Source organism: Callospermophilus lateralis, unplaced genomic scaffold, assembly GCF_048772815.1.
Source record: "Callospermophilus lateralis isolate mCalLat2 unplaced genomic scaffold, mCalLat2.hap1 Scaffold_82, whole genome shotgun sequence".
In the NCBI taxonomy this organism is placed as follows: Eukaryota; Metazoa; Chordata; class Mammalia; order Rodentia; family Sciuridae; genus Callospermophilus; species Callospermophilus lateralis.
Genome location: NW_027516260.1, coordinates 4,782,851 through 4,927,029, shown reverse-complemented (window position 1 = coordinate 4,927,029; position 144,179 = coordinate 4,782,851). Strand labels below are relative to the sequence as shown.

Here is a 144,179-nt window from a genome sequence, read left to right as displayed (position 1 = left end):
CTTGGTAACCTGAGATATAATCCTCAGATCAAGAGATTTGAACTTATTTGTGGCCTATAGGCACTTCCTTACAATCTCTCCTCTCATCTCAAGCTTGAGTTCCCACATGCCAGTGTTTGTTCTACTCACTTGAGTCTAAATATCTTTTCCCTTGACCATAAGGACAAAAGCAGAATAGGAGTTGAGGAGTTCACTTTTTTTTTTTTTGTTATTGATCAACAATGCACCATCAACTTCAAACACCAGGTGCACTCTTTCTTTCTGGAGGTGTTTCTTTCTTTGAACAAGCATATTTGTAGGTGGTACACTAAGAAGCAGATGAAGGAACCTTTTAAAAAAGGAGGGCAATAGAAGCAATACTGTTGGGGACACACATGAAAGACCACCTAAGGTAAACAATCGATGGATATGTTGGTGTGTTTTTGCCATAGGTCACAGAATTGGAACAGAAACAAGATTAGATAATATGGGGGCCTCTAGCCATTCAGATACAAGTTCATTCACATGACTGCTACCAGCAAATTACTACCAACAATTGCTACCTTTTAGATTGCAAATTGTCTGGCAAACTAGTAAAGAAAATTACAGTTTCAGAAGAGTGTTCACATTTCCCCCATTGTAGCTATTTCTGTTTCTTCAGGGGAAACATTCTGTGCTTTTACTAAGTGGTATATTTGTTTTCAACATTTTCTTGCATTAGTAGAGAAAGCTGTACATTCACTCATTGAGTTCTTATTGAGTCTTATCTGTTTTGCACTGTCTTTTCAAGTCTCTAGAGAAGAATGTAGCCTAAAGGTGGGAGTGGATTTGAATATTGGGAGAGTGGGAAGTAGGAGGGATCTGAACCTAGAGGGTGAGCCCATGGTTTGTGAGACCTGGCAAAACACAGTGGCTTGAAAAATTCAAGTATACATGGGAGCTGTTAAATTTACTCTCCCATCTGCTTCAGGGTAATTAGCAATCTCAGTTACTAGTAGTGATGAGAAAAACCTCTGACACCCATCACACATTGACTTAAGGTTCTTCAAAACTAGAAGCGCAAAGTCCAGCAGCATAACAATGCATCTCAGAGCTGGTCCTTCAGCCTATGTTCCTGAGATGGACCCAAAGAAGTTTGCTAGCTAATTCTCTAGCTTAAGAGATGAAATAGAATTTTCTTTTAAAAATTAAATTTTAAACTGAAAAATAAAAACATCAAAGTTGTACATACGAATGGTACCATGTAATGTTTAATATTTAATACATGCCTCTATTGCAAAATGTTTAAAGCAAGTTAAATATATTTATCTCATCAACATTTTAATTTTCTTATGATGCAGACTTTCAAAATTGTTTCTTTTAGCTTTTTGGAATGTACATTACATTATTATCTATAGTCACCATAGTGTGAATTAGTACATCAAAACTTCTTTTCTTAATCTAACTTCAAGTTAGTTTGCATTATATAGTTTTTCCCCATTTCTGTCCCTACTACTCTCCTGGCCTCTGGTAATTACCATTCTACTTTCAATTTCTTTGAGATTAATTCTTTTAGATTCCCCATGTAAGTGAGATCATGTTATATTCCTGTGCCTGGCTTATTTCACTGAACACAGTGACCTCTAGTTCCAACCATATTGTATCAAATGACAGGATTTCATTCTTTTTATGGATGAATACTATTCCATTGTGTTTCTGTACCATATTTTCTTCACCCATTCATCAGTTGGCCAACATTTAGGTTGTTTTTACGTCTTGGCTATGGTGAACAGAGCTGCAGTGAACTTGGTGGTATAGATATCTCTTAACATATTTACTTCATTTTCTTTAAATCTATATCCTCCTAGGATTGGGATTGCTGGATCTATGTTGTACTTTTAACTTTTTAAGGAGCCTCAATATTGGTTTCCATAATGACTGTATTACTGTACATTCCATCAGCAGTATCAAGGGTTCCTTTTTCTCCACTTCCTGGCCAGCACTTGTTATCTTTAATCTTTTTAAGAGTGCCATTCTTACTGGGGTGAGGTGATATATCATTGTGGTTTTGATTTGCAATTCCCTAATGATTAGTGATGCTTAGCATACTTTTTTTTCACATACTTGATGGCCATTTGAATGTCTTATTTTGAGAAATGTCTATTTAGGGCTATTATCTGTTTTTCAAGGAGATTGTCATACTGCTGTTGAATTTTGGAAGTTCTTATTCTTGTATCAGCCCCTTGTCAGATTTATTTACAAGCATTTTCTTCTATCCTGTAGGTTGTCTCTTCACCTACAAAATGTTTTATTTCTGTGCAGAATTTTTTTGTTTGATTTAATCCAATTTGTCTCTTTTTGATTTTTTTTTCTGTGCTTGTGGGGTCTTGACAAAAAAAAAAATCCTTGCTCATTATAATGTCCTAAATCATTTTCCCAATGTTTTATTCTAGTTGTTCCATACTTGCAGGTCTTACATTTAAGTCTTTAAGCCATTTTGAAAAATTTATCTTTGTAACTGGTGTGACCAGGGTCAAGTGTAATTCTTCTACATGTGGCTATCCAGTTTTCTCAGCACCATTTATTGAAAAGATTGTCCTTTCTCCAATGCATATTCCTAGCACCTTTGCTGAAAGTCAGTTGGCTATAGATGCATGGGTTTACTTCTAGACTTTCTATTCTGTTTCATTGGTCTGTCTTTTTTTATGCCAATAATGTGCTTTTTTGATTACCACAGCTTGATAGTATGTTTTGAAGTCAGGTGGTATAATTAGTTTTGCTCTTTCTTTACTTTTATTTGTTTATTTATTTATTTATTTATTTATTTTTTGGTATTCGGTATTGAACCCAGGGGTGCTTAACCACTGAACCACATCCCCAGTCCTTTTTAGATTTTATTTTGAGACAGGGTCTCATTGAGTTGCTCAGGGCCTTGCTAATTTGCTGAGGCTAACTTTGAACTTGCAATCCTCCTGCCTCAGTCTCCTCAGCTGCTGGAACTATAGGTGTGTGCCACAGTGCTTGGCTTTTTAATTTTAATTTTAATTTTTTGCACGGGAGATTGATCTCAGAGGTATTCCACCACTAAGCTACATCTTTCTCCTATCCTCCTTTAAAAAAAATTGAGACAGTGTCTTATTATGTTTCTGAGGCTGCCCTTGAACTCACCATTGTCCTGCCTCAGCCTCCTGAGTAGCTGGTATTAACAGGTATGTGCCACTGTGCCTGACCCTGCTTTGTTCTTTATGCTCAAAATGACTCTGAGTCTGTGTGTATGTGTATATGTGTGTGTTTCCATATACATTTTAGATTTTTTTCTATTTCTGTAAAGAATGTCATTGATATTTGATAGTAATTGCATTGAATCTGTAACCTAATTTGTATATTACAGGCATTTTAACAATATTGATTTTTTCAACCCATGAACACAGAATGTCTTTCCACTTTTTAGTGTGTCCTTTTCAATTTAGTCCATCAATGTTTTATAATTTTTGTTGTAGAGGTCTTTTACTTCTGCTTAAATTCTTTTCTTTGTTTTTTCTTAATATCGTATAACTTTTCCAGTGTTCTATAATCAGTCCACAATGATATCCCGTTTGGTATATCAAATTATGTGCCACCAAATAACTGGTCAAATCAGTATTCACAATACTCAATGAGCTGCTGCAGAACTGTTTAGGCAAAATAGCTACTCCAGAAACTTTTGCCACAGACACTTTTCTAGAGTGTCATAGCACACTAGAACCCTAGTCTCACACTGACTGCTTGATTCCCTATGCCTTACAGCCACATTGGACCTTTGAGTCTTTCCCACATGAATTCATGCTCTGTGATGAAGTCTGTAACAAATGAATGTTAATTCAATGCATTCCCATTAGTATATGTCTGCTAGGTTAATGCAGAACCAGTTACCCACATGTCAAGGGGCAAGTGTGCCACTATGAGGAATATTTCTTAAATTATGATATCCTTGGACAGACAGAGTTAATGACTTGAAACTCAACTTAAAATCCAGCACCTTAAGCTCAAAATCTTTAAAATTAAATGAGTGCCCTGATTTGCTATTAAACAATAACTGTCCAGCCACAACATCAACCAACAATCAAAAATTGTGATTAAAAAACAAAACAAAACAAAAACCAATGGCGAGAATGAGAGGAACTGAACTGACTTTCTGGTGGAGGGTTTATATATTTGAGAGGGTATTTGAATACAGTTAAGTAAAAAGGGAATTGTTTGGAAGGCTGGTTATTCTGTGAGCAAATAAGTCCATGGAGGTAACATAGATAAAAGTAAGAAAGATGAATGCTACAGCCATTTGTTGAAGCTTTGTTGAATGCACCATGTAAATGACCCTTGAGAAGGCAAGGAACCCAGAAGGTCTTTTTTGACGTTTATGGTTTATCTCATTTGATAATCCAGTAATTTCCATACATATATAGACACACACGTACTCAGTCACTCTCCTATTTCCCCTTTGGAGGCCCTGTGATTTTCATAAACACATTTTTCCCCAAAGATCTTGAAATGAATTTTATAGGAGTCTGCAGTGGGAAACATTAACACGCTTCAGAATATGACTGAATTTGGCACCTGTAATAAATTTCTAGTGTTGTTCTCTGAACCTGATAGACCTTGCTAGAATTTTAATAGCGTCTCCACATACCTGGAAATACAGCTACAGTGTCTGTCACCTTTAGAAAATAATCATTCTGACATGCTTTATTCACTTACAACTCACTTGACACATTTTCAGTTACATTTAAATGTGAGCTTCATTTAGTCCCTCATTTCACATAGCAAAGGTTAGGTATTCATTACATACGTTGTTCCCAGAGATAGAAAGACCCAGATCAACAAAATTAGAATGGAATGTTCACACGGTATTCTTGTTAAATCTCCTGTGTTCAAAATATATTTTCAATTAATTACAAATGTCTTTAATGGGACTTCAAGCTAATGGAAATATCAATATTGACTGTGTCATTACTCACCTGCATTTCTTTCCCAAAAAAGAGTCATTTCTTTTGCTTATTAGGGAATATTTTATACTTGAAAACTTGCAGTTTGCTGATGGAAGGAGAAAACTGAGTCGTTATTCAGATCTTGCTTTTAAAATCTTCCATTTGAAGTATTTCCTTTTCCATTTCAATTTGAGAAGGCACAGAGGATTTTACATTTTGGAAGCATTAGCTAATTCATTTCCAAGCTAGAATGGTTTGGCAATTTATTGAGACCATAGGTAGACTAAGAGCTCAACTTTCCCCTTTTTATTAAAAGGGAATTGGGGGCTGAGGGAAACTCAGAAATAAGACAAAAGCTCAAGAATTGTCTAGCTTAAAAAAATAGAATTGCCTAGCTTTTCACTTAGTGATTAGTTTATCATTGCCAACTAGTCTCCAGGACTAATGTGGTCTAATGCCACCAGCCCCTGGTGAATGTCTAGGCAGATGATGTAGATGAGGTCAGGGTGTAGTCTACTTGGTAGGTAGCTCTGTGATCTGACATTGTGTCCCACGTTCAATTTTCAATGCAATGGAGTCAAAGCATGATTTCAACCTTCTTCAGGCCTTGCAGTAGGAACTTGTCCATTGACATGCCCAGGCAGCCAAGCAGTTTTCTGGGCAGGTATGTTACATGTTGTTTCCCTAGGACTTCAGATATCCCTCTGCAGAAAAGGAAAGGCAAAGACACTGGGGTGGGGATGCTTAGTCTTATCAAAATGCACAGCGGAGGATGCCATTCACAGCACTGTACTGCAATTTGACATGGAACTACCTTTTAGAAATAATGTTTATATGGTGAAAAATTCCTCAGTAGTCAAGGAGATGATTCTACCTCTCAAGCACAGTTAGGGAGGGAGCATAAAAAAAGATTGCTCATTATAAAGTGGTGCTTGTTAACTTACATTTAGACTAGCCTTTGGATTTCTGAAATGTACTCAATTTTTCATAATCTCTTTTGTCCTCCAAGAGAGCCCTGTGAAGTAGTACAGACAAGCATTTTTGTCAGAGGCAAATGAGGACTCTGAAACTCCAAAGTAGACCTTCTGAAGGTTGTTCACTCAACTACACTGTTTCCCGGAGGAACTTGTGAAAAGAGAGATATAATGCCTTCATAGTGAACACAGTAGGATCACATCATTTATTCATTTAATTCAGAAAAAGACCTTAGTTCCTGACTTCAATGGTTGCCGCCCTCCCCACCACACCTTCCACTCCAACACCTGCACTTAGCACAGCATGGAATATGGAACAATTGGACACCTGGCTACCGAACTCGCAAAACTTAAAATAAATTATAGAGCTAAGCATAGAATGTAGAACTATAAAACATCCAGAAGAAAATGTAGCATGAAATCTATATGACCTTGGGTTTCGAGATGAGTTCTTAGAAATAATTTCAAAAGCTTGGACTATGAGAGAGAGAGAGAAAAAAAAACATTGGTAAGTTAGACATTATTAAAATTCAAACTTTGCTTTCTGAAGATACTGTCAAGAGGGAAAAAAGGACAAATCACTGATGAGGAGAAAATGTTTACAAATCATGTATTTGATAAAAGACTTGTTTCCAAAATACTCTTTATAAAACCTTCTAAAAATCAACTACAAGAAAAAAACAAGAAACTTGGCAAAAGATCTGAATGGATACCAAAGACTATATACAGAAAGTAACTAAACATCTGAAAAGATATTCAGCATCATTTTTTGTGTTCAAAGGACAAGGAAATACCCCCACACGTGTATCAGAATGGTGGGGAAAAAAACACACCATGGCAATATCAATTGCTTACTGGAAAAGATGTAGAGCAGTAGAATCTCTTGCTTATGGCTGGTGGGAGTGTAGGGCTAACACCAACTGTGGTAAGTCATGCTGACAGAACCTACCCTCAACTTGATGACATGGGAATAGCATTGAGCCTGTGGGGTTCTTTGCTAAACCCTGTAACTCCAAAGTAATCATGAGGAAAACTCAGAAATCCCAACAGAGGAGCATTCTACTGAGTACATGGCCAGTATGTAACAAAATTGTCAAATTCATCATAACCCATAAAAACCTGAGAATCTGCTGCAGCTAAAAGGAGCCTATGGAGACCTAACAATTAAATGTAACATAGGATTCTGGGTGCAACAGAAGAAGGACAAAGAATAATTTACAGAAACATCCATAAATTATTGGATTATATAAATTATGATGAAGCAATATGAGTTCATATGCTGTGATTTGTATACTATATAAAATTAAGATGTTTACAACAGGAAAATTGGGTGTGGGGTACATGGGAACTCTACAATCTTTGCAACTTGCCTAAAATCATAACTAAAAGAACCTTGAGAAACCCTTAAAAGAAAAACACAGAATGGAAAAAAGTTTAAAGGAAAATAATATTTTAAAATTCTCCACCCATCTTCATTGACAAGCAATTGACAGTTATCATAGTAGCATAAAAGTTCAAATGATCATAAGTCTATGTGGATGATTTTTTATTCCTCTCATTAGCTTACCTATTTGATTCTCAAACTTTGGTATGTAAAATAATTCAGGGATGTTGGTCAAAATCACGTGCATTGTACTTTCTGTCTGATGAAAGGAAACCTCTAGGGTAATTAGTTACAATTGATTTTGGCCTTGAACACAGATTAACCTAACCATGGAACAGTTTTATCATGCTGTAACTAATCTTGTTCAAAAGACTTTGGATCTTTTGGTGAAGACAAATGAAAATAGTGTTATGAACAAAGAAATGTGATTGATATAATTCTTAGTACCTATTAAAAAGGAAAGGGAACAACAAGAAAAGAAGGAAGGAAAAACCCTATATCTTCTTGCCTTTTTTTCTAGGACTAATTTGAGTATACCCTCTGAAACTTCCTTGATTTTCATAGTGGGATAAGCCATTCTGTTCCTCCAAAGGCAGCAAATCTGACACATTTCAGGTATTGTCATCTGCTTTAGGTCTTGAAGCCTAACAGTACCCTCATCTGACAGCTCTAGATGGAAGCTACTGGGGCTGTGGTTTCTGTAGGGTGTGCCATAGTGAATCCGGAAAAAAGCCCAGGAGAGGGAACAATGATCTACTCCCCATTTTCTTGGACATTTTTTTAGTATTTCTGGAGGTAAGGCTGAACTTTTATATAGCAAATGTTATGCAATACCCCCTTTACTTCAATAAGACAAGCTAATAAATAATAAACCTATGTACACTCAATTTTTTTTAAAAGAGAGAGAGAGAGAGAATTTTAATATTTATTTATTTATTTTTTTAGTTTTTCGGCAGACACAACATTTTTGTTTGTATGTTGTGCTGAGGATCGAACCTGGGCTGCACGCATGCCAGGCGAGTGGGCTACCGCTTGAGCTACATCCCCAGCCCTGTACACTCAATTTTTAAGCTGAAACAATTTTAATTTAAGCAAAACTAAGAGAAAATAAGTCAATGAACAAACATATGAAAAAATGTTCAACATCTCTATCAATTAGAGAAATGAAAATCAAAACTACTCTAAGATTTCATTTCACTCCAGTCAGAATGGAAGCTATTATAAAGACAAACAACAATAACTGTTGGCGAGGATGTGGGGAAAAAGGCACACTCATACATTGCTGGTAGGACTGCAAATTGGTTCAGCCAATATAGAAAGCTGTATGGAGATTCCTTGGAAAACTAGGAATGGAACCACCTTTTGACCCAGCTATCCCTCTCCCCAGTCTATACCCAAAAGACTTAAAAACAGCATTTTACAAGGACACAGCCACATCAATGTTTACAGCAGCACAATTCACAATAACAAAACTGAGGAACCAACCCAGATGCCCTTCAGTAGATGAATGGATAGGGAAACTTTGGTATATATACACCATGGAACATTACTCAGAATTAAAAGAGAATAAAATCATGGCATTTGCAGATAAGTAGATGGAGTTGGAGAATATAATGTTTTCTTTGATATGAGGATGCTGGCTCATAATGGCAATGGGTGGGTAGCATGGGGGGAATGGAGGAACTTTAGATAGGGCAAAGGGGAGCGAGGGGAAGGAAGGGGTCATGGAGGTAGGAGTGATGGTGGAATGAGTTAGACATCATTACTGTAAGTACATGTAGGAAGACAAGAATGGGGTGAAAATACCTTGTGTACAATCAGTGACTTGAAAAATTGTGCTCTATATGTATAATATGAAATGAATTGCATTTTGCCATCATGTATACCAAATTAGAATAAATAAATAATTTTAAAAAGAGAAAATAAGTTATGGTAAATAATATACATTTCAGTACAAATGCACAGGCACAGTTGTACTAGAAGATAAATAGCAAAGAAGTAAAAGTCCACGCATTTTCAAAATATCCCTGTGGTGACACAGTAGTGCCCCATGAGAACACAGACAAACCATATGACCAATGGAAACTACAAATCTCATTATTTTTTAAAATGTCTTTATGGTTTGATGCTCCTCCTCCTGCTTCCTAGAGTGTGTGAGGCATTTTGGGATCTTGACTGGTATCAGGAAATTCCATTTGTTTATCTCACAGGGTCCAAGCCTGATCAGATTTAACTTACTATATAAAGCTCTAGATTAGTTCCTAGGCCAAATCAGTAAGTGAAATTTTCTTTTGCCTTTTCCTGTTATTAACTGGTGCTTATCCATGGCTGTCCCATGGAGCCAGGTCGATTTTTTTCCTCTTTTTTAAGTCTTTCCATCTCCTCCAGAATTAGCTGCCCTCCTGGGTAATAGGATGGCTGTACTGAGTATCTGAGTGGCTATCCAGTCTACCTGGATGTCAGAGCTAGAAAGGACATTTACTCATTAGTTAATGCATTCAGTGCACAATATATTCAGTTTCTGTTGACAGGTGTTATGCTAGGTGTTGGAGCTGTGAAGACAATGACAGTTTTGTTTTTTTTTGTTTTTTTTTTACCTGAAAGTCATTTATAATCATGGATTACAGTGTAGTCCTGATAAATGCTTGGAATAGGGAAGCATGAAAGGCTTCTTATAGAAGAAAATGCTTAAGCAGAGTTTTGAGGTAGGATTACAAAACTGAACAAAAATATTGAGTAAGACTTATACTAGGCAGAGTGAAGAGCATAGGTCAAGGTACAGGGGCATGTAGCTGGAGCATACAGTGTGTAGCAAAACTGGTAGGAAGAAAGGGGCAGGGGTCAAACAGAAAGGCATCAAGCACTGGGTAGGTAACAAGATTATTTAGGTTAATCCACTCAGACATAAACGACAAGATCTGTTCATTTGGCCAAGATAATTCAAAAGCAATTCATACTAAAATCTTATTATTTATATATTTGTACTTACCACTTAAGGGTGTGTGTGTGTGTGTGTGTGTGTGTGTGTATGTGTGTGTGTGTTTGTTTATTAAGGAACAGAAAACAGAACCAAGAAACAGAAATTATATAAACCATAAAAGTCCCACTGGATCTCCCACTGTTTTCTTAAGACTTTAACCTGAATACAGCCCTAATGGAGAGAATTCTGTGCTCTGTCAGGATTTTCCTGAATTGTTATTGCAGTGGTCCTGCAGCCATGTGCTGTAGAATGCTGACGCTTCAGTGCATCAGTGCTTGCTGTGTGAGCCCAGCCAGCAGCCTCCATCCTGCAGGCTAAAAATAGCCATAATGATGCTGCTGTTTGTTTTGCCTGCAGCGTTTTCTCACAGCTGTCACTGTACACACCTCCAAATACAGGGGCACCACAAAGAGCAACAATGTTTTAGGATAGATCCTTTGAAAGCCTTGAACATGATAGTTCCTTAGGGTTAATTGTAATTCCCTATGGACATTTGTTGGGTTTTCTGGGATGCCATGAGTAGTCAGAACCCAAAGAGTTTTTCTTCTCATTTTTGTAAAGGGAATATCTCGCATTGTCTAATGTTGATGTCTTTGAAGGTCACTCAAGTCATACTTTGGAAAGTACGTTTTATATATATAGTTTCTGATTAATGCTCTTCATTTATTTAATATTACAGCTAAAGGCCACACACACAAACTTGAAGAACCAGAGGCAGCACATTCTGCTTTATAAAAGCGAAAACATCAGCTATGCCTAAACCATGCAGTAATTCTGATCTGAAATGTTACAGATATATGTGTTGCCATCATTTTAGTAATAAAAAGTGGTTTTGGGGGAAATGAATCATTAGAGTCAGGAGAGAGGCCAATTAACTAAAAGGACTGGAAAAGCACTGTAGATTGTGTGAGATATATGTGAAAAACAGCGTTTTTGGGATGATTTAGGATTGTTTCTGTTTCACATGAATTGCAGTTTTTGAATGCTTGTGGGGTAAAATGAGTTGATCAATTATTATGATAATGACGCATGAGTCGAATTATGAGTTTAATTATAATTACCATCTTTATAGAGAGTTAATTAATCATAAAAGAGTACATTATATAATCTTTCTGTTTACTGAAATTCATTATAGAGGCTCCCAAAGGCCTAAATATAGTTTTAAACAAATTAAAACCCTGACTGGGGTTAAGGCTATTAATGCAAATGTGGTCTGGATTAGTCACTAAAAAGGACTGAATAAGACATTAGACCCCCAAAGTGTTAAACCTCAGACCCTGATGATGACATTTCCTATTTTTCTGGAAAGCAGAACACATAATTTAGTGACTTTCTGAGCAGTCCTGAAATTTAGGGATAACTTTGAGATTGTATAACTTAACTAGCATAGATGATCCAAATAGCTGTATTCAACACATTTACATGTGAAGTATGACATTTTAAAGCATCAGAGTCATTTACACGCATTGAAGGGGGAATCTGTGGAGGATATAAGCTTTGCCTCACTAACTATCCAGCCCTCACTTTCAGAATGGCAATAAAGCAAAGTAAGGTATACAGTATGATGCAGGTATTGAGAGACAAAATGTTTGGAGAACAAAAGAAAGAGACAATTTTATTTCTATGCTGCTGGCAGAACTAAACCCTGCTGGGGTATGCACAGAGGAAATCCTGCATTTTTAGTTCCTAATCAGGATTTGTGCTGTTATGTTAATATTGCTGAACATTTTATCCCAAGCCCCAGGATTGAAATGAAATGAGTCATAGATGAAAGAAATCAGGCCAGGGTTGATGAAGGAACAGAGTGGGTAGACTCTAGAAAGATGGTAGAAGACAGATGGTTCAGAAGTGTTGTGGACCTACACCAACACATCAAACCTCCTGTCCCAGGCTTGTCCTAGGCTCTGTTTCCCTGTGTGGGTCCTGTCAGTGTGCATTACAAGAGTATGCTGGTAAGGGTGGCTTATATGTGTGGTTATATTTCTTCATGTATTTTTTCTATTTTTTTTTAATAAATGTAAGGTTTGGATTATTTTAACTACTTTGTAGTGAATTTATGAACCTTTGGTTACTAAAATTTTCAAAATGACTTTTATTCTGATTATAGCAATAATTCACTCTAGAAAAAATATAAAATAAAGGAAACAAATCAAATGATGCTAACAACTAACACAACATAGTACTTACTGTGCCAGGTGCTATTTCAAAGTGCTATGCATATTTTAACTTATTCTATAAGGTTAAAAACAGTTTTAAAAATAGCTTTTAATCTAGTCAACCATTTTTGAAAAGTCACAAAGTAAGTGCTGAACAAATATACTTAGTGGATGTTAGACAGATTAGATAAGCATTTTGAGACCATTGTTTTTTTACATGCTTCCAGAAGTTTATCATAAAAAAAATATTGGGGAAGGAGGAAATGGGAAGTTATTGTTTAAGAGGTAAAGAACTCATGTTTGGGGTGATTAAATAGTTCTAAACATTGATAGTGGTGGTGTTTTATACCATTATGCATGTGCTTAATGCCACTGATTGAACAATCAAAATATTTAAATGGTAATTGAATATTTATTTATATAAAATATGAACATTACCATTTAAATATTTTGATTATTCAATCAGTGGCATTAAGCACATGCATAATGGTGTGTGTGTGTGTGTGTGTGTGTGTGTGTGTGTGTGTGTATGTATATATACACACACCTACACCCCTCCACAATAAAATAAAAAGTCTTAAGTGGTACCATACTATATATACTATTTGGAAATTTACATTTTTTAAAAGAACTTAGTGATTTGTCTTCTATTCCCAGGTCAATATATGAACAGGGTCATAGAAGTCATTCTCAGTTTTTTTTTTTTTTAATTTTTCATTCCTACAACATACTCGAGAGTTATGGCCCTCTAAAAACACTTATTTTAGATGGAAGTTTTCCTATGGTAAGAAGAAAGTGGTGATGTTAAAGCCACATCAATATGATAGTAAGAAATGGTACCATCTTAACTGAGAATCACTTATTTATGGCATTACTCTTAATAGAGACCACATCATTTTGATGATTGCCATTGTATAATTTTGGCTTTTTTCTTGAATTTTGAGGAAGACATAAGTTTTTAAATGATCATCAATACCCTGGAGCTGAGGGTTTACTGTCCCACCAAAAAATATTAATGCTTTTTGGATGGCACTACACATGGTGGCATGGTGGAAAAACAGAGAAGTTGTCAGAGAGACTTTCAGTGGCTTCCTTATGGAAAGATGCACAGATGGCAAGGGGAGTGGAATTAGGGAGGAACTGAGGTTGCTCTTCTAGATGTCCTGGGGGCACCCCTGCATCATCTTTGCCTGGTCTACATACTCAGAGTATAGATACTGCTACAAATGCAGATGTAAGTAGCATAGGTTGTTATGTTGAAGGAATGGATAAAGGGAAGGATTGGGGAGGATGCTATAGGTTAGGCAGCATCCTGAGCTATGTAAATTTCTGTTAAAAGTTAGGCATGAGACATGGTTTTACCTCAATTAACAATAGTGGTAAAAGTTAAGAGGTTAATAAGACCTCCTCAGATTAATCCATCAAGAATTAGGTAATAAAAGTTTACTTTTTAGTTAAATTTTGCATTCAGGGTATATGAGAATTTACTAATTAGTTCACCTACTGTATTAGTTTCCTTCTGTAATGAAGAACAACAAACTGGGTGGCTTAGAATAACAGACATTTATTATCTCACAGTATGCAGATTAGCAGTCCAAAATCAAGGTGTCTGGAGGATCACAGTCCCTCTTATAGGGGAGATCTTAACTAATTGTTCAATAACCCTATTTCCAAATAAGGCCATATTCTAAGTTCCTGGGTGTTGATACTTCATGTCTTTTTAGAGACACAATTTTATCCACAGTACCTACTAAATTGGACCTCAAATACCAGAGTTAGAGATTTGTAGTTATCTCAATTAATAGAAACAATTTAATTTTTATAAAAGATGAATTCTCAAGAGACATAAAAATGGTGAGATACAGAGAACCAGAGTCAATAGCAAAAGTCATGTGGCTCTTTATAGGCAGGTATGATTCTCAGAGAATCTTCTTTGGGGCACAACACACGTCAATTTCTATTGACACTGGGAAAGGGAGAACCTCTAAAAGCAAACTCCTCATTACACAGGTTTGTATGTGTGAGCATCCATGTATGTGTGTCTGAGTGTATGTGTGTGTGTGTATGTTCATTAAGGCAGACTGTGATTAGTTTTTAATTAAATCCATTTGACAAGATGACTCACAGATGTTAATTTCACTTTCTACCCTATCAGATGTTTGGCAGTGTGATTTTGTGGGAAGCAGGAGCTGGGAATAAGGAACCCTGGATTTGATACTTTGCCATGCTACTGTTTTGCTGAATGAATATAAGATTCATTATACAAACTGGAACGTTTTTGAAAGTGAGAGTGTGCTGTTAATAATTATGCCCCAGGACAAAAAGAATAAACCACAAATGTCCAGGCCATCGAGAATATGTAGTTACTTTCAATGGAAGACAAACTAATTGACCTCCCTGGAACTTGATTTACAAAGTAAGGTGACTTTCATCTCCTCAATTATCATTAACCCCAGGCTTCCATGAAGCCATCTTGATTACAGGTGTCATCGAGCCACAGTTTTAACTGAATTGGGGTCTTTGATGAGAATTTAACTAAAATTTTAAAATAACTATATTTATTGAAGTATAATTTAAATATAACACAATTAAACAATTTTTCAAGAGTTTTAACGGAAGTATTTGGTGGACTACAGAAATGATTTAGAACATTTCTGTCACTTTGCAGCTTTCTCTATGCACCTATGCACCTCTGTAGTCAGGCCACCCTTGCATGCTTGTAACCCATGACTTGCATTCTATAGCTATAGTTTTGCCGTTTAAAATCGGATTTGAAGGTATAAAATAAAATAAAAAATGAAACAGTTGTTTGTGCCTGGCCTCTTTTACTTACTGTAATGTTTTTAAAAATTCTCTGTGTATTGTTTTCTTTTTCTTTTCTTTCTTTCTTTTTTTTTTTTTGACAAGGGCACTCAACCACTGAGAAACATCCCAGCCCTATTTTGTATTTTATTTAGAGACTGAGTCTCACTGAGTTGTATAGCTGCCTCACATTGATGAGGCTGCCTTTGAACTCCTCATCCTCCTGTCTCAGCCTCCCAAGCCATTGTGATTACAGGCATGCACCACCATGCCGGTTTTCACTAATATAAATAAAGCTATTTTATATATTCAAGAACAAATTATGTGTGGACATTTGTTTCTGTTTCTCCTGGATAAATTCCTCAGAATATAATGACTAGGTTTGTATGTAAATGAATGTGAAAATTTATACAACAATGCCAAATTGCTTTCCAAACAGGCTGTATCATTTTGCATTCTAAAGAAATGTGTAAGCATTATAGTTGCTTCATGTTTTTTTATAGTACTTGCCTGTTGCCCAACACATTGAATGCCCTTTATCTAAAAATCCAAAATTCAAAATGCCCTAGAATCCTAAAATTTTTGAGTGCCAACATGAGGCCACAAATAGAAAATTCCACATGTGACCTCATGTGGTAGTTCATAGTCAGAATTCAGGTGCACTAAAAAATTATATAAAATGACTTCAGGTTGTATGTAAAGGAGGTATATGAAACAAAAGTGAACTTAGTATTTATAATTTCTTTTTATCCTCAAGACATTCGTTATACATATGTGAATATTTCAGTCAGAAAAAAATCCAAAGTCTGAAAAACTTCCCAAGCATTTTAGATGAGAAATTCTCAAACTAAGTTTTTAATTTCAAGCATTCTAGTGAGTGTTTGGTGGTATTGCACTGTTTTAATTTTAATTTCCCTAATGACTATAGATGTTGAATTTCCCTTTTCATGTTTATTTGCCATTGTGTATCTTCATGGTGAAATGTCCATAAGTTTCTATCGACTTAAAAAATGATTTTATTTCTATCGTGACTACAATTCATATATCCAATATTTATTTTTCAAATATATTCTTACAGATATGACTTGCTTCTTTAGATCAATTTTTAATAGGACCTGAGAAATGCAGATTTTGAAAGAAAAAGTTGATATGACTTTATCAAAATTTAAAAGTTTTGCTCTTCAAAAGACACTTAAGGAACCAAAAAAAAAAAAAAACCTTATACCTATGAGAATATATTTGTGAAATAAATATTAGATGAAAATTTGTAAACAGAATATAAATAGAAATAGCTTAAAAAATAAAAACTTACTCTGGACACTACCATAGAAGAAAAAAAACAGCTACTAATCACAGAAAGAGAAATGCAATATCATGATTGAATTATGCTCAACCCAAGCATAAATCAATGTTTTCTTTTTAAAATTTGCCTGGATATTGTAGTTTTTAATATTATTTTTAGAATAAACTTGATGATTTCTATAATGTCTTCTTAGATTTTAATTTGGATTATATAGAATATATACATATATAGAATATACCTCTATATATAGAATACATAGATCACATATGAGAGAATTTAAATCATTAAAATATATTCTTAATTATGAACATGATACAGTTTTTCATTATTTTATTTTCTTTTAATTTTTTAATTAATGTTTCATAGGTTTTAGAGTATAGATTTTGCATATATGAAATTTATTTCTGTACATGTCATTTTTTATCATGTTCTTAATTCAATTTCCAGTTATTCACAATTAGTGCATAGAGATACAATTGATCTTTTCTTATTGATATTATATCCTACAAAATTTTTAACTCTATTATTAATTCTATTAAAATTATATGCCATTTTGTAGATTCCATAGGATTTTCTGCATAGATGATGAAGTCATCTACAAATAAAAAGAGGCTAATGCTGCCATTGTATATTTTTGCCTTCCTCCTGATTTTAGGGGTGAACTGTTTTGGGAATTTTACATATATATATATATTAGGAACTGTAAATAAGTACCATTTATTAGGTTGAGTATTTTACTTTTTAATCCTATTTGCTGAGACTTTTTAAAAATATAATGAATGGATATTGAGTTGTGTCAAATGCTTTCCTGCACTTATTGATTATATGACTTTTTTAAAAAAGGCTTTTGAAATGATAAAATGCACTGATTGAAAAACCAACTTTTCATTTTGGGGATAAAACATACAAGGTCATAGGGTGTTAATTTTTTTTAATATTGCTGGATTTAATTTGCTAAAATTTTGTTATGGAATTTTTTATGTCTATATTCATGAGGGATAATGGTCTGTAATTATTTTTCAATGCTGTCTGGTTTTGGCATCAGAATTTGTTTTAATGCTGGCTTCATAAAATATGTTAGAAAGTGATTCTTCTTATTTTCTGGAAATTTTTGTGCAGAATTGGTATTATATCTTTCTTTAATATTTGTTTGATAGAATTCATCACAATTCATCTCTAAAAATATTTTCACCTACAATTTAGTTTGTGGAAGCAATTCTAATTGTTAATTTTATTTCTTTATCAAAAAGAAGGCCTTTTAAGTTATATATTTCTTCTTAAATTAAATTTGTATAAATTTGTAATTTGTCTTTCAAGAAACTTTTATTTTTCCAAAATTATCAAATTTATTGGCAAATTTTCACAATGTTCTTCAGAATTTTAAATTTGTTTTTAAATTTAACTTTTTATTGTTGCATATTAATTATACATAGTGGTGGATTTCATTGTGATATATTGGTGCAAGTTAATAACATCACTGAATCAATTTCCCTTCCCAATAACATCCCTTACCCTCTCTGCTGATCCCCTTCATCTAACATATTGGCCTTCTTTCTATTTTCATGACATTCCTTTTTAACTTATTTTTTTCTTATTTTCACAGTATTATATATATATATATATATATATATATGAAAAATATGCTATTTGTTTAAGATTGGCTTATTTTATTTAACATAATGCTCTCAAATCCATTCATTTTCCTGCAAATGACATACTTTTGTTCTTTGTGACTGAATAAAATTCCATTGTATATATGCCACATTTTTTTTTTTCAGTTCCCATGTTGACAGACACCTAGACTGAATCCTTTCTTTGGCTATTGTGAATTGTGGTGTAATGAAGATGGGTATGCAGGTATTTCTAAATTATGCTGAGTTAAATTCTTGAAATACCAAGGGGTGGACAGCTGGATCATATGATAATTTTATTTTTAGTTTTTTTGAGGAACTTGCATACTGATTTCTATGGTGGGTGTTCTAATTCAACAGTATGAGAGCTCCTTTTTTTTCCTTCATCTTTACCAATATTCTTTTTAATTTATATATGACAGCAATTAACAATTCATGTTACAAATATAGAGCACAGTTTTTCATATCTCTGGTTATATACAAAGTATATTCACACCAATTTGTGTCTTCATACATGTACTTTGGATAATGATGTTCATCACATTCCACCATCATTTCTAATCCTATGCCCCCTCCTTTTCCCTGCCACCCCTCTGCCCTATCTAGAGTTCATCTATTCCTCCCATACTCCTCCCCACAACCCCACTATGAATCAGACTCTTTATATCAGAGAAAACATTCAGTATTTGTTTTTGGGGGGATTGGTTAACATCATTTAGCATTATCTTCTCCGTCTCCATCCATTTACCTGCAAATGCTATGATTTTATTCTCTTTTAATGCTGGGTAATATTCCCTTGTGTATATATGGCACATTTTTTAATCCATTCATCTACTGAAGGGCATCTAGGTTGGCTCCATAGTTTAGCTATTGTGAGTTGTGTTGCTATAAACATTGATGTGGCTGTGTTCCTGTAATATGCTATTTTTAAATCCTTTGGGTATAGACCGAGGAGAGGGATAGTTGGGTCAAATGATGGTTCCATTCCAAGTTTTCAAAGGAATCTCCATACTGATTTATATATTGGCTGAACCAATTTGCAGTCCCACCAGCAATGTATGAGTGTACCTTTTTCCCCACATCCTCACCAACACTTATTGTTGTTTGTCTTCATAATAGCTGCCATTCTGAGAGTGAGATGAAATCTTAGAGTAGTTTTGATTTTCATTTCTTTAATTGCTAGAGATGATGAATATTTTTTTCATATATTTGTTCATTGTTAGTATATCATCTTCTAAGAAGTGTCTGTTCAGTTCCTTGACCCATTTATTTATTGAGTTATTTGTTTTTTTGGTGTTTAGCTTTTTGAGTTCTTTATGTACTCTAGAGATTAGTGCTCTATCTGATATGTGAGGGTTAAACATTTGCTCCCAAGATGTAAGCTCTCTAATCACCTCACATATTGTTCCTTTTGCTGAGAAGAAACTTTTTAGTTTGAATCCATCCCATTTATTGATTCTTGATTTTAATTCTTGCACTATAAGAGTCTTGTTAAGGAAGTTGGGATCTAATCTGACATAATGGAGATTAGGGCCTACTTTTTCTTCCATTATACGCAGGTTCTCTAGTTTAACTCCTAGGTCCTTGAAACACTTTGAGTTGAGTTTTGTGCATGGTGAGAGATAAAGGTTTAATGTCATTTTGTTGCATATGGATTTCCAGTTTTCCTAGCACTATTTGTTGAAGAGGCTCTTTTCTCCAATGCATTTTCTTGGCACCTTTGTCTAATATAAGATAATTGTAGTTTTATGAGTTAGTGTCTGTGTTCTCTATTCTGTACCATTGGTCTACCAGTCTGTTTTGGTGCCAATACCATGCTGTTTTTATTACTATTGACCTGTAGTATAGTTTAAGATCTGGTATAGTGATGCCACTTGCTTCACTCTTCCTGCTAAGGATTGCTTTAGCTATTCTGGGTCTCTTATTTTTCCAGAAGAATTTTATGATGCTTTTTCTATTTCTATGAGTAGTTCCATTGGGATTTTAATTGGAATTGCATTAAATCTGTATAGTGCTTTTGGTAGTATGGTCATTTTGATAATATTAATTCTGCCTATCCAAGAGCAAAACAAGTCTTTCCATCTTCTAAGGTCTTCTTTGATTTCTTTCTTTAGGGTTCTATAGTGTTCATTTTATAGTTCTTTCACCTCTTTCATTAAGTTGATTTATTTTATTTTATTTTTTTGAGGCTATTGTAAATGGGGTAATTTTCCTCATTTCCTCTTCAGCAGATTTGTCACTGATGTACAGAAATGCCTTTGATTCATGGGTGTTGATTTTATATCCTGCTACTTTGCTGAACTCATTTACTAGTTCCAGAAGTTTTCTGATGGAACTTTTTGGGTCTTCTAGGTTTAGATTCATATAGTCAGCAGATAGTACTAATTTGAGTTCTTCTTTTCCTCTGCGTATCTCTTTGGTTTCTTTCATCTAATTGGTCTAGCTAGTGTTTCAAGAATTAAGTTAAATAGAAATAGTGAAAGAGGACATCCTTGTCTTGTTCCAGTTTTTAGAGGGAATGCTTTCAAATTTTCTTTCTTTAGAATTATGTTGTCCTCAGGCTGAGCATAGATAGGCTTTATGATGTTGAGATATGCTCCTGTTATTTCTAGTTTTTCTAGTGTTTTGAACATGAAGGGGTGCTGTATTTAGTCAAATGCCTTTTCTGCATCTATTGAGATGATCATGATTCTTTAAGTCTATTGATGTGATGAATTACATTTATTGATTTCCGTATGTTGAACCAAACTTGCATCCCTGGGATGAATCCCACTTGATCATGGTGCACTGTCTTTTGGAGATGTTTTTGTATTCGATATGCCTGAATTTTATTGAGAACTTTTGCATCTATGTTCATTAGATATATTGGTCTGAAGTTTTTTTTCTTTAATGTGTCTTTGCCTGGTTTTGGAATCAGAGTTATATTGGCCTCATAGAATGAGTTTGGAAGTGCTTCCTCTTTTTCTCTTTCCTGAAATTCATTGGTATTAGTTCTTCTTTAAAGGTCTTGTATAACTCGGCTGTGTATCCATCTGGTCCTGGGCTTTTCTTTATTGGTATGCTTCTAATGGCATCTTCTATTTCATCACTTGATGTTGGTCTGTTTAAATTGTGTACATCATCCTGATTTAATTTGGGCAAATCATATGACTTAAGAAATTTGTTGATGCCTTTGATATTTTCTGTTTTATTGGAGTACAAGTTTTCAAAATAATTTCCAATTATCTTCTGTATTCCTGTAGTGTCTGTTGTAATATTACTTTTTTCATCATGTATGTTAGTAATTTTGAGTTTGTCTCTCCTTCTCTTTGTTAGTGTAGCTAAGGGTCTGTCAATTATATTTATTTTTTTAATTTTTAGTTTCATCAATTTTTTTCAATTGTTTGTTTTGTTTCAATTTCATTGATATCAGCTCTGATTTTAATAATTTCTTCTCTTCTAATGCTTTTGGTGTTGATTTGTTCTTATTTTTCTTTTCTTTTTCTTTTTTTATTAGTTGTTCAAAACATTACATAGCTCTTGACATATCATATTTCATACATTTGATTCAAGTGGGTTATGAACTCCCATTTTTCCCCATATACAGATTGCAGAATCACATCGGTTACACATCCATGGTTTACATACTGCCATACTAGTGTCTATTGTGTTCTGTTGCCTTTCCTATCCTCTACTATCGCCCTCCCCTCCCATCTTCTCTCTCTACCCCATCTACTGTATTTCATTTCTCTCCCTTGTTTTTTTCCCCCTTTCCCTTCACCTCCTCTTATATGTAATTTTGTATAACGATGAGGGTCTCCTTCCATTTACATGAAATTTCCCTTCTCTCTACCTTTCCCTCCCACCTCTTGTCCCTGTTTAATGTTAATCTTCTTCTCATGCTCTTCCTCCCTGCTCTGTTCTTAGTTGCTCTCCTTATATCAAAGATGACATTTGGCATTTATTTTTTAGAGATTGGCTAGCTTCACTTAGCATAATCTGCTCTAGTGCCATCCATTTTCCTGCAAATACCATGATTTTGTCATTTTTTAGTGCTGAGTAGTACTCCATTGTGTATAAATGCCACATTTTTTTTATCCATTCATCTATTGAAGGGCATCGGGGTTGGTTCCACAGTCTAGCTATTGTGAATTGTGCTGCTATGAACATCATTGTAGCAGTATTCCTATAGCATGCTCTTTTAAGGTCTTTAGGGAATAGTCCAAGAAGGGAAATAGCTGGGTCAAACGGTTGTTCCAGTCCCAGCTTTCCAAGGAATCTCCATACTGCTTTCCACATTGGTCGCACCAATTTGCAGTCCCACCAGCAATAAACAAGAGTACCCTTTTCCCCACATCCTCGCCAGCACTTGTTGTTGTTTGACTTCATAATGGCTGCCAATCTTACTGGAGTGAGATGGTATTTTAGGGTGATTTGATTTGCATTTCTCTGACTGCTAGAGATGGTGAGCATTTTTCCATGTACTTGTTGATTGATTGTACGTCCTTCTCTGAGAAGTGTCTGTTCAGTTCCTTGGCCCATTTGTTGATTGGGTTATTTGTTATCTTATTGTTTAATTTTTTGAGTTCTTTGTATACTCTGGATATTAGGGCTCTATCTGAAGTGTGAGGAGTAAAAATTTGTTCCCAGGATGTAGGCTCCCTATTTACCTCTCTTATTATTTCTCTTGCTGAGAAAAAGCTTTTTAGTTTAGGTAAGTCCCATTTGTTGATTCTTGTTTTTAACTCTTGTGCTAGGGGTGTCCTATTAAGGAATTTGGAACCCGACCCCACAATATGTAGTTCGGTGCCAACTTTTTCGTCTATCAGATGCAGAGTCTCTGATTTGATATCAAGCTCTTTGATCCATTTTGAGTTAACTTTTGTGCATGGCGAGAGGAGGGGATTCAGTTTCATTTTGTTGCATATGGATTTCCAGTTTTCCCAGCACCATTTGTTGAAGATGCTATTCTTCCTCCATTGCATGCTTTTAGCGCCTTTATCAAATATAAGATAGTTGTAGTTTTGTGGATTGGTCTCTGTGTCCTCTATTCTATACCATTGGTCCACCCACCTGTTTTGGTACCAGTACCATGCTGTTTTTGTTACTATTGCTCTGTAGTACAGTTTGAAATCTGGTATCGCTATACCGCCTGATTCACACTTCCTGCTTAGAATTGCTTTTGCTATTCTGGGTCTTTTATTTTTCCATATGAATTTCATGATTGCTTTATCTATTTCTACAAGAAATGCCGTTGGGATTTTCATTGGCATTGCATTGAACCTATAGAGAACTTTTGGTAATATCGCCATTTTGATGATGTTAATTCTGCCTATCCATGAACAGGGTATATTTATCCATCTTCTAAGATCTTCTTCTATTTCTCTGTTTAGTGTTCTGTAGTTTTCATTGCATAAATCTTTCACCTCTTTTGTTAGGTTGATTCCCAAGTACTTTTATTTTTTTTGAGGATATTGTGAATGGGGTGATTGTCCTCATTTCCATTTCAGGAGATTTGTCACTGATATTCAGGAATGCCTTTGATTTATGCGTGTGGTTTTATATCCTGCCACTTTGCTGAATTCATTTATTAGCTCTAATAGTTTTTTTATAGACCCTTTTGGGTCTGTTAGGTATAGAATCATATCATCTGCAAATAGTAATAATTTAAGTTCTTCTTTTCCTATTTTTTTGCCTTTAATTTCTTTTGTCTGTCTAATTGCTCTGGCCAGTATTTTGAGAACTAAATTGAATAGAAGTGGTAGAGAGGGCATCCCTATCTTGTTCCAGATTTTAGAGGGAATGTCTTTAGTTTTTCTCCATTTAGGATGATGCTAGCCTGAGGCTTAGCATAGATAGCTTTTACAATGTTGAGGTAAGTTCCTGTTATCCCTAGTTTTTCTAGTGTTTTGAACATAAAGGGATGATGTACTTTGTTGAATGCTTTTTCTGCGTCTATCGAGATGATCATGTGGTTCTTATCTTTAAGTCTATTGATGTGGTGAATAACATTTTATTGATTTCCGTATATCGAACCATCCTTGCATCCCAGGGATTCATCCTACTTGATCATGGTGCACAATTTTTTTGATATGCTTTTGTATTCGATTCGCCAGAATTTTATTGAGGATTTTTGCATCTAAGTTCATTAGAGATATTGGTCTGTAGTTTTCTTTCTTTGAAGTGTCTTTGTCTGCTTTCAGGATCAGGATGATGTTGGCCCCATAGAATGAATTTGGAAGAGCTCCTTCTTTTTCTATTTCTTGAAATAACTTGAAAAGTATTGGTATTAATTCTTCTTTGAAGGTTTTGTAAAACTCCACTGTATACCCATCCGATCCAGAACTTTTCTTGGTTGGTAGTCATTTGATGGCTTCTTCTATTTCCTCCTTTGTTATTGGTCTGTTTAAATTGTGTGTATCTTCCTGACTCAATCTGGGCAAATCATATAATTTAAGAAATTTATTGATATCTTCACTATCTTCTATTTTATTGGAATATAGGGTTTCAAAATAATTCCTAATTATCTTCTATATTTCTGTAGTGTCCGTTGTGATATTGCCTTTTTCATCCCATATGTTAGTAATTTGAGTTCTCTCTCTTCTTCTTTTCGTTATCATGGCTAAGGGTCTGTCGATCTTATTTATTTTATCAAAGAACCAACTTTTAGTTTTGTCAATTTTTTCCATAGTTTCTTTTGTTTCAATTTCGTTTATTTCCACTCTGATTTTAATTATTTCTTGCCTTCTGCTACATTTGCTGTTTTTTTGCTCTTCCTTTTCTAGGGCTTTGAGATGAAGTGTGAGCTCATTTATTTTTTGTTTTTTTTCCTTTTTTTTTTGAGGAATGACCTCCAGGTGATGAATTTTCCTCTTAAAACTGCTTTCATTGTGTCCCATAGATTCTTATATGTTGTGTCTGTATTTTCATTTATCTCTAAGAATTTTTTGATTTCCTCCTTTATGTCTTCTGTAACCCATTGACCATTTATTAACATATTGTTCATTTTCCAGGTGATGCAGGATTTTTCCTTCCGTCTTTTATCATTGATTTCCAGTTTCATTCCATTATGATCAGAAAAGATACATGGCATTCTCTCCACACCTTTATATTAACTAAGGGTTGCCCGATGGCATAATATATGGTCTATCTTTGAGAAGGATCCATGTGCTGCTGAGAAGAATGTGTATCCACTTGATGATGGTTGATATATTCTATATATGTCGGTTAAGTCTAGGTTATTGATTGTGTTATTGAGTTCTATAGTTTCTTTATTCAACTTTTGTCTGGAGGATCTGTCCAATGGAGAGAGCGGTGTGTTGAAGTCACCCATAATTATTGTGTTGTGGTCTATATGACTCTTGAACTTGAGGAGAGTTTGTTTTGTGAACGTTGCAGCACCATTATTAGGTGCATACATATTGATAATTGATAATTGTTATGTCTTTTTGGTGAATGGTTCCTTTTAACAGTATATAGTGTCCTTCTTTATCCTTTTTGATTAACTTAGGTTTGAAGTTGATTTTATTCGATATGAGTATGGCCATTCCTGCTTGCTTCCGAGGACCATATGAGTGGTATGATTTTTCCCAACCTTTCACCTTTAGCCTGCGTATGTCTTTTCCTGTCATATGAGTCTCCTGAAGGCAGCATATTGTTGGATCTGTTTTTTTTAATCCAGGTTACTAGCCTATGTATCTTGATTGGTGAGTTTAAGCCATTAACGTTTAGGGTTACTATTGATATATGGTTTGTACTTCCAGTCATGTTTGTTTATTTATTTATTTATTTAAATTTGACTTGTTTTTCCTCTTTGGTTATTTTTCCCCCCTTTACTGAGTTACCTCCCACTATTAGTTTTGGGTGCTGTTTTTCATTTCCTTTTCTTGTAGTGTTTTGCTCAAAATGCCTCGCAATGCTAGTTTTTTGCCTGCGAATTCTTTTAACTTTGTTTATCGTGAAATATTTTAATTTCATTGTCAAACCTGAAGCTTAATTTTGCTGGATACAGTATTCTTGGTTGGGATCCATTATTTTTCAGCATTTGAAATACGTTGTTCCAGCATCTTCTCGCTTTCAACATCTGTGATGAAAAATCAGCCGTTAACCTAATTGGTTTACCCCTGAATGTAATCTGCCTCCTTTCTCTCGTGGCTTTTAGTATTCTCTCCTTGTTCTTTATGTTGGATATCTTCATAATTATGTGTCTTGGAGTTGGGCTATTACAGTTTTGTATGTTTGGGGTCCTGTAGGCTTCCAGGATTTAGCAATCCATTCCATCTTTCATATCTGGAAAGTTTTCTAAGATTATTTAATTCAACAGATTGTTCATTCCTTTGGTTTGGACCTCTATACCTTCTTCTATCCCAATGACTCTCAAGTTTGGTTTTTTTATGACATCCCATATCTCTTGGATACCTTGCTCATGATTTCTTATCAGCCTTTCTGCGTTGACTATATTCTTTTCAAGTTGATACACTTTGTCTTCATTATCTGATGTTCTGACTTCTATTTGATCTTGTCTATTTGTAATATTCTCGTTTGAGTTTTTAATTTGGTTTATGTTTTCCTGCATTTCTAGGATTACTGTTTGATTTTTTTTTTCAAAATCTCTATCTCCTGGTAGGATTCACTTTTTGTTATTTGAATTTGCTTATGCAATTTATTATCAAAGTATTCTTTCATTGTTTGGACTTGCTGTCTAATGACTTCTTTAAGATTCCATTCCTTCTGAGTCAGATATGCCTTGAGTTCTTTGTCTATCCATTTTTCTTATGTCTGTAGGTTCTCCTGTAAATTTAAGTTGTCCTGCATTCTTTGTAATCCTTTTTTTCCCTTGTTTTTTCATGGTGTTCACGTTACTTTTCAACTCTGTTTAACTGCTGCATTTCTGTTTTCTCCTATAAATTTGTTTTGGTTTTGTATATCTCTGTGGTCTATCTTTTTTGGTGGGAGACTGTGCCTAGAAATGTTGGAATTTATTGTAATTTAAAGCTGATTCACTTAATTCATAAAAGGCTTACAGATTCTGTATGCATATAGTGATTTGTTGTTAGGTCTTAGGACTTTATATTTAGGTTAGGTGCTATGATGGTATGAAGGTTAGTATATCTTGGCTACTTTGGAAGATTGTTCTACTGAAGCGGAATATTAACAGGTGATTGGATCAGGGTATTCGGTAATAGCTAGGTATTTACGAGCCCTATAGACAGCCTGGAAACAATCACCTATTTGCATTTAGACAATTACATGTAATGAAAGATGTAATGATTGGGATGAAAGTTAGGGGGAAGGGGAAGGAAGGAGTTCTTAAAGAGAAAGAGGGAGAGAGAGATAGGTAGAATAGAGGAGAATGGAAAGAACAATAAAAATTGAAAAGGGAAAAGAAAGAAGGAAGGAAAAAAACTAATTAAATAGAAAAAAAATGAAGTCTTAGAGATCCATTTTCTTCTCTTCCAGTAGGCAGAGCTGTGCCCTCCTAGCCAAGCTTCTACCCTCTATGTGCTAGCAGCAATCCCTATAAGGTGGCTCCTTGGCGTCTCTCCATCCTGTTAGTCGAGAGCCATTTCTCTTCTTCGACCTCTCCCCCCCTTCCTCCTGCTAGCCAGCCAGACCCCCCGCTCACCAGAGGCGATGTCCAAGGATCTGGTTACACTTGCAGCCCCACTGCGTGCCATGTTTCCTGAATGACTGAGCACTCTCTCTGTCATTCATCCAAACCCCAGGGCTGTGGATGGGTGATCTGGGAACCGACAGTTTAATTTGTCCGGACTCCTTTGGTGGGCTCGCCCCCGGGGAGTTGGCAGCTAAGACCTTGGGTGTCACCGCTGGTGGTAGGGGGAGTTGGGGATCGGGAATCCCCTCTTCTTCCCTCGGCCCCTACAGTCACACCCATGGAGCTCTGGGTCGAGATTTTTGAGGTTTCCCAGCTGTATGTATCTGGTGGGGATGGGAGTCACACACCTGCTAAAGCTGATTCCGCTGGGAAGGGATCCCGTTCGCTGAACTCTGGTGACATCAGCTCTCTGCTATGTCAGGCCCCAGACTTCTTGCTGGAGTGTCCTATGGGAGGGGTGGGTCTGGCCTGTCTCTGGTCTGACCCAGTCTCGGTTGGTTTCAATTCTGGTTGGCTGCTTCATGAAGGCTTGGTTAGCAACCTCTTCATAGGGTCCCTATGCCGTGCCTTGCTGAACCGCCTCCTACTGTGCTGGTTGCCAGGCAGCAGCGACGGGCCTGGACCTCTGCACCGCGTGGCAGAGATTCACTCGTCTGGGGCAAACTGTCACCTCCAGTAATCCCACAAATTCCCCAGCAGGTCTCTCTTCAGCAGAATTTTGCTAGGAGTTTCTCAGCAGGTAGAATCTGAATGTATTAATGAGTGTCCCTGTCCCCCGTGGTTGAGGAGGTACTGAAAGCGTTGCCTCCCCACCCACCGCCATGTTGAGTCTCTGTTCTTCTTTTTCTAGGGCTTTGAGATGTAATGTTAGGCCATTTATTTGTTGACTTTTTCTTTTCAGGTATGAAATCCGTTCAATGAACTCTATGCACTTCCTTCGACGTGTTCCAGATATTTCAATATGTTGTGTCCATATTCTCATTTATCACTAAGAACTTTTAAATCTCTTCCTTGATATCTTTTGCAACCCATCGTTCATTCAGTAGCATATTATTTAGTCTCCAGGTGTTGGAGTAGCTTTTAATTTTTATTTTGTCATTGATTTCTAATTTCATTTCATTTTGATCTGTTAAAATGCAGGGTAGTATCTCTACTTTCTTCTATTTGCAAAGAGTTGCATTTTATATGGTCTATTTTAGAGAAAGATCCATGTGCTGCTGAGAAGAAAGTATATTCGTTTGTTGAAGGATGAAATATTCTATATATGTCAGTTAAGTCAAAGTTATTGATTGTATTATTGAGTTCTATAGTTTCTTTGTTCAACTTTTGTTTGGACGATCTATCTAGTGGTGAGAGAGGTGTGTTTAAGTCACCCAAGATTATTGTGTTGTTGTCAATTTGACTCTTGAACTTGAGAAAGATTTGTTTGATGAACAAAAATGCTTCATTGTTCAGGCATATATATTTATAATTGTTATGTCTTGTTGGTATATACTTCCCTTATCCCTTTTGATAAGCTTTAGCTTGAAGTCTACTTTATTCGATATGAGTATGGAAACCCCTGCTTGCTTCTGCCGTCCATGTGAGTGGTATGATTTTTCCCAACCTTTCACCTTCAGTCTGTGTATTTCTTTTCCTATCAGATGAGTCTCCTGGAGGCAGCATATTGTTGGATCTTTTTTATTTTTAATCCAATCTGCTAGCCTATGTTTTTTGATTGGTGAGTTTAGGTTATTAACATTGAGGGTTATTATTGAGATATGATTTGTATTCCCAGCCATATTTGTTTATTTTTGTTATTTAACCTGACTTGTTTTCTCTTTTGATTAGTTTTTCCTTTAGGGTACTACCTCTCTCTGCTGATTTTTATTGTTGTTTTTTGTTTCCTCTTCATGGAATATTTTGCCAAGGATGTTCTGTAGTGCAGGTTTCTTGCTGTAAATTCTTTTAACTTTTGTTTATCATGGAAGGTTTTTATTTCATCATCAAATCTAAAGCTTAATTTTGCTGGATACAAGATTCTTGGTTGACATCCATTTTCTTTCAGGGCTTGATATGTTTTTCTAGGATCTTCTAGCTTTTAGGGTCTGTGGTGAAAACTCTGCAGTTTACCTAATTTGTTTCCCCCTGTAAGTAATTTGATTCCTTTCTCTCATGACTTTTAATATTCTCTCCTTATTATGTATGTTGAATGTTTTCACTATAATGTGACTTGGTGTGAATTTGTTGTAATTTTGTACATTTGGAATCCTGTAGGCTTCTTGGATTTTGGTTTTCCAATTTATTCTTCATGTTTGGAAATTTTTCTGATGTTATTTCATTGAATAGATTGTTCATTCCTTTGGTTTGGAACTCTATGCCTTCTTCTATCCCAATAACTCTTAAATTTGATCTTTTTATGCTATCCCATATTTCTTGAATGTTCTGCTCATGATTTCTTACCACTTTCACTGTGTGGTCTACATTCTTTTAAAGATTATATGTTTTGTCTTCATTGTCCTGAGGTCCTATCTTCCAAGTGGTCTACTCTGTTGGTGATACTTTCAGTTGAACTTTTAATTTGGTTTATTGTTTCTTTCATTTCAAGGATTTCTGTTTGATTTTGCTTTAGAACCTCTATCTCCCATTGAAGTAATCTTTTGCTTCCTGTATTTGTTTATGTAGTTCTTTTGCTGTCTGTAACTGCTCTCCTATATCATCTTTTAATTCATAGAACATTTTAATCATATGTATCCTGAACTCCTTCTCTGTAATTTCTTCTGCTGTACTGGCCATGGATTCTAATGATTTGCTATCTTGATTGGGTGGGGGGGCACATTGCCCATATTTCTTCCCTTCTAATGCTGTGGGTTTGAGGTGTTATCATTTTTACCCTATAGGCTCATAGTGCTCCTGTAGAGTTCCAATATCTCTCCTTTGTTGGGAAGGACAATGTTAACAGATCCTAGTATCAGTTATATACACCCTATCAACAAATTCATTGCTCTTAAGACAATTACAGTTTGGTCACAATATACATAAATGTTGAATTTGATTATTATCTATAATTTAATCAGTAGGTTTGTAAAAGGGTTTACAGCTTCTGACAGTGGACAATGAACTGGGGGTGAGGTATAAGGATGATATGCTGAGGAGGCAGTGTATGAGGTTATAGAGTTAATATATCTTAGAAAGTGTGAAAGAGAAATCTAATGAAGAGGGCTAGTAGCAAGAGAATAGACAGGAAGTAATTTTGGATAGACAAGTACGTGGGAAGACAAAAGAGGACATAAACCAAACACATATATGTATTCAGTAAAATAAAGGATGTTAAAATAGTAAAAATTGGAAGGGAAAAGGGAAAAAGCATATACAACATACCTCTAATATTATTCAGACATCCCAGTTCTCAAAATTCTAATTCATGCAAAGTGCTTGGTTTCACACATGTTGGGGATGTGAGGGCAGGAGGATAGATGGGGAGAAGAAAAAGAAAACAGAAAAAGAAAAAAAATTCTCCAAGGAAGAGACCAGGATTATTGCTAGTTTTAGAGATCTGTATCTTTTCTGCTTCCCTTCTCATCTAATAGGTGGGGTTGTCTGTTGTTAGCTGGTATCTCCACCTTCAGGATGGTGAAGGTAACTAGGGTGGGAAGGCTGGTCCTGGTACAGGACACCTGGAAGTGAGGTGTGGCACCTGCCAGTCCCTTCAGGGAGAATGCACCTCTAGAGTCTCTTTTTGGATCCGCTCATATGACTTGAATGCCAGGTCTCCCTATTTTGCCTGAAGATTTCCCAGTTCCTGGTCTCTCTGTTAGTCTCCAAACTTTTGTACTGTCTCTCTCTCCCTTAGCAATTTCCAATTAAGGGAACTGTCTCAGTGGGGCTCCCATAGGCGGTGCCCTGGTCGCACTGAGCACTTGTCCCACTGAGAGCTGTTTTGTGTTGGGCAGTTACTGTGCTGAATTACTGTCGATGGGAAGAGAGGGAAGTTGGAAACCAGGTACCTGGCCAGGTAACTGGAGTTTCAATCTGGGAGCTACACCCACCAAATATGGCAAGGAAGGTGACTCAAGATGGAGGTGGGCCACTTCCAGCACCAGGGTGTCGGATAGATTGTGGGGAGCCAGGCGATGGTGTTGTGTAATGTGTAACAGAGATGAACTCTGACATTCAGTACTGCAGCTTTTCACTGTCTTCAGAGCCTGTGATATTTCCCCAGGTGCAGGTAGATTACTGCATAGGGGATTACGGCTATAGGTGCCCAGTTGAGTCGCAAGATGGAGGTGATCAGGGGAGCCCCTTGTTGGTAGATGGGGGTCCGAAGGGGAGTGGCAGACGGAGTTCCTGTGGGTATATAGCAGCTGAGTGTCCTGCGTGGTAGTGGAGTGGCATCTGGGAATTCTGCACTGGCACTGGTGTTGATAGGTAATCCTGCTAAGGTGCTTGCAAGCCCTGTGTGGCCTAGTAGTTGGGAGTTGGGTGTTGGGAGCTGGGAGTCCTGCTGGAAGGCTGAGGCCCTTAGCCCTGAGGAGGGGCACAGCACTGGTGATTTCTGTGTGAGAGCAGCTGTATAGGGATCCTTTATCACTCTCAGAGAAGCAGTATTCCCACTAGTTGAGACCTGGGTCATGGAGCGACACAGAATGCTGCCTCCCTCTGGCCGGCCATCTTGGATTCCCCTTCCTCACAAGTATTTACTGTTACTTGTGTTCTTCATGATTGACACTCTAGGTGAGATGGAAACCCAGTGTTTTTTTAATTTTTGTTTTCCTATTGACTAAAGATGTTGAACATTTTGTCATATAATTGTTGGTCACTTGTACTTCCTCTTTTGAGAAGTGTCTGTTCAGTTCATCTGCCCTTATTTATTTATTTATTTATTTATTTATTTTTGCATAGGTTATTTGTCTTTTTTGGTACTAAGTTGGATTCTTTACATGTTCTGAATATTAATCCTCTGTCCCAAGAGTAGCTGACAAAGATTTTTCTCTTTTTCTATAGCCTGTCTCTCACTCTGTTATTTTCTTTATTGTGCAGAAGCTTTTTAATTTGATGACATCACATTTACTGATTTTTGTTATTTTTATTTTCTGAAATGTAGGAGTCCTGATCAGGAAATTAGTACTTATGCCTATATATTGAAGTTTTCTCTTATTTTTCCTTCTAACACTGAAAGGTTTCTGGTCTCATACATAGGTCTTTGATCCATTTTGAATTGAATTTTGTACAGGATGAGAGATAGGGGTTCAGTTTCATTTATTTACATATGGTTATCTAGTTTTCCCAGCACCATCTTGTTAAAGAGGCTGTTTTTTCTCCAATGTTTTTTTGGCACCTTTGTGAAGAATTACTGTAACTATACGGTATTGTCTCTTTGTCTTGTATTTCATTTGTCTATATGTCTGTTTCAATGCTAGTACCATGCTGTTTTTGTTATTATGTCTCTGTAGTATAATTTAAAGTCAGATATTGTCATGCCCCAGCGTTGCTCTTTTTACTCAGAGTGCTTTGGTTATTCTGAATCTTTTTCCTAAAGTATTTAGGAATGTCTTTTTTCCTAGTTCTATGAATAATGTCATTGGAATCAATAGAGAAATTGTTTGTAATTGCTTTTGGTAATATGGCCATTAACAAAATGGATTCTGCCTATTTGTGAATATGGGAGATCTTTACATCTTCTAGTGTCTTCTTCAATTTCTTTTTTCACATTCTGTAATTTTCCTTGCAGAGATCTTTCACCTCCTCAGTTAGGTTCATTATTATGTGCTTAATTTTACTTTTGAAACTATAATGAGTGAGATTGTTTTCCTAATTTCTTTTTTTAGAATATTTACATTTATTATGTATAAGAAAGCTATTGATTTTTGATACTGCTACTCTGCTGAATTTGTTTACCAGTTATATAATTCTTCTGGTGGAACCTTTAAAGTCTCCTAAGATCTTATTATCTACAAACAAAGATACTTTGATTTCTGTCTTTTCCTTTTCTTCTCTTGTTTAATTGCTTTGGCTAAAATTTCAAGTACTGTATTGAATAGAAGTGGTGAAAGTGGACATCTTAGTCTTGTTTCTGATTTTAGAACAAATGCTCTTGTATTTTTACTATTCAGTATAACATTGGTTTTGAGTTTGTCATATATAAACTTTATGATGTTGTCCTTCTTTCTACCCCTGGTATCTTAAGTATTTTTATTATGAAGCACTTTGGAATTTCATTGAATGCTTTTTCTGCATCTGTTGAGATGATTATGTAATTTTTGTCTTTAATTCTATTTATGGTACATTACTTTTATTGCTTTGTGAATGTTGAACCATCTTTTCATCTCTGAGATGAAGCCACATTGATCGTGATGATCGATAATCATCCTCTGGATATTGATTATGTCTGTTATAATACCCCCTTTCTACCTGTGTATTAATTTGGATATTCTCTTTCTTTTAGCTTAGTTAAAAATTACTGATTTTTATTTATCTTTTTGAAGAACCAATATTTTTCATTGATCACCCCCTGCTTTGCTTTTAAATTCTCTATTTAATTTTGGCTCTGATCTGTTTTCTTTCCTTCTATTGGCTTTGGGAATGGTCTGTTCTTGTTTCTCTAAGAACTTGAGATGCATCATTAGGTTATTTATTTGGGAATCTTTAAATTTTTTTAATGTAGGCACTCAGCTATAAACTTCCCTTTTAAAACTACTTTTGCTTCATCCCACAGATCATGGTGTTGTATTTCCATTTTCATTTGCTAAGAGTTTTAAAATTACAACCATTATTTCTTCAGTGACTCATTCATCATTCAGTAGAGTATTAATCTCCATGTATTTCTGTATTTCCTGCAGTTTTTCTTGCTATTGTTTGCTATTTTCATTATATTATGGTCTGAAAAAAATACAGAGAATATTTTATGTTTTTTGTTTTTGTATTTGCTAAGATTTACTTTATGGCCTAATATATGATCAATATTAGAGAAAGTTCCATAAGAATCTGAAAGAAAATGTATTGAGCTGTTGTTGGATAAAATACTCTAGAAGTCCAAGTCCATTTGATCTATAGTATAGTTTAAATCTGTTGTATTATTTTTGTTTTCCCTCTAGATATTATCGAGAGTGGTGTATTGAAGTCCCCTATGTATTGGGGCCATTATGTTTCTTTGTGTCAAGCAATGTTTGTTTTATGAAGCTGAGTACACCAATATTCATGGCACAAACATTTATAATTGTTATATATTATTGTTAGGTTGTTCCCTTTATCAATATGTCATTACTTTTTTGCCTCTTCTAATTTTGGTTTTATATATGCTTTGTGTGATATGACAGTAACAATACCTACTTGCTTTTGGATTTTGTTTGCATGGAATATCATTTTCCATTTTTTCACTTTCAGTTGGTGAATGTCTTTGCCTGTGAGGTGTGTTTCTTGGATACAACATACAGTTGGGACTTGTTTTTTTTTTAATTTAACTTTCAAATCTATATCTTCTAAATTGATAATTAAGATTATTTATATTCAATGTTAGTATAGTAGTACGTTTTGCTTCTTATAATGTTGTTTGATTTATAATGTTTGAATCCCTTCATCCTGACTGGGTTGTTTGCCATGGAAGATGACTTTTGCTCTCTTAGGTCCTACATAGCTGCCTACATCTTATCCAGGGATCATTTCTGCATCAAACTTTGAGGTTCTCAGCAGGTGTAGGATCCCCTAAATTCCTGAATTTTAAGATCAACTCTGTACCTGTTCTTCTGTAAAGATAGATTGAGGGAACAGTGTATGGTTAGGGTTAATAAATGTTCGATTTGGGTTAGGAATCATTCTGCTAGATGAATACTGGTATTGGGAACCTGAGATATTTATAAGAATATATAGGTAAAATATACGTATGAAAACAAAAATCTAGGTAAGATTTGAAGCACAGAAGCACATTGGGCCCTTGATTGGGATACATAGGTTTGATTTAAGTTCTACACAGCTCTATCAGATAAATCAATATACAATGGCATAAGATCTTGTACCTCGGATTATTGAATGTAGAAGAGAACATCCAGTCAAAAAGGGATAGTCGGTAGGATTAGGAAGATAGTTGGTAGGTTTAGGAAGAAGAGTGAGTATAGGGTTTTGACAAAAAAAAAAAAAAAAAAAAAAACAGGAAAAAATACCTGGACTAGTCACAAAATAAATAATGTTTCCAATTTTGAACAGATTGCATTAAAATGTTAAGTCAAATGTTAAAAATTAGAATTAGCCAAAGACCACAGAGAAATTAGACGAATTAAAGAATTATTTTAAATAAGAAAAATGTAAATATTTTTAATAACCTACAAAACCAATGTGTTAGCTTCCATAATGTCAGTGTTAATTTTCAGTGTTACAATGTTTTTATTTCAACAATATTACAAATGTATAACATTTTTAATAGGGTAACTATAAAGGGTTAAAACAATTTTTTAACGCAATCTCACAGAGATGTCTAAAACAAATTTAAATGTCTGTTACTGAAATCAAATTTATAATGAAATGAGCTTTGTAATGATTCAACTATACTTTAAGTTTTCCTTTAAGAGGGGCACAGTGGCACTCGGCAGTAATCCCAAGCAGCTCGAGAGGCTGAGGCAGGAGGATTACTAGTTTGAAGTAATCAGCAACTTAGTGAGGCCTCCAGTAATTTAGTGAGACCCTGTTTCTAAATAAACTACAAAAAAGGACTGGAGATGTGACTCAGTGGTTAAGTGCCTCTGCTTGGTACTGAAAAAAATCTCCTTTAAATGTTAAAGGAAGAAAATAAGAAAGCAGGAATAAGTTCAAAAGCAAATACTATGTCTGATCTAATTATTTCTAAAAGATTTCTTGACATTGTGGAAAAAAACACCAGTTCCAGTTCTGTCACTAACCAAAAACTTGGCAAAGTTACTTCTCTGGGCTTCATGGTTCTTAGCTTTTATAAGGATCTGAAATGGACCATTCCTTATGGTCAAAAATCTGTGCTTTTAATGACATGGTTTGTAAGCAAATTAGGGAATAGAGTAAATAAGGACAGAAAAATAAGGGAAATCATGACTTAAGAAATAAAGAGAAAGGCATGAAAATCCAAATAGTTTTTGACTGAAGTGTATGATAAGCCATCAATAAGCCATCTTCTAATTCTGCATTGTTTTCTACCAATATCATCAGTCCTCCAACACCAAATGTCCCTCGTATATCCTGCAAAGCAAACTGATCCTACTTCCAATGGAAGTACCTTCAATTTACACTTTCTGGATCACAGAAGTTAAACATTATTTCTGCAGAAATCTATGATAGTTTTCAGCAGTATTCTTTAAAAGAAAAAAAAATTTAAATAAAGTTTTCACTCAAAAGAAATAAAATATAAAGACCATAACAGCTCAAAATAAGCTAACAAAACAATGAGTAGATGACCCATATGTTATGATTGATAGGTACAATTACTTGGCATGACTGATAGGCAAGATTCATTCAAAAATATCTTAAATTGCTTCAAAGTTAAGTAATGAAGTAGTCATAAGAAATGTCAAATTACTAAAAACATGAAAAGGCTTTAATCCATACAAATAATTATACCTGGCTATATGCTTAATGGTTGTTTTAAGGGCTTTATATTTATTATTTTAATCTGTTCTTGAAACAAATCTTCACAGTAGTTATTGTATACTTTCATATGTAATAACTAACTCGTATTGAGTTCTTTCTATATAGTAGGCCATATCCTGCTATTCATTTAAACCTCATAATAACAATAAGAGGCAAATATTATTCTCCCCCTTTCACAGACAGTGACTCTCCTTACAAGTGACTTCTATAGTCTCTAGAAAAAAAAACGCAAATGAACTCTGCTTTACAACTAACTTACTCTACCAGTGTTTTCCAAGTTGTGAGTCTAAAATAAATTTAACAGATTATAATTGACTTTCATAAAAAGAATACCATGTTTTGAATAAATTAAGATACTTTTTCAAATATACATGTATATATACATCTATGCATAGGTTTATATTTATGTTCAATATGAAAAAATTAGATTTCTCACTGTGAACAAATATTTTTCAAAAACACTACACAAGGACTGATGAACAGTGGTAGAACCCTTGCCTAGCATGTGCAGGGCTCTGGGTTTGATCCCTAGCACTCCAAGAAACAAAGAAGCAGGAAAAATAAAAGCCACACTAAACATTAGATCTAGTAATGTTAAAAGAAATAGTAATGTTAAAATCTAAAGTTGAGGTAATGGGAAGAGACTGGGGTCTCAAAAATAAACATTAATTCTGAAAACAAATTTAAAAAATCTTCTCCAAAGGCTATGACTAGCAATGATAGAAATGCCAATACCAATAAAAAACCAAATCAGTCATCTTTATACTTTGTTTCATTTAATCCTCACAAAAATCCTACGACAGATACTATTTTTCCCACCTTGTCCAGATGGGGAAACTGAAGTATAAAAGTCTAAATAACTTGGCTAAGATCACCCAGAAAGTAAAAAGACTAGAACTGGAGCTTTTATTAAGCCTGGCTGAAACCTAAACACAAAGTCTTTTTCAAATCCTATGCTTGCTAAGAGGAAATAAGCACTACTCTCAGTGTATATTTCCAGGAATAAATTAGTATTCTAGAATACAAAGTATCATGTAAAAGGGAAATGCTAGAACATACTAATTTACACAATCATTTGAATCATTCCAAGTCCCCTGAACAGATGATTGCCTACCTGGTAGAAACCCATCACAAAAATAACAACTAATTTTAAAACCAATATGAAAAGTTTCAAGGAAGATCATAAAGGGCAAAGAAAGTACAAAGCTTTAGTCCCCATGATTTTTTATAATAACATGGTTACTAACAGGCTAAACTAAAATATCCAACCATAGTATACCATTTTACTATATTTTAATATATACTAATACATTTTAAATGTACTTTAATAATAATAACCAATCATTTTTTTCTTTTCTTTTGTGGTGCTGGGGATTGAACCCAGAGCATTGTGCATGCGAGGCAAGCACTCTACCAAATGAGCTATATCCCCAGCCAATAATAAGCAATCATTTTAAAGTGATGTTGAAAAATGTTTAATGAGGGCTGGGGTATAGCTCAGTGGTAGCATGTTTTCCTAGCAAGCACAAAGCCTTGGGTTAGATCCCCAATGCCACTCCAAAAAATAAAAAAAAAATAAAAAGTAAAATGACATGGTAAGATTTAAAAAGATTGAAACTATTTCATTAAAAAACAAGAAGTATCTTTCACCATTTCTGTGATGAAAAGAAATCAGAGAGTGAGTCTGGATAGGGAGCTTCGGAGATGGCAAGTTATACAAATCTATTCACTTGCCAGGGCACATGCTCTTTGGTAGGTAGAATAGATTCCTGTCTCTATTTCAATTTTTCTCTTCTTTCTTAAAAGTTTTCCTGCGTATATAGTTAAATTTACCTAAGTTACGTGCAAAATACTATTGTATGTCTCTCTAGATATACATTTGTACATATAATCAGCCCTCTGTATCCATGGGTTCTGCTACCATGGATTTAATCAAGCATAGATCGAAAATATGCCAAAAATAATACTGTGCCTATACTGAGCAAAAACACATTGTTTTCTTGTCATTATGCTGTGAGCAATTCAGTATAATAACTACACACACAATTCAATATAATAACTACACCTTCCAATACCAAACTCACGGGCTGTCTGCAGTGAACAGCTAGAACTCTCTGCTGTCTGACACCAACAGCTAGAACCTGTTGAGTATTTAACACATTTTACCCAAGTATCCCATAGTTTAAGTTGTAAACTATGGAACAAAATTAGTTCTCATCAGATCATTTCTTTTTCACAAGAGTAGTTCAAGTTAAAGTGCAGCAGCCTGTTTTGGTTTCTTTGTAACAAAGGGGTTAATTAACTCCAGAAGTCTTGAATTAGCTAAAGGAGAAACCATAGGACTGATGCTCAGCGCTCACAGGCACTCTCAATTGCAGAGCACTTTGCCAGTGTATCTCTGCAAGTCCGTTAGGTAGTCAGGACAGGTTTTACCTTGAAGCTACAACTGGGGCTAGGAGCTGGCTCCCAATGGAGCAATAGCACAAAGCTAATAGCTAAACCTCGCCAGCCAAAAACTTTATGCGGTCATGAAGGAAAACTCCTCATTTGATATTTAAGCCCAGAGACACACTTACATCTGCATCTGAAACAAAACACTCCAAATTTGGAGTCCAGGAACCTCACACTGCAAGGTGCTGGACAGTTACATTCCTATGCCAAAGTCAGGGAATGAAGCCAAGATACCCTAGAAAACTTCCCCTCAAAACTGAAGGCAGAAGATTGCTGCACCTCCTGCAGAGAAGTCAGGCTAACCAATTCTCTTGGTTAGTCCTGGAGTTCTTTCTGGCTTTCACTTTCTCCCCAGAGATTGGCCCTCTCCCATTCCCCCCCCCTCGCCACCCCCCCCCCCTTAACGCTTCCGTTTGTAAACAAGACCATCTGGTCCTCTAGACTTGAGGCGGAGGCTGTACCCCCGCTCCTAGTAAGACAGATCATCAAAAGCAGCGTCAGAGGGATCAGAATTTTCTCCTCTAGCACTTCTCACTCACCTCAGGCCCGGAAGAGTTTACCGCGAGTACTTCACTTCAATGTCTGCCTCCTGGCGCTTCAAACTCCACCACAAGATTCAAAACGAAGCCAATGGCTCTTTTCATTGGCTGCCGTCCTCGTGACGTCACTACGTCTGAGGTTGCCTCTTGGCGCCAGGAGGCTCAGTTGTGCAGCACGTTGGAAAGGCTTTTCTGTGCGTTGTGGTGTCAACGCGCAGCAGTTTCTGGAAGCGGTGGCCGAGGTGGGTGGGGCTAGACCGGAGGTGCAGGTGGGAGGCAGCCACAGGGATCTTCACTTGGCCAACAGATCAGCAGCAGCAGGGCCGGGTCTCAGAGTTCAGGGTGTGAGTGAAACATTTTACTGGCAGGGGTTGGCGTGTGCCCTCTGCTATATGGAGAGGCAGAACCTGTTGGGTGTGGATTAATGGGTTTTGGATATTTATTTTCTTCTTTTCCCTCTCTGCTTAGTGAGGCAGGGCTCATGCCCTCCTCAGCACGTTCCTTCTGGGTTTTCCCAGCAATTTTCTCTTGTCAGAGTATAATTCTTGGGCAAAAGGGTGTATTCTTCCAATTCTTTAGAACCTCTTTCACTTTCTCAGCATTTGGGTGCCAGCCTCCAGGTTGCGTTATTTTTTTTTTTTTTTTTTTTTTTTTTGCATTAAGCATTGCCTTTTGAAACAGGATTTCCATGCAGAGGAAAACTGATTAATGATGGTAATTGTTAGCACTGTGAGGAAGTAGTCTTTACAGGCATTTTTGTTGTTGTTGTTGTTCCCACAATTAAAAGACTCACCTCGCCAATTTTGTGTCCTTAATTGCTAAACTGAATTTTGCGGTAGAGAAAAGTTCAATGAATTTGCTTTGGACATCATACAGTTTACTCCTGAGTCTAGATTTACTGATTGGTCTTGGTTCTCTGACCACAGGAAACTTAAAACAATCTTAAATAATTTAAAGTGCTGGGTTCTTAGATGAACACAGGAGGACTCTGGAAAGTCTAGTAGGACACTGTTACAGAAAATGAACTCCCTTTGCAGCTTTCCCTCTTACATTTAAAAGAAAGTATTCTAGGAAACAGCCAAAGAGGAAAATGAGTCATTTATAGCCCTTTCTCCATGTTGATCAAGTTAGTAGGCAATCAATTCATGGTTAAATTTTAAGGCTTTGTGCCTTGAACAATGAATAAATATATAGCAACTGAATACAGTAGAAAAGAATCATATGCTGGCTATAGTATTTTTTAAAAATCTATTCGTGTACTTGTTTTTTCAAAAAATCCCATGCAAACTGAGAAATCCAATCATGCCTAATTTCGACTATTTGGAGCAATTTAATCTTAGTAGCATTATTATCCTTGCGTGTTCAAACATCTGCCCAATTTATTTTTGTGTGTGCATGTGTGGATTCATGGATTAGCATCCCTTTCTCTGGGGAGATGTATTATTTATGGACATAGCTTTAAAACAAATACGCTCAGCCTGCCTGTGTCATTAGGTTTTTGTATTATTTTGAGTATTTAAAGAGCAATTACATTTGACAAATGACTCTCATGTGCTGCTGAGCCATGGGGATGCATTCTCAGAAATGCATTTTTAAGGCTATTTTAAAAGAATATTTTTTCTGCTTCATGGCTTATCTTTCCTTAATGATTTGAATTGCATTTCAAGGTAGCAAATGCAAGAATCTATTCTTTGCTGGCTTGGTATTCTGTTCCAACACTCTCGCTCCCAGCATCTCCCCAGACGGCTGGAGTTCAGACCATAAACTAGTGCATGAAGGTTAAAACACGTAAAAGAGATGGAGTTACCCAAGAAGATGTTGGAAATGGTTCACAGTTGTAGGAACAAAGTGTGCAATGTTGTGCAGAGTTAACAAATCAATTACCCAAAGAAAGGGGGTGGGATTTGAAAGAAGCCACATTTGAGTGGCACCTGCTCATGGCCAATCATGTTCAATAACTTGCTACTCAGCTCCTGCATAACCCCACAAACCCCTTGGTTTGCAATATTCGTGGGGGGGGGGCAGCAGATTGCACGCCTGCTCCCAATTTGAAATAAGTTATCACCAGACCTGGGTCTACCTCGGAGATTTCTCTGCTGTATTCTACAGCATCCCAGGAGCATAGGGACCCTGTCCAAAGACATAACCTACATTCACTTCATTCGATTATTTAGGATGAAAGATTCCACTTTTGTGATCAAGTTTACATTCAATGCAATAACTGAAATAACTCTCTCTGCTCTCTCCCCAACCTCCCAAGTCCAGATTTTTGTCTATGTTCATGCTCCTCAGTGAAAAGAAAATTTAACAATAATTTTAGTCACTTTTTGTACTTTTGATCCTCAATTTTATTTGAGACCCAAGTGGCGGTGGATGAAGCATGCCTTATCCAAAATGCACGAGGCCAAAAGAGTTTTGGATGTTTTAGGGGGCAGATGGGGTGACAGGGATTGAACCCTGGAGCACTTGACCCCTGAGCCCCATCCCCAGCCCTATTTTGCATTTTATTTAGAGACAGGGTCTCACTGAGTTGCTTAGGGCCTCCCTTTGGCTGAGGCTGGCTTTGAACTCGCAATCCTCCTGCCTCAGCCTCCCAAGCTGCTAGGATGACAGGTATGTATCACCATGTCTGGCTAATCATTTTGAATTTTGAATATTGTTCAGCTTTTAGAATTTTTGCATATACATCATTAGATATCTAGGGATTGGGACCCAAGACTAAAAACAAAAGTTCTTTTGTTTTGTTTGCATCTTATTCACATAGCCTAAATGTAATTCTGCACACATAGTTTATACACCTGTGACCTGTCTCATAAAGTCAAGTGTGAAATTTTTTCTTTGTAGCATGAAGTTGAAGCTTAAAAACTTCCCGATTTTGGAGCATCACCAATTTAAGATTTGGGGATTAGAGATACTCAACCTGTAATAAATTTTAATTCCATCCTTCCAATGCAGGGAATTGTTTTTCAATGTAAATTAAGTGTATCTTAGGCACTAGATGTGTTTCTGGCTAGGTGCAGTGGCACATGCCTGTAATCCTAGCATCTTGAGAGGCTGAGGCAGGAGGATCAAGAGTTCAAAGCCAGCCTCAGCCAAAGTGAGGCCCTGAGCAACTCAGGGAGACCCTGTCTCTAAATAAGATACAAAATAGAGTTGAGGATGGGGCTCAGTGGTCGAGTGCCCCTGAGTTCAATCCCTGCTAATAATAATAATAATAATAATAATAATAATAATAATAATATAACAGCAAATTATAGCTATGGTCCAAAATGGACATTGGAAATGTTCTTCCAATATTACATTACAGAGAAGAATAGTTGGTTTTTATTTCTCTGGGAAATGGTCTGCAACCTCAATTTATCTTATCAGCAAAGGTGATCCGTGTCAAAATTCAGTCTAGCATTTGGTTGTGGGCTGTGTAATCAAACTTCACATTTCTTTCATTCTCTTAGGAGTCTGAACCCTTAGATTTTTTTGGGGGGGAGGATTCATTGAATAGGAAGAACATCCACTCTGGAGCCCAAACTCACAGAATGTCTGAATTCTTCACTTTGGTCTCCTCAGCAAGATGCCACAGAGAGCCTTGTATCTAATTTCCTTATTTAACATCACAGACACTGAGAGGAAGATGAACGACACAAATGCAGTATTTCTAGGAAAAAAGCATCACAAATTGGTCTTTTATTATATGAATACAACCTGTATGCTGCGCTCCATGAGGCACTTGTGGATTCAAAATAGGAACTCCTTTATTATCTGAACTCCCACAAACGCCACCCTTGCAGCCCTTCCAGTAACACCACACACAGGAGACTCCTTCCGGCACCTCCCCAACTAATTCGAACTCTCAAGGAATCCCCCTGAAAACTCCAAAGTAGCAAGCTGAGGCGGAAAGCAGGGATCTAATATACAATTAAATACACAGCTTAACATAACCATCATCATCTCAATGGCTCGCTGACTGGCACCTCTCAACCACTCCCTTGTGGCACAAATGCCATGAGTCATTCCCACTGGGCTGTGGCTCTTAGCACCTGTGATTGACAGAAGCAGATCTCCATGTAATCTCTTGGGTGACCTGAGCCTTTGTTCTTCAGAGATGAGGGACCCCTTGATCCATGCCATATCGCCTGGTGCCAATGGAACTGGGGACCAGGGTTTGACCGCAAGCATATTTTAAATCATTTCCTTTCGTGAGAGGGAGACAGACAGGCCATGTGTGTTTGTCCCCTAGCCCCCACGCTGGCTCAAATGGTGAGTGTCCTTACCCCTCCATGGGTTCAGCCTGCAGGTTGCTTAGCAAGGAGGTTTCGAAGATTGGAAGATGTCAATCTTCCCAGGACACAGACAGGGAAGCTCCTCTTGCAGTAGCTCTTCATGGGAGGGTCTCTGCTCCTGGATGTCCCTTCCAAATGTTTACCCCTGAGAGGTCCCCTGCACCCACTGACCCCCAAAAAGACAAGCAGGTAGGCTAGTTGGCAGCCTGTCACTCTCTGTGATTGCATGTCCTGTTTGGAGTGGCCAGGAGACTTCTTCCCACCAGAGGAATCCGGTGAAGATTTTGGACTTGGGTGCTCTGAACAGAGGAGTTACCCACAGGACCATGCAGTTGGTGCTCTGAGCAATCTTCTCGTAGGGGTTTTTGTATATTTACATATGAATATGTGCAAAATTATATGAAAGTAATAAAATATAAATATGTTATACAACTAAATACATTAGTTATACAATCATGTATTATTATAATAGAATTTTATATAAATAACAAAATGAGATTAACACAATTGCATATATTAAAAATGCAATTAGATATTGCATTTGATGTTTTTGGCACTGGGGAGTTAATCCAGGGGTGCTTAACCACCTAGACATACCCCAGGCCCTTTTCTGTATTTATTGCGTTTGGAGATAAGCTCTCATTGACTTGCTTAGCACCTCACCAAGATGTTGAGGCTGGCTTTGAGTTCCTGATCCTCCTGCCTCAGGCTCCCAAGATGCTGGGATTACAGGCGTGCCCCACCACATCTGGGTATATATATTATCTTAATGGTAGAATTGTATATATAAAGAATAAAATGATATATTAATGCAATTTCATATATTAGTAATGAAATTATGTGTTATCTTAATAGACTTTTACATAAATAATAAAGTGTAATATTAGTTTCATCACCTACATTAAAAATATTATAGATTATCTTAATGCAATTATATGTTGTATTAATTAGATTAAACACAATACTAATAATACAATTGCATAATATTAAAACACAATTATCTTGCCATAAAACAATAAAATATTCATTATTCAGATATAGAGTCATATATAATTGCATATGAGGTTATCATATTAATCATATGTGATTATCATGCAAAAATTCTTTATAATATTAACAACTTAATCAATGAAGATATTTTCTTTGTGGTATTTATTTTTATGCACTTTTTTTCTGAGGTAGAAACTGCAACACTTCATGAAAGCAAGCTCACTCCACCCAGAACCCACATCCATGAACCATTTCCAAGGCACCATCAAGGTCACACTGGGGCAGACATGGATTCTCCTGAGAATCATGCAGTTACTCACTTGGGGTGTTCAGATGGAAGAATTGGAATCCTTCTTCCTTATTTCTCCTTTCTATACTTCCCTCACCCCAATTTCCTCATCTCCCCGCTAAATATCCTCTGAAGGTATCCCTGAGAGATGAAGGAAAGGAGGACATAGGTACATATTAGGGCATTTTTGTAAGATTTTTTTTTTGCAGGAGGGTACCAGGGATGGAGCTCAGGGGCACTTGACCACTGAGCCCCGGCCCTAGCCCTATTTTGCATTTTATTTAGAGACAGGGTCTCCCTGAGTTGCTTTTGGCCTCGTTTTGCTGAGGCTGGCTTTGAACTTGCCATCCTCCTGCCTCAGCCTCCCGAGCCACTGGGATTATAGGACTGCACCACCACGCCTGGTCAGAATGTCTTTTTAATGCTTAAGACAATTCCATTCTGTAGCTATAGTATATTTTCCTTATTGTGTTATTTGTTGTTATTCTTGATATCAACATTATTCAAAGCTATACTATCACAGAAAACAAAGTCACTTAGAACATGTGCTGAGTCTCTCTGCATTAGCATCTTTGGGATCCATCTAGTGACACAGACATGGTATCATTCAACCCACAAAGAGATCAGTTGACACCTGTGTAGCAAATTCCTCATCTTCTCATTATTGCCCCAGTCACATAAAACCCTTTTTTTTTTTTTTTGCTAATGTAAGAAGACCATAGTATAAAGGACCACTTGAATGTTCCAGCTCGACTGACATGTATGTCTACTCCTACAAGAAAACCAAAGGTGGTCTTCTCCTTCCTCTGGCAGAGGTGACTTTTAATGGCTCAGGGTGCCCATAAGCCATATCTACAGCTGACCACGTGCATGTGTGCAAGCGATCTAGTACAAGAAAAAAGCATATATGCCACACGAGGATAAATTGCATGGATTTACACTCATGCATGAATATATCTATAATTACATATGTGCACATATAATCATTGATAACCCCGTTTGTTCCAATGATTCAAAACGAAAGGTCAGTCTAAGGCTAACTATAACAAAAAAGGATTTCCTGGTAAAAACATGTTCTTTCTGCCTTCCATAAGCCAAAGCCAATGGATAAAGCAGAAGCCATTTGTGTATACATCAGGGAACAGAGTCTCACCTCTTGTGGGTCTGGAGGGTATTTTCAAAAGCCATTAAAGATACTTTGTATCACTTTATGCAGGTCCTTTAAATAGCTTTCCCAATAAGAAGATGGGACAATGATTTAATTCTCATCTCCCACATCTGGAGGCAATATTTTGGGAGGGAGGAGAGCGCGTGGTCTGGATCCCGCCTGAATTCCATGTTCTCAGCTGCTTAACTTTGGATAATTGACTGACCTTCTTCATTGATTCCCCATAAGATTTTAGGATAGGAATATCAATAAGACCCATAAGTGATATCAACATCCTATGCATATTTATCGGTTTCTATTTTTTCCACGCCTATACATCCATATTTCAATGAGAAACACCTTTTAGCAAAGAAATAAAACAAAACCCATCAATCAAACACCAATTCCATGCCACTGATTCCATGAAGCAACCAGAGATGACCAGTAGGTGGCGCCCTCTTCTCTGTAGTGGTTACTCACTACACCAGAGAGTAACCTTCTGAGGCAGGAAAGGAGGCAATTGCAGGATAGCAAGATGGTGTGCCTGGGAAGAGTGTCACCAAGGATCACCCTAGCGGCCAGACGTCCGGTGTCCATCTTCCTGCACACTCGCCCCTGGCCCTCGCAACGCAGGAGAGTGCACTGTGGAGTTGCATGGCCCAGGAGCACCCTGTACTTCTGAAGAATCCCTCCCAGCTCCCTAGGCATCGCCTCCATCCCATCTTGGATCTTTTCCTCCATCAGTGAAGAAGTGGAGCTTTGGAGAAAGTCCACAAAGACGCACCTGGGTACACTCCCTTTAATTCACTGCACATCGTCCCGAGAGTATCACACCTGGAGTTGGCAAGGGGTCAGCCTGGGGTAATGGCCACTCTGCAGAACCCAAGGTGGAGATTTTTTTTTCTTTTTTTCTTTTTTATTTGCAGGACTGGGCTTTGAACCGTAGACCTCGGGCCTGCAAGAAATGGCTTTATCAGGAGCTAACCCCAACCGCCCTATTAAGTTAGTCATCCCTACTGAACCCACTTGTAGAAAAAGATGGTGATTACTTTGAGATGATGGGACATGGTGTATACAAAAGTATCTATACATATAATTTTTATACATATAGTTTATAATATGTAAATAGATAAATAGATAAATAGATAAATAGATTTTATACATATAGTTTTTAATATATAAATATATAAATAGATAACACATAAAATACATTCTATATTAAATATATGAGTATATATGATTTATAGATATGTTTATGTACTACATATCTATATATTTAATATAGAATGTATTACATATTACATATCTATACATTTGATATATAATATTTTATATATTCTGTATCTATATAAATGTATTTCTATATTTTATGAATTTATATGATATATAAAAAATACAATATATGATATTTATATAATATATAAAATCCATCAATGATAAATTTATCTAATATTTAAAATATATTATATATTTAAATATATAAATATATTTGTATATTTATATTTTATATAAATAATATATTAAATATATAATATAATTAATATACTAAATACATTTAAATATATAATTTTATTTATATATATTTATATATTTAATATATTGTGTATCTACACATAAAATATGGGAACATTTATATTTTGATATGTACACATTACATATGATTATATATGATGCATAAATGTATTATGATTATAATTTATACATGTAATATATAAATATGTATTATATATAATATGATAATATGATGCATTATATAAAATATATACAAAATTTAATGATATATTTTAATATATAATAAGTGCTATTATATATGAATACATGTTCATATATAAATATTACATATTGCTCAACTATAGCAATATAATATATAATATTGTACATTACATATCATATATATTATACTTCTGTAGTTGAGAAGTACATATAATGCATATTATGTCATATGTATCCTATAAATAAACATATATATCATATATATATATATATATATATATATATATATATGATATATATTTTTTTTCTCAACTGCAACAGTTACAAGCAATTGAGAACCAAAATAAGGATTTAGTTGTTTTGCATCACAATGAACTCTGATGTCAAAGTAATTTCTTTTCTCCTTTTATTAAAGATTCCACTTGAAAATTTATTATGTCTTATAATATATTGTTTTCCACTAAAGGAAAAAAATTTGCCTTGCATTAGAAAGTACTACGATCCTTTTTGATTCATTGTTTAAAGCTAAGAGAGCAAATTCCACTACCAAATGATTTCTTAGAATTCTTTTAACTTCAGTGCAATCGAGGGAAGTGGGTTCAAGTGTTTTTTTGTTTTTTGGAGGGGAGGATTAGGTACCAGGGATTGAAATCAGGGACCCTTGACCACTAAGTCCCATCCCCAGCCCTATTTTGCATTTTATTTAGAGACAGGGTCTCCCTGAGTTGCTTAGTACCTCACTTTTGTTGAGGCTGGCTTTGAACTTGCGATCCTCCTGTGTCAGCCTCCTGAGCCACTGGGATTGTCAGCATGTACCATTATGCCTGGCTCTTTTTCTTTCTTTCCTTCTTTTTTTCATTCATATGAGTGCAGAAATGAAAGGGTGATTATTTCTGCCATATGCAGATTCTCAGAATGTGACCACCCTCGCCCCAATCAAGTTTTTAAAAGAATCAAGCTTTTAACTCATTTGTGATTAAACGTGAGCCTGAGTTTCCTCAATTCACCTTTTGCAATAACGGAAAGAGTCTGGCCTCTCCCGCCTCCTGAATACCTCCTCATGGAGCTAAATGCTCGTGATGACACTTGTGGTCATTACAGATGTAGCCCCCTGAAGTATAAATGAGAACACTCTCCTTTGCTCTTTAACAGGTGGAACTGAGAAAAGCCACTCGCTGCCTTTCAGTTCTTTATTGTGCCCAAGGCATCACAAGCTTGGAGCTTGTTATTGCAGAAACCAACGAGGAAGGGAAGGAGGGTGATTGATGTTTTATTGAGCACTACACCAATCGAGTCAGCTTTGATTAAAAGTGTGAAATGCAGAGTAATACTCCATTGTGTATAAATGCCAATTTTTTTTATCCATTCATCTATTGAAGGGCTTCTAGGTTGGTTCCACCATCTAGCTATTGTGAATTGTGCTGTTATGAACATCAATGTAGCAGTATCCCTGTAGTATGCTCTTTTTAGTTCTTTAGGGAATAATTGCTCTGCACTAAAAAATGACAAAATCATGGAATTTGCAGGGAAATGGATGACATTAGAGCAGATTATGCAAAGTGAAGTTCGTCAATCCCTAAAAATCAAATGCCAAATGTCTTCTTTGATACGAGGAGAACAACTAAGAACAGAGCAGGGAGGAAGAGCATGAGAAGAAGATTAACATTAAACAGGGACAAGAGGTGGGAGGGAAAGGGAGAGAGAAGGAAAATTGCATGGAAATGGAAGGAGATCCTCATTGTTATACAAAATTACATATAAGAGGAAGTGAGGGGAAAGGGAAAAAACAAGGGGGAGAAATGAATTACAGTAGATGAGGTAGAGAGAGAAGATGGGAGGGGAGGGGGGATAGTAGAGGATAGGAAAGGCAGCAGAACACATCAGACACTAGTATGGCAATATGTAAAACAGTGGATGTGTAACTGATGTGACTCTGCAATCTATATACGGGGTAAAAATGGGAGTTCATAACCCACTTGAATCAAATGTATGAAGTGTCAAGAACTATGTAATGTTTTGAACAACCAATAATCAAAAATTTTTAAAAAGTGTGAAATGATCATTTGCACTGGTAGATTGCAGAAATCCTAATCGTTACTACATCCCTGGGACACTCCTCATATATACTAGAAATACTAAAACAATGGCAATTGTATCAGAGAAGATTGTGTATAATTGAGTAGCATAGGCAGTTTTTGCAAAGATATTTGCATATCTGTGGTTTTCTCGTGGGTTTCCGTGAAATGCAATTGAAGATGTGGATATCGGAACACAGGAGATCATCAAGAAAACATTCTAATGCTGTTAGAGATCTAAAAGAGAGTGTCACCGTGTTTTACAACATGGAAATTCAGAATTTGCACCTGCTTATCTTCAAATATTACCTATTTGGGGAGATCAAAATGCACTCAATATTCAGGGGCGATCTCAAATAATTTATTTGTCAGAAACCCAAGCTGCAGGGTAGATTTCAACGTATCAAATATCTTGCAAAATGTTGTATTAATGATACCAATAAAGCTTACCTTTTTGTATTTTATTTAGTTAGTTTTGGGTACTGGGGATGAACTGAGTGGTGTCCTACCACTGAGCTGCATGTTCTTTTTATTTTATTTTTACATTTTAACGCAGGGTCTTGCTAACTGTCCAAGGCTGGCTTCTAACATGCGATCCTCCTGCCTCAGCCTTCATGTCCCTAGGATTACAGCGGTGTACCTCCAGCTCTGGCCTCCAATTTTTAAAAGCCACTAGAAATACAGACATAAATGTAGAAATGCAAGTACAAAAATACAAAGTGTTACAACAAAATGAGACCTACTATCTCCCAATTGACAAGTCTTGGGGGAAAAAAAGAAATTTGTTCTTCTCAGGAGAGAGCACTACTGAAAAATTTCCTACTTCTTTTTTTTTTTGTAAGAATCAAACCAGCCATTCCAATTCTGAGATCATGTGAGTTCAGTTAAAATTAGAGCAAAACCTCTGCACACATCCTAGTTTTATCATTATTCTCTCGACCTCATTTTAAAATTCATTCTATCAAAATGAGTGTTCGTTCTTGTAATTACTCTAAATTGCCTGTCAGTGATGACCATGTGACATCCCTAAAAGCTATGTCCATGATCCTGTATAATTAATGCAAACATAATTCCATCTGGGTCTTGTACAGTTTGTCGGAATCTAGTTAAATGTCAAATGTTAACATTTCTGCGGAGAATGGTATATTTCTACTAAATCATGAACTTAAGAGAGCCTCTAAGATTGGGGTAAGGAGACAGTGGATGCCATCTTGTATTTCTCTCCACAAGGAAAAAGAAATAATTCTGGGCTTAATTCTAAGAGATTGACACTGAGTTAATAATCGGCTCCAAATTGTCCAGTTCATTGGGATTTCTATATTATTTCGACCACTGTCCCCTTCAGGATGAACTTCTCTGATGGTGTACAATCTCAATCGTACACGATTACCACCCATGTGGAAGGTGAGGGCAGTATTAGAAATGGGAACTTTCTCTCCAATATCCTGAGGAAGGACAGGAATGGACACTTCCTGTTCATGGCGGTCACAAAAGACAGTCAGTTGACATGAATACTTCTATGGACCAGCCTCACAGCATCATGGGTGGAAGGAGAACCCTCCAAAATCCTTGAATTCTTTCACATGCCAAAAAAAATGTGTCACATGATGCTAAATATTTGTCTTTCAATTCCACATATCCAACATGGTACGTTGGGAAATCAAAATGAGGTCATTATTGCAGTTTTATTTCAATAATAAGAAAAGTTTTTAATAAGGTTCTATTATGTGCCTGAAAGTTTACTACCATGTCATCCATGTATATGGGGATGATGGAGCTGTCCATAGATCTCAGATGAGATATTCAGAGAGAAGATATTGGATCTGAAGGTCTAGAGCTCATTAATAGCTATCATGAGATTAATTTTCACATCTGATTGACTGATTGATTGATCTTTAAATTTATTTATGGTCTTGGGAAATCAACCCTTTGCCTTCCAAGCAAGCCATCTACCCACAAGCTACACCTTTAACCCAGTGTTCACCTCTATGGCATCCCAAGGTTCTTCATATTGACTATGGTAATCTGTTACCTAATGACTGAGGTGCCATCTTGTGTTTTACACCAAGGTGTAAAGAAGAGGAAGGAGCTTAAACAATATATCTTGTGCCACGTCGTAGCTGTGACAACAAAGTCTACCATTTTTATTAACTCAGATACCAAAAACCTAGAGCCTTCATTTCTCCCAATCATCCAATTTAGACCTAGCAATTTCTATGCATGGACAGAGGCCGACCTGAAAATTAGAAGCAAGAACTCTTCATTGGCTTTAATGTTGTCTTCCATGCCTTAAGAGCCAGCTTGAAGGTATGGCTAATTTATAAAATTCTAGAATTATATTTATAAATCCAATAGAAGCAAAAAAACATACCTATCCCAATACCCTTTGAAGAAAGTGATAAATGATGCCAAATTCAGTTCAGGTACAATGAGTCTCTTAGTTTCACCCAAACTCCATATGGAGCCTCTGTGGCAAATGTGCTCAATGATTCTTATTTCTCAAGTCCACTTCCCAATGGCAATTCCAACGCTAAAGGGATAAGGTTACCCCCCAAACTCTGCATGTATTAGAAATGGTGGAACTAGCTAATTTCTCCAAGTTCTCTGGGATTTTTTTTACTAGCGACATCAGGTGGGATTCCCTACTTCAGATGAAGAGTTTGCATTGAAAACCATGTAAATATGCTCAGCACAGAGGTCTTTGGTTTTGCATATGGACTTTCAAAAGCCGCCACCTTGGGAATATAAGCAACACCAGAAAAATAAAAGAATACAGAAGCCCAGAACTAGAAGAAGAGACACACTAGTCAACCAGACAATGTCACCACTGGCTGGTCTACTGTCCTCTCGGTGGCAATACCAAAGACTGTGAGATCCATTCTCTTTCATTCTATTTGTCTTTTTTCTCCCCCAAATTCTTGTGATTCCTTTTATCTCTGCTTCTAATTTATATTGGGAAATCATTCTCATCCAATCATCAATATGGTCAACATCACCCATGTCATCATCACCAACATCACCAAAATCATCTTCCTTCTCTCACCTCCCACATTGTGGAGGTCCTCATTGTTATCATCACTATCATCAGCATGGTCCACACCATTCACTGGCACCACAATTATCACCATCGACATTGCCAACGCCGTCATTGACTATCTCACTGTCAACATCCTTATCATCACCATCACCACCACCATCACCACCACCATCATCACTGTGACCACATCACCACCATCACCATCAGCATCACCACCTCACCACCATCATCATCACCATCACCACCATCAAAATCATCATCCTCATATCTCCATAATCAATACATGTATCATCATCTTCTCTACCACCACCATCATCATCACCAACATCACCACCATCACCACCATCATCACCATCATCATCTTCATATCTCCCTAATTGTTGTTAGCTTCATCATCATTTTCTTCACTATCACCATCTTCATCACCCCCATCACCTTCATCAGGCCTTTTCATTTCCTATTTTAAAACAAGGTGTCACCAAGTTGCTCAGGCTGGCCTCAAACTTGTGATCTCTTGTCTCAGCTTCCTGAACATCTGGGATTACAGGTATGCAGAAAAAGGTACACTCCTTGTGCTATGATTGTCAGTTATCTACTCTCTATGTTCTTAGGAGTAACTTACGTGTTAATGCATCATTGTAAACATAAGCCATAATCATAATTTTCTCCTCCTCCTCAACATCCTCACAGGGATCATCACTGTCCATGTTGACACTGACATGCTAATTATCATCGTCAACAGGGCTGATGCCTTCAGTAATGATCTAATGCTCAATATCTTTACTCTCACCATCATCACCATCACCACCATCATTATCATCATCATGATCACCATCATCACCATCACCATCACCATCACCACCATTATCACCATCACCATCACCACTATCACTACCATCAGCACCATCATCAACTGCTTTTCAGTGGTTTTATTGTTTCATCTCAGTAATTCTCAGTATAGGTGGGATTTGTCAAATTTATTTCCACAGTTGAATGAATTTTTAAAACTATATAACATCAGTGAAGTTCATTTGTAGACTAATAAAGATATTAACTTCCCAAACATCACACTGAAATTATTATTCATTAATAATTTATACTGTTTATTTTTCCCTGTACAACTTAAGTTGAACTAATGTACTTGAATCATTCCAAATTAAGGTATAATTTCTTCAACAATCCCAGTGTTTCTCAAAATTTAGAATACATAAAGGCTCCACTCCAGTTTATTAAAATCCAGATTTCTGGGCTCAACCAATAATAAAGATTCTTGTATTAGAGTATGAATTCAAAGTTGAAATTCAAGATCCTACATTAAACAATGCCAAGGAAATACAGATGCAGGTGAGTTGTAACAAAGATTTTTAGAATCATCAACATACATAAATACATTGATTAGATTGAAAAATAATTAAGTTGCCATAACATGATAGTTTGCTTTTCCAACTTACTGTTTATTGATCCTAATTGTATTATACTAGAAAAATAAATTGAAGACTTTAAAACTTGTTCAATTTTTTAATACTGAGAAATTAGGAACAATGTAAAGGGCGATATTTTGGTTTCATGAGTCACTAATTCAAATATTTGCACGTATTCGATTTTTCTGCACTAAAACATTTTAAAAAAACAAAAAAAATGTTGATTCTGTTCAGTAGGCCTTTAGAATCTAAAAGGGAGGTAAGTTACAACCATACAGAAGTTAAGTCATGTTACTTAGAGTAAATGATTAAATGGTAAGTAATGAGAAATCAGAGGGGGTACTAGGAGTATGGGGGCAGAGAGGGGGAGGTAAGGCAGACCTTAAGACCAGGTTACAAAAAGGCTGGAGGAGTCATTATTTATTTGAGTGATTATACTTTTGGACTGTCAGAAAGACATGACATCTCAGCAATGTAATTTTGTCTCAGAATCTAGAGATGCCAACTATAATTAAACCCAGACATATATACAATCAATGATTAGTATAAAGGGGACAAAGCTCTATCTCTAGTTTTAGATCTAAAACTGTACAACTTTTTAAATTCAAAAATTTAAGCAAAGCTCATCTGTTCTCAGTATTTATCAGAAAATTACCACTTCTAGGGAGGAAAAAACCAAATATATTGTAGAGTTAAAATATAGTTATAGTAAATTTAAGTAAAAACTTAATTATTTAGTTTTATACTGAACAAAATTGCAGGAATTGAAGGGAAACAGTTATTCCCATTCCCATTATGTAGGTGTGTTGGTCAGCTTTTCATCCCCAAGATCAAAATACCTGACAAGAACAACTTGGAGGAGGAAAGATTGATTTTGGCTCATGGTTTCTGAGGTTCAGTCCATGGTCCACAGCTCCAAGGCCGAAACATCAGGTGGAAGAGTATATTGGAGAAAAACTGCTCAGCTCAAGGAGGTGGCAGGAGTGGAGAAGTGGGGGAGGAGGAAGGGGCCAAGGCCAGATACAGTTTTTTAATCTTTTTTATTTTTTGCTTATAAAACCCTTCCCTGAACCTTGCTGCATGGGGGATCATGATTTTACCACAAAAGCTTTTGGGGTACATTCCAGATCCAAACCATAACATCATACCAGATAATGTAAATGCATAAGCTTACAGGGGCAGGATGATAAAGTAATTATCACTGCCGAGATGGGAGGCAACAGGCAGTGTTAAGAACTGTGTGTCTGTGTTTGTGTAGGGGGCTGGGGATGGAACCTCTGGCATTGTGCACATTAGGCCAGCACTCTACCACTGAACTATATCACCAGCCCTGTGTTTTTAAAATAGAAGATACAATGACATAAACAATAGGCTGTTTTTTCCCCCACTGACACCTTGAAATTATAGTATCTTAACATGCATTTAATGTGAAATCATGCATTGTTCTCTGTGAGTAATATTCTATTGGAAATATTTCAAACACTAGTTCTGTTTGGCAAAAGCATTATGCTGGATGAAACAGTCACACATGCACATTCATAACCTGTTTTAGCCTTGATAAATAATTCAGTTTGGTTTTAGTTTCTATTTAAGACCTAAAAATAAAGCTCTTTCTTTAATTAAATTCCATTTATATCTATGTTTAAATGGTCTTCTACCAAATGACAACCTATCATATTAAAGTAGAAGAATACCAAAATATCCAGTATTTACTAGAATCAACAAAGCCTAACTTTTAAATTTCTAGATTTTGAGGCAGCACTTTTTAACTTTTTATATGAAAATAAATTTGGTCTTACAACAGTTGAGCACATACTATTATTGAGAGTTTCCCTGCACCTTTCACCCATATTCCTCTTAGTTATAACCATGGTACATTAACACATAACCATGTATAAACATTTATATAACCAAGGCACATTTATCAAAACTAAGAAACTAACATGGCACAACACTGTTAACTCAACTACAGACTTCATTTGAATTTCTGCAGCTTTTCCATCTATGGCCTATACTATCCTGGGCTACTATACTGCTTTTATCTTCCTCCTAAGTCTTCTTTGATCTTCAATGGTTTCTTAGTCTTTACTTCTGGATCCTTTGTACTATCTAGATGAAACATTGTTTACCAAAGTTATTTAGGTTAAGTCCTTTATTCCATGTCCCTTCCAGAGAGGTTATTTTTGTAAGACATTTAGATCCATTTGTTAGTCTGCTTTCCATACTGGTTAATTTTTAAAATTTGCATGCAAGAAAAATTACTTTTGGGGTATACAGTTCTATGTATTTTTGAAAAATGCAGAGTCATCTAATTCAACAGAATGGCACCAGACTAGCCCATCACCCCCAAGACCCCTTATAAAATGGGGCAGGATTTTTATGCAAACACTTTACTCTTCAAAAATCAAATATAAAATTGATTATAATAATTATTTCTAGACTAATATTTTTTCACATTCACTACATTTAGTTTTTATCACAAAATATCATATTCTACTTAAAGGAATCTCCATTTATCAAATTCTAAAATTCTCTCTTGAAGAGATATCAAGACTTAATCACTAATGACACATATAGATCAAATAAACACACTTAGAATCCCAAAATAATTTCCCAACACATGTGATTTCTCTCTTGAAACAGTTATTGCAAAAATATTTTATGCTAATTCAGAGAAAATAAAATCATAAAATACATACAAAAACAACTTCATAATATAAATCACAAAGATAATATTTTTTATTGTCCAGTTCTCTGAATCTCTCACATCACTGCTCTTTCCTTGAGCTAATATTGACAAAAGTTGATTGTCACTCTGTTCCCCTTTCCTTTAAAAATTTAAACAACTATTTCTGGAAGACAGAATATTTTCATTGCTTTCCTAAATTCTTTAATTCAAAAAGGGAATAAATGAAGGTGAGTCATTTAAAAGAAGGGGTGCCAAAAGCCAGACATGGATGAGGTAAATTATTTTCTGGTTAAAATTCTAGAGGAGATCTCTTAGGCAGCCAAGGCTTGCAGAACCACAGTAGCTAGAGGCCTAAGTTAGTGTCTTGGTTAGTCAATAGGTAGAAATCCAGAAAATGCTCAATTGGCAGGCTGGAAAGACTAGCAGGCACCAAGGGATACTTCTTCTCAGTCCATTGCTCCTTAGAAGGGTAAGGCAAAAGAGGATTTCTCCTATGGCCTCCATGAGTTTAAACCTACTAAGGGTTGAATAGAGATAATAATTCTTAATCCTCAAGCATATCACCTGTCCTCAGAACCCAAGCATTGTTTGTGATCTGATGGTGGAACCATACTTGCAATGTGGAAGTCCATTTAAAAGCTTGAGTGGGGATGGTTTACGGGTAGTGGTAGAGTGAACCATGAGAAATTATAAGTAAAATTGCATATGTATGTGTACCCAGGTGCATTTTCCTAAGGATAGTCATTAGATTTCATGAGATTTTTCAAAAGGTTGTATGTCTCAAAAAGGCCAAGAACTACTTGGGTTTAGATTACGGCTAAAGGGATTGGAGCCTCCATAAATTTATCCAGTTTGAGTCCTGGAGATGGTGGTTCCTTCTTTGTGGATGCTGCTTCCCAGAGTAGGTGTCACCAGAGAGAAACCTCACAAGACCCCTTGCCACCTGGAACACTAGTTCCGTCACATCTCTGCTTCTCAAAACACTCCTTTTTTTCTGGTTTTTATACTTTATGCTGGCTCTTCTTCTACAAATCTTTTGTCTACTTAACTCCTGAATGTCTGCTCTTTGAAGGCAGATGTTGCCCTAATGATTGGTCTTCAGTCCTTTGTTCTTCCTATATATAATTTATTTTTGTAGTTTCACCTACCTTTTTTTATTAAGTTCTCCAGCATGTAGTGTAATTTCATATTTTTAAATCATGTTGCAATGTTTCCATTTGGATAGATGACACCCTCCCCAAATTCAGCAAGTATAAAACACACTTTTGTGATTAAACAAAACGAATTACTTTTGTTTTAGGTCTGTCCAACATAAAACAGCTAATCTCATAGAAATTCATAGTAGGATGGTGGTTACCAGAGGCCAGGGAGAGTAGGGGAGAGGAAAGGATGGGGAAAGATTCAGATATTAAGTGCCATTTGGTAAGAGAAAGATATTCTCATGTGCTACTGTATAGTAGTGTGACTATACAATAATGTACTATACATTTTAAAAAGCTAGAATATTTAAATGGTTTTACCATAAAGGAATAGTAAATGTTCAAAGAAATAGATATGTTTACCTCCATTTGAACATGACACAAAGAGTGTGCGTGTGTGTGTGTGTGTGTGTGTATGAAAACATCACATGGTACCCCATAAATATATATGGTTTTATGTAGCAGTTATAGTTTCTTTAAAAATATATAATTTTTTTTCAGTATTGACATATTTTGATGTTAGCTTCTGTTAAGAATAATTCTCTGAATTTCTTGAAGTCAAAAAACTAAATTAAATCAAAGTATTATAAAATTTTAAAATCTAGAGGACATAGGTAACAATTATAGACCTATTAAAACAATTAATTATAGTATAACACAGCAAGCTTAGTAAGAAAAATACATAGGAAGCTTGATAATAAAAGAAGAGTCCCAACCCAGGAGAGTAAGAAGTCAGAGTAATCTCCAAAGACATAATCCCCATATTGAGAGATTTGCTGATTGCTTTTAAAACTTCAAGTTTTTTTTTTTTTAAAGAGAAAGCACTAGAGTGGGCTGGGTTGTGGCTCAGTGGTAGAGCACTAGCCTAGCATGTGTGAGACCTTGGGTTCAATTCTCAGCACCACATATAAATTAAATAAAAGGTCTATTTACAATACAACACACACACACACACACACACACAGAGAGAGAGAGAGAGAGAGAGAGAGAGAGAGAGAGAGAGAGAGAGAGAGAGAACTGGAGAAGCTAAAATGGCGAGGCATTCTAAAAAGACAGGAGAGAACTAAGCATAGGCACACAATTTAGGAATAATTGATAATTGGTCTCTTCTAGAAATTTTAGGAAGTTTGGAGTATGAGAAGTTAAAGTAACAAAATAGAGCTTGGTTAAAGATGAGATTAGAGAAACAGGGATACTTCAGTAAGTGGCTTTGTATTCCATATTGAGCCCTTTGGCAGAATATGTCTCAGAATGAAGAAAAGGTGACAGGGGAAAAAAGAAATGATGGAGACAACAAAGAGTTTCTTTCCCAAGATTCTAAACACTGTTCCAAGGGGTATATATCCAAGTAGGCTGAAAATCACCATGTACAATACTCATCGAAGGACCTGCCTGTGTTATACTGGTAAATGTTGTGGAGCCAGGAGGTAAAAAAGGATTGAAGATGTTTGAAAAGATAAAGGCAGAAGCATTGACATGGTCATATTACTTTTGCTGGGAGATCACCAGGTTGCTGTGGGGAGGATAACTATGAGGGATGATTACAAGCAAAATGACTGAACAGGAAGTAATTGAAGTGACCTGTGACTACTGTCATAGTAGTGGGTATGGAGAGAAGTCATATTTGAAAACTTTTAAGACAGTGGTTTCTAAACTTGTCTGCACATACTACTCAAACTGGCATTAAAAAATCTTAACATTCTGATTCCAACTTACTTTTCTAGTCCTACTTTCTATTAATACCCAGTATGACACCATTTTTTTGATTATTTCCCAAATATATTTTATACTTCCTTATCCTCTGAGCCCTGAATACTCTACCTATACCCTACGAGCCTACCATGTGCCTTTTTCTGCCAAGCCAAAATCTACCATCTTTCAAAATCTAGGCCTGGCGCCTGAGGGCTTCCTTGGCCACTCTTTAAGAAACTCTTTGTGATTAAAGCCCTCACCTAGCTGGATTTGATTCTCAGCACCACATAAAAATAAACAAACAAACAAACAAATAAATAAATAAAGGTATTGTGTCTAACTACAACTATAAATAAATAAATAAATAAATAAAATAATGTCTTCACTTTTTGAAACCATATAGTACTGCAACATTAAAGCCCTTCAGTATCTAGCATTCCCAAAGATGCTCTTAAGTACATTCCTCTCAGGAATCTGGAGAGAAAAACTGTACAATTTTTTTTTTGGCACACTTTCATGGTTGGAAAGAAAAAGAAGAGAAAAAGGAAGCCTGGCAGTGACATTAAGGGTTGGGGGTGTGATGGCTGGAGTCCTCTGTCCTGATGAGGTGAAGTATTTATCAGTGACATCACTTAGAATTACCACCAATGGTGATAAAGAAAGACCAGAATATTTTAGTCAGTTTATTATTTTCAAATTCTTTACACAGAAATTGTCCCTTTATTTCCTGATTCCATAATGGACCCAGCCTCAGTTTGCAATCACAAGTACTTTTGAAATACTGTCAAGTATCTCGATAATTTTGTGAACCAATAGCTGAGAAAATGTTAATTACATAGAACATAAGACTGTAACATAGGTTATGGGAATCAATAAAATTGTAGTGGCCATGGAAATGGGAGTCTCATATCTACTGCAGAAGCAGTATTTTATCTGAGGCCACCCTGCCAGTGGCCTACTTCTTGCTTGTGGTTCAGCAGACAAGGGATTCTAAAGCAGGCCCATAACTGCAAGTGAACACCTCTGCAATTTTGGTTGGAAAACTCATCAGACTGGTGGAACTTTTCTTAGAACTGCATTGTAATAAGACTCTTACTACCCAACTGTAATCCTTCTCTTCTCTCCTCCACAGGGACCAGACTAGCATTGTGGTCTCTTAGCATTCATTGGATTCATTCCCATTTACCCCCAGGCAATGACCCAAATAACCTCTTGAATGATTAATATTATTTTAGTGTCTGTTTCTTAGAGTATCGAATCAGACATAATAAAGTGACAACCTTTGAGAATTTTTTCTAATTCATTCTTATGAAATGTGAGAAATAATTTCCCATCATTTCCACCAAAGACAACTTACATGAGTTTCCAAGAGACATATTAACCAAGCATCAAATTTAATGAGGTAAAACAACCTAGTCAGAGAAAACCAACATGATCCTGAATTCCTTCATGAAATTCAAATGGAAGAGTACTACAAAATAAAAACAAAGAAACTGGTTATACTAAATGTTCTATCTACATCATTAAAAGATAGTCAATCCTTAAAGCATCACATATTTTCAGATAGATATCTGATCATGCAACTTCCGAAGACCCAATATTTTACAAAACAACAGCAAAATGACACTACAATTGAGTGAAGAAAATGTCAAATACTTGACAGTATTTCAAAAGCACTTGTGATTGCAAACTGAGGCTGGGTCCACTCTGGGATGAGGAAACAATGGTGAATTCTCTGTAACTGCACAAAATATTGGGAAAATTGTACATGGGTATGTCTGGTGAGCATTTTACTGATAGATACGTTCTCTGATTCACCTTTTAGATTTAGCTGTGTGGACACTTTGCATCTCATTGTATACCAAGGGAGGAAAGCCTTTGGCTGAGGGAGTGGGAGCTGTAGACAGGTAGGTGTTAGGTGATTGTTTTGGTAAATTTATTCAAACTAAGAAGGGCATATACTACTTCCATTATTAATAAGTACAGTCAAATGACATAATAAGCAATTCCATGTGCCAAACATTGTATTAGGTACTTTACTTTAATCTTTGCATCCACCAATGGACTAAGCTTTATTGGGCCCATTTTTTTAAGAATCAACTGAGGCTTAAGGGGGTTAAGACTTGTCTCAGTCCCCACAAAACATGTACTCAAACTCTGGTGAGTTGCTACTGCTCTCCTGAGTCCTACTACCTCCCAAGAGGAGCTGGGCATGGCCCATAGGAAGACTCCCTGAAGGAAGCTGTTTTTATTTCACACATACCCTCCTACAAAGGAAATGCTGCTGCTCTCTCTGTCCTTAGTAGAGATTAGTAACCAACATCTGCACCCTACAATTACAAAAAATAATCACTCAGAATAATAAAGTGTTAGCATACAAAAAGATGTTTTGAGATCATCCAGGATAGGGTCTTTATTGAACAGATAAAACTGGTGAGCTTTTTACTGAGAGACACTTTCTCTGATTCACATTTTAGATTTATCTGTGTGAGCACATTGCATCTCAGCCTACACCAAAGGAGGAAAGCCTTTTGCTGAGGGAGTGGGAGCTGTAGACAGGTAGGGGTTAGGTGGTTGTTTTGGTAAATTTAATCAAACTAAGAAAACATTCCACTCCCACACTACCCTTTGTTGCCACTAAAAAGGAACAATGAGAGATTCCATCTCCCTCTGGCCCTCAGGTGTTTCACAGGGTTGTAAAAGCTAGGCTGGAGAGGCTTATCCTCTTTCTAAGTTCTGTGATGATTCTATCAGCTAGAAGAACATGAAGGAGAAAAGGGAAACAGGGTGGATGGAAGGGCTCTGCCGTTTCTAGGCAAAAAAGGGTAGTGTTCCTTGCCAACTTTTGCCCCTGCACAGCTTTCTTATGGTTGACAGATAATTGAATGTATTCTCAGTTTTAAGAGGAAATCCATGACACTGCTGTCCTTTCTGAAAAAATATTTTCTATCAGGCATACTGCCATTATTAACAGTAGGTAGGTAAAGTAGCTTTAGGGGGGCATGTTTTTCTCAAGCCAAAATTTGATTTAATTTAGGATATTAATGGGCAATAGTAAGAACACAAATATTGTTTACTGTTTCAATAAAGAAAAATTAGTTTTTACTTTTAAGTTGTAATTGTTGTAAACTACTCCATATTTTTGTTATTCACCTGGGCCATGAGTATCATAGTAAGCAAGTCAATGAGAGTGTAAACACTAAATTGCCAATTAGTTCACTGGAAATTTGTTTTTCAAATAAATAACCCATTTTGTCACCTCAGACTTTGAGGTCACAGAAATATACTATTTATATTTACAAAATATACTATTTTAACATCAAAAGCCTCAAAGTATATTTTCCCATGAAATGCTTTGGATTTTCTTTACAAATGACTAAGAATTTTCAAATTTCCTTTGTAATTTTGTATTAATATGTCAATGTCAATGTGTGCAAACCCTCTGAAAATCCCTTTGTTCTTTAAAAGCTAACATAACATCTATGGATTTTTTGAAAGAAAAAAAGGTTATATATTGAAATACACCTGAGTTTTGAGTCGATTACTAATTCTTTGAAGTTCTGTTTAGTTGGGTGGCTCATCCTGTGTCTGTTTAATCACTCTGAGGGCCACCTCCTCATAGGGCGAGTATAAGATTAATTTTTGTTATCTCTGCTGGCATGTAATAAGCTCTTACAGTTTTCAGATTAGGACAGTCTTCTTCACCCAGAATCTAGCACCATGTTAGAGATTCAGTAAATAGTAGAAGTTCTCACTCACTCATTCTCCCTGAACCTTAGCTTTACTTGATGCTACAGAATACCTTCTGCTCACCCTTTCTTAAAGTACCCACTCTCACTATAGGAGAACTCTCTTCATGTCCTCCTCCAATCACTTTTGGTGCTCTTCAATGGCTTTTTTCTCTCTGCCTTACATCTATGTTCCTTCCTCACATTCCATCCTAGTCCATCATCTTCTTGCCAGCACACAGTGGACGCTTGATAGTTACATGTTGAGTGAACAAATAAAATAATGTCATGCTTCAGACTTCTTGGGATATGCTTCAATAATGATATTAATCTGATTAGGTCTAAATATCTATCACTAAGTGAAATTTCTCAACTCTTGGAACATCCCTCTATCTCCACAAGCATATCTATAGCAATATGCTCAAAATAAAACTTAAGAAGTCCAATTGAACATAGCAGATTAATCACACACAAGTATCTCCTTTCTGTCCCATTCCTTAGGATAATAGCTAAGAAATTTCCTGAAGGAAAAATATACAAATTTACAAGGACAAAGATTACAGAAGAGAATACAGTGGTTAATTAAAAATTCCAACAAACTTTTGTAAGAAAGCAGATAGAGGTTAAATGTCTGAATTAGAAGTCAGTATGAATGCAGTATTTTTTTCTCATCTTTAAGGACATTACAATAGTTGATTTTTTTCTTCTTTTTAATTAGTTGTTTCCACTGGGTGCCTTTTTCCTATCTTTTCTCATTAACCATCTGAAGTTTTCTAAGCATTGATTACAAAAGGAAAGAAGAAAGAAAGAGTAGGAGGAGAAGGAAAAGGAGGAGAAGAACAACTAATTCTGCCTATAGAACCAAGGAGAGGACAGTTTATGCACTGCCAAGACTGTAACCAAATAAACTGACAGTACATAATGTATAATGAACTCTGAGACACAGAACCACAGTTCATTATATATTATGGACTGTTAGTTTATCACATCCCAGGCCCTGGAACCAGGCTCATGTCCCCCTAGAAAATTAGAAGCTGCTTCTCTAAGAAACTTTACAGCCCAGGGGAAATGACTTCTAACACTTTGGAGGTACCACAAACAACAAAATTATCCACCACTGACAAGCCCTACCTATGCCCACACGGCTTCTATTCAGCTCTTTAATGACCTGTTGCTAAACACCAACAGACAGGGATTTGTATTGTGAATATAAAGACACACATAGATTAATAAACAATTGAGGGAAACTTCTGAATATGATAAAATGAAGGGGAAAGGGTATACAGAGCAAAAAAAGCCAATTAAAATAGAAGAAAAATTGTAATTAATGTTTTTAGAAATGAGAAGATGTTATATCCATAAATAAGTATAGGATGCTATGAAAAAGGAACAAACAAAAGAATGCTTGGAATTTAAAAATAAGGTACCATAAAAATTTATATAAGAATATTAAGATAATATTAAAGAAATCTCTCAGAAAATAGTCCCCTCACTAGGTAGAGAGTCATGGTGGTAGGAGTAAGATAGAAGAAAAGCAACATTTAAAATACCCAATTAAATCATAAAGACCGACAACTGCCAAACAGGATTCTAAGGGAGAAATGAACAAAACATATTATAGGAGAAAATAACCAAAGGAAAAAATTTATAATATCCTCCTGAGAGAAGAACTAAGAGACAGTGAGAAGTGAAACAAAATACTCTTTTTCCTAACAAAAAAAATAGTACTATTTGACTTAAAAAAAAGAAAAAGCTGGGCATGGTGGTGCACACCTGTAATCCCAGCAGCTGAGGAGGCCCAGACAGGAGAATCAAGAGTTCAAAGCCAGCTTCAGCAACACCAAGGCTCTAAGCAAGTCAGTGAGACCCTGTCTCTAAATAAAATACAAAATAGGGCTGGGGATGTGGCTTATTGCCCAATCTCTCCTGAGAGTTCAGTTCCTATTACCCTCCCAAAAAAGACCTTCAGTTTCCTCCCCCCAAATCTGTCCTTCATTTTGGTGTTCTCTTTCTCTGCCAATATGATTACCAATTATCTTATCAATTGTTCTAAAACAGCCCTGCAAGTTCTGCTACTGATGGATCTTTCAAACATCTCTCTCCAACCCTATTGGCCTTGTCTGATCCTCACTCACCTCTCCCTGAAATAGTTCCACAGTATTATTACTGGTGGCTCTGCCTTTGGTCGCTACCCATCCAAACCATCCTACTACAGGCATGCTTTTGAAAGTTGTTCATGCCTGTAGTAACCTCCTGAAAATACTGTTTTCCCTCTGTAACTTTGAGGCTTGATACTGGTAGATAGGTGTCTTCTCCCCCTACCTTGTTTCCAATATTATTTTCAAACAACTTTATCCCCCCTTCTTCCTTCAAAACTGCCAGATATTCTGAAGATTATTTCATCTGACCATACTAGCCCATACTGTTCCTCTTGACTGTCATTTGGCTAAGACATGACCTCACTTCACTGAAATTCTGGTACCTGGCTTACTGTCTTCCTCTTTTACACTACTTGTGCCATATTCTCAGCAATTTTAGTACCCATCTTTAAAAATAATAATCCTCTTCCTCATACTGTGGCCTCCCAAATTCTTAATTTCCTTAACACACACTCTCTCTCTCTCTCTCTCTCTCTCTCTCTCTCTATATATATATATATATATATATATATATATATATATATATGTATATATTTTTTTTTTTTTTCTATCTGGAGCACCCACTGCCATGGTTATACTCTGGATACAGTCACTGCTACTCTCTACCGCAAGCTCCTGCCTCTCCAGTCTCCTTCCAGTTAACTTAACCTTTGTGACATCTTAACAAACACTTTTCTATTAAAGATCTCCTCCTCTGTTTCACCCCTCTTTACCCATCCTTTGTGAAACATCATGTTCCAGAACTATAATTACTCCCTGAAAACTCTTTAACTGCTTTGTTCCTCTTTCTTTCCATCCAACTGTCTACTTGTCTAATCCTCAATAAACCTTACTCTGGGCCTAAATCCACATAGCTAAACTCTTCTCCATAAATGGAGAAAAACATGATAGAACAATGCTAATTGGTTTTACCCTATTACCAAAAATATCAAATGGAAAGCACCAATGCCAATTGGCTCTTCTGATTTCTCTAAAATTCTGTTTTTCTCTCTCCAAAATGCTTATTTCTCTATTACCTTTTTCTCCAACTTATAATAACCTATTCAATTTTTCTGCAGATGATATTGCCTTTACTTCATACCTACATCAACTTCCTATAATACTCTTTTTTTAATTAATTTATTTACTTTTTTATTGGTTGTTCAAAATATTACAAATCTCTTGACATATCATATTTCATACATTAGATTCAAGTGGATTATGAACTCCCATTTTTATCCCAAATACAGATTGCAGAATCACACCGGTTACACATCCACATTTTTACATAATGCCCTGTTAGTAACTGTTGTATTCTGCTACCTTTCCTATCCTCTACTATCCCCTCCTCCCCTCCCATCCTATAATACTCTTAATCCAGCTACTTTTCGATCTATGAAAAATGTGCTCTCTAATAAAAAAGAAGAAATTTCCTTACTTCTATATAGGCCACCATTTTTGCTATTTAAGAACTGCATTTCTCAAATCATCCTCTAATTCTCAAATCATTTCTCTAATCTCTCCTAAATCTTCAAGTCGCCTTTCAAGTATAGCATTACCAACAGCAGAAACACATTTAATATCACTCATCTAATACAAAACAAAGTGACCTTGACCTTACATTTCCTTCCAGCTCATATCCCATTTAGCTTCTCCTTTCACTATAAAACTTTTGCAAAAAAGTGGCTTTAACTTGTGGGCTCTGCTTTCTTACTTCCGATTTTCTATGAAGTCTACTTCATTATAGTTTTATTCCAGTTTTTCTTCATATATATTATATAGGAAAGGAAATAAATCTGATTGTTAAGCTTGAAAGTTAACTTCTTGGGCTCTGATCCATGTTCCGTGATTTACTATCAGTTAATGCAATATAACTTCTCTGTATCTCAGTTTCCTCAAGTATAAAATGAAAACAACGAAAGTAACTATCTCACAAGATTGTTTTGAGGATTAAATAGCACATATGAAAGCATAAGAATACAAGGACTGTAGAAATGATTCAATACATGTTCACTATTGTGTTAACAAAAAACTTCTTTCATCTTACCAAATTCAATAATGAAGGTTCTTCCTTGTCTTAGTCCTCAAGAGGCAGTAGACAGAGTTCACAACTCACTTCTATTCATGGCTCCTGTGACATCACACTCTATTGGGTTTCTTCTACTCTACTGGCTGCTGATTCAGGATTTGGTGACTGTTTAATGTCTAAAAATTAGAATATTCAGCCCACCCTTCTTATTATCTAAACTCTTCCTAGGTGTTCTGATTAAGTCTCATGTTTTTAAATACCATCTATGTGCTGATGTTGCCCAAATTCATATCTCCAATCCTGGCTGTCTTCTGAGCATCAGATACATATATTTAACTACCATCTCCACTAGGATAATAAGTTGGTGCTGAAAACCTAACAAATACAGAACTGAATTCTTAAAGACCTCCCTCTTTCTTCATCTTAGCCCATAAATCTGCTCTATTAATCTTTATATTTCTGTCATAATTATCATTATTTACATAGTTATCAGGCCAAATAACTAGAAGTCATATCTGATTCTTCCTCCTTCTCAATCTGATATCCAAATAATAGCAGGCCTGTTTGCTTCATCTCAAAAATATAACTCAAATAGATCTCTACTTCTTATTACTGTTGCCATCTTAATCCAAGTTATCATGATCTCTTTGCTAGATGAAAAAAAAATCTTCTAAACATTTCCCTCCTCCATTCTACCCTCCTCCCAATTAAGTAATTTTCTTCAGAGCAGCCAATGTAATCTCAAAGAATAAACCACACCTTATCAAATTCCCTGTATTAAATCTTCAGAGGGAATTACAATTAAATCCAGGCAGAGTGGTAGACAGCTATAATTCCAGCAACAAGGGAGGCTGAGGAAGGAGATCACAAGTTTGAGGCTAGCCTCTGCAATTTCTTAATTTTCTTAACACTCTCTCTCTCTTAGTGAAACAATGTCTCAAAATAAAAAAAAAAAAATAAAAAGGGCTGTGGATGTTTCTTAGTAGTAAAGCACCTGTAGGTTCAATCCCTAGTACTAAAAAAAGAGAAAGAATAAAATTCAAACTACTGATATCTATTGAACTCAGGATATACACTAAAATGATTAATGACTGAATGAAAACTCTTGCTAGAATAGTTATATTTAACAGTTAATCTCAGCTGTGAAATAGAATGTTTATTATAACAACTACATGTGAAACCCTCAGAAATTCAGATACTTCAGATACACATCTCTCTCTCTCTCTCTCTCTCTCTCTCTCTCTCTCTCACACACACACACACACACACACACACACACTCACACACACACACACACACAGAGAGAGAGAGAGAGAGAGAGAGAGAGAGAGAGATAAAGCCAAAATTGCTTTTATATAGAAAATGCACATATATATTTTTTAACAGAAAAATATTGCTTCCAGAAAAATTCTACATTTTCTCTATAAAGGCAAATTTACTCAAATAGAATGATTATCTGGAAGTGTAACTATTTCAGGAATTGTAAGAAATATGGTCAAGGGACACAAGGGCCAGAATCATAGCTCAGCATAGCTCAGTGAGTGTGAGGCTCTAGGTTCAATCCTTAGAACTGCATGAAAACAAACAGACAAACTAAACCTAAATCTCCCCAACATTTTGACTAAACAAACCATACTGATTGCTAACAAATTGTTCGATGCTTAGAAGTGCATTTTTCTAAAGTTGTGATTACATGATTATGCTTAAAAAATTCTGCTGTCCTTGCATTGTTCAACATACTACCTGATCACCAGAAACTTGGCCGGTGACTAATCTGGCAAAAATATGGAATATATTCTAAATATAAATCACTTTCAAATGAATAAATTTTCATTTCTTTCTCAGGCCCTAAAAGAGATAACAGGTTTTCCTAAAAAGCACATTTATTAAAATTTAATAAAAATTGTGTGCTATTTAGGTAATCATTTAAACTTTTATCCTTAAAATGTGTTTATTAATAAGATCTGTGATTTCAACCTCAGGAACATACAACTTAACAATTAACATTTCAATATTAAAAAATAATGCAATGACAATCCTAATTTCAAAGCTAAAAAAGAAGTACAATTAAAACGTAAGTATTTTTACAAAATAAATCACAATATTACTAAGGTCTCAAGATTATGATAAATCAATCTAAGGTGCAGAGCATAAAACAATGTATTTAGATTTTCATTTGAAAGTCCCAACTCTTATTTCTGTAATAAAATAAACTTTTACTCAGTTATTTTTAAAATATCTAAATGGGAAAAGTATACTAAAAGCCATAAACAAAGACTGTTTTTGATTATTCTTGGTTTCTAACCCATTTAGAAAAGCATGCAGTTTAGAAATGCATATTTGGACAAATTAATCTTAACTTTATGTTCTTAACATAAACATCAGAAAACAATTAGAGTATGAAATAATACAGGAAAAAATTGGTTTTATGGTTATTACACTGTGGTTTTAATACAAGTTAAACAAAATTGTTAGATTTATCATGCAAAACAATATGCCAAGATCAATCTTAAAAGAAAAACCAAAACGTAAAAAATACCTTTCTCAAATAATCCTTCAGACTCCATATAAAATACAAAAATTAGTATGTCAATAATCACATCAAGTACTAACTTGCTGATTGAGAAATAAAAAATCTTTTTGATTTCAAAATTAAGTAGCTTTAGGTAAAAGCATAGTATTTTCCACATATACTATCTTTCCATTTGCACAGAGTTCCAAGGCAAAGATTGCTTCTGGATTTATGAATTACCAGAGATGACCTGTGTGGCTCTCTTATCACAGGTGTTTAATTCTTCTTTCCTGATAGATTGTTAACTTCTTTGGGAGGTGGCATATGAATTGATTTCCATGGAATTGGATTATAAAAGGCTGGTTCTGGATAAGAAGTTCCACTGTAAAAACCTACAATCATTGAAAAATCAGAACAAAACAAAACAACTAAACTTCTTGAGAAAAATTACTTATTTTAAAATTCCTAGAAAATGTTAAACTGTCAAAAAAGCAAACTATCACTGACACACCAAGCTAATCTGAATACATTTAAAAAACTAACACTTTCAAATATAGCAATGTAGTAAAAGATGATTCTGAGAAGCCAAACAATATTGTTGAAACATATACAAAATTTAATGCTGAGAATGCAAATAATATTGTTAAAATCTATGCAAATAATAATACCTGTAAAGTTTTTACTATGGAATTAATTTCAGAACAAAAAATTTAATAAAATCTTCATTTTCTTAACCCTATCAAGGAAATGAGTTATTTGTGAACTACATTCCCCTTGTCAGAGACTAAGATTTACAAAAAAAAATATTTTGCTTATACAGCTAAAGTGAATCAAGATTTTTGTTTAGAACCAGGGAATTTTGATTTTCTGTTATTCAAATTAATATGATTTCACAGAATCAGTGCAATCTTTTTACTAATTAGAGAGCATCTTTTGATGAACATACTGTTTAAAACTTGTGATGCCTGACAATAATAACTATGTGAGGAAGAACATTCTGTAAATTATCTTCAAATCCTTTGGTCATTATAGGCACACAAATTCCTTTATTTCATAATTCATAAAAATGATAGGATAAAAAATAAAGACTTAAGGGAAGTACAGCATGCAGACAAATATGTTGCTTATTAGAATGAAGAGAAGGGATGGGGATAGGAAAATAAAAGAATGAAATGAATTCAAAATAATTTTCATATAATGTATGTAAATACACTATCATGTACATCCATAAGAATGGTATGTCCCATATTTGTATAGTTATATCAAAATGAATTCTACCTTCATGTATAAATAAGAGAACCAATAAAATAAAAAATAATTAAACTCATTTAAAAAGCAAAGTAATTTAATAAAATAGTCCATTGTTTTAGCAATTAATTTCTAGTCAATATGTATATTCCCATCTAATATCTTAGCTTTACTATCTAATCATTAGGTTAAAATCACTGCTTATTGACATTTTTTAAGCAAGAAAGAAAGAGATGGAGGCAGGGTGGCAGGGAGGAAGGTGGGGGTAGAAGGAGGAGGAGAAGGAGGAGGAAGAAGCCATCCTCAGTAGCTAAAATGGATTAATGGATATAATGAATGACCTCTATGACATATAAGAGAGGCCTAATCCTGACAGCAGGAATGTGTCTCTCAGACCATGGCAGCCCACTTTGACTGCATAATATGTCAACGCACACTTCACCAAGATAGTCAAAACAAAGTCTGGAATATGTTCCATTGTGTGAACAAAACAGAATGGGAGTATTTTTAATAATAAATCATTTAAACAAGTGAGGGAAGCTGTCATCAAGGTATGAGCTTTCAACATAAAGCACAAAGAAAAACATGCAATGCCATTTATCATCAGATCAAGCTTAAAGGCCAATTGGTTCTGTTTGATCATGTGCTATCTATATCCCACCCTGTACAAAGAATGTGCCAAAGACACTGGAAGCTCTGCGTTAGAGAAGGTTAGAAAAAGGGTAGGCAAGATGAACCATTAAAAACACCCTGAGTAAGGCTTTTTCATCCAAGAATGTAAGAGCACTAATAGGGATGCTAACAATTGAACCCAGGGCCGTATGCATATTAAGGACATGCTCTGTGACTGAACGACAACTTCATCCCTGAGAATTTCATTTATTTCCTAATGTTAGAAATCATTGCTTAAAAGTGTAAGTTTGAAGTTTTACAACCATTACATTTATATATCATTTATGGAGAATGAATAAATTCCTACCAACATAGTATAATTTTCTAAAAGATACTAATTTGAAAGAAAAATAAATTTTATAAGTTTCTATTTCTGTGAAAAAGAAACAAAATGTATAGAATTTGCTTCTGCAAACCATACTTATGTAAGCCACATAACATAAAAACTAACCTGTAAGTTTTCCATTGGCATAACCATCGCTCTTTACAGCTGGACTAGGTTTATTTTTTGCATTTTCCAACCATTCCTTAAACTTTTTATCTGCTATTTCCTTTTTCTCTTGTAATTCAGCTTGCCATTGTTTTTTTTTTCCTTAAAATGACAAGACCAAAGCATTTCCAAGGATATTCTATAACTAAACATTCCATTCAAATTCTACTGAGTCTTTTCTCCCAGTTGCTTCCTCTCTCAATGGCTTACTGGCCACAATATTGAATTATATTTCTATAATTTGAGAATAAAATTGAACATGATCAGGGATGTGATATTAATGTGTCTTCCTCTAAACAATTTAAGATATCAAACCCAAGAAAAAGAAAGCAATCCACCTTCCTTTTAAAGTAATTTATGATACAGTAATATGACTAGATAAAAGTATATTGAAAAATAGTTAAAACAACTTACAACAATTTTGAATACGACTGAAAAATATATAGGCTTATTGAAATTACTCAATGTAAGAAAACCAAAAATACATATTCATTTTGAAGCTTAAAGACAGCATAATCTAAGTAAAGATATTTTCATATCTTTATGCTATGATACAGTCAATTTTCTAATCATATAGTTGTTTCTAAAATATACTTGGCACCTATGAAGACTAAAAACACATATTCTAACTGGCTGCTTTAATAAAAATATATTTTCTTTCTTTTTCTTCTCACATCCTTCAGCAATTTTTTTCTTTAACCATTCTTGATATTTTTCTTTGGCTTTTTCTTGCAAATGTTCTTTCCCTAGTTCTTTCATTGCTTTCTCCTCCATTTCTTTATTCATTTTTTGTTCTCTTTCTTTTCTTTTTTTAAATAAAAATAGAAATTTTAATTTAAATACCTGTAATTATTCTCACATAAGGAAAGATCGTTATGTGCAATAATTTTCTAAACTTCTATTATTCTTAAAATAAGTGGTGTAACAGTGGTTGCCACAATATAGTTTATGAGAATATATAACATACTGCAATTACCTGTTCAATGTCAATAACAGGTAGTTACTGATTGACTGTAAGTTTCATTAGGACACTGACAAAGATCTTGCTCACCAATGTATACCTGCGACTGGGATAGTGCTGAGTAAATAATAGGTGCTCCATAAATATTCTTTAAATAAATTAGTGAATAAATATTACTATCTGTTAGACTGCTGAATCCTAGTATTTTAATGGATGTTTACCCTCATGTATATAAACATTTCCTAGATAGACAACTTGTCAATACAAATACTAGGATAAGTATTCACCAAATGTGAGTTACAGAGTTCAAATGAATAGTGCCTGCTGAAGATTGCATATAAGGACATAATAGGGCAAATCTTTAGGTATACTGTTTTATATAGATCAGAGGCTTGCAAACAAGGCTAAATGTCAAATTCGGCCCACAGGCCATCTGTATTTGTAAACAACATTTTATATAAGTATGGCCAACTCATTTCTCTTATATATTTGCATATGGTTTCTTTTATTCTACAAAAGCAAAGTTGAATAGTTCACACAGAGACTGCATGGCAGAAAACCTGAGATGTTTAAGATCTGGCCCTTTTCAGAAAAAAAAAATAATTTTTGACATAGACTATAACTCAGTGATAACCATCAGACTGTACTTAAATTATAAATAAATAATGGCATGGATTGTTCTCTTTATCAAAGTTTTAGAAATTAATCTGAAAGGTATAAAAGGAATATGGAATATATATATATGTCAGTTTTCATGGAGCAAAGAAAGATGATCCAAAAAGAGAATTTCCTTCCCTGAAAGTATTTTGTAAAATACTGTAATATAAATTAACACCCAATTAACAAACATCAGTTACATACAATATATGTCCTGTTCAGTGCTGAGCGGCAAAAGCAAGTCTTGAAAATCAGGGCTTGCACAATTCCTCAAGTTGATACATTTCTTTCTTGCTGTGCAGCCATTAGCTGTGAAAATGAATCTTTTCATAACAAAACCTCAATAGACAATGGAACAATAATGGGTTTTAATTACTCCTCACTGGCAGAAAATCTACAAACTGAAAATGGTCTTGGAATATATCTCTCTTAATATATGTGATGTATGACTCTCCTGCCTAACCTCCCCAACAAGAAATCATCCAGTCCCTACAATGTTTTCAATGACAGAAACTAACACTTCATTGGTATCTATACCTCACACTATTCTCTGTACTTTATTATACATATGGACCATTACTTAATTCTTACAATCCCAGTAAACGGTAGCTACTATTATTATCCTATTTTCAAAGGAGGAAAGGAAGGCACAAGAGGGTAAGTAATTTGTCTAAGATCACACAGTAAGTAGTAGATCACTATAGACCACAAAGACTTCTACATGGAAGAATGCTAAAAAGAATGTTATGCCAAAAAATTTAAATCAAAGTGAAATGTCAAAACTCCTTAAAACATACTACTTCTCAAAATTAATTCAAGAAGAAATAGTATCTGGATAACCATTTATTATAAAACAATTCAAAATTTACCACAAAGTACTCTAGCTTCTGATAGCTTCATTGGTAGTTTGCAATGTACATTTAAGGAAGAAATAATAACAAATGACTACACAAATTAATTTTATGTTACAACATAATATCAGAAACAAGGCAAAATAACTGCTCTATAGCCCAAAATGTAAAATAATTAGAAATACATGTAACAAATGATGCATAATACCATCATTAAAACTAAATAAAACTGATGAGAAATAAGACAAATAAATTGAAAGAAAAAACATATTCATAGAATTTAAATTTGATATTACTAAGAGTCATTTTCTCCAAAATGATCTACACATTTAACAAAATTCCAATAGTGCCAGGCACTATTCAAGCAGGCATAATTAGCAAATCTCAGAATCAGATGCTGAATTACATATAGAAAGGTGCAAAGAAAATAAAATAAGTTTGGAAAAGAAGATAAAAGTTGATTTAAATTATCTATTTTTTAAAAACTATAAGTTCAAGAATTATAGAGCTGTAGTAACAAGTTATTACTGCTGACACAGGATATAAATCAATAGAAGAGAATAGAATTCAGAAATAGATCTATGTATGTGTGTGTGTATGTGTGTGTTTGTGTGTGTGTGTGTGTATGGTCAATTGATTTTAAACAATGTGCCAAGGTAGTTTGATAGGGAAAGGATTATCTATTCAATTAACAGTGGAACAATTGAATATATATATAAAAATGAATGAATCCCAACATTTAACTCAACCAAATATTAAAATGAACTCAAAATAAACCTACAGGTAAAGCTGAAGTTATAACTTCTAGAAGAAAACAATAAATAATTTATACTCTTGAACTACACAATGTTTCTTAAATAAAGACAAACAGACCATAACCATAAAAGAAAAAAATAAAATATGGAATATTGTCAAAATTTAAAACTTGTGCTCTTTAAGTTGGGCACAGAGGTGCGTGTCTATAATCCCAGTGAATAGGGAGGCTGAAGCAGGAGGATCAAAAGTTCAAGGCCAGCCTCAGCAATTTAGGGAGGCCCTACAAAATTTAGCAAGATTGTGTCTCAAAAAAAGGATGGGGATATATCTAAGTGGTAAAGTCTACATGGGTTAAATCCCCATAGAAGGAAGAATGGAAGGAAGATCATTCTGCTCTTTAAGATATATTATTGAAAAAAATTAAATGGGCCATGAGTGATGGCACACACCTGTAATCCCAATGACTCAGCAGACTGAGAAAGGAGGATCTCAATTTCAAAGTTAGCCTCAGAAACTTAGCAAGGCCCTCCTAAGCCACTTAGTAAGACCCTGTCTCAAAACAAAAAAGAAAAAGCTGGCTGGAGATGTGACTCAGTAGGTAAACATCCCTGAATTTAGTCCTTGGCAAAAAAAATTAAATGGGAGGAAATATTTGCAATGCATTGATCTGACATTGGACTTGTGGTCTGAATATATAAAGAATTCTAGGACTGGGGATTAGCTCATTGGTAGGTGCTAGACTAGCCTGAGTGAGGCCCTGAGTTCAATCTCCAGCACCACATTAAAAAAAGAAACGAAAAAGTGAAGAGAAATGTACAAAATTCACCCAGTGTCACATGTACCTATATTCCCAGCTACTTGGAAGGCTCAGTCAAGAGGATCACCTGACAAGCCCAGGAATTTGAGGCCAACCAGGGTAACAAAGTGATACCACCAAGATCCCCATCTCAAAAAAAAAAAAAAGAAAGAAAGAATAATTCCTACATGTCTTTTGATGGAGGAGAGGAGGCTTGTTGAGGACTGAACCCAGAGCCTGCTAAGCATGCTCTCTGCCACTAAGTTTTACTCAACCGTGAATTCTTACAGATTCTTAAATGTTAAGAAGAAGTCATATAGCCCCTTCAGAAAATGGGCAAAAGACTTAAACCGATACAAAACAAATCCAAAAGAAGCTAACAACATATGTAGTTCAGTTGTAGAGTGCTTGCCTACCATGGTCAATAAGTATAATAAACTGAATTGTGTCCCTTCAACTCCTATGTTGAAGGCCTATCTCCCAGTGTGAGGAGATAAAGCCTTCCAAGAGTTAATAAAACTTAAATGAGGTCTTCATCCAATAAGACTGATGTTTTTTAAAGAGGAAAATACACTAAAGATATGTGTGCACAGAGAAAAACCAAAAGACAACCCATCTGCATGCAAGAGACCTAAAGAGAATCCAAACCTGCAGACACCTCCATCTTGATTTCCAGTCTCTGGGATGTGAGAAAATTTTCGGTTGTTAATACCACCGAAGTCTGTGGTATTTGGTTATGGCATCCCTGAAAGACTTATATAATGAGCTTATAAAAAGATTCGAAACAGCATTAGATCTCAGGGAAATGAAAATTAAAACAATGGTATATACTATACACACTGGAAGAACTAAAATGAAAGACTGAAAATATAAGGTTTGCCAAAGTTGTAAAATATTTGGAACTTTCATAAATAGTCATGGGAATATAAATTGGTATAAGCACCTTAGAAAATACTTTGACAATTTCTTGTAAACACATTCTTACCGCATAGCCCAACAATTCAGCTCCTAAACATTTACCCAAAACAAATGAAAACAATGTCTACAAAAGACTTGTATATATATGGTCATAGAATTTTATTCATAATATCTCCTAATGGAAAACAATCCACTGACCATCAACAATTCAATGGATAAACAATTTGTGCTATTTCATTGGAGACTACTAATCAATAAAAATGAATCAACAATATATCAAATATCAGGATATATTTAAAAACAAAAGAAGTTCAACAAAAAGAAGTTCAAAACATTCTTTCATTCTGCGTTTAAGAAAGTATGGAAAGCACAATCTTATATACAGAATAGAAAGATTACCAGGATATTTGGAGCTGGGGCTGGGTATTGGAAGGGAATGGGGGTTGGATGCGAAGGGAACTTTCCGGAGTAAGGAAAACATTCTATTATCTTGACTCTGGTGCATATTAATTATACAGGTACATATATCTGTCAAACTCATAAACTTAAATAAGATGTATTTTATTGCACAGCAGGCAGTCAGAATAGTCACTGCTACTGAGAAAGCAGTCAGCCATTAAGTGGCTTTGGATTTTCTAGCACACTGGTTCTATATCACAGAGGACAATAATTGATCTTCCTTTTCTAAAATGGTGCCCTGAAAGAACATTTGTTTCTTAAAAGTGAAAGAAATAAACAACTGGCTACTTAAAGTTTTTGACTTTCTATTTTAATTCCTCTAATAGGGCCTACTTGGCACATAGAAAAAGCTAAGTAAACATTTGTTGAATGCATGAATGATACACTGATAACAGTGTTATGAATCATACACCTTGTTGATTTGAATTAAGTCTTTCAAATAAAATATCAGTGTGTTTTGAGAATTTAAAACAATTTTATTTTGAAATAACTTTTAAAACACTGAAAGTAGAGGCCTTTTTCAAAATTTGTATTAATGTCTAAAAAATTAATTTGGAAAATAAATTAGCATAACAACACAAATATTAAGTGTACTCAATGAGATAAACCAATTGTTTTAAAAAGATTTCACAATTTACAGTCATATTAGAAGAAAGCAATCTTACTAATGTATACTTAAATTCTTTTTGTCTGATTTTTTGATAAAACACAGTGAAAATGACTTAGAGAAAATAGCACCCCAATATACAACTAAAATGAAGCTGGAGGCAGCAGAGGACCACACACCATAAAATGTAAACAGAAAGCTAGATGGCAGACAGGAAGAGAAGAACCAGGAGAGCATTCTTTACAAATACAAATAAATGTAACTAAGGCTGAATAAAAAATCTGATAGTTTTTAAGAAAAAATAAGGAGGGATCGATTATTCTTTAACTTGCACAAGAATGCTGAAGAATAGGTAAATTAATTTTTCAGGGTTCATCTCTGAATCATTTTCTGCCTTATTGAATCTTGCTTTCAATAATTAGTGATTTATGTTATGGCAAGCCACTTACTCCAAAAGAATTTTTACCTCAAAAATAATTGGATTAGGTCTACTACAACTAACTAAAACAGTGAATATATATCATATATCCCTCAGCAGTATCTTACATTCTTAGAAAAACAACAATTATGTTTGATTGGCATGGTAAAATTAGCTGAATGAATTTAGAAGATAAGAGAAGCTTCAGAGGAGAGAGCACACCATACATGGAGCACTATTTTCATATAAACTTCAAAAAGGTGTCAACCAAAATTTTGTAATGGTCATATAGACTTATTTTGATTGTGACATTTATTCAAAGTACTCTTTTGGGGATGAAGTAAACAAACACAATCCATAGTAATTGATTTCTAAACAAACATTATCCAAGTAAGAATCAAATACTCTTATGGTTATAATACACACACACACACACACACACACACACACACACACACACACCTCTCTAACCAATTTCCTTCTTCTAATGCCAGGATACTGAAGGTTATGTTATCTTCAACTTACTGAAATTATTTGATACTCATAATAATATCACTTGGCATCAGATTCAACAATAGGTAAGGACAAAAACTATAATTAAAAATTTAAAACTTTGTCCTATAATTTGAACATTTATCTAAATTCATAGTTATATTTTAATAATAAAATCAATATCATTCTAAACTTACAAAATCACAATAAAAAACAAAGTTATAGCAGAATAATTTTTTTCTAAATGGGGATTGGGGGGCAGTATTAGGGATTCCACTCAAGCCCTCATGCATGCTAGATAAGTAGTCTATCACAGAGCTATGCCCTCCCCTAGACCTTTTTTAATTTCATTTTGAGTCAGGGTCTCAGAAAATTGCCCAGACTGGCCTCAATTTTGTGATTCACCCATCTCAGCTTCTAAAGTAGTTGGAGTCAATAGGCATGTGCCACCATGCCCAGCTATTTTAAAATTTCTAATGTGTCAGCTTGGGGTTGTGTCTCAGTGGTGGAGCACTTGCCTTGTACATCTGAGGCACTGGGTTCGATCCTCAGCACCATATAAAAATAAATAATCAAAATAAACACCTTTTTAAAAAATTTCTAATGTGTGATTCAACATAAGAATGTATTAAAATTGAAAGTAAGGATATGAAGGATAGCTCTATGGTTGCATGCTAGCCTAACATGCTTAAGGCCATGGGTTCAATTAACACCATAAATTAAAAAGTAATAATAATAATAATAACAACAACAACAACAACAATAAAATTGAAAGAAAGAATAGGAATACAGCTCAGTGGTAAAACCCAGAATGAGAGAAACCCTAGGTTTGAGCCCCGGCACTGCAAAAAGAAAAATAAAAAAAGAAAATTCAGGATCCAACATGGCGGCCGGCGAGGAAACAGCACTCTCAATATCTCCACATTAACGGGATCAGAAACACTCATTAAAACAGCTACATTCTACCTACTGAGGATCATCTAGCAAAATTCCGTTGAAAGAAGACCTGCCGAGAATTAGTAAGTTTATTAGACGTGACAGTTTGCCCCAGACAAGTGAAACTTGACCGGCGGGCGCAGAGTCCAATCCCGCGGCCACCGGCCGCTTCTGCAAGCGGCAGGCGGCCCAGAGCAGTGCGGCAGACGGGTCCCCGCCCGGCCAGCAGACAGCTTCCGCCATCCCGGCTACCCTGGCGGCCCCGCTCTTGCCCTGCAAACAGCCACCCCGCCCGCCTGGTTCTTAGCCACGCGGCTGCAGCCACCCGGCTTTACAAGCGGCCCCCGGCAGCCCCGCTCGGCGAGAAGGGTCCCCGCCTGGCCGGCAGACAGCTCCCGCCATTCCCCTCTGGCTCTGCAAACAGCCACCCCACCCGCCTGGTTCTTAGCCATGAGGCTGCAGCCGCCCGGCTTTACAAGCGCCGCCGGCGGCCCTACTCGGCGAGAAGGGTCCCTGCCCGGCCGACAGACAGCTTCCGCCATTCCCCTCTGGCTCTGCAAACAGCCACCCCGCCCGCCTGGTTCTTAGCCACGCGGCTGCAGCCACCCGGCTTTACAAGCGGCCCCCGGCAGCCCCGCTCGGCGAGAAGGGTCCCCGCCTGGCCGGCAGACAGCTCCCGCCATTCCCCTCTGGCTCTGCTAAGATAACAATGCAAAGATACAGCGCTACGGATTCTGCAGGCTCCCGCCAGCTGTGCAAATACTGTACTCAGAGCTGAATTCTGGGCTTGAGACGGGGAAGGAAGCCATCCAATTCGGTTCTCCACATCGGTCAGACCACAGAGGAAGCCAGCGGCCACCATCTTGGAGAGCTGACATCATCATCTCTGTTTTTTTTTTTTTTGACTGATCACAGCTCTTTCAGCTAAAGATCAGTGGGGAAAACTTAAGGGCCCCTCCCAGCTCTCCTGTGAGCGCAATAGCCAGACCGAGGGCGGCACGGGAGCCGGCGGGAGCTGCGGCTGCGGCGAGGGAGCCGGTAGCAGCCGGGGCAGCGGCACGGGAGCCGGCCGAAACCCCGCGGCGCGGGACTCCCAGCTACCGCTCCCACCAGTGCTGACAACTGAGGTCTCTTGCACCGACTCGCCTTGGCGTGGGACTCACGGCTACCGCTCCCACCAGTGCTGACAACTGAGGTCTCTTGCATCAGATATGGGGGCGTGGCTACCAGAAGGTAAGCAAATTTGCTGGGGGTTCTCAGCCCCAAGCTCTACAAACTTAGGGCCTGAGGGAGGCAAACAAGGAGAGTGTGCCCAGGCACTAATGAAACAGCTGCTCCACGCATGTGCAAGGTAGGCGGAACTGTGACCACCGACAAAACAGGCCCAGTGGACTGCCAGACACATCGCTCAGATTGGGGGAGGGGCAGAGCCGCCGGGTGCCTGCAAGTTACGCAGACCTGCGAATCACCAGCAGATCAGGCCCAGCAACTGCGGAGCGGCAGAGCCACCCCCGGGCCTGCAAGGTAGGCGCACTTGCCACACACCAGCAGGTCAGGCCCAACAAACTGCGGAGGGGCACAGCTGCCCCACGATCCTGCTAGGTAGGCAGTACCCTGACCACCAACAGAACAGGCTCAGAGGATGGCCAGACACATCGCCCGCCCCGGTTGGGGGAGGGGCAGAGCCGCCAGGCGCCTACAAGGTAGGCAAACCTGCGTCTCACCAGCATATCAGGCCCAGCAACCCGCGGAGCAGCAGAGCCACCCCCGGGCCTGCAAGGTAGGCGCACTTGCCACCCACCGGCAGGTTAGGCCCAGCAACTCTCGGAGGGACACAGCTGCTCCACGCACGTGCAAGGTAGGCGGAACCGTGACCACTGACAAAACAGGCCCAGTGGCCCGCTAGATACATCGCCCCAGTTGGGGGAGGGGCAGAGCCGCCACCAGCGTCTTTTAGGTAGACAGACCTGCAACCGACAGACAGAACAGGCCTAGTGGCCAGCGGAGGGACAAAGCCGCTGCTCACGCCTGCAAGATAGGTGGACCTGTGACCACCGAAAGAACAGGCCCATCGAAAGTACAGGCACAGCGTCCTCCCGGCGTGGTAGGCACATTGCCTCAATTGGAGGAGGGGCAGAACCACCGCCAAAGCCTGCGAGGGAGACTTTGCAGCTATACAAGAGAAATATAAATATATAGGGGGAAAAATCAATAACACAACAGTTTCACCAAGCAGAAAGAAACGCGATCAATATGAAAAGACAAGGAAAGAAAGGACCACAAGCAATGCAGGTCAACTCAACTTTAGAAGAGGTAATATCTGCATCAGATGGAATGTCAGATAAAGAATTCAGGATATACATGCTTCAGATGATCTGGAGTCTCAAGGAAGACATTAGACAGCAAAATCAGACAATGAAAGACCACTTCGACCACTTTGACAATAAATTACATAAACAAATCCAAGAAGCAAAAGATCAATTATACAGGGAGATAGAGGTTATAAAAAACAAACAAACAGAAATCCTGGAAATGCAGGAAACAATAAACCAACTTAAAAACTCAATTGAGAATACTACCAGCAGAGTAGAACACTTAGAAGATAGAATATCAGACAATGAAGACAAAGTATTTCAACTGGAGAAGAACATAGACAGCTCAGCAAAGCTGTTAAGAAACCATGAGCAGAACATTCAAGAAATATGGGATAACATAAAGAGACCAAACTTAAGAGTCATTGGGATACAGGAAGGTACTGAGGTCCAAACCAAAGGAATGAGCAATCTATTCAACGAAATAATATGAGAAAACTTCCCAGACTTGAAGAATGAGACAGAATCCCAAATCCTAGAAGCCTACAGGACGCCGAATGTGCAAAATCATAAGAGATCCACACCTAGACACATTATAATGAAGATGCCCAACATACAGAATAAGGAGAGAATTTTAAAAGCTACAAGAGAAAGGAAGCAGATTACATTTAGGGGTAAACCAATCAGGATAACAGCTGATCTTTCAACACAGACTCTGAAAGCTAGAAGATCCTGGAATAACATATTTCAAAAACTGAAAGAAAATGGGTTCCAACCAAGAATTGTGTACCAGCGAAATTAAGCTTCAGGATGGAAGATGAAATTAAAACCTTCCATGATAAACAAAAGTTAAAAGAATTTACAGCTAGAAAACCATCTCTTCAAAACATCCTCGGCAAAATATTACAGAAAGAGGAAATGGAAAATATCAATGAAAACCAACAGTGGGAGGTAGTACAGTAAAGAGGGGGGAATAATCAAAGAGAAAAAAAGCCATGTTTAGTAACATAAAAAAACAAATATGGCTGGAAGAACAACCCATATCTCAATAATAACCCTAAATGTTAATGGCTTAAACTCACCAATTAAGAGACACAGGCTAGTAGAATGGATCACAAAACAAGAACCAACAATATGCTGCCTTCAGGAGACGCATTTGATAGGAAAAGACATACATAGACTGAAGGTGAAAGGTTGGGAAAAATCATATCACTCATATGGACTTCGGAAACAAGCATGAGTGTCCATACTCATATCAAATAAAATAGATTTCAAGCCAAAGTTAATCAAAAGGGATAAAGAGGGACACTACATACTTCTCAAGGGAACCATACACCAACAAGACATAACAATTATAAATATATATGCCCCAAACAATGGTGCAGCTATGTTCATCAAACAAACTCTTCTCAAGTTCAAGAGTCTAATAGACCACCATACAATAATCATGGGAGACTTCAACACACCTCTCTCACCACTGGACAGATCTTCCAAACAAAAGTTGAATAAGGAAACTATAGAGCTCAATAACACAATTAATAACCTAGACTTAATTGACATATATAGAATATACCACCCAACATCAAGCAGTTACACTTTTTTCTCAGCAGCACATGGATCCTTCTCAAAAATAGATCATATATTATGTCACAGGGCAACTCTTAGACAATACAAAGGAGTAGAGATAATACCATGTATCTTATCTGACCATAATGGAATGAAATTGAAAATTAACGATAAAAGAAGTAAGGAAAAATCATGCATCACTTGGAGAATGAACAAAAGGTTACTGAATGATCAATGGGTTATAGAGGACATCAAGGAGGAAATTAAAAAATTCCTAGAGATAAATGAAAACACAGACACAACATATCGGAATCTATGGGACAGATTGAAAGCAGTTCTAAGAGGAAAATTTATTGCTTGGAGTTCATTCCTTAGAAAAAGAAAAAACCAACAAATAAATGATCTAATACTTCAACTCAAAATTCTAGAAAAAGAAGAGCAAAACAACAGCAAAAGAAGTAGAAGACAAGAAATAATTAAAATCAGAGCTGAAATTAATGAAATCGAAACGAAAGAAACAATTGAAAAAATTGACAAAACTAAAAGTTGGTTCTTTGAAAAAATAAATAAAATCGACAGACCCTTAGCCACGCTAACGAAGAGAAGAAGAGAGAGAACTCAAATTACCAGCATACGGGATGAAAAAGGCAATATCACAACAGACACTTCAGAAATACAGAAGATTATCAGAAACTATTTTGAATCCTTATACTCCAATAAAATAGAAGATAGTGAAGGCATCGAAAAATTTCTTAAGTCATATGATTTGCCCAGATTGAGTCAGGAGGATATTGACAACCTAAACAGACCAATATCAATTGAGGAAATAGAAGATACCATCAAAAGATTACCAACTAAGAAAAGCCCAGGACCGGATGGGTATACAGCAGAGTTTTACAAAACCTTTAAAGAGGAACTAATACCAATACTTTTCAAGCTATTTCAGGAAATAGAAAAAGAGGGAGAACTTCCAAATTCATTCTATGAGGCCAACATCACCCTGATTCCTAAACCAGACAAAGACACTTCAAAGAAAGAAAACTACAGACCAATATCTCTAATGAACCTAGATGCAAAAATCCTCAATAAACTTCTGGCGAACCGGATACAAAAACATATCAAAAAAATTGTGCACCATGATCAGGTAGGATTTATCCCTGGGATGCAAGGCTGGTTCAATATACGGAAATCAATAAATGTTATTCACCACATCAATAGGCTTAAAAATAAGAACCATATGATCATCTCGATAGATGCGGAAAAAGCATTCGACAAAGTACAGCATCCCTTTATGTTCAAAACTCTAGAAAAAATAGGGATAACAGGAACATACCTCAATATTGTAAAAGCAATCTATGCCAAGCCTCAGGCTAGCATCATTCTGAATGGAGAAAAACTGAAGGCATTCCCTCTAAAATCTGGAACAAGACAGGGATGCCCTCTCTCACCACTTCTGTTCAACATAGTTCTCGAATCACTGGCCAGAGCAATTAGACAGACGAAAGAAATTAAAGGCATAAAAATAGGAAAAGAAGAACTCAAATTATCACTATTTGCAGATGACATGATTCTATACCTAGCAGACCCAAAAGGGTCTACAAAGAAACTATTAGAGCTAATAAATGAATTCAGCAAAGTGGCAGGCTATAAAATCAACATGCATAAATCAAAGGCATTCCTGTATATCAGCGACAAATCCTCTGAAATGGAAATGAGGACAACCACCCCATTCACAATATCCTCAAAAAAAATAAAATACTTGGGAATCAACCTAACAAAAGAGGTGAAAGACTTATACAATGAAAACTACAGAACCCTAAAGAGAGAAATAGAAGAAGATCTTAGAAGATGGAAAAATATACCCTGTTCATGGATAGGTAGAAGTAACATCATCAAAATGGGGATATTACCAAAAGTTCTCTATAGGTTTAATGCAATGCCAATCAAAATCCCAATGGCATTTCTTGTAGAAATAGAGAAAGCAATCATGAAATTCATATGGAAAAATAAAAGACCCAGAAGAGCAAAAACAATGCTAAGCAGGAAGTGTGAATCAGGCGGTATAGCTATACCAGACTTCAAACTATACTACAGAGCAATAGTAACAAAAACAGCATGGTACTGGTACCAAAACAGGCGGGTGGACCAATGGTACAGAATAGAGGACACAGAAACCAATCCACAAAACTACAACTATCTTATATTTGATAAAGGGGCTAAAAGCATGCAATGGAAGAAGGATAGCATCTTCAACAAATGGTGTTGGGAAAACTGGAAATCCATTTGCAACAAAATGAAACTGAATCCCCTTTCTCTCGCCATGCACAAAAGTTAACTCAAAGTGGATCAAGGAACTTGATATCAAATCAGAGACATGGCGTCTGATAGAAGAAAAAGTTGGCTATGATCTACATACTGTGGGGTCGGGCTCCAAATTCCTCAATAGGACACCCATAGCACAACAGTTAATAACTAGAATCAACAAATGGGACTTACTCAAACTAAAAAGTTTTTTCTCAGCAAAAGAAACAATAAGAGAGGTAAATAGGGAGCCTACGTCCTGGGAACAAATCTTTACTCCTCACACTTCAGACAGAGCCCTAATATCCAGAATATACAAAGAACTAAAAAAATTAGACAATGAGATAATGAATAACCCAATCAACAAATGGGCCAAGGACCTGAACAGAAATTTCTCAGAGGAGGACATACAATCAATCAACAATTATATGAAAAAATGCTCACCATCTCTAGCAGTCAGAGAAATGCAAATCAAAACCACCCTAAGATACCATCTCACTCCAGTAAGATTGGCAGCCATTAGGAAGTCAAACAGCAACAAGTGCTGGCGAGGATGTGGGGAAAAGGGTACTCTTGTACATTGATGGTGGGACTGCAAATTGGTGCGGCCAATTTGGAAAGCAGTATGGAGATTTCTTGGAAAGCTCGGAATGGAACCACCATTTGATCCAGCTATTCCCCTACTCGGTCTATTCCCTAAAGACCTAAAAAGAGCACACTATAGGGACACTGCTACATCCATGTTCATAGCACCACAATTCACAATAGCAAGACTGTGGAACCAACCTAGATGCCCTTCAATAGACGAATGGATAAGAAAAATGTGGCATTTATACACAATGGAGTATTACTCTGCATTAAGAAATGACAAAATCATAGAATTTGGAAGGAAATGGATGGCATTAGAGCAGATTATGCTAAGTGAAGCTAGCCAATCCTTTAAAAACAAATGCCAAATGTCTTCTTTGATATAAGGAGAGTAGCTAAGAACAGAGTAGGGACAAAGAGCATGAGAAGAAGAGTAACATTAAACAGGGATGAGAGGTGGGAGGGAAAGGGAGAGAGAAGGGAAATTGCATGTAAATGGAAGGAGACCCTCAGGGGTATACAAAATTACATACAAGAGGAAGTGAGGGGAAAGGAGGAAAAATATAAGGGGGAGAAATGAATTACAGTAGAGGGGGTAGAGAGAGAAGAGGGGAGGGGAGGGGGGAGGGGGGATAGTAGAGGATAGGAAAGGCAGCAGAATACAACAGACACCAGAATGGCAATATGTAAATCAATGGTTGTGCAACTGATGTGATTCTGCAATCTGTATGTGGGGTAAAAATGGGAGCGCATATCCCACTTGAATCAAAGTGTGAAATATGATATATCAAGAACTATGTAATGTTTTGAATAACCTACAATAAAAATTAATTAAAAAAAAATTGATTAGAAATGAAGTTTACTTAAAATTGTAAAAAGTCAAAAAACTTAAAGTCATGTATCTTAAGGATCATCTTGTTGCATATTTAAATACATCAAATGAAAGTGAAATTTAAAATAATGCAATCACAACTCAAAGTGTTTTAAATAACCTCGTTTACCTTGACATTAATTTCCTCATCTTATCATTTCAATTACATTTCCATTGCAAATAGCTCCACTTTGATGATTTGTGATCAATTTTATATTTATATTGTGATAACAAAAATTTGTGTTTTGATGACTAAATCATTTAACGCAATAATTTCACTACACAAATTTACATAATTGCTCTGACCAAAACATAATTGTACACACAGGTGGAGAAGAATGTATCTTTGAGGATAAACCTACTTGATTGTAATGCTATGGAACTGCAGTGGCTTCTAATTTATTTTGACTAATTAGGGAATAACATGTTATGCACTCCTATATGCACACACATATGCACACATGTGTAACACACAGAAGAGTCTATCTATGAATAACCAATTTATACAAATTCAAATTTATTAAATATATATTAGGTATGAATTACTGATGTAATTTGAACCTTTAGATATTTGTCACTGAAAGAAAAAAATTTAAGGTTCAGGTTCTCAGAACACTCAATCAATGGGTGTAACTGATTTTTAAAAGTTGTCTTAGTTGTGATATAATAAAAAACTATCATGATGAAATAGGATCTGAATAATTATATGTGAATAGTAATGTCTATGTACAGCTTTTAGCAACATAAAATGACTTTGAGGTTCCATGTTGAGATTAATCATCACAGAAGATAAAACCAAAAATACATTATGGAGGTTCAACTGATAATATTATTATGATTATTTTGTAATCTTATTTTATGCATGAAGTAAAAGTGTTTTAAAGAGAAAATTGCTTAAGTTTTGATGATTCTCTATGACACTTGATAAAAGAAAGGGATTTGATTTTATGTTAAGTAGATAAAAGTGGAGATGACATCTTTCTTGATACCTAGCTTCTAAACTAGCCCTAGATTTCATCACTACTTTCTAAATTAAAATATCAAATGAAAAAAAAAAGAAAATTCATTCACTCATTCAATTAACAAATGCTTACTATATGCAAAGAATTACAAACCTTGTAATGGATAAAAAAATAATATAGAAAAGAATTCTTGTTCTTAAGGATCTTAAAATTACAAGAAAAGCAAAGGGATGTACAAACTACAAAACAGCCATTTTTTTTTTCTTTTTTATAAAACATACACAAAATACAATGCACCATAAGATAAAGTGCTATAAAAGTTAATACAAATTGAACAAAGATCCACAGGAAAGAATCTCTAACATGTGAACATCCAATCTGCATGTAAGAAGTAATCTGAGTTAGATTACAAATGGAAAATTAGAACAGAGGGTATGATGAGATTCCATCCTGATAAAATACCATATGTAAAAATTAGGAAATGAAAAGTAGTAAGAAGATAAGTATTCTCAAAGTTTCTCAAGAATACATACTCTTGAGGCTTGGGCAGTACAGCCAAAAGCTCAAGATTTCTAGGACATTTACTTGTATCTTAAAAATAATGTAAAAAAAAATCAGTGCTCTCTTAGTATATACAAGTCCCTGGGTTTGATCATCAGCACTTTGAAATGTAAAATAAAAATAAAACTTACAGTCTCCTTCTTTATATACCTATGTTTGCTTTAACATAAAAAATATAACATTTTCCTCTGAAAAAAATTTCCAGTAAAACTAATACTCCAAGAAGATGGGGGGCAGCTGTGATTATCTTGTGTGAGCTCCCTAAATAATCCCAGTAAAAAGAATCTACATAGAATAAAGATAAAACAGATGGTATATGTGGCTGAAATGCTACTTTGGCTCAGGGAATAGAGTGGAGACTCTTTAACCAGTCAGTCTAGAGTTGGTAAAATCTCAGTCAGAAGACAGTACAGGTGTGGAACATGAAAAAAAAATTAAACATAAGGAATGACAGTCAGATCTATTCAGCAACGTTTAATCTGTCAGAGACATACAGGAAGGGTTTATTCATTTAACAAATATTCCTGGGTACCTCTAATGTGTGGTAATGGATAAGCTGTTGGAGAACGGAAAAAAAGAAGCAAAATTCCTGATCTTATAAGAACTTATATTCTAGTGTGGAGAAGTAAACAATAAAGTTGAAGGAAGTAATGAGACCATTCAGAAAATAAAATAGAAACAGCAATTATATATAGTAAAGGAAGGGATGTTTTGGAGCAACATAATAATTATTATTATTAAGTGGCTGAAGACACAGTAGAAGTAATAGAAATAAAGGAATAATAGGAAAAAGTCTATGAAGAGGAATGGGGCAAAGGTATTTTTTTTAGGTGTACACATTTGGAGTTGCCTGCTGATCTAATGGATAGAAATCCAAGACTCAAAAAATTCAAGTCTAAAGATTCAGACTTGGTGGGGCTGGCATTGTAGCTCTGGGGTAGAGCACTTGACTAGCACATGTGAGGTGCTGGGTTCCATCTTCAGCACCACATAAAAATAAATAAATACAATAAAGATATTGTGTCCATATACAACTAAAAATATTTTAAAAATATTTAGAATTGCTGAATTCAGGCAGACACTAGTAGAGTTCATGGGGACAGAAAAGAATAAAATTAGAGGGCATCCAGGCTCTGTAGTGCATGCCTTTAATCCCAGTGACTCAAGGGGACTAAGGCAGGAGGATAGCAAGTTAGAGACAGTCTCAGCAACTTAGTGAGACCCTGTTTCAAAACAAAATAAAAAGGGCAGAGATGTAGTTCAGTGGTAAAGCATGCCTGGGATCAATCCTTAGTACCAAAAAAAAAAAAGAAGAGTAAGGGGCAAAGGGCAGAAGACAAGAGACTTGATAAATATTCATGAGGGTAGGGGTAAAAAACAAAAGCAAAACCCCAAAGAAGAAAGAACCTAAGAGAAATATAAGAAAAATATAGCTAAGGACTAATTGGAAGAAAGACTTTGAAAAGAGATGTTAGGATTTGTGTATGCATTTTTTTCCTTTTTACCTGTTCATTCTTTTTCTGAACCCATTCCTTGTGCTTTTCTTCAGCAATTATCTTTTTTTTTCACGTTCTTCCATTTTTTTTCTTTTTTCTAGTTGTTGATTTAATTCCTGTGGATTTCATTTAAACAAAAGGCAATGTTTAAGGGAAGTTCCCAAATCACATATTTTTAAAAAGGTTGAGCTTAACCAAATTAAACAAGAATATAGTTTCCATTATACAATATATACCACTACTGATAATAACTTACTTAAGTAACTAGTCTACAATGAAAGAAAACATTAGTAAAAATATAAGCCATTTTTTAGAAATGCAAATAATTGCTTGGCAGCAAAACACTAGTTTCTTTTTTATTTATTTATTTATTTATTTATTTATTTATTTATTTTTATTTTTTTTTCATCTTCCATACATTTGATTCAAATGAGTTATGCATTTCCATTTTTACCCCAAATACAGATTGCAGGATCACATCAGTTACACATTCACAATGTTTAAATAATACCATATTAGTGACTGTTGTCACTAATATATAATATATATTATATATATAATATATAATATTATAATAATATATATTATTATAATAATATAATAATAGTAGGGGATAGGAAAGTCAGCAGAATACAACAGTCACTAAAACACTAGTTTTTTAGACTAAATTTCAGCTAAATTACCCTCATTGAAATCAACTTTCCCTTACATAAATTTTGGCACCACTGTAAGCTATTCGCAGTAGCTCAAGAGAATTGCAACTTTTTTTTACAGTTATAAAAAGGTTCCAGATTCTTGCTGAAGCTACAGAATAGGAATTAAGGAATTCCTAAATTAAAATTTTAAATTAGAGTTACACCCAAGAAGAAATCTAAAGAAGGTATTCAGTTTTCCATAGAGAAAAAAAGAATCAGAGTTTTCTTCACAGATTTTATAACTACTGGGATATAAAACAAAACCAAATTCATACCTCAGATTATTTAACTGTCTTGCTGTCACCAGAATCTACATGTCTGGGCATTTCCTCAGAAGAAAGAATGTGGAAGGTACGGCCAAATAAAACTACAAGTTGAATGCTACCACTCTGTCACTCACCGACTAAATTATGGCTTTAGTTGAGAAAGCTATTCAAACTAGACTTCTCTAGGACTCTACAATCATAATTACTTGTTAGTTTTCTTTCTTCCTTAGATACTAATAATCAGATACATTTATGAATCTTCCATTGTTCTCCCTTTCTCCTTCCCATCTTTCCTTTCTCTCCAAATACTTACCTCCACGGGCAATTTTCCAACTCTCAGGTTAATTCCAGGGTCTTAAATGAAGATAAAACTTTATACCAAGAACATATTTTTTTTGCATTTTAGAATGACTAATCAAAAGATACTTGTTTACCATGACTTCTGATCTTAAAATTCCACTGCAAAGAAAATAGTTGCCCTATCTCACTTAGAAAATCTTCAAACTTAGAATTCCATATCCCACAAAACAAATATCCACCTTGATAGGATTATTCACTACCTCATAGCTGTTATTCCTTCATTACTCACTCAATACACTCTAATTGAGTGCCTGCTATTGATCTAACAAGAACTGTGCATGTACACACACACACACACACACACACACACAAAGAAAGATGAAATCTTAGAAGTCTCTCATCTAATATTTTCTCTATATACCAAAGAATAAAGTGCTACACTGTGAGTTACTGGGTATAAAAAAAGGAGTTTGGAGAAAAGAACAAAAAGGGAAGACAAAGAGAAATGGTTTGAACCAGGATAGTCAGAAATGAGCAGTTTCTTAAAATAGTGAGAGAAGATGACTTTAAAAGAAGTGAAAGATGTGGGTGGGGATGACGATTAATTTAAAGTGTGGTACTAATTTCCTCTTTAGATAGAAAGAGGTTTTTTGAAGACAGTAAATTGAACACTATGATGAAGAATAAAAGTCAAAAGTGATGATTTAGAGCTCTTATTAAAACTGAAGGCTGAGTTTGAAATGATCAGTACTATTCTGAGGGAGATTGACTAGAAGGTTCCGACAATATACCCTATAAGGGGAAGAAAGTCTGGACTTGTGCCAGAAAACAAGTAAAAGGAGAAACACACAGAGTGTGTGTGGGTGTGCAGATATGCATGTGTGTATGTATGTGTATATACATGTGTATAAATTTACATATAGTAAAAGGCTAGATATAAATCTGACAACTATACATTCAAAATTTTCCAAACCAGTTCTAAATTTTCTTTTAAAGAAAAGTTTTAGTGTATGATTAAGCATGATTGATTATATTTATATACTTTTTAACAGTCTTCAAGTAACTCAAAAGGGGGACAATTAGAATGTTGCATTACTATTTTATGAATACCAAATTTTAGTTAATGTTGATATAGGTGATAATAAAGAAAAGATCCAAAAGTACCTAGAAAATGCTACCACTGACCTGAATAGTACTGTATTCTTATAATGTCTAGTTAAGTATTTGCCTACCCAGAATATACATCACATTCTCATACACTACCCTCTCTTCCAAGGCTAGCTACTCTTAGAATTTCCCATGCTGAATGGCTCCATCTATTCACCACTGAGGCAGGCCTCCTCCAGGATACAGCAGGAGTCTTCTTTCCAAAAGACCCTGTGTGTTCTTCTGGCACACCACTGAATTTCAAGAGGATTATAGCTATTTTCTTTTAGAATAAACATTTGGTAATGGAAAACAAAAGTCCAAAGAGGGTCCTAAACATGCATCATTATTTCAATACACTTTGCCTATTTTCAAATGATTTTTTACTATTGAAGGTAACAAAAACAAAAACAAAAAACAAACTGACAATTTTGAGTTTCACCAACTCTATATCCTACCCTATTCCTTCCTTAATGGTTGATAAATTAAATAGCTGAAGATCAAATGGTGAGGTTAAAAAATAACAGGAAAAAAAGTACCTGGACTAGTCACAATATAAATAATTTTTATAATTTTGAACAGATTACATTAAAATGTTAAGTCAAATGTTAAAAATTAGAATTAGCCAAAGACCACAGAGAACTTAGAAGAATTAAAGAATTATTTTAAATAATAAAAATGTAAATATATTTAATAACCTACAAAACCAATATGCTAGCTTGCATAATGTCAATGTTAATTTTCAGTGTTTACCATGTTTATCATTTCAACATTATTACAAATGTATAACATTTTTAATAGGGTAACTGTAAAGGGTTAAAACAATTTTTTAACTCAATCTCACAGAGATGTCTAAAACAAATTTAAATGTCTGTTACTGAAAACAAATTCATGAATGAAATGAGCTTTTTAATGATTCAACTATCCTTTAAGTTTTCCTTTAAATGGGGCATGGTGGCACTTGCCAGTAATCCCAGCAGTTTGAGAGGCTGAGGCAGGAGGATTACTAGTTCAAAGCAATCAGCAACTTAGTGAGACCCTGTTTCTAAATAAACTACAAAAAAGGACTGGAGATGTGACTCAGTGGTTAAGTACCTCTGCGTGGTACTGAAAAAAAATTTCCTTTAAATGTTAAAGGAAGAAAATAAAAAAGCAAGAATAAGTTCAAAAAGCAAATACTAAGTCTGATCTATTTGTTTCTAAAATGTTTCTTAATAAAAAGCACATAAATTGGAAATCTAAAGAACTTAATACCAGTTCCAGCTCTGCCACTAACCGAAACCTTGGCAAAGTTACTTCTCTCGCCTTCATGCTTCTTAGCTTTATAAGGATCTGAAATAAACAATTCCTTAAGGTCAAAAATCTGTGCTTCTAATGACATGGTTTGTAAGCAAATTAGGGAATAGAAAAATAAGGGAAAGCATGACTTAGGAAATAAAGAGAAAGACATGAAAATCCAAATAGATTTTGGCTGAAATTTGTGATGATAAGCCATCTTCTAATTCTGCATTGTTTTCTACCAATATCATCAGTCCCCCAACACCAAATGTCCCTCATATATCCTGCAAAGCAAACTGATCCTACTTCCAATGAAAGTACCTCCAATTTACACTTTCTGGATGACAGAAGTTAAATATTATTTCTGCAGAAAGCTATAATAGTTTTAGGCAGTATTCTTTAAAAGAAAAAAAAATAAATAAAGTTTTCACTCAAAAGAAATAAAATATAAAGACCATAATAGCTCAAAATAAGCTAACAAGTCATTGAGTACATGATCCGTATGTTATGGTTGATAGGTACAATTCCTTGGCATAACTAAAAGGCAAGGTTCATTCAAAAATATCGTAAATTGCTTCAAAGTTAAGTAATGAAGTAGTCATAAGAAATGTCAAATTACTAAAAACATGAAAAGGCTTTAATACATACAAATAATTATACCCTGCTATATGCTTAATGGTCGTGGCAAGGGCTTTATATTTATTATTTTAATCTGTTCTTGAAACAAATTTTCAGGGTAGTTATTATATACTTTCATATGTAATAACTAACTCGTATTGAATTCTTAATATATAGTAGGCCATATCCATATCCTATTCATTTAGACCTCATAATAACAATGAAAGGTAAATATTATTCTCCCCCTTTCACTGATAGTGATTCTCCTTACAAGTGACTTCTATAGTAGCTAGAAAAAAATGCAAATGAACTGTGCTTTACCACTAACTTACTCTACCAGTGTTTTCCAAGTTGTAAGTCTAAAATCAATTTAAAAGATTATAATTGACTTTCATAAAAATGAATACCATGTTTTGAATAAATTAAGATACTTTTTCAAATATATATGTATATACATCTATGTATAGGTTTATAGTTATGTTCAACATGAAAAAAAATAGATTTCTCACTGTGAACAAATATTTTTCAAAAACACTACCCAAGGACTGATGAACAGTGGTAGAACCCTTGCCTAGCATGTGCAGGGCTCTGGGTTTGATCTCTAGCAGTCTAAGAAAAAAAAAGAAGCAGGAAAAATAAAAGCCACACTAAATATTGGAACTAGTAATGTTAAAAGAACTAGTAATGTTAAAATCTAAAGTTGAGGTAAAGGGAAGAGACTGGGGTCTCAAAAATAAACATTAATTCTGAAAACAAATTTTAAAAAATCTTCTCCAAAGGCTATGACTAGCAATGATAGAAATGCCAATACCAATAAAAAACCAAATCAGCCATCTGTATACTTTGTTTCATTTAATCCTCACAAAAATCCCATGACAGGTACTATTTTTCCCACCTTGTCCAGATGGGGAAACTGAAGTATAAAATCTAAATAAATTGGCTAAGATCATCCAGCAAGTAAAAAGACTAGAACTAGAGCTTTTATTAAGCCTGGCTGAAACCAAACCACAAAGTCTTTTTCAAGCCCTGTGCTTGCTAAGAGGAAATAAATACTACTCTCACAGTGTACATTTCCAGGAATAAATTTGTATTCTAGAATACAAAGTATCATGTAAAAGGGAAATGCCAGAATATACTAATTTACACAATCATTTGAATCATTCCAAGTCTCCTGAACAGATGATTGCCTACCTGGTATAAACTCATCACAAAAATAAAAACGAATTTCAAAACCAATATGAAAAATTTCAAGGAAGATCATAAAGGGCAAAGAAAGTGCCAAAGCTTTAGTTCCCATGATTTTTTATAATAACATGGTTACTAACAGACTAGAATAAACTAAAATATCCAACCATAGTGTACCAGTTTACTATATTTTAAAACACATTAATACATTTTAAATATACTTTAATAATAAGCAATCTTTTTCTTTTCTTTGCTTTTCTTTTTTTGTGGTGCTAGGGATTGAACCCAGAGCATTGTGCATGAGAGGCAAGCACTGTACCAAATGAGCTATATCCCCAGCCAATAATAAACAATCATTTTATAGTGATGTTGAAAAATATTTAATGAGGGACGAGGTAGAGCTCAGTGGTAACATGTTTTCCTAGCAAGCACAAAGCCTTGGGTTAGAACCCCAATGCAGCTCCAAAAAATACAAAAAAATTAAAATAACATGGAAATATATTAATAATATAACAGGCAAAAAAACAGATTGAAAAAGATTGAAACTATTTCACTAAAAACAAGAAGTATCTTTCACCATTTCTGTGATAAAAAGAAATCAGAGAGTGAGTCTGGATAGGGAGCTTAGGTGATGGCAAGTTACACAAATCTATTTACTCGACAGGGCACATGCTCTTTGGTAGGTAGAATAGATTCCTGTCTCTATTTCAATTTTTCTCTTCTTTCCTAGAACTTTTCCTGAGTATATAGTTGAATTTACCTAAGAGCAAAATTCTATTTTATGTCTCTCTAGATATACATTTGTACATAGCCCTCTGTATCCATGGGTTCTGCAACCATGGATTTAATCAAGCATAAATTGAAAATATGCCAAAAAATTGTGCCTATACTGAGCAGGGACACATTGTTTTCTTGTCATTATGCTGTGAGCAATTCAGTATAATAACTACTTAGGTAGTGTTCACATTGTATTAGGTGATATAAGTAATTAGAAAAGATTAAAAGTAGATAAGGAGATATATACATTAAATGCCTTTATATAGAAAGACTTGAGCATTGAGTATTTTGGAATCCAAGAAAGTCCTGGAATCAAACCTCTTGGACTCTTAAGATGACTGTTTTTATTTTTTTAAAAACTTACATAGAAGAAAGTTTAGAAGGCTATATTCCATAATTTTAACAAAGATTATTATTAGGTAGTGAAATTAAAAGAGCTTTTCATTTTCTTAATTATATTTAGCTATATTTTCTAAACGTTCTTCTAATAAATATACTGCTTCTACAATTAGATTTATTAAGATTAATATAGTAAACAAATACAAATAAATGCACACACATTGTTTTCAGGAACAATAAGATTAACATTTTAATTTACAAAAGCAACTCTACTCTGTGAGCTCACTGTCGTAGAGAAAGAATACTGTCTACTTGTACCTCTAGAGCTTTCTGTTGCAGCCGGTCATGTTCTTATTTTTCTTTGCCAACAAACCACACCTCCCATGGTGTCAGGCTGCTTTCTCCTAAGTGGACCTGTTTCTGTTCTTCTTGGTTATCTTCTGATTCAACTTTACTGTTATGAAAGAAAGGATACTGTAGAACTTGTACACGAAATACTTCTCTTACTAGTCAAAAATCATTTAACTATACAATGAAAACAAAATCTAACAACATATTTTCAATACTGTTATTTTAAAAATATATGAATCAATTATATAAAGCAAAAATATGAAAAATCAGGAAAAGGAAATCTAATTTTGAATTACTTTACTCATTTAGTTATTCCACTTTCTTCAAAAACCAAATTATTTAAAAACCCAATGGAATAGCTTGAGCCCAACCTATGTGCCTCAAGGTCACTTGAGGAAATTATTTATTTCTAAAATTTTATTTTTTTATTCTTAAAAATTCTATCTATACAAGTAATCACTAATTACTACTAGTACACATAATCTTTTGTAGGTGTGTGTGTGGCACCAGGCATTGAACCCAGGGCCTTGGACATGCCCCTGAACTATATCTACAGCTCCACTACCACATTCACACATATACACATAACGTTAATCAGATCCTGGGGAAGACCTTTCCCTTTCCCTCCACTATATAGCATAGAAAAAAAGTAATTTGTACATATATACTGGGAGAATGATGAAAAGCAAATAATTTAATAATTAGGAATTCTGGGTAAAGGATGAACAAAAGTTTTTTATATTCTTTTTCTTTAAATTTGAAATTATTTTGAAATAGAAAGCTGTAGAAAAAAATATACCCTTCTTTTTTTCAGTGCTGGGAATTGAAGCCAGAGCCTCATTCATGTTAAGTATACTCTGTATCATCAGAGCTACACCCACAACTGCTGTGGCCCTTCTCTCCTTCAACATTTAATATTTTGTTTGATGACCTTTTGCCAGTTCTTAGAGTATACAAGACTCTCTAATCTGGTTATCTCTAATCATTGTCTTCATCTCCACTTTGTACTTCTATCAGTCTGACATTTCTGGGTATACAGAAAATTAACTATATGAGTAAATAAAGAACAGAGGATTGGGTTGGATACATAAGCCTCACAAAACTTATGGAAAACTTAACAATCAGTACTCACAGATAGGAAGGTTGTTCAGTACCCAACATAGCTCCAGGGGCAAGTTTATTATATAGACTCAGGTATGTGTATCTTCAACATTGTTCCTTCTAACAAACAATTGCCTCACAACTGCTTTGTACCACTTTTTCTACCTCATAGATTCAGTTTCCCTAATTTTTTTTTGGGGGGGGGTTATGTTATTTAATCATCCATTCATGTCTTTTCAGAACTTGTATTCTAAGTGGAAAAGAGACATTGTTAATATATTATTTCTTAGGCACATATTTCCTTTTCAGTCTTGCATTATGACCTCATCTGTTCTCAGCTTCAACTATCACTATATGCTGGTGATATCTGGATCAGCTATTCTGGGCCAGATCTCTATCTTAAGTTCCACACTTATTTCCAACAATTTTATAGACAGCTCCATGATATTGAACTCAGTCCATTGAAAAAAAAATCTAAGCATTTTCCAGCATCCACCACCCCCTTTCTTCCCCACTAAGAAAAATTTTACTCCTTTTATAATCCTAAATGGATGTTACCACCATCCACCCAGTTACCTAATCCAGAAATCCAGATCTGACTCCACCAGTTACCCCCTCCATGTCTGATTCCCCCTACCCTCATGCCCATACAATCACTAGTCATATCAGTTCTACATCCTTCAATTTTCTCAAGTGATTCTTTTCTCAAACCTTTCAAGCACTCCAAACATAAACAGTGTCTAGCCTTCCCTTTTAAATCATTCTCTAAACCTGCTGGCAGATTTGCCCCTACCAATGCATCCTTTTATCATGTAACTTCTCATCTCAAAGTTCTTCAGGGCCCATTTGCACACAGGATGAAATCCAAACTCCTTAGCCTGACATCCATAAATTGACTACTGCCTTTCTTTTCATAAAAGGATGATCCATACTCTACATTTCAGTCATGTTGAACTTCTGTGGGTTGGTAAATGCACTATGGTGTTGTACTCTTCATCTTTTGCCTAAAACTGAAATGCCTTTCCTCTACCTTCACATATGGCCAGATTATGAGCTTACTTTCATGAGTAAAATAGCCTGGGAATAAAATCTCTACCTGCTTCTTCCTAGTTTCTGCACATATTTAAATTTCTCTAAAAAAGAGATCTCATCTGTAAAATGGAGATTACAGTAGTAGTTGCATGAAGAAGTGAAGCACTTAGTATAGTTCTGGGCCCTCAGTAAGTACATTCTGTGCCATTTATTATAATTATTACTATAACTAACTCTTATTCTTCCTTCAAGATTTATTCTGATACTATATTGTCTGGGAAACTTTCTAAAAACTTCTGGATTAACTGCCTTGGGCTTCCTGTCACTGGTCTTCCTCTGCCACCTGCCATGAGTTCCGTAAAGAAAAGTACATGAATGAATGAATGAATAAATAAATAAATAAGAACATGGCTGTTTGTGATAGCATAGACCTGTAATCCCAGCAATGTAGGAGGCTGAGATAGGAGGATTGTATGTTTGAGGCCAGCATGTAAAAATAAAAAGGTTTAGGGCTATAGATTAAAGCACCTTGGATTCAATCCCCAGGACTGGAAAAAAAAAGGAAAGAAGAAAACCAAATATGTTTTGACTGAGGGTCTAGATTATGAAACACTGTTGAAAGAAGAAATTAGTCAAATCAGTTTTTTTTAGATAACACTTTAAATACTTCCTGCCTTAACATTTTTAGCAAACATGTTCAAAATGTATAGCATATAAACTACAGATATACTCCTAATAAAGAAAAGCTTCATAATTAGCTATTTATGAAAAGAAACTTATTAAGGCATAACTTTCCTAAATATAGTTATATGAAAGACAGAAAAGAACTAAATAGAAAAGCAGTAGGCCCAAAGCATATTATAAAAGACTCCAGAAAAATACTTTTCATCATCTTGTCTTGAGGTCATCTTTGATCATCTTCTCAATCCCAGCCAATACACTTGAAGGTTAATCCTCTTTTAAGCATAAGTCTACTTGTACTGAAAATTATCTTGAGGGATTAGGGTGTGACTGAGTGGCATAATGCTTGCCTGGCATGTATGAGGCCCAGCACACACACAAATCTGAGCACATAGATATGTGCAGCCAATGCCTGAGTCTATCTCAAAGAAGCCTTATTCTACTAGTATGCCACAGTCAGATGTAGCTAGTAAGGGGCAGAGAGAGCCATAAAATCCCAGAGCTCTTGGTTTCTCTGTACTCTACAGAGGATGCTGATAGCCCAAAACAATGGCTGGGCTATGACTCAGGCTGCCTTCCTTCATCTCATCCCATACAAGCTATCCAGAACAACAACTAAAGGAACACAGTCATCTTCTAAAAGAAAAGAAGTGCTAGTTTTTCTGAACCATTTGAAAATAATCATGGTATCTAACTATTCTCCAGGAAGGAGAAACAGGAATTCATTCAACACACATTTATTGAGTACCTAATAAAAATCTAACACTTGCCACACACAAGACCTAACAAATTCTGCAATCTTTCTAGACCCACATCCTCAGTATTCTTTTGACTCATGGGGAATGAAATGTGCTTAGGCAGCCTTAGCCCTATTAGCTCATTCAGGCTTTGGGTGAGACATAGATAGGTCTGGCTCCTCCCTTGACAGGTTCCATTTGATTAGCATTTTGGCTTGTGGAAGCTAATACAGGGTCTCAGTAGTTGAGTTGCAGTTTTTCATGGTTATTTATTCCTCAGGCTGATAAACTATGTCCACCTTGTTTAGTCCTGTTAATTATGTTCAGAAGGTATTTCACACATCTTTAAAATTCATTTTAAAAATATCTAATACCCACTAAGTCCTAAATAATCCCTACAAAACATAGATGAAAATGGTCTCTTAAAACCCTAACTCTTACCACTGAGTCTATGAGGTTAATATGAGATGGCCTCTTTCTTGTTTTTTCAAGCAGCCTGGACAGCCTGCATGGTTACTCTTCCTGGTTTACATTTCCACCAACATACCACTCATCTTTAAAAGAGTAACTTTTGTAACCATGTATGGGTCATTTCAGATGGTTCCACATTCCATTCATTCATTCCTTATACAGAGAGGGGCCATCTTGTCACTCACACATAAAGTATGGGTTCTCTGGTCTGCATTTTTTAGATCTCCTGTATTGTTCCTTATATAGTTTGATGATCAGAAACTTGTAAATTGGCTTCTGAAGATGACGTTTACCCCAAAATAGACCTACATTATTACAGTGATAGGCCTTTTGCTTCTATTTATATATACCCTAAAATAGTCATGCTGTATAAGAGGGAACCTGATCAGTTTACCTCACTACTAGGCCCAGGTCTGCTAATAAATTGGTGTATGCCTTTGAGTCAGACTTTTTATTTGTGTTCTGTGATGCAGTTTTATTACATGTAAAATGAGTGGATCGAGCTGGGCTTTAATTTAATAAAATCTTGTATATTTTATTTATGGTCCCCAGTACCTAAACTAATATGTGGCAAAACATAGATGTTTGCTGACTGATTCACTGTAGAAATAAACATTATGATGGTTTTTAATAATCCCTTTGCTTCAAATATTCTTTGATACAACAATAACTATTCCACTGAAAGTTCGTCCTCAGATCAGACACAACCCTGCCTCTGCATGCTGTCGTGGACTAAAATCTGTGCTTCAGCTGTTTACACTATTACAACCTACTACATAAAACACAATTTGGAACTAAGATTATGGACAAGAGTTCTTCAGTTCACCATCTGGATTTCTGAGGATTCGTAAAACTCCTGAAATAGAAGCAGTTTCGTGTGTTTGAGACTATATACGGGTCATTTTTAAGGAAACTGAGATAGCAGCAATTAAAGAGCTAAGAATCAGAAAACATGTCATCTGTAAGAAATGGCCCAGGACTCTCTGCAGAAAGGGCTGCATTTAAGGATGCAGGCGCCTGCTCAGCCTCTAAGGTGGAAGACAGGAGATGGGTTTGGTTTGCTGAAGGTACTTGGAAGGGTCCAAGAAACCTTGGGACCGGTTGTATAGGTCGGGCAGCCTCAGGTTTACCTGGCGCGCCCCGGTAACTCCGTTCCTCTTAGGCTCAACACCTCGGTCTCTACGTCATGGGCATCTTCGTCCACATCTTCCTCATTCTCTCCTTCACCATGTTCATAGTCAAACGAGAAGCTGTGGTGACTGAGGGGAGACAACAGTGACATGGTGGAATTGCTGCAGCTCTGAGGCAGTGGCGACCAACAGATAGACGTCGCCACCGCCCCCAGGGACCCGTCATGAAGGCGGAAAAGGAGGCCACGGAGGCCTCAGACTCGGAACTGCAGTCAACAGGATGCCAGGAGGGGAAGAAGCAACACTCCACGGCCACACAGCCCGCTTCTGGCCCGTCAAGTTCAAACCGACTGAGCAGAGGTGGGGACATGCTCTCCCAGCAGGCCCCGCGCGCTGGGCCTGGCCAATCCAGGCCGGTCAGGTGCCGCGTTGCCATGGCGACGCAAGGAGGACGCGACGGCTGTGTCTGGGCCTATAGAGCGTGGCTTCCTCTCTGTCTGCCCTTCTTCCTGTGTCTGGAAGGTGCCTGTTGCTTGTGAACTTATTCAGTTCTGCCTTTCTTCCAGCTGACACCTTCGCGGGGACCTGGGCTTTTTTTGAGGTGTTGTTGCAGACCATTTGGTATTTGAAATAACGTTATTACTGAATAAAGCAACTCCTCTTAAAGGGAAAGAGGCAGAATTAAGGACTAACATCCACCCCTCCACCCCACCCCCACCCCAACACACACATAAAATCAGGATTATGTGCACCAGTCTTGATTTCCTTGAACAAGTCATGCTTTTTTGAGGGTGAGGCAATTTAACTTTACAAGTGTATCCAAGAAAGCAGGTTTAGGTGGCATGGGGATGTAGCTCAGTGGTAAAGTGCTTGCCTAGCATGCATGGGGCCCTGGGTTCCATCCCTGCTACCAAAAATAATGCAGGTTTAGGACAATCTTTTAGTGTTTTGATACATCTTGTTTGCCTGGCGTCTTAAGGCAACTAGTCTGTCTACACCTGCGAATTGTTTTTACTTTTTTAAGCCTCTATTATGTGCTAAGCCTCTAACTTTTGCTAAGCACTGGGGTAAAAGCTGCTGTTACTCTAAATTCCTCATCTTTTTGTGGCGAAAAATTTAATTAAAATATGCTGTGATGTGTATTTTATGAGGAAAGAATATTTTGTGGGAACTCAGGGATTGGAGATGGGGATAAAGGTAGCAAGAAAGATGACAGACATTATAAAGCTGGATGCTTTATTTATACTGTTGTAAATTTAGCTCTGTCTAGTTCATAATTTGTATAAGTGGTAATGTGAAAATGGACAGTGGCTAAATATAGCACATAAAGTTGTTACTGATCAACGAGTAATACACCATCCTTGATGAAGTTTAGATCTACAAAATTTGACACAGGACAATGAGATATGATAAAAATATTAACAATCAAAGACAATTCTGGAAGTAGAAGCTATAATAAAACATGATATGCCAGCTAGAGGCATAGAGCATGGGAGACCCTGAGTCTGATTCCCTACCACACAAAAAAAATAAATATACATGCTTAAAACTTCTTAAATGAAATATTTTTAAATTTTAGTAACAACAGTGAAATGAAGAAAATCAGAGCAATCCAAATGAGTAATAAATTGATCAAAGAATAAAACTTATTTAGTAGAGTTTTTTTCATTCTCTACCCTAATAATTCAATATTGGCATGTCTGGCTGAAACCTTTCATTAGAACATTTTGAGAATCAGTAATATCAAAAGACCCTAAACTGTTTTAGGACTTCACAAGGAAGAAAGCTTTAGGAGAAATTTCCCAACAAACAACCTAATGCAAGCATAGTGGAAAACTCACAGGTTTTATCTATGAAAGAAAAAAAAATTAATCAATGGTTTTTCTCTTAATAAATTTCCATAAATAAGCTGTTGAACTTTCTGATCCTAATTTACTCCTCTATAATATTAAGGAAATAATCTACATCACAGTCATACTATCTAATTAATCCTCAAAATTTCTAGTTCAGGATCTGACAGATTTAAGAGTAAATTGTATTACCTGAATGCCAAAGCTTTTGCACTGTAACTTTTTGGTATGGGAATCTAAGATATTATATACTTCCCTTCCTCCTTTAGATGTTTTATTTTTTTAAAAAATGCTTTATAAAAAAATCCCTTTCCTTCATGCTTCAGGGTCATCATTATGACAATTACATTATATGTTAACAATACTTGAGACCCAAAGACTATGGGGCAATTCCATACTGTGGGTACACATATTTGAATGTAGTCAAGTCTTGTGGTCTCTTATACTGCCTTTACATTATTGGGGCCAAGAAGTCATAAAGAAGGGTATTAAAAGCATTAAAAGATTTTCCCAATAAGTTTTACTTACTAATGTTTTTTCTTACTACTCATTTATTTTCACTTTCATGATATATTTGAGATTTTTTTTTACTGGTTCTGTAACCTGTAAGTGAAGAATGACTTTTCCTTACAAATTCCTGTATGACATTGTACAAAAATCATGCCATTTTCAATTAGTTTTAAAAATAATTCTTTCTAGACATTTACAGATGAAACAATATGTCTTGGATTGCTTCAAATAATCTAAGAGGCAGAAGGATTGTGGGGCTAGTGAATAAGGTGAAGATGAAACAGGGTTTATTGTGTGTTGTGGTTTTGGTGGTGGGTATGGTAAGGGGAGAGGGAGAGGGGTACCTAAACCATTCTTTTTATTGTGAAAATTTCAAACACATATAAATTTTAAAACAGGAAGAGGCATACACATTTACTAACACCTACAAAATGTGTCCAAAATTAAGAGGAACTAAGTTTTGATTGGGATCTAATTTGCTGTGGTTCAGGGATTCACTTAAATTTCATTAAACCCTTTGTTTTCTCATTTGTCCAAAGAGAGCTTGGAGATTGTAATACTACATTTCTAGGCAACTGACTACAATTAATATCATGTAGATATTTTTAATCATTTGCTTTTAAATAAAGATTAAATTGGTGGTATTCACTTATATTTCAAAATATGTTTTCCACAATATAGTTCAGATTTAAGACAGGATAAAAGTTTTAAGTTTAAGTGTTCTTAAATATTGACAGATAACTATCAAACAATATTTTCTAATGGTTACTTCCAACATTTTTTCTTTTTTTTTTAAATTAATTTTATTGTAGGTTGTTCAAAACATTACATAGTTCTTGATATATCATATTTCACACTTTGATTCAAGTGGGATATGCGCTCCCATTTTTACCCCATATACAGATTGCAGAATCACTTCAGTTGCACAACCATTGATTTATGTATTGCCATTCTGGTGTCTGTTGTATTCTGCTGCCTTTCCTATCCTCTACTATCCCCCCTCCCCCCTCCCCTCCCCTCTTCTCTCTCTACCCCCTCTACTGTAATTCATTTCTCCCCCTTATATTTTTCCTCCTTTCCCCTCACTTCCTCTTGTATGTAATTTTGTATACCCCTGAGGGTCTCCTTCCATTTACATGCAATTTCCCTTCTCTCTCCCTTTCCCTCCCACCTCTCATCCCTGTTTAATGTTACTCTTCTTCTCATGCTCTTTGTCCCTACTCTGTTCTTAGCTACTCTCCTTATATCAAAGAAGACATTTGGCATTTGTTTTTAAGGGATTGGCTAGCTTCACTTAGCATAATCTGCTCTAATGCCATCCATTTCCTTCCAAATTCTATGATTTTGTCATTTCTTAATGCAGAGTAATACTCCATTGTGTATAAATGCCACATTTTTTTTATCCATTCGTCTATTGAAGGGCATCTAGGTTGGTTCCACAGTCTTGCTATTGTGAATTGTGCTGCTATGAACATGGATGTAGCAGTGTCCCTATAGTGTGCTCTTTTTAGGTCTTTAGGGAATAGACCGAGTAGGGGAATAGCTGGATCAAATGGTGGTTCCATTCCGAGCTTTCCAAGAAATCTCCATACTGCTTTCCAAATTGGCCGCACCAATTTGCAGTCCCACCATCAATGTACAAGAGTACCCTTTTCCCCACATCCTCGCCAGCACTTGTTGCTGTTTGACTTCCTAATGGCTGCCAATCTTACTGGAGTGAGATGGTATCTTAGGGTGGTTTTGATTTGCATTTCTCTGACTGCTAGAGATAGTGAGCATTTTTTCCCAACATTTTTTCTAATACTGTTTTTTCTATTTAAAACTTTTAAAATTTGTCTCCATAATAGTTAATAAATGCATTAACATACTTAGTTACAAATTAAGGCAAAATATATTGCTCTCTAGAAACTTTAATAATTCAAAACATAGAGTATTGTATTTCATACAATATATAGCACAGTTTACCACAGATTTTATATATCTGCTTTCTATTTTTTAAATGAATGAAAAGTTTTCAATAACTTGAATTTTGAGAAAACAAGTTTAATTAAGATTACTACAAAGTTATGATTTAATATTTATCAGATGTTTAAATATACAAATTTTAAAACTTGTAAATAGTTGGCCTTACAAAATTACAACACACTGTAAATACGTTCCTCCCACATTTTATACAAACTACATGATTTTGATATACAAAGATTCTTTTTTTACACTGACAATGTACAACCGAGATTATTTACAATGAAAAAAGTATATAAACCACAATTTAACATTCTGCTACTGGCAGCCACTATAAGAGGTAGCTTTAATTAAATGAAATGAACAGAAACCATGTTACCCAACTTGTGTTGTAAAAATAATTTACATAAGATAAAAAATCTTTATATGCACAGTATGTACAGTTTAATTATTAAACTGTAATCTAGCTTAATTTTTTAGTATATACAGGATAATAATATGGCAGTAAGTTTGCTATTTAGAACATTGTTCAAAAAACATATTCAGCAATTATAACTTTAAGACTCCACAAAAAAACATGGCAGAAGACCCTATATGAGAATCAGGTAAAATTTTTAATTTTCAAAGACATAGGACTAAACCTTATCCTTCTCCCTCCCCCCCCCCACTTAATGATATGTCTGTCTAGTGTAACAAGAACTCAGCATATGAACTATTGAATAGGTTTTTTTGTAAGTCATGGTATGGGAAAATTTTATAGAAGCTTCCAAGTAATAACATAAGTTTAGGAGAATCCAGTTTACTAAGAAATAAATTTAAGTGCTTTGTGTCATATTTATTTTCAGCTTCTTCCAATTAAAAAAATGACCCCAGTTTACTTTCTGTATAATCCATACTGTAAATAGATGACATAAGAACAAAACTGGAAAATATCAGTAGAACCAATGATATTAAGAAGCATTCATTAATGGGAACATTACATGGAGCCATCAAATCCCTTAGGTACTATTAAAATCTCATTAGTAAGTAGTGTAGCCAAAACTACTTAAACTAACACATCAATTAGCCATTTATTTTGTACTAATAATATAATTGCAAAACCCTGAAAATCATGGTAAGCATAATAAAGCAATGTAAAATGACCCCAAACAAATGTACTGATTTTTTTATTCTAACAGCTGTTAATATGGTTTTTAAAACATCTTCAGGTTTATATAGATTTATAAAGCAATTGAACAAAATTTGTGATTCTCATGTAAAAGTGGAAATAGAAAACAATGATAACCTATGCGTACTCTCACAGTTCTACTTGGGAGACAATCCCTTTTTTGGCCCTGTAGTAAGTTGTCCTGAGATTAATGATCAAATATTAGGTAAAATTAGCAAGGCATTTTTGTCAGTTATATAAAGTCACATTTTGAACTACCTTTTTTAAAAATATTAACAGCTGTCCTTTATCTTGTGCTTAATTCAGAAATAGGTATAAATTTGCTCCTTATGGATCTAAAAAACCTAAAAGTTATATTGCTATACCACACCCAAAATCCTTTTCAAGTTCTGTTTTAAATAGGCCACCATTCCTTGGACATTGCATTTTTCACCAATTAATAATTTAGGCACCTGTTCTTTGAAAAATATCAGATTTGAGAAATAAACTGCCACCTTCCCTTGTATGTGACACCAGGCAGTGATTACAGAAGTGCTTCCCAGATGAAAGAACAGAATAGGGTTCACTCTATAAACACTGTAAATTTGGTTGATGGGGGAAACAGTTACAAACACAGTAGTTCAGTCTTTACCTCTTGGTAGATTGCTTTTGTTTGTTTGTTTGTTTTATTTTTTTAAATTTTTTTTGCCATTTCACCAAGATTTTATTAAGTTCACTTAAATAAGTTTTTCTTTTTGATAGGTATTGTTTTATTTTTATTTTTATTTTTTATTGGTTGTTCAAAAATTACAAAGCTCTTGACATATCATATTTCATACATTAGATTCAAGTGGATTATGCCTCTTGGTAGATTGTAAGCGTAGAACACCAAAGGGAATCCTCGACTCTGATAGAAGCAGGCTTGTCCACACACCTGCACTTGGTCAGAACTGTCTGAGATAAAGGAGTCTTCTTCATCTGCATAGTCAGAGTGGGCTGACTGTGTGCCACAATCAGACCAATATTTCACTGGTCTTTGGCAAGAAGCCACTGCCAATGCAGGACAGCTGTGTGATTTTATTAAGTGTTTGCATGATACTGGTTTTGTCAAAAGAAAAGATTCACAGCAGTCACATACAGTCAGGTTACCCTGCAAGTGTGAGTACATGCCACAGTCATAGTAGAAATCCTGTTCCACACAACCACCTTGGCTACTGATGGAAACTGAAACTGATCCACTTTTCTTGGTAACGCATCACTTCAGTAACTTCCAGTCTTCTTTAAATTTTGGATTGAAGAAAACATACAGGACCTGATTTAGGCAAGCAGGCAATGGGAAAAATATCAGAGTAACAGACTACATTATTTCAGGACTGATAGAGATTGTAGTGGTCAATGGTGCAAATGAGAAAAATGCAACAGGGCAAAAAAAGATGCAATTGATGAAAATTAGCCAAGCAACATGCTTAATCATGCTAGTATGTGAGTTTTCTGAGAGGTCTTCTTTTTCCAAGTTGCAGTAAAGTTTAGTGTAGATGATGGCCATTAATAAAAATGCTAGTGAGTTTAACAGCACTAAAGTCACAGTAAATCCTAATGATGGCGTCTCTCCTGTGGGAAATGGCAAGCACAAGGGTGATGCAGAATATTCCCCTCTATGGAAAAGGGGGAAACAGCCTGATACTTCAGCACCCAGAAAAGCAAAATGGGCCGCAATCCGGAACTGCTTGAGATGATTGCTTTTCCCATTTTTTATGATATTTTTTGTAGATAACCTTCTTTTAACAGCTGCTAACATTAATAAAAATATGGCACTTTCTGAGGAAAAAACTGTAAGGAACACAGCTGCTTTGCAGCCACTGCCAGTCTCCCACCAAATGCCAAATTTAGCAAATCTGCCCCAGGATACGACATCAAGAAAAGTTAAGATGCCAGTATAGATTCCCATGAATAAGTTAGACACAGAAATCAAGCCTATGAACAACTTGGAGGAAGGGAGTGATGTACAAGATGTGAAGGTTTTTAAAATGACTAACAGGTTGAAAAACAATGCAACTAAGAAAATGAACCACCACATGGTGGGACGTATCATTCAGCTTCCCAGTAAATATTCACGGGGCTTAAAAGCACCTAACATTAAAAAGAAACAGAAACATGAAAGACAATTTAGAAAATACCATATTTTATTTAATATTCTTGATAAAATGACTAATGATGGTTGAATCTAGAATAAATCAGCTACCTAATTGAATTGAACCAAACTGAAAAAAAATTTTGCTTTTAAGATATTTCAGTCACAGACTAGGCTACTTTAAAAATTAAGCAGCTTAATATCTTGGGGTACCTGGCACACACCTATAATCCCAGGGACTGAAGAGGTTTAAGCAGTAGGGGATGGCAAGTTCAAGGCCAGCTTCATCAAATAAGTAAGATCCTGTCTCAAACTAAAAACATAAAAAGGGCTCCAGGGAGGGTACTTAGTAGTAAAGCTCCCCAGGGTTCAATCACCAGTACTGAAACAAAACATAACCAGGATAACTTTCTTTTATTATTTGGTAAGGCCATATAGAGATATTTCCAAGAAATTTTCTACATTTTCTTTTACTTTATTCTTTTTTTAAATATTTTTTTAGTTCTAAATGGACACAATATCTTTTTTTTATGTGGTGCTGAGGATTGAACCCAGTGCCTCACACATGCCAAGCAAGCACTCCGCCACTGAGCTATAACCCCAGCCCTCTACTTTTCCTTATACTAAATATACAAAGCACAGTATCTACCAAATAAAGTTACTTAAAATATTGAGGGTCTGGAATCAGATGGTTCATAACTTGCTACTCTTACCTTAAAAAAGCCACTTAAGCCTAATAAGTTGCATTTTCTGATATGTAGATAATAATGCCTACTTAATACAGTTGACTGCTTAAGTAAATTTGCATACATAAATACTTAAGCAGGCTTCTGGGCACATACTGGAACTTTAGTAAATATTAGCTTTTTTTTTCTTCCTTCCTTATCCCTATGTACTTCATTTTTAAAAAAAATATTCTTATTAGTTGTTGATGAACATTTATTTGTTTGTTTGTTTGTTTATATGTGGTGCTGATAATCGAACCCAGTGCCTCCAACATGGCAAAAGCTTTACCATTTACCACTGAGCCATAACTCCAGCTCTCTATATATTTTATAACTGTATATGTATGTATATACACAGATTTGTAACATTTTAAACCCAGTTTCTTATGGCATTTAACAGCAACCTGCTGAAGTTGGTTATGGTAGATAATCAATGTTAAATATTCATACAAAGCTTGGCACAAAACAAAACCTCTATATAATAGTAAAACATATATATATATATATATATATATATATATATATATATATATATACACACACACACATATACATACATATATAGGATCGCAAGAATGCACTTAGTAGCTGAATTTCTGGTTCTAATAACTGACTTTGACATGCTGGTAATGTCGCAAATGAAAAATATTTCATTTATAATTAGGAAGTAAAAATGTTTGACTATAAAGAGCAAGATAACTATGTATTATGATTGCCTAAAAGATGTTTTAACTTTCTGAACTGTCATGAAATTTGACATATACAATAGAACTACAGTTCTGCATCATTTATCTGATTTTCAATGAACACAAAATTTTTAGTCAAATTTCTTTTCACTCTGAACCGTCAGGAAGTGCTAGAATGAAAGTTCTTTCTCACATTTTATTTGCGGGGAGGGTAGTATAGGGACTAACCCCAGGGGTGTTCTACCACTAAAGTATATACCCAGCCTTTTTCACTTTTTATTTGGAGACAGGATCTCTCTAAATTGGCAAGGGTCTCATTAAGTGGCTGACACTGGCCCTGCACTTGCAGTCCTCCTGCCTCAGTCTCCAGAATGAACCCGAATATAGGTGTGTCCAGTACTACAAAGAATGCTGTTTCCTGCCAGGCAAAATGGCACACACCTATAATCCCAGAGGCTCTGGAGGCTGAGGCAGGAGGATCATGGATTTAAAGCCAGCTTCAGCAACTTAGCAAGGCCTTAAGCAACTCAGTGGGACCCTTCCTCTATAAATAATATATAAAAAAAGGGCTGAGACTGTGGCTCAATGGTTAAGCACCCCTGGGTTCAATCCCCAGTACCACCGTCCCCTCCAAAAAGTATGTTGTTTCCTTCTCACTGATCATCAGTTCTGTGTAAAATCTCCAACACTTGAATCATTCATGGGCAAAAGAGTAAACTGCACTCCTAACTGTCAAAAATTAATATCTGCACAATAAAATAAATTACATTAATGATTCCTGCTTGTTGCACTTACTCATCTGTTAAAATTAAGTTTGTTCTCCTTCTCCACATAAGGAAATGGGTTAAATATTCAAAGCATACATACATAGACCCTTAAGAAGCTCACAATTCAGCATCAGTTATTAGTGAATTCAAAACACTGATGATTCTAAGTTATAAAATTAATGGCCAACCCAGGCATGGTGGCACACGCCTGCAATCCGAGTGGCTCAGGAAGCTGAGACCAGAGGATTGTGAGTTCAAAGCCAGCCTCAGCAACACTGAGTTGCTAAGCAACTCAGTGAGACCCTGTCTCTAAATAAAATATTAAATAGGGCTGGGGATGTGGCTCAGTGCCTGAGTGCCCCTGAGTTGAATCCCTGTTACCCCGTCACCCTCCCTACCCCCAAAATTAATGGCCAGTTCATCCTGTGACATCATACTAATAGGAATCTATTTGGTAGCACCTGATTTAACAAAAAATATTTAAAATCTTGCCTTTATGGTAAAAGTATAAATCCAAGTTCTCTGGTAGGCAAGGCAGAATATGACATTACAATCAAGTAAATATTGGAATCATTTAATAACTTTCCTAAAACTACAACTTCAATGAATTAAATAAGAAATAATAGACAAGATTGCATTTAAAAAAAAATCATAGGTGCATGCTTATAATCCCAGTGGCACAGGATGCTAAGGCAGGAGGATCACAAGTTCAAAACTAGCTTCAGCAACTTAGTGAGGCCCAAAACAACTTAATGAGACCCTTCCTCAAAATGAAAAAGTAAGACAGGTTGGTGATGTGGCTCAGTGGTTAAGAAACCTTGGATTCAATCAATACCCAAAAATAAAATGAAATAATAATAATAATAATAATAATAATAATAATAATAATAAGAAGAAGAAGAAGAAGAAGAAGAAGAAGAAGAAGAAGACTGGGGACTAAGCTCAGTAATAAAGCACAAGCTTTGCATTTTGGAGGCCCTGGATTCAATCCCTGGCACTACAATAAATAAAGAATAATATAAAAACAAAAAAAATTATGGACCAGTGACTTACTTCAGAACTAGTTCTAGACCTAAAGGACCATCAAGAAATTCCCTCTCCAACTTGATGTACATGACCCTCCCCTGCAAGAACTTGTTAATATGCAGATTCTGATTCAGTGGTATGAGCCTGAGATTCTGCAAGAGATGCTGGTACACTGACCACACTATGAATCAGAAGGCTTTACAGGATCATCTAGACCCACTCTTATAAAATAGAAATAACATCCATCGCCAGGAAGATTAGATATATTTGCCCAATGTTTACTTAAAGTAAAATATTACAGCCAAATGGGTTGATCATTACCTGTTGGGGGTGTACAATGGATAATTATTTGACTATGCTCTTCATTTTCAGCAGTGCTGGTGACATTTGCTGCATCAGTGGTACATGAATATACAACAAAGTATGTTGAATTAAAAGTGGGCAGCTCAAAAGAACCAAATGTTCCCACAATTTTCTCTCCCCTGCATGATGTTCAAGTTCAGTGTATACAAATGTGGCTTGATAACACATTAAATATGCCAGTAACACAGGAAAGGCCATTTTTCTCACAGACCTCATATTGATCCTTCCCAAACTGATTACAACACATGCATTTTGATTAATGCCTTAGGGAGTGTTCTGTTTCTAAAGGTTCATGTACTTGCCTTTCTCCTTTGTCACACTATGGTATCTTGAAGGCTGTTATCTTCTATGTTTAAATTTGCATAAGAGTCACAGCCCCAAAATGCACAGCACTGATAAGCATATGGTACTGATAAAGACCTGGGGGAAAAATGTAAAATACACTCTGAGTAGCAACTTCATAGACATAATTTTGTTTTGTAAAAAGCATTTTTAATCTTTGAAAACCCCAACCTACGTGTCAGAAAAGTCTAAGTATCATATAATTTAGTCTTGACAATTTATCCTCTAGGAACCTTATCTATGTTATACACTCTGGTAAAGCTCATAAAAATGATCATAAAGATACACCACAAACTTTCTCCCTTTCAATGAGGTGTCTCTTATGAAAGGTGGATGCAAATCAAGTATATATAAAGTTTCATAATAATACTGCAATTTAAAGTAAAACTGTTGCCAGGTGCAATGATACAGGCCTATAATCCAAACTGTCATATCTAAAACAGTTTTTTTGGTCAATGATTTCTCCAGCCCTAACAATGATTCTATGGGGTGCCTGACATCCCCTCATGAAATACCATTTCTACTTAAAGCAGGTAGTATTTCTACCCCCAAACACTGGCCTCTCATAAGCCAAAGCCCATTAGAGCCCAGGATATTTTGGGGAAACATGCTAGAGACAGTGGTACAAGAAATTTATCTGGTTTAAAGAGAGCCCCGGGCAGATGAGGTGGCACATGCCTGTATTCCCAGCTACTTGGAAGGCTAGGCTAGGAAGATGGCAAGCTTAAAGTTAGCCTATACAACTTAGTGACACCATATCTCAATACAAATCCTTTTTAAAAGGGCTGGAGATGTAGCTTAGTGGTAGATTGCACATGCAAGATCCTTGTTTAATCCCCATACTCATATATTATATATATGAGTATATATATATATATATATATATATATATATATATATAGAGAGAGAGAGAGAGAGAGAGAGAGAGAAAATCTGTAGGAAGCCTGTACATTCCCTTTCTTTAGCTAATTCATGTGGTTAAACCAACTCCAGTTGGCTTCTCTGATTCTTCAGCCCAAACATTCACACTGGGTCAAGCAGGGAGGCAGAAATTTATGGGGGATAAACGCATCCTCCCTGCCATCTGGAGCCACCACAATTTCTGTGAAACCTCCTAACGTAGCCCTCTCCCCATCAGTCCTACTCAGTTAAGTGCTGTCTGGTTCTAAGCACTCAATTTGAGAAAGAACCTCCTTCATTGGCCTCTCACATCCTTTGATTATCTCTTTGATGGGTATAAATGGTCTTTAACTTGTCCAGCTCACACATCTGGTAAGTGGCAGAGCTGAAGGTTTGGACATTCAGGCTTTTAACCACCAAGTTTAATGCCATATAGCATCTAGCCTCATTAAACTAAAAAAAAAAAAGCAAAACAAAAAAATAGGGCCCTGAGCCAAACCAAAAAAAAAAAAAAAATGAAATCCCAATCCATATTTTATACTTGGCCTTGAACACACCTTGTAAGTATTGCTGAGAAATAAAGTTGATGGTGCCAATTTTGTAGAGTCTGGTAGTCATTTGCACTGCTCACCAATGACTTCTGGCTCTTCACCTTCTGGGAACCTGCAGGATTGCACTTCCAGGTCACGTGACTAGTCCTGACCAAAGAGTGTGCATGGAAGGAGTTTGTGCCATTCCTGGGTGGAGCATTTAATGCTAATGAGAGATGAGCCTGAGATATGTCTCTCTGATAGGAAAACAATAATGCCCATTAAGATGTTTTCTCCATTGAGCAGAGCCCTCTACCAAACTATCATGGTCGCATAATGTGAGCAAAACACAGATCTTTTTGATTTTAAGCCATTGAAATTTGGGGGTTAATATCTTTCATAGCCTGCTGTAGTCTATCCTGACTGATTTAGCTAGCCTCCTATATCCATAGTTCAACCAGTTGAGGATCAAAAACTTTCTTTAAAAAAATTTCTTTGAGGGCTGGGGCTATAGCTCAGTGGCAGAGTGCTTGCCTAGCATGTGTGAGGCACAGGGTTTGATCCTTACACTGCATAAAAAATAAAAAAATAAATAAAATAAAATAAAGGCATGCTGTTCATCGACAACTACAAAAATAAAAGTAAAAATATATTTTTTAAAAAAACTGCATTTATGGGATAGGGTGTGGCTCAGTGGTAGAGCACTTCCCTAGCATATGTGAGGCACTGGGTTTGATCCTCAGTCTCACATTTCAAAAAATAGATAAAACAAACAAGTAAAATAAAGGTATTGTGTCTATATGCAACTAAAAATATTTTTAAAATTGCATTTTTACTGAACATGTATAGACATTTTTTCTTGTCATTATTTTCTAAACAATACATTATAACAAGTATTTTCATAGAATTTACATTGTACTATTTTTATAAGTAATTTAGAGATAATTCAAAATATACCAAAAATAAGTATAGGTTATACAAATATTATGCCACTTTGTATAAAGTGTTGAACATCCATGGATTTGGGAGTCCAGGAGAAGTTCTGAAACCAGACTCTCAAGGATACTGAGGGACAACTGTACATACAGTATGATTGTTTACTCATTGATTCAACAATTTTTCTGCCCAAGAGTGAAAGCTCAAGCCAAAGTCCTGAAGGTCCTAGTTTAATACATCTGGGATGCGGAACAGACCTGTGCAGCTTTCTGGTACACCCAAGTGATTCTAATGGTCTAGTAAGGCTGAGATTCCTGCATGGCTAAATCTTGTGATGATAGATTAAAATATGGTGTCTACACTTGAGGGCTACCTAGACTGAGAGGACAAGCTCAGAGCCAGAATAATCACACTATTAACAGGGTAAATGACCTGAAATATTCAAAAGTAAGTAAGAATACATAAGCAATTGATGAACAATAAAGCTTTACATGTAATAGAAAGTAGATATGCTTCTTGGAAAATCCATTCATCCCATGTAATAGAAAGTAGAAATGCTTCTTGGCAAATCCATTAATCACATGTAGTAGAAAGTAGAAATGTTTCATGACAAATCCATTCATCACATGTAATAGAAAGTAGAAATGCTTCTTGACAAATCCATTCATCAACTCTGTGACTCCAGACCAGGTACCCAAGCTGTCAGTTTAACATGTAGACTATTATCTGTCACTATGCTTCCAGTTATGTAAAACAAAGCTTAAAAAACCTCTAAAGATGTGGCCCAGGGTCAAAATAGTTCGTACATGGCTGAATTGGACTCCAGATCCAGACTTTTATCTATCTAGGGCCCAAGGCCTTGACTGATTCATTTAAGGCCCCTGCTTCTCTTTCAGTTTTCTCTCTTTTCTCCCTTTATCTTGAACCATGTATTCTGGCTGCATTAAACTGCCTGTCACTGCAGGCCCACACCATGCTACTTACTACACACTACAGTGCTTTGACTCCTGCTGCTGTGTCTGTCTGGCATGCCTTACTTCAATTCTCACCACCTTGTTTCTGAACCCCAGCCAGGTCATTGAATACATGATTGGGAGACCCAATCCCTGGTGCTATGACTGCCCCCATGAGCACATTCCTTTACTGGCTCACTGAGTACCTCTATCATTAGATTCCAGTTGGGTCTCAGTTTCTTTTCTCTGAGTCATGTAACTAGCATTGGGGACACTGTGCTAAAGCACCATCCATAGCCCCATGCATGCTTATTACTTCGGCTAAATCAAATCCCTGCAACCCAGAAGACAGATCCTTCCGACAAGACCACACAGTATCATATTTATGAAAGGCCTTTGTTTTCTTGTAGTTTTGTGATCACTGTACAATTCTCCACCTTTGTGAATCTCAGTTGTCAGATGTAAAATGGACTAATGGGAGTACCTGCCTCACAGTTGTGAGAATTTATTAAGATGAAAACTTAAGTGTCTTGCCTGTTCATAAGGAAGATGTGAACTAAACCCCAACCACCTTGGTTGTTATGAGTATCTTCTTATTAAACCACTGCTATTATCCCTACTCAGCATGACCCAAAGACATCATCATTAATATTATCACTCATACATCCCACCAAGTCTTAGTGACTGTGCTAAACATTCCTTCCTAGAATGTACAGTATTCTCAGAATCCTCAAAATGAGTTCTTCACATTCTTGTGATGGTTCAGTGTCCCAATCATGAATTATCTCCCTGTTACCTCCAGGAAGCTGCCCAGTGCATTCTCAGGAAGTCTGTGGCTACTAAACAGTTCCATTCATGCTCTTTGGATATGGCTAAGAAAACATAGGTTCTCCTTAGGCTCCCACTTTCACTGACATTCTCCCCACTATGGGTGTTTCCAGTTCATTTATGGTCAGCCCAGGCCACTGTGTAGATGACCCCCCACCTCTCCCTGCAAGAGGGTCAGGGTGGCAGTCAAACAATTCTGTAGACTTCTGGAATCATTGATAACTCTAAAAGGAATAATACCTGCACCAAGCTTATTTTCTTTCTTACTAGAAGGAACTCAAAGAATGGGGATTTCAGTTGGGAATAATAATACTCCATAGGCCCTCAGAGAGATCTAATCTTGTTTCCCTTCCTTCCTCATTTTTCACATATCTGAAGCACAGTAGGCAAAATTTGGGTTTTGGTGAGGCATTCCAGTTGAGGTTCCCTGTTGAACAAGTTCGGGCTCTTTTAGAAGGATGGGAAAACAGTTAATTTTCCCACACCCCAAATGTCATCAGAACAGGCAACCTATGAGGGAAACCAAAGCTCAAGCCACAAAATAAAGAAAAATGTAAATTTGGCTTTTCTGATTAAAAGGATTCTGAAGACCCAAGTTGATTCAGCGGTGTTTGCTGAGACCCCACACTGAGATGAACACTCAGGGAGTCTGTGGAAAAGGAAATAGATCCCCATTTGTAGGAAGAAAAGGAAGCAGCACTTATGTTGGGATTGTTGGAATGAGAAGAGACCAGAAATCAATAAAAAGATAAAGAGTAGCCCAAGAGGCAGGTTGACTCCAGGGAGGCCAGTGGCCAAAGTGAGAGGACCTCAGAGTGGAAATTTTCCCCAGAGGACTGGAGCAAGAAATAACTTTTTTTTTTTTTTCAGAACCATGTTGACAAATAACTGCTTAAATAAATTTTCAATCCCATATCATCTGTCTCATTTGGCTGGAACAATAAGTTTACATTCCACAGCCTGGGCTGACCCTTCTGCACCCCACTGCCAATAAAGCATAAAGAGTGTGATTAGTTCTTTTTGCATGAAGAAGTACCATTAAATCAGTTGGCTTCTATTTTATGTAGCTTCTTACAAGATTATCTAGCAACCTATCTTGTGTTCTTGTGTCAGGCACAATTGAGGAACATTTTTCACAATTTAGCAATATGTAAGCAACAGCCTTTTAATTAAAAAAAAAAGAAAAGGAAAAATGAATTCCACAGTCACAAGTAAGGAAAGAGGACATTTGGTGGGTGCAGTAGTGCAGACCTGTGATCCCAACTACTTAGGAATCTGAGGCAGCAGGATGGAAAGTCTGAGGCCAGTTTCAGCAACTTACTGAGACCCTGATGCAAAATAAAATAAAAAGGGCTGGGGTTGTAGCCCAGTGGTAGAGTACCCCTGAGTTCAATCCCCAGTACAAAAAAAAAAGGAAAAGAAAAAATATGGTGTTAGGATGAACACTGTGGTGATGAATTGAAATTAGTAGTAAAAATATGAGCTAAAGATTTTTGAAGAAAGGAAAAAGAAAACAAAGAAAAAGAGATGTATGTGTATGCATGCATTTACAGATTTAACATAGTTCCAAATTCTGAACACTAAGAGGACTTAAAACTTTTTTCCATAGCAATGAGCAGGACAGATCTCCACCCAGATATGGCTTCTAAATACCATTCTCCAATAATAGAGACCAGGTCTCTTTAAGAAATGGTTGATCCCAGAACTGGAGCAGGGAAAATATAAAATAATCCTGGAACTCCTTGTGGTGGCAGAAAATAGAGACATGCTTAATAAGGAATAGGGGATTGATTTTTTTTAAAATTGGTACATTACAATTACATTTATCAGGAGGATTTATTGTGATATATTTGTAATGCATGCAGCATAACTTGGTCACTGTGATAGGGACTTATTGAAAGGATACAGGAAACAATCTGAAAGAGTTCCCAACAGCCAAGTTAGAAGAGTTTGAGCAAATAAATAATGATAATATTTGATTATAAATCATAGAATTAAATACATAACCATAGCCTATATGAATAGAAAAAAATAGGAAATAAAAGAATAGAGAAAGAGCAAGTTGTTTTCTTAAAGAGAATTACAGTTCATAAATAAAAAAGGATGAGGGAAATAAAAACAAAATAACATTTAGGAGACCATAATAATAACTGTTATGGATAAGATCTGTGAATGGATGCCAAAATTTAAGTGAGCAAAAGCAAAGTTGTTTTTTTTTCCTCTACTACTGGGAATTTAACCCAGGGCCTCACCCATGACAGGCCAGTTTCCTACCACTGAGCCACATCCCCTAAGTGAGTAAAAATTGAGGGAGAAATAAGATATTCTCAAGGTATCTCCCAAAATATATTTATTAATGACAAAGAGAGAAATAGTAAGTTCATAGTAAAAAATCCAAAAAGCATCACATTAATCAAATAATTGAAATTAATATTTCTCCTAACCAGTCATGCTGATGTGTTCTCCTTCCCACCAAATAATTCCATAAGGACCTTTCACCTCTGTGACGTTTCCCTATAAAACCCATAATTCTGCCCAGTCATAAGTAAACACCAAAACCAAGAGGAGAGATCTTGTACAAAACATATGACCAGCATCTTTCTAAAGGGTCACAGTCATAAAAGACTAGGAGAGACCGAGGCATTGCCCCAAATTTGAAGAGAGTAAGGCATCATTATGACTAAGTGCAACACAAGATCCCAGACAGAAACAGGATCTTAAAGGAAAATTGGTGAAATTCAAATAAAGTCAATAGGTTAGTTGATAGTTTTGTACCCAGTTTGATGTCTTTGTTTTGATCATTATACTATAGTTCTTTATTTATGTATTTGTATTGGGGATAGAAACAAGGGGTGCTTGGCCACTGAGAGAAATCCCAAGCCTTTTTTAGTTATTTATTTTTTTTTTTATTTTGAGACAGGGTCTTGCTATGTTGCTTAGGGCCTCGCTTACTTGCTGAGGCTGGCCTCAAGCTTTCAATTCTTCTGCCTCAGCTTCCTGAGTTGCTGGGATTACAGACATGCACCATTGTGCCCAACCTATTTAATCTTTTTAAGAGTCAATATTAGAGGAAACTGGGTGAAGGGACTGTGGGAAAATTCTGTGGATTTGTAGAGGGGAGAAGGAAACTTCCAACAGCACCAAGACAAAACCCTTGATTAATAATGATAATAACCAAGTGGTGAGCTCCACGCCAGCATTTTAGGTTAGGTTTGTGTGAGGGCATGTGATGTACTTCACATCAGTGGGCAAATATATCTCTGTCGCTCTTTTTCCCTTGCAAAACCTGATGTGAGGGCAGGAGACCAAATCAGAGTGTGTTTCTCAGCAGAACTAGATCATCAGAAGAGAGAGAGTGCAAAGAGAAGTCCAGAGCAGACTTTGAAATTAGGGAGTTGAAAAGATATAAATTGTTCTGATAAGGAAAAAGGTGGAGGAGAATATTGATGAGGGGCAGGGAATATAAAAGGTGAAAAGGGACAGATGTTCAGGGAGATTCAAAAAAAGATTCCTAACATTCATGTATGAGTTGTTTGCATTAAAATCTCCTTTAATATCCCCAGACTCTTGTAAATTCTGCTGCACATACAAGTCTGGTGTGTGTGTGCCCATGGATCTCTGTGTATCTATCAATTTTTATGTGTGTGTTTATGTCTAAGTATCTAAGAATCTATAAGTATGTATGTCTATATTTCTATGTTTCTGTGTGTCTGTGAGGCAGTCCAAGTCTGTGTGTGTGCATTTGTGTGTCTTTATTTTTATGTGTTTGGGTACATCCATAAGTGTGTATCTGTGTGTGTATATGTTTGTCTGAGCCTGTATGTCTTCTGTGTGTGTGTGTGTGTGTGTGTGTGTGTGTGTGTGTGTGTTGGAAATTCCAGCAAAGGACTGATTTCTTGTGACAGTGAATTAATATGAAAAGACATAGGACTCAGAGGACCAACAAGATATCAGCCAAGACAGGACCAAATTGAGCCCTAGGTGTCATAAGAATGTAAGATCCTAGAAATTTGATGATGCCATCTTTGCACAGGCGTTGGAATTTCCCCAGGAACTTGGAATGCTGGTGGGGGTGGAGTTTCAAGTCAGTAGTAGCTAAAGACTTTAGAGGGCAGGATGATCCTACCCCCAAGATACTGCCTTCCTCCAGGTCTCCCAGCAAACAAAGTGGAAGGCACCATGGAAATACACACTGTCTCTGGGCTTCAGCCTCTTCACTTTTCCCATGGGAACAACGGTCACCTCCCAGTGTTAACAGAATGGATGAGGGGCAGAGCCATGAAGTAGATTGGCAAAGGTCACAGGCTAGACAGGTACCCTCCATGATCATCTTCCCTTCCATCCTGCTAGCTTCCCATGGACACTGTCACAGTCATGCCAGTAGCCAGCTGGGACCAGGGTGGGGGCTCAGTGACTAGAAAGAGATTGACAAGCGTCATTTTAATGCTCAAGTTGTGTCATGTCACCAGAAAGTTTTTATGGATACTTAGTTGATTTATTGAATGAATGAATGATTAACTCAGGGACCATGGGAGTCATAAACATCAATAATGTCAAGAAAGGCTCTGATGTGCTTTTGGTGGGATTGCCTAAGTAGAAAAGGCAGTCATTTTTTAGACTTAGTTTGAATATCACCTTCTGAGTGAGTACTCCCCTGATACCCTCATCAGGTATAAGTGTCCACTCTGTACCCACCCCCATATACTAGATGGTTCATTGTGGTTTTCATTTGACCTTGAGTTCTTAGAGACAAGGTTACATCTCATTTAATCTTCCTGCATCCCTAGCAGGTCTGGACCAAGGAAACAACAAAAACCATTTATTAAGTGTTTTCCAGGTACCAAGCATTGTGCTAAGTGCTTTAGATACCAATATGCTTGACTACATGAATATCAGGTACCAGGGGGACATTACCATGCCATTGTGCAGGTAAGAACACTGAGGCTCAGATGAGGAAAGAAGCCTGATGCTTCTCCCTGCTTTCTGCATCTTTCTCTACCAGACAGCCAGGCCTAATTCTTAAGGTTTGGGAACAGTATGAAACTCCCAGTGTTCAAAAGGATTGGTTATAGGGTTCCAACCAGACTGGTGCTTGGTAAAGTGATGAGGCAGTCTGTCTGTATTGCTGGGTGGGTGGATAGAAAGGGAGAACAATGAAGACACAATACATGTTAGCAGCTGGCACCCATGCCACATGCCAGACATAATGCATTCTCCATCACAAACCACAGCACCGAGACCACCCCAGGAGAAGTGCCTCATGGATGGCCTCTGAATGGGGAGTGTTCACTTTGGGCACTACAGGAACCATCTGCTAATTGATTCAGAACAAATTGGTACATGGATGCACTGTTAGATACATGATATTTCTGGCAGGAAGACCAGGAAAAACAAAACCAAGACAATATCTCGAAACAACAACACACATGGAAATTTGCAGAGGTGAGCTGACATGGAATAGAGACAGTAACACAACAATATTGACACCCACAACCAAGAGAAAAAAAAAGTTCAAAACCCCGTTTGCACATCCAGTTTCAAAAATAAAACAAAATAGGGCCACGATCTTCCAGATATTGAACCTACAGAAGCTAAATCACTTAGCTACATCACAAGGCCTTTTTCTTTACTTTTTTTTTAGACAGAGAGAGAGATAATTTTAATATTTATTTTTTTGTTTTTGGTGGACACAACATCTTTGTTTGTATGTGGTGCTGAGGATCGAACCCAGGCTGCACACATGCCAGGAGATGCGCTACCACTTGAGCCACATCCCCAGCCCACACAAGACCTTTTTTATTTTTTTTTTTATTTGGAGACAGGATATCGCTAATTGTTTAGGATCCTGCTAAGTTTATGAGGCTTGCTTTGAACTTTTCATCCTTCTGTCTCTGCCTCCCAAGCTGCTGGAATTATAGGCACATACCATGGTATTTGAGTAGAAAATGATTTCTTTTCTAAATGATATTTCTTGAAACATTAATTGTAATAAAAAGTTAAAAATATACACAAATAACAATCCCAAATTCTGTTTGTTAAGTAAATAGACTCCTAGAAGTTGGGGTTCCATAGAGCCATTAAAATTGTGATGGAGAAAAATATTCACTTGGTATTTAGAAATAATCAAATTTCAGGGGAATCCAACATGGTGGTGGGCGGGGAGGCAGCGCTTTCAGTATCTCCTCAATAACAGGGTCAGAGGGTCGCATTAATACGTTCAGATTCTACCTGCTGAGAAACTTCTAGCAAAATTCTGCTGAAGTGAGACCTGCTGGTCATTTTGTAGGATTATTGGGGATGACAGTTTGCCCCAGATGAGTAAATCTCTGCCACACGGTGCGGAGGTTCAGACCCGCCACCTGCCGCTGCTACGCAGTGACCAGCCTCCAGGCAGCTCAACAGGTGCAGTGCAGGGACAGTATGAAGAGGTCTCTAACCAAGCCTTCATGAAATAGCGAACCCGGAACCGATACCAACAGAGACTGGGTCAGACCAGAGACAGGCCAGACCCACCTCTCCCCTCGGACACTCCGGCAAGGAGCCTAGGGCCAGCCATAGCAGAGAGGTGACGTCACCAGAATTTTTGGCCAACAGGATTCCTTCCCATCGGAATCTGCTTTATCAGGTGTGTGTCTCCGACCCCCGCCAGAAACACACAGCCGGGAAAACTTGACCCAGAGCTCCGTGGGCATGACTGTGGTGGCCTAGGGAAACAGAGGAGACTCCTGACCCCCAAATCCCACTACCGCCAACGGTGTGGGCATTACTGTAGGGGCCCAGGGAAGCAGAGGAGACCCCTGATCCCCAACTCCTCCTACCACCAGAGATGTGGGCGTGACTGTAGGGGTGGAGGGAAGCAGAGGAGACTCCCGGACCCCCAACTCCCCTACCGCCAGTGGTGTGGATGTGTCTGTAGGGATTGAGGGAAGCAGAGGGGATTCTTGATCCCCAAATCCCCTTACCACCAGCGGCGACACCCAAGGTCTTAGCCACCAGTTCCCGGGGGCGTGCCCACCAAAGGGGTCCGGAAAAATTAAACTGTCGGTTCCCAGATCACCGCTCCACAGCAATGGGGCTTGGATGAATGACAGAGAGAGTGCTCCATCATTCAGGAAATAGGGCACGCAGTGGGGCTGCAAGTGTAAACAGATCCTTGGAGAGCACCTCTGGTGAGCCGGGCAGGGCTGGCTGGAAGGAGGAAGTGGGGGAGGGGCCAGTGAAGAGAAACAGCTCTGTACTAACAGGATTGAGAGACTCCCAGGAGCCACCTTACAGGGATTGCTGCTGGCACAGAGGGCTGAAGCTCGGCTCAGAGGAAAGAGCTCCACCTACTGGAAGAGAATACAACAGATCTCTAAGACTTCATTTTTAAAAAATTTCTATTTTATTAGTTTTTTTCCTCCCCTTTTCCTTCCTTCTTTCTTTCCCTTTTCAAGTTTTATTGTTCTTTCCATTCTCCTCTATTCTATCTATCTCTCCCTCATTCTTTCTTTTTAAGAGCACCTTCCCTCCCCTTCCCCCCAACTTTCATCCCAATTACGTGTAATTGTCTAAATGCAAATAGGTGATTGTTTCAAGGCTGTCTATAGGGCTCCTAAATACCTAGCTATTACCAAACACCCTGATCCAATCGCCTGTTAATATCCCCCTTCAGTAGAGCAATCTTCCAAAGTAGCCATGACATATTAACCTTCACACCATCATAGCACCTAACATAAACATAAAGTCCTAAGACCAAACAACAAATCACTATATGCATACAGAATCCGTAAGCCTTTTATGAATTGAATGAATCAGCTGTAAAGCACAATAAAGCCCAACATTTCTAGGCATAGTCTCCCACCACAAAGTAGAGACCATAGAGATATACAAAACCAAAACAAATTTATAGGAGAAAACAGAAATGCAGCAGTAAAACAGAGTTGGGAAGTAACGTGTAAACCATAAAAAAACAAGGGAAAATAGGATTACAAACAATGCAGGACAACTTAAATTTACTGGAGAACCTAGAGGCATCAGAAAAATGGACAGAGAAAGAACTCAAGGCATACCTGACTCAGATGGAATGGAATCTTAGAGAAGTCATTAGACAGCAAGTCGAAACAATGAAAGAATACTTTGAAAATGAATTGCATAAGCAAATTCAAATTGCAAAGGATGAACTCTACCAGGAGATAGAGATTATAAAAAAATCAAATAGTAATCCTTGAAATGCAGGAAACCATATACCAAATTAAAAACTCAAACCAGAATATTACAAATAGAGTAGATCAAATAGAAGTCAGAACATCAGATAATGAAGACAAAGTTTATCAACTCGAAAAGAATATAGTCAATGCAGAAATGATGTTAAGAAATCAAGAGCAATCCATACAAGAGATATGGGATGTCATAAAAAAACAAACTTGAGAGTCATTGGGATAGAAGAAGGAATAGAGGTTCAAACCAAAGGAATGAACAATATGTTGAATGAAATAATCTTAGAAAACTTCCCAGATATGAAAGATGGAATGGATTGCCAAACCCTGGATGCCTACAGGACCCCAAATATACAAAACCATAATAGACCAACTCCAAGACACATAATTATGAAGATATCCAACATACAGAACAAGGAGAGAATATTAAAAGCTACGGGAGAAAGGAGACAGATTACATTCACGGGAAAACCAATTAGGTTAACTGCTGAATTTCATCACAGACGTTGAAAGTGAGAAGATTCTAGAACAACGTATTTCAAACGCTGAAAAATAATGGATTCCAAAATGAGTACTGTATCCAGCAAAATTAAGCTTCAGATTTGACAATGATATTAAAATATTTCACGATAAACAAAAGTTAAAAGAATTTGCAGCCAGAAATCCAGCACTGCAAAGCATTTTGAGCAAAACACTACAAGAAGAGAAATTGAAAATCAGCACCCAAAACTAACAGTGGGAGGTAACTCAGTAAAGGGGGGGGGGGATAACCAAAGAGGAAAAACCAGCCAAATTAAAACAAATAAATAAATAAGCATGACTGGATGTACAAACCATATATCAACAGTAACCCTAAAAGTTAATGGCTTATATTGACCAATCAAGAGACATAGGCTAGTAACCTGGATTAAAAAACAGATCCAACAATATGCTGCCTTCAGGAGACTCATATGATAGGAAAAGACATACACAGGCTGAAGGTGAAAGGTTGGGAAAAATCATACCACTCACATGGTCCTTGGAAGGAAGCAGGTGTGCCCATAGTCATATCAAATAAAATCAACTTCAAACCTAAGTTAATCAAAAGGGATAAAGAAGAACACTATATACTGTTAAAAGGAACCATTCACCAACAAGACATAACAATTATCAATATGTGTGCACCAGACAATGGTGCTGCAACGTTCATAAAACAAACTCTCCTCAAATTCAAGAGTCAAATAGACCACAACACAATAATTATGGGTGACTTCAACACACCGCTCTCTCCATTGGACAGATCCTCCAGACAAAAGCTGAATAAAGAAACTATAGAACTCAATATCACAAACAATTACCTAGACTTAACTGACATATATAGAATATATCAACCATCATCAAGTGGATAAACATTCTTCTCAGCAGCACATGGATCCTTCTCAAAGATAGACCATATATTATGCCATAGGGCAACTCCAAGTAAATATAAAGGTGTGGAAATAATACCATGCATCTAATCTGATCATAATGGAATGAAACTGGAAATTCAATGATAAAAGAAGGAAGGAAAAATCCTGCATCACCTGGAAAATGAACAATATATTACTAATTGATCAATGGGTTTCAGAAGACATAAAGGAGGAAATCAAAAAATTCCTAGAGATAAATGACAATACAGACACAACATATCGAAATCTATGGGACACAACGAAAGCAGTTCTAAGAGGGAAATTCATTGCCTGGAGTTCATTCCTCAAAAAAAGAAAAAAACAATAAATAAATGAGCTCACTCTTCATCTCAAAACCCTAGAAAAGGAAGAGCAAAACAACAGCAAATGTAGTAGAAGGCAAGAAATAATTAAAATCAGAGTGGAAATCAATGAAATTGAAACAAAAAAAACATTGAAAAAATTGATAAAATTAAAGTTGGTTCTTCGAAAAAATAAATAAGATTGACAGACCCTTAGCTGTGCTAATGAAGAGAAGAAGGGAGAGAACTCAAATTACTAACATATGGGATGAAAAAGGCAATATCACAACGGACACTACAGAAATACAGAAGATAATTATAAATTATTTTGAAACACTATATTCCAATAAAATAGAAGATAGTGAAGATATCGATAAATTTCTTAAGTCATATGTTTTGCCACGATTGAGTCAGGAAGATACACACAATTTAACAGACCAATAACAAAGGAGGAAATAGAAGAAGCCATCAAAAGACTACCAACCAAGAGAAGCCCTGGACAGGATGTGTATAGAGTGGAGTTTTACAAAACCTTCAAAGAAGAATTAATACCAATACTTTTCAAGTTATTTCAAGAAATAGAAAAAGAAGAAACTCCTCCAAATTCATTCTATGAAGCCAACATCACCCTGATCCCGAAACGAGACAAAGACACTTCAAAGAAAGAAAACTAGAGACCAATATCTCTAATGAACTTAGATGCAAAAATCCTCAATAAAATCCTGGTGAATCGAATACAAAATCATATCAAAAAAAATGTGCACCATGATCAAGTAGGATTTATCCCTGGGATGGAAGGCTGGTTCAATATACAGAAATCAATAAATGTTATTCACCACATCAATAGACTTAAAGATAAGAACCACATGATCATCTCGATAGATGAAGAAAAATCATTCCACAAAGTACAGCATCCCTTTATGTTCAAATCACTAGAAAAACTAAGGGATAACAAGAACTTATCTCAACATTGTAAAAGCTATATGTGCTAAGCCTCATGCTAGCATCATTCTAAATGGAGAAAAACTGAAGGCATTCCCTCTAAAATCTGGAACAAGACAGGGATACCCTCTCTCACCACTTTTATTCAATTTAGTTCTCGAAATACTAGCCAGAGCAATAATACAGACAAAAGAAATTAAAGGCATAAAAATAGGAAAAGAACTTAAATTATCACTATTTTTAGGTGATATGATACTATATCTAACAGACCCAAAAGGGTCTACAAAGAAACTACTAGAGTTAATAAATGAATTCAGCAAAGTGGCAGGATATAAAATCAACACACATAAATCAAAGGCATTCCTGTATATCAGTGACGACAAATGTTCTGAAATGGAAATGAGGCCAACCACCCCATTCACATTATCCTCAAAAAAATAAATATTTGGGAATCAACCTAACAAAAGAGGTGAAAGATTTATACAATAAAAACTACATAACCCAAAAAGAGAAATAGAAGAAGATCTTAGAAGATGGAGAAATATACTCTGTTCATGGATAGGCAGAATTAAAATCATCAAAATGGCAATATTACCCAAAGTTCTCTATAGGTTTAATGCAATGCCAATCAAAATCCCAAAGGCATTTCTTGTAGAAATAGATAAAGCAATCATTAAATTCATATGGAAAAAAAAAAGACCCAGAATAGCAAAAGCAATTCTAAGTAGAAAGTGTGAATCAGGAGGTATAGCGATACCAGATTTCAAACTGTATTACAGAGCAATAGTAACAAAATCAACATGGTATGGGTACCAAAACAGGTGGGTGAACTAATGGTACAGAATAGAGGACACAGAGACCAATCCACAAAATTACAACTTTTTTATATTTGATAAAGGGGCTAAAAGCATGCAATGGAGGAAGGATAGCATCTTCAACAAATGGTGCTGGGAAAACAGGAAATCCATATGCAACAAAATGAAACTGAATCCCTTTCTCTCGCCATGCACAAAAGTTAACTCAAAATGGATCAAAGAGCTTGATATCAAATCAGAGACTCTGTGTCTGATAGAAGAAAAAGTTGGCTCTGATCTACATATTGTGGGGTCGGGCTCCAAATTCCTTAATAGGACACCCATAGCACAAGAGTTAAAAACAAGAATCAACAAATGTGACTTACTTAAACTAAAAAGTTTTTTCTCAGCAAGAGAAACAATAAGAGAGGTAAATAGGGAGCCTACATCCTGGGAACAAATTTTTACTCCTCACACTTCAGATAGAGCCCTAATATCCAGAGTATACAAAGAACTCAAAAAATTAAACAATAAGATAACAAATAACCCTATCAACAAATGGGCCAAGAACCTGAACAGACACTTCTCAGAGGAGGACATACAATCAGTCAACAAGTACATGAAAAAATGCTCACCATCTCTAGTAGTCAGAGAAATGCAAATCAAAACCACCCTAAGATACCATCTCACTCCAGTAAGATTGGCAGCCATTATGAAGTCAAAAAACAACAAGTGCTGGCGAGGATGTGGGGAAAAGGGTACACTTGTACATTGCTGGTGGGACTGCAAATTGGTGCGGCCAATTTGGAAAGCTGTATGGAGATTCCTGGGTAAGCTGGGAATGGAACCACCATTTGACCCGGCTATTGCCCTTCTCGGACTATTCCCTGAAGAACTTAAAATACCAAACTATAGGGATACTGCCACATTGATGTTCATAGCATCACAATTCACAATAGCAAGACTGTGGAACCAACCTAGATGCCCTTCAATAGATGAATGGATAAAAAAATGTGGCATTAATACACAATGGAGTATTACTCTGCATTAAAAAATGACAAAATCAGGGAATTTGCAGGGAAATGGATGGCATTAGAGCAGATTATGCTAAGTGAAGCTAGCCAATCCCTAAAAAACAAATGTCAAATGTATTCTTTGATATAAGGATTACAACTAAGAACAGAGCAGGGAGGAAGAGCATAAGGAAAGGATTAACATTAAACAGAGACGAGAGGAGGTGGAAGGGAAAGGGAGAGAGAAGGGAAATTGCATGGAAATGGAAGGAGACCCTCATTGTTATGCAAAATTACATATTAGAGGTTATGAGGGGAAAGGAAAAAAACAAGGGAGAGAATTGAATTACAGCAGATGGGGTAGAGACAGAAGATGGAAGGGGAGGGGATGGTGGATAGTAGGGGATAAGAAAGGTAGCAGAATACAACAGTCACTAATATGGCAGTATGTAAAAATGTGGATGTGTAACCGATGTGATTCTGCAATCTGTATACGGTGTAAAAATGGGAGTTCATAACCTACTTGAATCAAAAGTAGGAAAGATGATATGTCATGAGCTTTGTAATGATGTGAACAATCAATTAAAAAAAAGAAAAGAAAAATAGAATAGAAGAAAGTACTATGGCTGCGAGTGGCAAAAGCAATACGCCATATGAACATTTGAAATTATACAAGCAGAATGGAAGCTCACTAATTAAAAAAGGTATTAAGAGTGTTTAGAGAGATCATGTAAATAGAGTACACACTATCATATCTGAAATGATAAATAGACTCTAGCCACATGTACAATAATTAATAACCTTCCTTTGTTTGTTTTTGTTTGATTAAAATTTAGGCCTCAAGCATGTTAACCAAGTTCTCTACACAGGGCTATATTCATGTCCAGATTGTCATTATTTAATCTTTTTTTAATAAATAGACCAATTCACACACAAAAAAGAAAAAATAAATAAATACACATAGAGAATACAAAAATTGAATTTAAAAAAAAAGAAAGAATCACATTTAATAATATGCTATCATATTTGCAAGAATTTTATAATTAATTCAAGTTTTCTCCCTTGCAAACTGCTATCAGATAAGTCAGCAGTAAAAAAAAATTCTCCTTTTTATTTCTACTGAAATAATAAAAAGGATTCCACCCCTTCTTTCAATCTAGGATATAATACCTCAGATTGTGAAGTTGTTGTTTCAATTCTGTATTTTCTTGCTTAAACTCTGATACCCTCTTTTTTAGCACATGAATCTCATTTTCCAGTTGTGCATCTTTTTAACCTGAAGTGTACACTGTGTGCAGAGACCTTTGTTGTGTTTTATTATTCTTTGAAGTGATAGAACTGCTTTCTGGGTCTTAGATAGGCTTACAGAATCTGTCAGAAAAAAAGAAGATAGAAATAAAACGTGACTAATTTATATATATGAATGCTGTATATTTCACATGATTATGTATACACTAAACCAATGAGGGCATAAAACATGTGACACAATATGCTATACTCTGCAGACATAGCAGATGAGATGAGAAAGAAATTAGACCAAAACTACTGAAACCCTAACACTAGCTCTAACCCTAGCCCTAAAACTAACCCTAACCCTAACACTGACACTAAACCTAATCTGATTAGAAAGCCATTGATCCTAGGAGTCCCAAACTTGGGGAGCCTAATGGGACAAGCGAACAGATGTACCCTTTGCAGTATCAAAGCAATATGACTAAATAATTGGGAGAGGCATTTCAGTAACTGAGTATTTCCCTGTTTCCTCCTAGGGTGCTCTAAGATAATGTTATTATTGTGTGCTTCAGCTTAAGGCTACTTCAACAAAAAACAAAACCAGACAATGCACAATGAGGACTAATTGAGTGTGTGAAGTTTCAAGCAGCTAGAACACACCCTGTTTGATTTCCAGCTCAAATTCCATTCACCGGTAAATGTCATAATGAAGTGAAACCTGAACATACAAACTGTTTCTGACAGCAAACTGTTGATACTAGAAGACCCACTCTTGGTGAGCTTACATAGGCCAGTTCAAAAATGAATCCTACCCAGCATCAATGAAATTAGACCAAAACTAATGCTATACTTAACACTAGTTCTAACTCTTGTTCTAACCCTATCTGAACCCTAATCGCACACTAACCTGTTTGGGGAACCATTGATCCTAGGAGTTCCAAACTTGAGGAGTCTAGTGGGAAAGTAAATAGATGAATCCTGTGCAGTATCAAAGCAATCTGACCAAAAAATTAGGGGAGATATTTCAGTAACTGGTTATTTCCCTGTTGTCTCGTATTGTGGGCTCTGATAAAGTTGTTTTTGCATCCTTCAGTTTAGAGCTACTTCAACAAGAAACAAAAGAGACAATTCACAGTGAGAACTGAATGAATACATAAAGTTTCAAGCATCTAGCACAAATCCTGTTTGATTTCCATTCAGCCATATAGGTCAAAATTCAGTGAAACAGGAAAATTCAAACTGTTTCTGACAACAAACCGTTGATCCTTGAAGGCCCAAACTTGGTAAGCATAGTTAGGCTAGATAAAAGATGAATCTTGCACAGTATCAAAGAAATTAGACCAAAACTAATGTTAACCCTAACACTAGCTCTAACCCTTATCCTAACAGTATCTGAACCCTAAACGTACACTAACCTGTTTAGAGAACCATTGATCCTAGGAGTTCCAAACTTGGGGCACCTAGTGAGGCAAGTGAACAGATGAATCCTGTGTAGTATCAAAGCAATCTGATCAAATAATTGGGGGATGTATTTCAGTATCTTGTTATTTCCCTGTTGTCTCCTAGAGTGCTCTTGGATAAAATTGTTTTTGCATTCTTCAGCTTAGGACTATGTCAACAAGAAACAAAATAGACAATTGACACGAAGAACTGATTGAGTGTGAAGTTTCAAGCAGCTAGCACAAACCCTGTTTGACTTCCAACTCGATTTCCATTCACCCATATAGGTCACAATGCAGTGAAACCTGAAAATACAAACTGTTCCTGACAGTGCACAGTTGAACCTAGAAGGCCCAAACTTGGCAAGCGTAGTTAGGCTAGATAAAATATGAATCCTGCCCAGTATCAAATAAATTTGACCAAAACTAATTCTATCTCTAGCACTAGCTCTAACTCTATCCCTAACCCTAAAAATAACCCTAACCTGATTAGAGAACTCTTGACCCTAGGAGTCCCAATGTTGGGGAGCCTAGTGGGAAATGCAAACAGATGAATCCTGTGCAGTATCAAAGAAATCTGACCAAGTAATTGGGGGAGGTATTTCAGTAATTGGGTATTTCCTTGTTGTCTTCTAGAGTGTGCTCAGATAAAGTTGTTTTTGCGTGCTTCAGCTTAGGGCTACTTCAACAAGAAAAAAAAAAACAGACAATGTTCACTGAGAATTGATTGAGTTTGTGAAGTTTCAAGTAGCTAGCACAAACCCTGTTTGATTTCCAGCTCGATCTCCATTCACCCATATAGGTCACAAAGCAGTGAAACCTGAAAATACAAACTGTTCCTGACAGTGAACCATTGAACCTAGAAGGCCCAAACATGGTGAACATAGTTAGGCTAGGAAAAAGATGAATCCTGTCCAGTATCAAAGAAATTAGACAAAAAGTAACTCTAACCATAACACTAGCTCTAACCCTAGCCCTCACCCTAACAGGAATATTAATACTAACCCTAACCAGTTTAGAGAACCACTGTTCCTAGGAGTCCCAAAATTGGGAAGCCTAGTGGTGCAAGAGAACAGATAAATCTGTGCAGTATCAAAGAAATCTGACCAAATAATTGGGGGATTTTTTTCAGGAACTGTGTATTTTCTTGTTTTATCCTAGAGTTCTTGGGAAAAGTTATTTTTGTGTGCTTCAACTTAGGGCTATTTCAACAAGAAAAAAACTAGACAATGTGCACTGAGACCTTATTTCACGTTATAAGGTGACATGGTATGTCTTCTTTTTCCATTATATTGAAGACTGATTCATTCTGCCACATGTTGACCAAAGCCCTAATTGCTGATCTACTTTTTAAAAGTTTTCATTTGCTTTTAGGAGTTATTCATGATAGTAGAATGCATTGATGGACTTTGATAGATCCTATATCATTTGGGTTTGTTTTTAAAAGGCCCCTGTGGCCACCGGTGAAGGAGCAGAGTGAGGAGGCCTAGTGAGGCCTGAGGAGTGCCAGGAGGAGGTTCCCTCATGATGCTGGAGGCAGGATGGAGCCAGACCTACCTTGGGCTCAAGCTCTGCCCAGGAGCCGGGCCCCAGGGAAGGTCCAGTTTCTTCCTGACACCTCCTGACGACCTTGCAACATTTGGCTTGCCCAAGGACTGCTTCTGCTCACCCGCAGAAATCCTTGGGAACTCAGGATCTACCAAGATCTTCCAAGATGACATGAGTGATGGTCTTGCCAGAAGGTAGTCACAGGTCCAACCCGCCTCAGACTGACGCCATCAGAGCTCAGACTCAGCCCAGGACTGATTCCACCCACATGTCAGATGCCCTCCAAAGCTCATGCTTTGCCCTGCACTGATTCTGCCTACTGGAAGACACCTGCCAGAGTTCAGGCCCAGCCCAGGTTAGCCTTGCTGACAGGCCTGGGAGCCTGGACAAAGGTAGGTCAGGCTCCCTCCCACCACCAGGAGACCCTCACCAAAGCTCAGGCCAGAAGCAGGGCTGCCTCTGCCCATAGGCAAATACCTTCCAGAACTCAGGCTCCTGCCTGATCTGCCAAGGCCAACTGTGCAGGAGCCTGGGCAAGGGTAAGCACAGTTCCATTCCCACACCAGTGGAACCCTGTCAGGCCCAAGCTGATTCTCCCGCTGAAGTGCACTGGAGTGTAGGAAGGGGGTACTCACAGGTTCATCCTGCCTCAGGCTAACCCCTGCAGGAGCTCAAACTTACCCCAGGAATGACTCCACCCACTGTCAGATGACCTCCATAGCTCAGGCTCTGCCCTGCACTGACTCCATCTACTGGAAGACATCTGCCAGAGTTTAGCACCAGCCCAGGGCAGCCTGGATGACAAGTGTGGGAGCCTGGCCCAAGGTAGGCCTGGCTCCATCCCACCATGGGCTGACCTCTGCCAGAGCTGGTGCTCTGCCCTGATCAGCTTATTCCACCTGCCCAGAGATCCTTACCTAGGGTATTCCTTGGTCCATCCCCCATCCAGCTGATCCCCACCTGAGCTCAGAATCCGCCCAGATTCAGCCTACCTGAAGTGCAATGGAGCCCGGGCACAGGGTAGGCATAAGTTCATCCTGCCCCCGCCACATTGCCACTGTAGCTTAGGGTCGGCTCAGGACCACCTCGCCCACCTGCATGGCAACTGTGACCAGGGTACACCAGGTTCTATCCTGCCACCAGACAACCCCTGCTGCTACTCAAGCTCTGCCAAGAAGCTGGGCCCCAGGGAAGGCCCAGGTTCTACCCAACACATGCTGAAGTCTGCAGATCCTTAGGCTCTGCCCAGGACTGCTTCCATTCATCAGCAGACAACCTTGAGAGCTCAGAATTCATCCAGATCTGCTAGGACAACTTGTGGTGCAAGCCGAGGCACAGATTAGCCACCGTCACCTGGTCACCTGCCAACCATTGTTAGAGCTCAGGCTTGGCCCAGATCCACCTCACCAACCTGCAATGGAGTCGGGGCCCAGTGTAGGTCTGCATTCCTACTGCCACAGCAGAACCCAGCCTGAGTCCAGACTCTGCCTGTTCATCAGGCTATTTTCCTGGTGGACTGAGCCCGAGCACACCTGTGGGCTTCTGCATACCATTACAAGATCCCAGTACAGTCATAATCTGGTTTTCTGAGTTTGGACATGACCTGTTGATTTTCTGTCATGACACCTAGCTGAAATCTCGAGTTGGGTCATGCTGGTTGCGGCAGCCTTGTCATTCTTCCTGGGCTGAGAAGTTCTCAGGGCTATCCAAGAGAGAAAAACCAGTGAGTGGCCAAGCAATTTACCAAAGACACCACAGTGTAGAGAACCTTCAACATCATTATGAGAACTGTGTGACTGCCACAATTCTGGGCTCTGAGGACACTGAGCATTATCCCTATACTCATTGAATCCAGATGACACCCTTGGAGAGGAAATGGCAGCACTAGAGCCCTAATGCAGCAAGAGAGTTGGCATGGCCCTGCAGGCTCCCAAGGCAAGCTATGGAATGAGAAGTTTCCAGTGGTCCCTGTGGGACCTCATTGGGCTTTGGGTTTTATATGGAGCAAGATGAAAAATCACTGGAAATTTTCACATTAGAGGGTGACATGGTCTGTCTTCTTTTTTTCCATTGTATTTAAGATAAGTGTATTATGGCTACATCTTGACCAAAGTCCTAATTGCTGACCTACTTTTTAAAATTTTTATTTTGCTTTAATTAGTTACACATGACAGTAGAATGCTTCGATGCACTTTTATAGATCCTATATAAATTGGGTTTGTTTTTAAAAGGCCCTTTGAGTTGCTGTTTATGGAGCAGAGTGAGAAGGTCTAGTGAGGCCTGGAGAGGGACAGGATGAGGATCCCACGCAATGCTGGAGGTGAGATAGAGTCAGGACTACCTTGGGCTCAAGCTCTGCCCAGGAGCCAGGCCCCAGAGAAGGCCCAGTTTCTACCCAACACCTCCTGATGACCTTGCATCCTTCAGCTTGTACAAGGACTGCCTCTGCTCACCAGCAGACATCCTTGGGAGCTCAGTATCTCCCCAGATCTCCCAAGATGACATGAGGCAGCAGCCCAGGCACAGAGTAGTCCCAGGTCCAACCCGCCTCAGGCTGACCCCAGCCAGAGCTCAGACTCAGCCCAGGAATGACTCTGCCCACTATTAGATGCCCACCAGAGCTCAGGCTCTACCCCATATTCACTACACCTACTTGAAGACACCTTCCAGAGTTCAGCCCCAGCCCAAGTCAGCCTTGCTCACAGGCCTGGGAGCCTGGCTGAATTTAGGCCTGGCTCCCTCCCAGCCTGCCACAAGCTGACAACTCCCAGAGTTCAGGCCAGGTGCAGGCGAATACCTTCCAGAACTCAGGCTTCTGCCTGATCAGCCAATTCAGCTGTGAGGGAGCCTAGGCAAGGGTAAGCACAGTTCCATTCTACCACTAGCAGACCCATGTGGAGGTCAGGCCCAGGCCTGATCCTGCCCGCTGAACTGCAAGGCAAGCCCCCTGGCAGAGGGTAGTCACAGGTCCATCCTGCCTCAGGCTGACCCCTGCAGGAGCTCAGAATAAGCCCAGGAATGACTCTGCCCACTGTCAGATGTCCTCCAGAGCTCTAGCCCTACCCACCACTGACTCTGCCTACTGGAAGACATCTGTCAGAGTTCAGCCCCAGCCCAGTTCAGCCTCACTGACAGGAGCCTGGCCCAAGGTAGGCCTGGCTCCTTCCCACCATGAGCAGACCACCAACAGAGCTCAGGACCTACCTGGGACCCACTCTGCTCACAGGTGTACAACTTCTGGAGCTCTGGCTCCTCCCTGATCAACAGCCCAGGCCAGCTGTGTGAGAGCCTGGGCAAGGGTAAGCACAGTTCCATCTTGCCATGGGTGGAACCCTGTGGAGGTCAGGCCCAGGCCTGATCTTCTCCACTCAACTTCACTTGAGCCTCTTCTCAGGGTAAGCCCACCTCCATCACACCACTGGCTGAACTCCGACAGAGCTGGGGCTCTGCCCTGCATGGGAGTCCTTACCTAGGGTAGGCCTTAGTTCATCCCGCCACTGGCTGACTCCAGGCAGTGCTGATACTCAGCCCAGATTCAGCTTGCCTGAAGTGCAAGGGAACCCAGGCACAGGGTAGGCCCAACTTTATTCTGCTCCAGTCCTGCCACCACCATCTGCCGACCGCTGCCAGAGCTCAGGCTTAGCCAAGATCTGCCTCACCAACCTGCAATGGAGCCAGGCTCAGTAGAGCCCTGTGTTCCTCCTGCCACAACAGAACCCAGCCTGACTACAGGCTCTGCCCAGGACCATTCTGTCCATGGGCAGACACCTGCTAGACCCTTGGAAAACTTTGGACTTTGATTGCAAATTGAGAAGAAAAACCAGAATTCTCAAGCCAGCAAAGGACTCTCTGAAAGGGGAAAAACTGTTGCCAGTTGCTAGAGAACAGTATTTTGGGGATGCTCCTATGGGTGTCTGCACAGTTCACCACAGCTTAATCACAGAACGAGCTCATTCAAGTCAATAAGGAGAAACAACTAGCAGATAAAAATGGGAAAACCCATTATCGGCTGTTTAAAAGATGACATACCAAACATTGAGATGACTTTCTACAATACAGTCAATCCACAGTAAACATAAAGTCATCCACAATACAGTCATCCACAGTAAACATAAAGTACATGTGTGTTTTTGCCTAACAAATATAAAGAATAAAGAGAGTGAGAAAAATCTAATGTCAACAGTGTTGGAAAATGGAATTGTCATGCTCTGAGAGCTGCCATACAAAATTGTCACAACTCTTCTGCAGAGAAGTTTCAGAAAATAGGCCAAAATTGAAAGTGCATGCTTATCTTTAGCCCAAGAATTTCAATTTAAATAAGTTATTCATTGTTATTGTGTCAAATTTTTAAATTTTACCCTGAAGTTGTCCATTGTAATCATTTTACATGCATATATATAATCTATTTTTATTATTGTTTTTTGGGGGGGATGTTGGACACAATGCCTTTATTTTACTCCTTAATTTTTTTGTGGTGCTGAGGATCAAACCCAGGGTCTCACATTGTTATTGTGTCAAATTTTTAAATTTTACCCTGAAGTTGTCCATTGTAATCATTTTACATGCATATATATAATCTAGTTTTATTATTGTTTTTTGGGGGGGATGTTGGACACAATGCCTTTATTTTACTCCTTAATTTTTTTGTGGTGCTGAGGATCAAACCCAGGGTCTCACATTGTTATTGTGTCAAATTTTTAAATTTTACCCTGAAGTTGTCCATTGTAATCATTTTACATACATATATATAATCTACTTTTATTATTGTTTTTTTGGGGGGATGTTGGACACAATGCCTTTATTTTACTCCTTAATTTTTTTGTGGTGCTGAGGATCAAACCCAGGGTCTCTCCCATGCTAGCCAAGTACTCTTAACACTGATCTACAACCCCAACCCCTCTAATGTTTTATTTCTTAGAAATTACTTTTTACATATCTGTATACATAACCTTATATAATTATGTCTCAGACACATTTTTCAAAAAGTTACCACATGAGCTGGGACTGTAGCTCATCTGTAGCACACTTGCCTGGCATGTCCAAGGCTCTGTGTTCCATTCTCAGCCCCATTTACAAATATATAAGCACAGTAGGAGAAGCAGCATGTATGCCTTAGATTGTGGAAATGGATCCATAGGGTATTCTTATATCTAAACATACCCCTATATGGGATAAATGTGTGCCAGTGACCTGCCCTGAGAGGTTTGGCCCCTGGGAACCTCTCAAGCTGATGACTTCTGGTGTGATGGAGAGCCCTATCCAGGTTCCCAGGTCTTTCCTTAAAGCAAATGTCACCATTTGAGTGTTGGGTACAAGACATGCCATATCTTTATCAGCCTGGCTGGATGTGACCCACCACAAAGGCTCTCCCTCTCTGCCCCCTATCCTGTGTATTGTATTTACTGGAGTGAGCAGCAGCAGTTTCTCTGCAGCTTGTGAAGCAGGGGTGACTGGACCACAGACAGCAGGTATGGTTATGGGGGTGGGGTGCTGAGAGCCATTAGCCAAGTAGGTATGACAATTTCCTTGCCAGCGTACCCCATGCTGCTTAGTGGAAGGACTTGTGGAAATAGGACTTGCCTTGGACATTTTGCAGTAACATTGCATGTAAGGTGACCTTGCTCAAGGACCAGGGCGGATCCGGGTTTAGGGTGGATCAGGGTTTAAGGTTATTCCTGCTGGGAATACGGCGTATCTTGCTGCCTGAGTTCCCCTTGAGTTCTCACAGGATTCAGACAGTATTTTTAGAAGACAGAAGCCCAGTGGAGGTGTGGATTTGGGCAGAGAACGTGGACTTCCCCAGAACGTGTTTGTAGAAGGCCGGTGTGAGATTGGGAATAAAGAATTGCTGTTTGAATCTACAAAGCTGTGAGTGTCTTGTGATTTTGTGCCCAGCCAGACTGAGGCAGTGGGGTGGGAGGGAGGCTAGGTTTCATGATACTGTCATTGCCACTGGGGCTTGATTTGGGGGAGTGACAAGGGACGCTGAGGTGCCTCCACCTTAGAGCCATAATAAAAATATAATTCCTTGGTAACCCATTCTGTACAGAATACACTAAACTATTTTCAAAATCCCAGTCCTTTGGTAAATAGGACTTGTTTTTCACTGATTCTCTTAGGACTTTTTGATCCTTGTAGTTTTAACTTATTGACTGAGCATGACCCAGTGGTTTGAATTGTTTATAGTTCAAGTCATTGGTACTAAGGAAATTCTAAGAGTTGAGCTACTTTGAAAGTGAGTTGGCTTGTCCTATTAATGTTCTGTAAAAAGTCAATGTCTTTTCAGAATTTGGATATCACTGTCAAAACAACTAAGCATGTGAAGAACAAGACTAATTCTCTTTCTTCAGCTTGCCCAGTAGCCACATGTGGTTTACTCGGAAAACATCTACTAAGTAATTATCTGTACATCTCAGTGACAGCTGGTCACTTAGGGCTCATCTTCCCCCCAGAATCTTCAGATCTGTGAGTTGAGCAGATCTCCTGTTGCAGATTCACCTTAAATGCAAAGGCCATGCTATCCTCAAGTGACTTTTTTTCTTGTCTTGATGTACTTTAAGAGTTGATAGTGTAATCTTTTGTTTTCTAACCAGAAGATTCAGAGAAACTGAATCAGTTATACTCCCAAACAACTGAATATAAAACACCTTTAGCCAACTGTTGAATTCCATGCACCTGTTTATTTCCAGTATCTTTCTGTAAAATTAGGCAAATATTGTTTGAATGGCTGTTTCACATTCTCCCAGGAACACTACTGTTTCAGAGGGCTGTGGTTCTAGCTGTGTTGCTGGCAGTTTGGCCTCAGCCCTTATACTCAAATAATAGAGTGTTGTGAATTTGTTTCATTTGATGTGGATTTCTGTAGGAAAGAGTAGAAGAAAGAGGTGGAAGGCATAGATGATATTGCCTGGAGAAAAAAAATAAATAAATGTATTAATAGCTATTTATGTCATCCAAACATGGGATGAAATATTTCCTGCACCCAACTCCTGATATAAAAAGTTGTGCTATCTCTAGCTTTATTTTTCTCCTTTTTGTGGGAAGAGCAACTTTACCTTATGTACAAATGCATTAACACCATTTACTTAAGGCCACAGAGCACTATTTGCCTCCTTTTACTATTTATAGGATTCCTTTTTTTTCACAGAACTTTTTATAAAAACTAACTGTAGAAATAAACACATTAAAATTTGCCCAGCTATCATCTAAGCCCTCTTGATTGACTTGGCCATGTGGCAGTAGAGTTCTAATATCTGTAATAAAGTGATTTACTACTATAGGTGAAAAGAGTTGTCCCTATAAGGAAACAATATGTGCCTTTCCCTCTTGATGCACATTAGTTTA

At 36.7% G+C, this 144,179-nt stretch overlaps 2 pseudogenes; both read right to left on the bottom strand.

The window, feature by feature from the left end:
* Positions 1–71,408: 71,408 nt before the first annotated feature.
* Positions 71,409–104,719, bottom strand: LOC143640997 (coiled-coil domain-containing protein 34-like; annotated as a pseudogene).
* Positions 104,720–110,578: 5,859 nt separating this feature from the next.
* LOC143640996 (leucine-rich repeat-containing G-protein coupled receptor 4-like) lies at positions 110,579–117,124 on the bottom strand (annotated as a pseudogene).
* Positions 117,125–144,179: the final 27,055 nt, after the last annotated feature.